The sequence below is a fragment of the Rhipicephalus microplus genome, chromosome 6 (genome assembly GCF_043290135.1).
Source record: "Rhipicephalus microplus isolate Deutch F79 chromosome 6, USDA_Rmic, whole genome shotgun sequence".
Classification (NCBI taxonomy): Eukaryota; Metazoa; Arthropoda; class Arachnida; order Ixodida; family Ixodidae; genus Rhipicephalus; species Rhipicephalus microplus.
Genome location: NC_134705.1, coordinates 108255020 through 108399198, shown reverse-complemented (window position 1 = coordinate 108399198; position 144179 = coordinate 108255020). Strand labels below are relative to the sequence as shown.

Below are 144179 nucleotides of genomic sequence, written 5' to 3'. Positions count from 1 at the left end.
TACAATGTGCCTGGCTTTCTCTCATTTGAATTTCAGTTTTGCGACCACAGTTTAAGCCCCATACGAAAGTTCTCATTGATGACGCTAACTTCTGCCTTCGTTCCCCTCCGGACCCCGTAAAAAATGTTTGTCATAATTTCAATACGTTTCACTTATTAAAAAATAACAACTCAGTTACCTTCTCTCCGCATGCTTTGCATAACGTCGATAGACAAGCCACCTGGGGTCTGCGGAATTTTTTCGTTGAAGACTCATGATTTGCCCCAGCTATAAGCCTTCAAGTGATTCCCCAGTATACTACCATCAGCTACTGGTAATGATGGATGCAAAGCTAACATGTCTGCTCTACCCAGTGACCGAAGTTTGGATGATAGTAATACCAACTGTTGAGGCAACAAGGCACGCTGCCAAATTGCTATAACCAGGAGTATGTTAACCATAACCAGTACAATACTGCTCAGGAGGACTGAGTAGCTTTTTAGATGATGAAAAGAACCTAAGAATTTGACACGAAAAATTGCTAGGGCAGGCGGCACCAGAGGGCAACAAGGGATCAGATTACGACGACGCAGCACAGAAAGTTAGCGGCGAGAAACGCACAAAAGTGGGCAAAACGTTCGTTCGCAAAGATGCAGTGAAGCGCTAAAAAAGCTCAGATGAGTAGTTCATTGAGGATAAAGATAAGAAGAGCTCACTAGTTAAAGATGGTTCTCAAAACTTGTAAAGAGCAGCCGAACACTTGTGTCTAGGAGGGCACCAAACAAATCGAGTATTAGGAGGAGAGTGCAGGAAAGCCCCACTATAGCCAGTGTGATGAAGAGATGAAATGCATAGACCCCATTGATTCAAATCTTATGGCGTGTGGGAGGAAACCTTAGGTAGACGTCTGGACAGTGAGGAGGGCAGCTTATTACTGAAGTGGGAGGAGATTTATCTGGAATATGTAGTGATGAGCGAATCGGTATCGATTCGCCGTAGCTCTGAGCGTGATTTACTTGGTTGAAGGAGAGCAGGGTGTACACGTCACAGTGCTGACTTTTGTGTTCTGTTTCATTAAAGTAAACGAGAATATAAAAAAACATAATGAATACAGAGACTTGGGGACGCACATCACAACACTTTGCCGTATGTCCCGTTCAATTCTTCGTCTGCGTTTTTGAAGTTTTTATTCACGCCGCATCGAAAACCGGGCTTGTTTGGCCAGCTTGGAGTATTCGCACTACGCCATTTCCGCTTTGCGCCAAACTGTAACTCGAGCACAGGTAGTACGAAGAGTGCAGGTGCAACCGACACTACAGGGCCTGCTATGTTGCAGCAGTGAAGGGTGCGGTCTGATAATGAGTCTTTGAACCGAAGATTTGCTCTCATAATGAAGACGACCACGATTACAGTATGAATTGGTCATGACAGAATCCTTTTGGGGTTTTTCGCTAACAGCTCGCCGGGGCTGTAGGAGTATTAGAGTCTACCACCAGTCTCAGAGGGCCAGTGATAACACTGATGCCATCGTAATAATGCAGAATATTGCGACAGATCTGCATTCTTTTTTGTTATCATTTGTGTCGACGACGTGCACTGGAGGCCAAGGCAAGAATATTGTTCCGTGATCAGAGGCAAGTGAGCTAGCTAAAGATCTTTCATGGAAGTTGCTTCGTCAGCGAGAATGTGAGGCCCATCAACGAAGTACAGGGCCAAGAACATCGTCTAAAAGCTGTGATCTGGTGCAACTCAATCAACTCCAAGTCGAGAAAACGAATTTTTTACGTTTAGCGACAGACGTAAGGCCATCATGAATCTTTTCGCAGCAAGATGGTTTTATTCAATCCCTTTTATCACCAACTTGCAATACGTATAATAGCAAAAATGTATTAAGTCAAGCCATACGTCAGCCGAACGTACTATGTGTAACGTCTGTACGAGTGAGTCCGATTGCTCACCTTGCAAAGTGGGTAGCATACAAGAATGTAGGCCTCGCACAAATTGAATATTAGGCCACTAACTTTCTCTCTCTTTCGCTATAGCTCAGGCGCCGGGATGAGCCTTGCAACGAGAAGACAATCTGTGAAGAAGGTACATGCTGCCTGTATGTTATTGGCAAATATAGATTGTGCAAACCAACAGCCAAGCGTGGTGATCGTTGTTCACAAAGGTCTCTAAATAATGTGTTTCGGTAACATTGCTTCTGTGGTTATAATCAAGGTGAGAAAAAATTTGAATTATCGTTTATATCAACAACATGCTTCTTTCTTTCATGTGCTTCATTTTTATATTAACAAGCATTAACATCATCATTATCAGACGACTACGCCCACTGCAGAACAAACACTTCTCCAATAATCCACCCATCGACTCAGTCTTGTGCTTCCTGTTGCCACGTTATACCTGCAAACTTTTCTAATCCTGTTAGTCCACCTAAACTTTTGTCACCCCTACTGCCTTTGCGATCTCTGGGATCCCAGCCGGCTCGAAATAATGACCAGCAGATATTGTGTAATATTTATTATTCCAAAGTGACAGTTGCATGACCAAAAGTTACAACAGACCTTTGACCTAATCTAATTTTACCACCTAAAACATTTTTTATGAAGGAACTCAACTCCACCGTCTACCACCACCGTGAGCAACTTCCTTCCCGATCCTCGATCACTGTGAGGTGTCATCTAGAACCTGTCTGGGAAATAAAAAGGGAAGGCCCCAAAGACGAGCCTGGCAGTGGCTTCACTACAGCTCTGCTCGTCCGCTACTTTAAATGGTCATAGGCCAAGGGCGCTGCAACACAAAAAACTGCAGCAGTTGAGCTGATCAGTTAGAGTGTTACCTGCCCAAAGCATAGAGTGCACCGTGGTGCCATGTTGTTCTTGCGACCGTTCAAGAGCGAGAAAATATTTTCGGCATGCCGTGTATTTGGTGGACTTCAGAAACTCAAAAGCCTATAAACCCAATTCTTATAATGATGTAAATGATATTTTGTTGACTTTTTCCACATCAACGCTGAAAACAACTTTTTTGTTAAATGGAAGGTTTACAAAAGTACGTATTACGCCATTCAAGAACTCTGGCTCGGATTATCTTGTGGAAGATTCTCCGTGTTTTTTTTTTCAGGTATAACGACTTTAAAAACTATACTTCAGAGTTCTGGCTGAACAATTGCAGTGATTTCTTTTTTTTTTCTAGGAAGAAACATAGAGTTTAATAAAAAAATTGATAGAGGCTTCTACGGCTTGTTCTTTTTTGTAATACACCATTGAAAGTGAAATTAACTTCAGTGTTATTTCGTGCACCATCAATCTTAGGTTTTGCATCTGGACTGTCTCACTGATGAAAACTTGCTTTGATGGTCGCTGCTACAAGGTTCACAAAACTTTTCTGTCATTGTTTACCACTCACAGATGTTGAGTACTCTTCAATGGTTTATTCAGTAATTCGCCTACGAAAATATCTGGGAAAATGGGAGTACTTTTAAATATTCTATATTCGTGAAGTACCTATTCACGAAACAACTCTCAGCACGTCCGACAGGAAGTGAGTCAAACACATCTCACTCTGGAAAGACTGTATTCTCTTTCACAAATATTTTCTAGTTTCTTGTAAACGAAATGACACAAGATTTTCTGACCGCGTATGTTTTTTTCACACATGAATTTGTTGCTGTATCATTCGTTACGCCACCCTTCCGTCGACACCGTAATAATTTGCGGTATGTCACTATTTTATCAGTGGCCTGTATATCATAGGGCAGTTCATCATAAGAACAGCACACAGTTTTTGTAATTACAAAGCTATTCGAACGCACTTTACTGAATAGTGTATCATGCCTATACCAATGTTTTTTTTTACTTTGAACAGTTTCATGTGACGTAATATTCCCTCAACCACACACTAGTACCCATACACTCACTTATTGTGGCATGAATATATTGTAGCCTTATGGAAACAACGCATTCCACTATTGTTCGTCGAGAGAGGGGAAAAAACTTTTGCTTTTTCTAAATAAATTGATTGTGCTCAACGATTGCCGCGTGCAGTAAATAGATATTTTCAAAGATAATCAACTGGCACGTGCTTGTCATCATACAAGCATTGCACAAAGGTGGCTTTGATGAGAACCTGACACTTGCCTATGGGCCTTTCTTGACTTTCTTTTGTGGCGGCTGTGTTTTCTTTTTCTTCGGACATCAATACTAGTCAGCTCTAGGTTCTTTTGAACTGCTGTTGTGGGCTAATTTGGTCATTGTATTTATTAGTTAGTAGAAATATTCTACAAGGCCAGCCGGTTCAGAATACTAAGGCACAACCTCAACCACAGCGACAACACCCATGTGTTATCTTTGTTAAGCCGAAAATAAAAGGAAGTCAAGTCGGGTAACAGTTGTGTGCATCTAAAGAAGAGCTCGTGAATGTTCTTCTCTAAAAAACTTTTTTCTATTCAAAAGCCCGTTTACTTATTTGCTTTAAAGTGACGGTGCTATTTTACCTTGCCTAAAGTAAATTATTTTGAACATTTTCAGGCACGTGCGAGTATGGTATTTGCATATTTATTTATTTATTTATTTATTTACTCTCAGGGCCCAAGGGCATTACAGAGAGAAGTGGGGGGTAAACACTCTACAGGTATACAATGCAGCAGGAGTGTGGTTACACATATGAAACATATTTTAAATATCCGCATAAACTGGAAAAATAAACAAACAATAACAGAAAGGAAAAATCAAAAGGGGCAAAAAACATTTTCCTTACACGGGAACAACCGAGCAGGATTTACACAAAACCGCGAAATCCGCGAAAAAAAAGATTTCAGGTTATATGGCCACTAATAGCCACCTTGAAATTGGCTGGATTAACTATTGAAGCAATGCAGGTGGGGAGGTGGTTCCAGTCCGAGCTGGTTTTAGGAATAAATGAGTTGAAGTAATAGTTTGTCCGGCTGCTGGGTACGCCAACCTTGAACTGATGGTCGTTTCTTGCCGAATGATAAGTGGGAGGAAAAAGCATCGAATCTTTGAGTGTTGAATTGGCGTGATAAATTTTATGAAAAAGACAAAGTCTTGATATTTTCCTGCGAACAAACAGATCAAGTAGGTTAAGGGAAGATTTCAAGGACGAGACGCTAGCCGTACGAAAATAGTTTGATAATATGAAGCGTGCGGAACGATTCTGGATAGCTTCGATATCATGAAGTAACGAGTTGATATGCGGGTCCCAGATCGACGACGCATACTCCAGCTTTGGCCAAAGTAAAGTTTTGTAAAAAACGAGTTTTATATCTGCTGAAGCAAGAGCAAAATTTTGTCGTAAAAAACCGAGCATGTGGTTAGCGTCGCTTGTGATATGATCGATGTGTGTTTGCCAAGAAAGGTTATTCGAGATGTACACGCCAAGATAATTGTTACATGACACTTTGGTTAGGGGGTCGTGGTTGAGTATGTAAGTGCACGCTGTATTGTTTTGTTTTTGACGGGTTACTCGCATTACTTTGCACCTATTTGTGTTCAGTTTCATTAACCATTTATCGCACCAGGTAGAAATCTTATTAAGGTCAGATTGTAGCGCACTTTGGTCGGCGGAATCCAAAATTTCTCTGTAAATTACGCAGTCGTCCGCGAAGAGTTTAATAGTTGATGATAGTGTATTCGGCAAGTCATCAAAATAAATTAGGAATAATAAGGGTCCTAAGACAGAACCTTGCGGCACACCAGACGTAACAGAGCAGTGCGTGGAAATAAAGCCATTAGCAACTACGTATTGTGTGCGGTTACTTAAAAAACACTCCAACCATTCGAGAATATTTACATCTAAATTGATTGAGTTTAATTTAGAAAGCAGTAGTTTATGACAAACGGTATCGAATGCCTTCGCGAAGTCGATAAATACGCAGTCAATAACTGAAGAACGGTCAGCGGCGCAAAATAGGTCGCTGGTGAGGCTAAGTAACTGACTTTCACAGGAGTAATTTTTTCTGAAACCATGTTGGAATTCGCTAAAAAAAGAATTGTTTTCGAGAAAGCGGACTAAATGGCTGTAGATAATGTGCTCAACAATTTTACATGGTGCACTTATGAGCGATATGGGTCTGTAATTGATGGGATTGTGAGAGTTACCTGTTTTGGGCAAAGAAACCACCTTCCCAACCTTCCAATCCTGCGGTATTGCAGAAGTTTCCAGAGACTGTGAAAAAATCTTAGATAGAATTGTAGCGGATAATAATATTTCAGTATTTTTTAAAGAATTTGGGGTTAATACCATCATCTCCGGGGGAGGAAGGTTTCAGATTACTTATCAATTTGGCAACACCCACCCAGTCTATGATTAATGGATCCATGGGTAAATAATTGCAGGCAGGGAAAGGGGACGAACAGTATGGCGTACAGGTTACAAATACCGACGAAAATACCGTATTTAAGACTTCGCAGCACATTTCACTTGGGATCATACAGTCGTCTTCAGACATCAGTTCAATTTTCTTTTCACTTTTTCCGTTGATGGTTAGCCAAAATCTACGGGGATTAGTTCTAAGCATAGAGGGGAGAGTAACTTCAAAGAAGCTACGCTTAGCCACGGCAAGCGCATGCGCATATTCGTCGGCTGATTCATTGTACGCAGCCCATCGGTCAGTTGACCTCGAGCATTTGGCTTTCCGAAAAAGGCGCTGCTTTTTATTGCGTAGTCGCTTTAGGGTCAGTGTGAACCACGGGGATTGAACAGTATTCGTTATTCTACGCAGTGGTACATAGCGGTCTATTAACTCAGACACCTTGGATTTGAATCGATGCCAGTTTTCGTCTACAGAACGCTGATCAAAATTTTGAAACAGTTTTTCGGTGAATATTTCAAGCTCCCTATTTATTGCAACATAGTCTGCACGTTTGTAGTCTCTGAATGTTTTGTAGGTTTTCTGTCGTCTGGGATTCCTGTTGGGAATAGTAAAGTGGATTGCTGAATGGTCACTGAGACCAGGTATCACAGAAAGGGATGTAACAAGATCTGGGTGAGTTGTGAGGACTAAGTCTAGAATAGTTGAGCTGGTAGTAGTAACACGGGTCGGGTATTTGACAAGTTGTATTAGATTGAAATCTGAGCACACACTGACAAAAGATGCGCTTTCAGACGAGCTGGAGCTAGCACTTGGTTGGGGTAAACACCAAGAAATATCGGGCAGATTGAAGTCTCCCAGAACAAAGAACACTGCGACAGGAAATCTAATATGTATCTCATTTAAAACATCATGAAATATCTCTGAAAAGCCCGAAGAAGAATTTGGAGGCCGATAGCAGGCACAAAGAATGTAGTCTTTGTGGTGCAGGCGAATGCACACGCAAACTAATTCTAGTTCAGAAGCGACATTACCTTTGAAAGACACAAATTCATTTGATACCGCAATTAAGAAACCTCCGCCAGAACGGCTACCCCGGTCGTACCGATAAAGAGCGTAGTTTTTTGCATCATGCAAAACTTCCCTGCTATCAATTTTCGCTGACAACCAAGGGGAGTTCATATAGGGGGAGTTCATAAGGAATGATGCTTCACGTTTCGTCATGGGACGAAAATAAACATGCTTGTACTGCCAGCGCAGTTTGGAAGACTTGGAGCTTCTTCTTTCATAGACTGCTTAAAACGCTCATGATAAAGTGATCGGGTTGTTTGACCACTCACATAAAAGAGGGCTGTTTCCAACCTTCCTTCCCGCACCAACTCCCCCATTACACATGACGAAAGCGCATCCCTCTCCCACGCTTCTCCTTTCCCTCCCGAGTCAGTGGCAAAGGCAACGAGGTCCTTCTTCAAAACACGCGATCAGCGTGAACTTGTTTTCAGCGCAACACCATACACACACACACAAGGAACGATGGCTGTGGTGTACCATTAGAAGCCTTTTTTGAGCTTTATTTTTACCTGGAAATCACTTTAATTTCATGGCGAGTTTACCTTTGATATTTATGTCTAAAGATCAGGGGTATTCATAAGGTCGTGTGTTGCTCATATTATCAGTGACATTGTTTTATGTCATTATAGACAGGCAATTAGTAGGTCATCTTGATAATCGGTGTAGTGGCGTTTTCCGCTAATTTGATGAATTTGCTGTAATTTTCAGTTGTGGCTGTCACAGCGAAGGCAGTGATGAAATTTTCACGTTATTCAGACAGCATGGTTTGGCCCGCGGGTTTACGTATGAAGTTTCTAAAACTAATGAACTACAGATTCTAGACCCCTGAACTACTGTTTCTAGACCTCAGACTAAAATTTGGGAAAACATTTTGTGCTGTAAATATGACCCCAGGTCTGTTAAACCCATACTTAATTTCAAATTCGGTCATTGTAGGGTCGTTAATAGAGCCGTTGCGAAGGCCACCTTAAACTCCTCTTTGCAGAAGTCGTGCGTTCACATGGCTGAATCCGCTTTTCATGATCAGGTAAAACGTCTAATGAACGCGGGTCACCCTGATGCTGTAGTTTCATCTGTATGGGATCGTAACATTTATAATGTCAAACATATAAAAAAAGTAAAAGTGATAATACCAACTCGGATGAAAAAAGAAAAAAAAAATTGATCGCGTATCTGCGTGTTTTACTGCAAATCTCGTCGAAAGACGATAGTCTTGCGTCTGGAAAGAGTGAACAAAGCGTTTGATGTTCTGCACGACAAAATTAGTGAATTGTATTCTGGAGGCGCTGCGTAAGGGAGCCTCAATCCGTGTACTGAAGGCGAACGAGCGCACGGATCGCTATCTGGCAGCTATCTTCCAAAACGAAGGAAGGCATGGGTGCCTGTCTCGGAACGATAAGGTGTAAAACACAAAGTGACGAGCAGGTGCCACCACCATGTCGATTTAAGAAAGCGTTGTGAACACTTGCCTTTTTGACAATCGCTTCGCATTGTCAGCGTAGCGTGATAAACGCATTGGTCCTTACAATTATTTATGTATGCCTTCTTACTCTACAGATCTACATACCAACTATTGACGTGCTGTCATGGTGCCTGATATATTCACAATTACTGCTTTTTAATTGACAGTCGCACAAGTATAAACGCTGAAACGTGTGAAATATTTGTGGGCGCTGCGAATATGGTTGGCCGTTTGGGATAGTGTATTGGTTTTTTTTTAAGTATCGTTACGGCAGACAAACAGACATATGTACACACAGATAGAAAGACAGACAGAGAGACAGACTAAAATTTTTGCGTCGAAGGTCCCCCTGAAAGTAAAGTGCAGTGTTTTTTAACGTACGCAGACTAGCGCATGGGCTTAAGAACGTAGGTTGTACAGCGCCCACGTTTTTTTTCCTCTCTGAAACGGAAGACAGGTCGCATGTGCCCGATGAATCACAAAGGCCTGAAGGAAAAGCAGGGTAAAGGAAAGTGTACCATTAATCAAAGTAACATGTAGATCGCGTGTGTTAAGGGAGCAGCGTATGCCACTCCATTATAATTTTGTGGGGAGGGCGTTGGGTAAACTAAGCAATTTGTCAATGTTCGGCTGAGCGAGCATGAGTGATCCCTTCAAGGAGTTGCGCTACTTCATTTGCCGGGTAGCTGAAAGTCATGTGAGTGTCACCCTATCTTCTATAAAACCACCGTCATTTTTAAACACGTCAATAAAGTGACAAGGGAAAAGTCTGAGGCTTATAATCGATTAGGCGTAAGAGCTGTATCAGTGAAACATCCATTTTTATGCAAGAGAAGGCATTTGATAACTTGTGCGGATCATGATTATACATATATATGACGACGCTGCTGGAATATTTCCTTTGTCCTGAGCATGTCACTTGCTATATTCATGTGTCACAAGTCACTTTTGGATGAAAATTCGTTGAGAGTCACCGCCGTCTTTTCTTTCTCTTTTGCTCCTTTCCAGCGTCTGTGTTTTTGCTATTGCGCTGTAAACAAGTTCATGATAAATCACAATCAACTCGTACAACTTACCGTGTTAATGTAAAACACAAGCAGTTCGTAGCCGTTTGTCGTTGGTGTTGCGGCAATCCACTTTTCCGTGAGACATAGCACATCTGCATTGGTGCGCATGAGAGCACGTTTGATGTTTCTGGAATGTGCGTTGAGGAACCAGCTGTTTAAGAGTACTGTAGTCATGAACACCAGGGTTGTTGGCAACGGTCACCAGCATCAAGCGAGGGTCACCAGTACCTTTAGTCGGATAGAGATTGTGAATGTTGGTCAACCTGCCTATGGCGACGTAGAGGCGCTTCTCTAGATATCGTTCACCACCTCCCCACTGCTTCGAATCCGCACAAGTTCCCTACAGCAGTGATATGACGCATTGTTTTTTGTTCTTTCAAGATTTGTGGACTTATAAACAACATATACCACATCACTCATTACAATAGCACCTTTCGGTGGCATATAATACTCTAGTATTCCATGATACGCAAACGACTAAAGGTTTATGATTGACTGGTATTTTATTTATTATTTAATTGTTCAATACTGCAGACTCGTGGTCCAAGCTGGGTGGTAATACACCTACAAAGTAAATGAAATAATTGCGAAATGAAACAATAATGGGCGAAGGAGGTTGTTTGGAAGGTTAATTCATTCATCACATGTATTAGTAAGACAGTTCCATTTACATAAGGTTTTGCGAAGTACGAATACTTCAGTAGGTCTGTGCGAGCAAAATATGGGATCAAGGCCTTAGGATGGTGGTGACGGGTGGGCCGGCTACTAAGGGGTGTCAAATACGGGGATGGGTCTAGAGCTATTTTTTTGTTCTAAACTTGATCAAGGAATTCTAATCTAGCTTTTTGTGTTCGCATCTGCAGTAAGGGAATGTTTTTGGCTAACATTAAATCTGAGGGTGAGTCTAACTTGGAGTACTTGTTGAATATAAATCTAGCAGCTTTTCTTTGAATACGCTCAAGAGTGTATATATTACGTTTCGTATAAGGGTCCCGCTTTCGCTCGCTGGACTCCGTGCCGACCGGTTGTGCCCTTACTATCTCCGACGTCAGCGTAGCTGTGGCCGACTGGGCTCGCCCTACGTCATCTCCTGACGCCGACCTCCGACGACAGCGTATCTATGACCGACGGGACTTGCTCTACGCCACCTCCTGACGCCGACAAGAGCTCTCGCAAGTGGTGCCCTGTCTTCGGATTACTGTGACCGTGTTTCCTATCTCTCCTATCCCCTCGATATGCCGTTGCTCTCTGGCTTACCACCTCATGCCTCTTTCTCTCTCTCTACCCCTTTATTTCTATTCTGTTAATCCCTCCTCCTCCCCATCACATGTGAGCTACTGTTTAGGTGTCGCTCGCAAAAGCAGACAGTTATGGGCCCACGTTTCTCTTCCTTTCTCTCTTAGAACCACTTTGTATAAGGGTCCCATACTATGCTCATGTACTCTAGTTCTGGTCGCACAAGGAATGTGTAACAAAGAAGTTTAATATTCGTGGGAGCACTTTGAAGTTTATGCTTAAGAGGACACAGTTTGCGAAAGGCAGATGAACAAATGTTATCTATATGGAGATTCCAAGATAAGTTAGAATTGAGTGTCACACCAAGCTATTTGTAGGGGTTTACTTGTTGCAGTGGTGTTGATCCTAACAAGGGTGTATATGATTGTGAATTCTTTTGGCGAGTCACTGGAAGGCACATACATTTGTTCGCGTTGAGACACATTACCAATGTGTTGCACCATTTATATATATTGCAAAGACTAGTGGTCGGATCGTTGAAATTGTTAATGGAACGTATTTCTTTGAACAAAACACAATCATCCGGAAACAATCATATTTCCACACTAGGATGAGTAAGATCAAAAATATCATTGATATACTAAAGAAATGTCATTAAGGAAGTACCAGCTGGGCCAACAATCAGTACAGTAAAGATTTTCCAAGAAGAAGGCTAGGCTTACCATTCTCCCAAGAATAATTGTGATATACAACGTCCTTTCCTCGGTTGGATGGAGTACACTGAGACACAAAGCAGTACTTCACAGTTGTGCAGCACTCGCTGCGGAGAAAAAAATATATTACTTTGTAACACAGTATGCTCACATAAACTAACCTGTTACGAACACGATCACTACGGAGACTTTCAGTGGTGGTTTTGCAAGTCCACTTACGTGCCGGATCAGAGCTTGACGTTGATGTGATCTTCGCTGACGGCCTCAACCACGTAATAATGATATGGCCTGCGTTGATCATACACCACTTTACCCTCGATAAGACACCACGTATGTGTAGATGCTGGCAAAAGGCACGGTTAGGAATATATAAAAAAAGTGAAAAACTAATTAGTACGACCATGAGCGTCCGCAGGCATTTTTTCTTGGGGCACGAAAATCGTTGTATTATGCTCTGGCAGCTTGGTTAGTGGTGCACTCAGAATTGTTTCTTCCGACTCCTATAATGGGAAAGACAGAAGCTGCTGTGAAAGTACTACAAATATTTAGGTATATTAATGTACGTGCCCGCTTGGTAGTGCCGGCGAGCCTTCGGTGAGCAATTCTGTGGGCTATCGACGATGACCCTACGTCCTTATATGTAAGTTCTGCGTGGATGAACTACCGTTCAAAGGAACGCTTTTTTTGGCCAGGATTGTGATAATTTGTTGAAATGTACGCGTCCCGGAATTCGTCCAGCGAGTATCGTCTGCGATGATATAATTACTGTACGTATCCACGAGGAAACGAGGACCAGTAAACGTGCTGGCTGTCCCCAGCCGCAGCTAGGCTGACAATGACGACTCTGTGAGAATCAACCTGTTGGCCACTGCTGCATTCACCTTCGAGATCTAATAAACGGCCTCTTCAGTTGCACGCGTCTTCGCTTTCTCTGCGCGCGCCGACGTGTATGATGAAGCAGGCAGGCTCGCTCAATGATGAATTAGAGCTATTTACCTCGTAGACAAATTCTTGCTCTCGTGGCTTGAATTGCGTACAGGAGTCTTGAAATACGGTACCAGCTAATTCAATTGGCGTGTTTTTGTACCACAAATACACTGTGCTACCGCAGCGAAAGCCAAAAAAATCACTTTTACATTAGCATAAGTAGTCATGTGCAACCTTTCAAATGACAGTGTAGAAGTACTTAAAAATTTCAAATCGGTATTATCATTATAGTAGAAACTTCTCTTAACTTCCAAACCACGGACTGTAGTATGTTTTGCACGGGCGCAGACAGGAGGTGGCACGTCGAACCCATGCCCCCCACCAAGGAATTTTTTTTCACCATGGCCGATAGAGCAAAAAATTGACCAATTCAAGGGGCGCCCCCGACGCCTGGAATGTGACGGTAAATTACATACCACTGAAGCTTTGTGACTTGAATGACTAAGCACTTCAAGAATTCAATTACAATAGCAGAAATGAGCTTTCAAAGTAACCAACGCAATGCTTCTTTACGAGAAACACTTAAGGCGGACGACTGCCTTGAACGAAACGTATGCATTATTGCAAATGTTTACTTCCTGCAAAAAACTCCCTTTTCGACACAGCGGGTGATCTTATCTGCCAATATCCATAAAATTTATTGTTAAAAAGTACACGGAACGTATGAGAAAAGGAGACGCCGTATGTTTGGGCTTATGTTAGTACACTGACTTCTGCAGCCGGTGATTGACTGGCCATTTCCTGCCGCTCATAAAGTGTTTGTTTCTTTCTTGTTTCATATGCGGCAATACATTATTTTATAATGCATGTTTACTGCACATGTTCTGCGCTAAAAGGACACAGTTGGCCGCTGTTGTGGCTGTTATTAAGTGCATGTGTGCGTGTTTCTTTAGCGGCAAAGCATGCACGTTCCTGGCATTTTTCAAACTAAACTTCGCGAAAGAAACCACTTATTATGGTTTTCTTAACAAGCATACGAGCCGCGGAGTGGGCTCATTTCTCTCCTCAGGTCCTGCCAAGCAGGTAATGTTTTCTGAAAGCCTTGCTTAGTTTGTATGACAGATGAAAAAATGTCCGCGAGCCAACGGAAGCACGAAAGTTGCGAAGTTACTCTTAAAATTACTGCGCGCTCGGAAGTTTTGCATTAAAGAAAATCGCCCTTGAAGAGTTGATGCAGTGAAGTATTGCTGACAGAATATAAAACGATTTCTTAGTTTATCACGTTTTTTGTGAATTTATTGCAACCTATATGCACCAACCCGTGCTGCTTGCGGGCACGAAACTTCTCCTGCTGACTACCAGACGGGACTCGCGGCGTAGAGCGTGGACGCTATTATTTAGCGCACCTGTTATTTTCAATTATACACTTCTTTCATTGATTGTTGTTCTGTGGCAGTAAGGCCTTAGTTATTTAGTGTGTGTCCTTTCCTTGGCAACGACGAAGAGTGTGTTTTCTAAACCTCAGTAAAATATCTTGTTTTATTTCTAACTCTGTTCTCTGTGTATTTCCCAAGGGCTGCATATTATGCTGCTAACGCCAGTGCGTGTTCATAGCTTAATTTCAGAAGAAATAATCAAAATATTTGAAGATTTCGCATATATTATGCGCTTTGAGGAGCAGTACTGTCCTGGCTGATGGTTGTGCCAAGCAATCTGTGCGCACGATATATTTCTGTCGATAACAATAATATTAAAAAACGCGTGCGTTTTCTTTTTCAGATTCAATAATAATTAAAGAGCCGGCCTTGTCACTGCACTGCCCGAACGTCCCTTATTACCCACAGCTTCTTTTTTGCTAGAAAGGAAGATATATCGATAGCTTCGAAAAAGAAACTTGGAATATCAATTTCTAGAATCGTGCAAACTCACATGTTTATGGAGCAACATTTAGTTCGGATGTCTACTTGGAGTCTTGGCTGGGAGATATTCAAGACTCTGCTTTATTTAGACGTTTCGTCAAAGCGAACCGTGTCCATGGTCACCAGTTTTTGCGCTAGCGCGGCACACAAACTAAACCCATTATTTTAACTAAGAGGGACGTATTATTGCACAGCAGAGTTGTACTCACTTTGAAGAACTTTGTGTCCCTAACTCTTCAAACGCGGTTGATGGAAACTCAGACGCTACTGCAGTTCAGCCACACGTTAACAAGGACTACCAGGTCTCGTTGTTTATCGTCATGAAAGGTTGCAGATCGTTCATATTGCCCTTACAACAACTAAAATGATGTTTTTGCACAAAAGCCAAAGCGAAAACACACGGAAGTGCATTGGAAGATTCATTTGTAGTTTTTGTGGTATGTAACAGGATAGCAATTCGCAGTCACAATAGGAGTAATATTCACTGGACCAATTTAGAAGGCAAACTATCATACATCTAGAAACAGAAGACCTTGCTTCGGTAAACCCCAGGCCACCGCCTTTTTATGTTGTCACTGGCACAATTGTTTTTGTTATCTGTTGATAATCTGTCCTGTGCCCCTATATTTCAATCATTTGTTTTGATTTCAGTTATTTTGCCTTCTTCTTTTTGGAGCTGTAAACTCGATCGCTCATTTAACTGATTCAAAAGTGGAGACACTTCATAGACTAACGTTATCCCTAACACGAATTCTTTTCTTCAGACGCAAAATTGTTATGGAAACTGGCCGCATATGTTTGGTCAGAAATATTGTAGAATAATAAGTCAAAGATGAGAAGGTCATTCTCGCGGATGCTGTTTCGTGGGTATGTCTGCATGAAGCCATTGTTTATACAACCTGTACCGACACTGAACGCACCCTATTCAGTGAGAGGTTTTACACAATAAACCTGTGTTGTAGCTGGACCCACGTATAAAAGCATTGCGTACATTGTTAGCATACAGAAAAAACACAGTCTGTGCAGTTGAGTGGTCCACAATTCCTGCATTCAATACTCCAACATGCTATGGAATAATAGCCGTTAGCACGAAAAGCAGTTTGTTTACAATTTGTGTCTGCGAAGATCTGCAAGGAAAGTAGCTATATGCGAAATCGAGCTAAATAAGTAATGGCAAGAACGTTTTTGCGAATTTATACAACTATAATAGGCAATGTGATTCATTCTTTCTAGGAGCTAATAAAACCTCTAAAGAGACAAGAATTGAAGGAGTATGCCCAATATACCTGACATTTAAGACTAAGCCTGCTATTTGTGGCCATTTATTTGATGAAAGAGGAAGAGCAATGAAAGAATGACCCAAAAGACATCTGTCATCTATAGTCACCGAATTACTCACTGTAGAAACTCTTGCAACAGCGCATATGCGTAAATGAAATTCCATGGTAGCGCTTACCTACTATATAATGCAAGTTGCATAATGACTCATCCTATACGATCTCTTTATCAGCAAACTTTGGCGCAGACATAGGTGCTAAATTTAGAAGGATTCGAACTTGCATCAGTATATTAGCGGTCGCTATCGTAATTCCAACATCAATGTGCCTAATGGAAGAAGTATGTAAACATCGTGTATTATTTAGGACTATTTCAAGAGTAATATTGCAATAGTTAAAAAATAATTGAATAATATTTGACTATAAACTGGTTTCGAGGTTCAATAAATATATCTATTTCTCCCGAGAGTGATTTAGCTACAGAGTAACCCAGTCATCGTTTAGCAAATTTTCATTAAGACGCCGGAATATATTCAAAAGGGAGAACGATATAATGAATTTTTAGTTTACAGAGTCGAGTTACCAGTGTAATGAGAGTACAAAACGATGCTTTATTTCAGGCCAATATCAAGATTTTGGCTAGAACGTTGAACAGCGTGAAGCATGTTTCTAAACAAATTCGTTCTGTTCACTAACAGGAAATCACAAGACCGTTCTTCCATTTCTCTGAAAGTATTATCCACATTGTAGCGTCGTTGTCGCAAAGCCGCCACAGTTTTCTAGACACCACGACACTGAGAACATGCCGCGCTGCTCCGTTGTTAGGAGTGGAGAACAAAACAGTTGAAGATTTAACTAATATACAGGTATTTTTTGATCTACTTTTACTCAGAATAAAACACTAAAACAATATGAAACATTCACAATAAATTAGAGCGGTCAAGAAAATCATCAGTCATCGATGGTGAATCACTTCAGCATTTGCATGCATTGCTCCAGGCTCGCCAGGTTCAATAGTTTGCCACAATGTCGCTATTTTGAAGACCAGTGGTGGCGAAAAAATCCATGGAGACTACTTGGTTAGTTTTCGGCTACTTTTATGTTACGTCCACCGAAATAAATAATCTAATTCTTGTAACGTTGCAGAAACTTAGTTTGGGACCATGGTGTCAATATATGGTGGCCAAGCTGTTGTTCCAGCCACCAATATTGAATTTCACATGAAGGAAACGACCAATTATTGACTGTTACTGCAGAAAGTAATATTTCTTGGCGTTTCATATTGAAGAGCAGACTATCGTTGAATATGGTTTTACACTGATGGGAAAGTAGAGCGTCCTCCAGAAGTGGCGTTAACTTATTATTATGTTTGCGCACGCGAGAGCGCGCATTGAATTGACTGACTAGTCAGACCCACATTATTATTCGAGAAACAAGCGCGCAATTGACTTTTCTACTCTCGGCTTGAATCGATTGAAAAAGTGCCTGCCTGCTACAATAATTTGGCCTTACTGTTGCAATAAATCGTCGCTACGCATACAGCATCCGCCATTCGAACAGCCCCCACTGTGAACACTGCAAAGAGTTTCAAAGAGCGCATACGTGTTGTGATCACCCGCGATATGCATCGCAACGAGAAACGCCGTCTTCGACGCTGGCACGTGCTCATGGGGCAATGCGAAGTGAATGTAGCATTTATGCAGCAATGTGTGATCACATCAAATTAACAATTGCTGTCTACGCTCTTTGAGGTTTTGTTAAGAGGAGAAGACGTGACGGTAGACTATAGCGAAATCATAAAGTTGCGCAGTTATTGCATGTATGCATAACCTGTTCCTCTTTCCTCCATCAGTATTTGCCACTCATTTTACTTGCGAAGCATTTCTTAGTAAACTCCGGCAATTTGGACCGTATCATTCAATCAATGAATCAATCAATCAATCAATCTATCTGTCTATCTATCTATCTGTCTGTCTATCTTTCTCTCTATCTCTTTATCTATCTATCTAGCCGCCTATGACATTTAGCTCTCCTAGACGTCTCAATACCAAAACTGGTATGACATAAAATGACTGTATGACAAATACAAGTGACTAGTTATAGCATGAAAATCAATACATGTATGCCATGAATGTGTTGATTTACATTTCATAGTCTTGCTGCTCTGGCTGTGGTTTCGAACAAGTGACATACTGCAAAACATGTATGTTATGACATGATTGTATGTCGAGCATAAAAGATAGACACTAACGTGAAAATCATTAAAGCATGTCATGTGAATCATGACTACATGCTATATCATGGTGCGCTCGTGGGCGTTTCATTGACTTCACATATACTTAATTTGGTATTAGAGATCGTGAATAGATGAAAAAAGTATATGACGAAGATTCACTGGTGCAAAAATAATGTTTAAGAGATGCGCGTCATGTAAAAAATGACCACATTAGACGCTGATGATGCGCTCGCACCAATTTAGCTAGCTTCACATACACAAAATTTCATATCACGGGATATAAGTAGACGACGAAAGAAAATAACACCTCCAAAAATGATTATCCTGATATGCGTATCGTGTAAAAGACAACCGCAAGTTATGCTCATAGCACTCTCACGGCCGTTTCGCTAGCTTCACTTATACTAAGGTTGCTGTTACGCGACGTGAATAGAGACGAACACAAAAGCCAAGCGCAAACGTGATAATCACGACATGGGAGTCATGTACAGCATAATTTATGCCCAATTCGTAACATCTTGCCTATCTAAAGTTGACATACCACCCTTCCTCATTCGGGTTCCACATATAATCGATCTCCACTGTACGTGAGATCTGCCAATTTTTCACGTTCTGTTCTTCATGTGCGCAGCAGCACGCTTGAAAGCACTAGCTGTGGCCCACCACTCTGCCTTCAAATAAATCATCTGTCTATCATCATGAATTGCTGCTGCAAGCGAAGAGAAGATTCGGAAGTGCTCAGCGTCTAGAACGCACTGAACTCATAGTATTAGAACTCAGAGTCTGGAGAAAATACACTTTACTTATTTTACAGATTTCTACAGGCACCGGCCGGTGATTACCTTTGTCTGCACACCAGTATGGTGCGTACTCAATCTGTAGAGCTCGCAAAGGCTTCTTCGTGCAATTATCTTGATAATATTTGAAATAGTGCTTATTGATTCAAGAAACTGATCAATAATAAGTGAATTAAAATTAGCCACAGAAATCACGACATCATTGCTCAAGCAAACGAGACAACTGCATTAACCAGACCAGACTTGTTTAAAAACTAGTATGACAAGATTTGCATTTTATTTGCTGCTTCAGGTTTACATTCGCAAAAATGGAGAATAAATGTGTACATGCCTAGATACTTCAATCAAAATACTTCATTAAAAATTGGAGGCATTATTGTGGCAATTTCAGAGAAGCCAGCTTTTGAAATTGGGCACAACTGCTTAAGTTACGTTTACCCTATCTAGTGAAACATTAAGAAGTTGTTTGTCTGAGTAATTATTGTCCACGACATCGTAAAAAATGTTTAATGGTTTCCATTCTGCGGAGGATTGCCTTAATGCACATCACAGACTAGCCCTTTGTAAACATGACTTCAATGGGGCTCACTGCTCGGTTTTTGTAATCATACGAGAAGCGATTGGGAAGTGACTAAAACATATGCACTATTATAGGCCCTGTAATTATGCGCACACCGAAGCAAAACTGCTATATAATTTCGCATCAAGGCTCGTAGTACTAGTTCTTTCCAGAAAAGGTATGCAAAACGTTTGAGGGAGCTTGATACGTGCACCAACACATGAAAATTAGTCATCCTGAACTAAACGTTTTCTCAAGCCCAAAAGTTATGCTCTTGATATTTGTACTTAGGGTTTTTAACTGTTCGCAGTATTTTGTCAAATTTTAAAATTGTTGCTACAGCTTTTGTTCATCTGAATGGCACCGTTCAAGCTGAGCTTCTGCGCCTGTGACTTTTTTGCCTACTTTTAATGGGCATAGCTTAAGTTGCTTAGTTTGTAGCTAGTCATTCTACTCTCTTCACTACTCATTGATCATTTTCATAATTGCTGACCTGCATTTTACATTGAACAGCTTTGTGTTATCGGCACCGAGTAAGAACAAACTGAATTCTCTGTAAGAGTCTTCGTCCCAAAAAGTAAACACGTGTTCATTGCGATGTGTGGCTACGCGATCAGACATATTTCTTGATGGCACAGTGAAGTGATATTTTTACGGCATCGAAAAATCTTGAAAGTTTTCATATCCCTAGGAAATGGCTATCAGTGACGTCATGTGTCGGCGTCGTCTGAGGGAATAGTGGCACTGTCCTAAGTGACGTTGATTTCTTCATCCCAGTAGTCTAGCATGACACGAAAGTCTTCACAGAATCATATGTTTCTTTATAGTTCATTCGTGTTAGAGCATTTCCACATTATATATTCTTTTGTGGAACCTACAGAACCACTTTTTGTAGATGCATCCTCATCAACACCTGGTAGGATGTTCCATCCTAATGACCAACGTCCATCAATCACATGACTGAACCTTATGACAACCGTAGTAATCATCTTGCACCTGTATACATCTAGCACTGAATTCCAGGCCAAGATGGCGTCAGCATCAGTGTAAGGACTTGTTGCAAAGGAAAGTATCTGAGTAAAGAGGCATCAAGGTATACGCTTCTCAGTAGTAAGAAAACTCACACCTGTGGTAGGAGATACTCCTCCACTGAGCTTTCAATAACGTGAGATGGAGATATCGTAGTTTGCGTGGTGTACGTGTCAAGTGATTCAGCTTTCTATTGAGGTGTATGTCGCAGCACTAAATAAATCGCTCTCCCACGTCCACCTAAGTCCACCGACATCTTAGCCATACTCCTGACCTTTTTGCAACTGCCTAATTAGTCGGTCATACTGAATTGAAGCTGTAGGCGTATATGAGCGCCGTTTGTTCACCGAAAGTTTCTTCGCGTTGGGAAACAGGTGTCACTACCTGACACGAAAGGCAAAACCGGCAATTTTACTCTGACCCACTGTGCACGCCGCATATTGCAGTGAAGCACTTTCATTACTTTTTTTTGCATACCACAACAGAGTATTATCTGTTTTCGTGAAACGTAACATGTCGCCATTTGACAGGAAGGATCGCATCGCCGCGCATGTCGCTGTTTCGGGGGGAATATCTCGAATGATCGCCCCTGTCTTGCGATTCAGCTAGTATTATTCTCCTCGACGACCATCAAGCATATCTTCGCCGCCATCTAAGGTGAGGTGCGCAGTTTTTAGTTGCGCAAGTTCGCCTGATAAGCGGGTTCTTGTTCATTCTCACGGGCCTCGCAGTCTCCTGTCCTTCGGCTGTCAAAACTCCTACGTGATATTTGTTGGAGCTGCTGGGTAGGTTTTGAGGTGCGGTCACGGCTCCGTCGGGTACTGTGATTGCAAGAGGGCCTTGCCATTCTCATTTCAAATAGAAAGCGGGTGTCATCGCAATGGCGTTGCGTCATAGTCCCCGTACTAGAGACAATGTCTTCATCGACGTTGGTGATGCATCTTTGTCTTTTCGTCCTGAAGAAACTGCCGTTCTAAAGGCTGTTGGTTTTATTTTTTTCCGTGCAGCTTGGTGGCCTTCATCAGAATGGTGCCGCATCGATGAGGCTCGTCGACTTGGACCACATAGGAGACGAGGAACGGCTTCGCATGTGCTCAGGGTGCATGCAGTAAGCTGTCTTAAACTGGCGAAGGTGACTTCGCAGGCCATGACCACGATGCTCCTGAGGAAAAGCAATGCAGTCGCATCCACCTGTACTGGCAGTCTCGAAGATTGTAGCTCGCCTAAAATGTAAGCAGAATTAGCGGTCCTCAGGAGTTCTCTAAGTGTCGCATTTTTTGACTTTTTCATTTTCATATTTGAAGAAATTCCTGAAGTGAGAAACTTCCTCGCTTCTCGGACCCGACAGCAGTGCCCACAAATCTTTATAATTCGGAGTCGACATTCGACGTCAATTCCCTCATGACCCAGCACAGGCAGCAGCTGCTTCAGAACTATCTTTGAAGTTCCGGCAGCTACTTTGTGGCTATAATAAAGCTTCAAACAACGTTAGTTGCCCTTCATTGAACTTTGAAAAGCAGATTACCGCCCCATCCACCAAAGCCTTTATTGTGCGTGAACGCGTGCACGCCTATCCCTGCGAAATGAAATCGATGTAATCTTGCAAGAAGATGCGATTCAACTGTTGAGATCCCTTAGGAAGCGCCGGTCATCCTTGTGAGAAAAAAAGGACGAAAGCCTTCGGTTTTACATTGATATTTGCAAGTTAAATATTGTGGCCAAGAAGGATGTCTACCCCTTACCCCATATCTATGGTACATTCAATTACCTCAGCAATGCAATGTACTTCTTCTCAATAGATGTTAAGACTTCGTCGGCCAGGCGGAATTGGGGAAGTGCCGCCTTTATCACACCGGATGCGTCGTACGAGTTCAAGGTGATGCCAATCGGACTTCGTTCTGCCCTAGCAACTTTCCGCGTGTAATGAAGACAGTACTGCCCGGTGTAAAAGTAATGTTTCTTGTGTACTTGCATGTCAATGTCGTGTTCTAAGCCAAATTCAGTGACCACCTCAAAAAATTTTAAACAGTACTGAGCACAATGAAATCATTAGGATCAAGTCGGACGTCAGGAAAGCTCCACATTGCCTACGAAGAGCTGCGGATTTTTCATCTTATATAGGCAAAAAAATGCACCCAGATTCACAGACCACAGATGCAAGCATACATTTTTTTCAGCAAGCAGATTTGAAAACCGTGCTCAGCTTTTAATGGATATGCAAGTATATATTACCAACGATGGCTCAGGTGAAACGTTTTGAACATTTGCCTTTTAATTTAGCTGGCCAAGTCAGATGTATCCTTCAAAAAGAAGAGCTCAACATGGCTCAATAAATAAACCTAAACAGCATCTACAATCACCGGAAACCCTTGAACAACTTGATGAAAACACCAAAACAGATTCGTACAGACGGGAATGACATCGGCGTAAGCGCAGTTCTCATCAAGAAGAAAAAAGGCTACGAGATTGTCATAGTATATCTCAGTCATTCTTTGTCTTCGTCGGAGGCTAACTTACGACAAAAAAGGAGTACCTTGTTATACTCTGGGCGACGTCAAAATTTCCAATGTTCTTTTACGACAGGCCTTTGAAGGTAGTGACTCACCAAAACGAGTTGTGCTGGCAGGCCAATCTGAAATACTTTTCCAGCCGCCTAGCTTCATGAAGGCAACAATTTCTGGAGTCCGACGTAAAGGTGGTCGATACGTGTGGCCGTAAGCATTCCGACGCGCGCTGCAGCCTCTTACGAGCTCCCGTCGGCGGCTATGCAAAGCCTGGCTAAGCTTGTTGGGCTTTATCAGCACCACCCCATTCACGCAACAGGAGTGCTCGTTCCCCAATCTCCGACAGCTCGTGAAGTATGTGGTCTGCAAGTTAACCATTGCTCCTGCAGCACAAAGGCTTGACTTATCTTTCTTCAGTGCTCTAAACAAAGTGGCCATGAAGAAGATACTTGCAGCCAACTAGACCCTTACCTTTTAGTCGTCACAGGTGACCTCCGGAAGTAAAGTCTACAACCCATGAACGATCACCCCATTGCCAGCCATCTCGGATTGGTTCTCATCTTCTGGGGGTACTGCTGGCACCGTGTCTGTAGCAACATTGCGTATTGCCTTGAAGTCAACACCTGAAAACACAGCTAACAAGACCAACTAGATTCTTACAGCCAATTAGACCCCCGCAGACCCAATTTGGTATAATTGGTATGAACCTGGAGCCCTTGGCCCTCTTTCCAATTCAAAATAGGTAACAAGTGGGTCAAAATGGTGACAGATTATCTCACACGATACGCAGGAGGTACACTTTTACCGAACGGTATAGTGGTAGACGCCGCCAAATATTCCGTCAAATTCATTCTTACGTGACACAGCGTCCCTGTAGTTTTCAATACAGCCAGATGAACAGCTTTTATAGCGGACCTGTCTCACATTATTTTACAATACAGCCATAAAATTACCAGTCAACGGCTGCGTATCATTTCCAGGCAAAAGGTCTCACGGCACTTCTCGACTAGACCTTTGTATAGATACTCATCGTCTGCGTGGGCCGACAGCACAAGACCTGGTATGCTTGATTCTTCCATAGGTGTTCTTCACCTATAACACAGCAGTGCAGGAGACCACCGAAATGACGCGCTTCAAACTTGTCCTCTGGAAGGTCTGCACCACCACTCTTGACGGCATGCACTGTAATGACGCCGACGAGAGCAACCTAGACGTCGCCGCCTACATCCAGTGCACAGAAGAAGCCCGTTCACCGAAATACCCTATAATGCTCACCAAACGACGTTTTTATATGCATTTAGAGTCACTTTAGTACACATGTGCGATTGCGGCTAGTTTTTGTGTTTATATCTGTGCATGCAGTCTATTTACCATACTGGTGATGTTTCTTTAGGTGTTTGGTGATGCCACGATGCACTTTTATGTGTTTCTTCACGTCATGCCAGCCCACAGCATTATCTGAGTTTTTGATGCAGAACTTGTCTCAATTTGTCTGGCATGATCGCAACCGCACGTATGCGTCAATTTCAGGGAGCGTATCTTGAGTTGCAGACGCTGTTTTGCAATCAAATCTAGCGGACATTTTGTTTCATGGCAGCCGACGAGCACATGTTCGGCGCCACCGAAGCCGAGTCACACAGTTTTCCTTAGTAGGGCAGGAGGAGAAACAAACTTTATTGTAAGAGACCTGAAGGTTTAGGTGGCAGGGCCTAGCCTTCCCATGAGGGGACGTCAAGGGCTTGCCTCGACTACGCCTCACGGGTGTAGTAGCGCAAGTTCAAGTAATAAACGTCTTCTACTTTATTCTTACGAGCGTCCCAGTCTTCAAGTTGCCGTTACTCGTACGTCATACTGATCCTGGTGTTTTATACGATATTCCAGCGAAAGCCTTGGTTGTGGTCAGACTAATTTAGCCTCCCGGTGGCCGCTTGCTAGTCACGTGGTGAAATATTTTACTTTAGCGCTTTTAGTCGATGATATTACCCTGCCAACCTAGAGTGCTGTTGAAATAAAAGCGTGCTTCTGAAGCCTCCTGCATTCGTGACGGCAGCGCAGTGGGCGAAGTGCTCCTGAGCTGTGTGGCGGTGAACAGATTTGCTGTGGATTCGGCTTCATCAACGCTACTTCTTCTAGTTCATTCATATCATCCAATGGGGTGAACCTTACTGATATATCTTCATCAAGGAAACACGCCAGTGAAGTCTCCTAGTGCCCCTACATACACCCCCTTTTAATAAGTGTGGAGACGACTTGTGAGGACGCCTCAATTTTTTCAACGCGCTAGCGTTAAAGAGCTCGTATCGCAGAGGTGCCGGCGTCAGCCGTCGTTGGTTTTGGGCGAAATATCATCCTCTTGTCCGATGCCAAAATTAAAAAAAGATAAATATAACTTAAAAATTTAAATGCTCTGCCCAAGTGAGTCTGTATCAGTGGTAAGCTTCGAAGCAGATACCTGGACGCTGACCTAGGTGGTTACACTTGAATTGATGAAGACAAACTGAGAAAAAGGATAAAACCAGAAGTACAACCTTAGGTGTGTATTGGAGAGATGTTTATCAGGGATCAAAAGGGTGTAGAAAGCACTTTATTTAAAATCAAGAAGAAACTGACATGACCAGGCGCCGAGCGTAAGATCCGGTACTCACTGAGGGTAATTTGCTGGCTTTCAAGACAAGGCAAACGCACGCAACAGAAAGTGGGATTGGCAGATAAGGTTAGGAATTTTTCTGATATAACGTGACCTGAATGATTGGCGGAGCATGGGTATTGTCTGTGGCATAAAAAGGGCGCCGTCAGATTGAGGAACGTTATTACTATGCAATTCTACTTATACACCTCAGGAAGCGATCACACAAACTTCAGTGTCAGGTAGTTTAACAATTTGAAGTGCACTCGCAAAGGATTAGGCATCACAGTGTTGACTGTGTAAGCATAGCCTAAATTTCTATAACTGCCGGATGACTGCCAGGCCCTTTAGCTCGGAAAGGCGATTGCGACTTCCCACACCCGAGTGTTGATATTCAACACACAACCATACACGCAGCTCTCCTGCAGCTGCAGGTTTCAATATTCTAGCGCCAAGGCTGCGTTGGCTTTGAGGTCTCATCCAAATTAGCGAGTGATTGTTGCTGTACAACAGTATTCTTAAACAAGTGGTAACACAATTAGCCTGTTACATCATACAGATGGGAACATATAGGTAGGATGTCAAGACAAGCAACTTATCAACTCATATAAACTAAAGAGCATCTTACGTGTTTTTGAAAATTCGTGAGTGTTGAATCAAAAATTAAACCATAAAGCAATGAGGTTGTCGCGCGGGTACACTTTGTAAATAATGCCTGTCACGAATTTCAGTCATCTTACCAGTGAGTTGCATTGAATAGACAACGCTAATATTGACATACAATGGTGCAAACGAGACTCGCGAGGGGCAAATATAACATTGCAGTGACTTCAGCGCTTGCTCTTTCTGTGTAAGTCACCGGCAGTGAGATGTTTCTCGAGTGAGTTTAGTGTCATTTTTTCATTGTGAAGAACAGTCATGTGAGTGACAGAAGAAAATATTTCGGCTACAGAATGTTAGTTCCACCTTCGATGTGGATAAATCTGGAAGTTGTCGAATCACCGCGATGAACAAATACCAACTCTGAATAACTACCGAAAGGGCAAAACCGAAAGAAAGTAGTAGGCATTCATTGATAACTAAATGGGAAGCAAGATTAAAAAAAGGTCTGTTCGCCTTAGTGCGCATAGTCATAAAGTTGGATTCCGTAAAGAAGAAGAACCATCCATATGCTGTGAAAGCCATGGAGCTTGTTCTCTTTGAATATGGAGATACCCACCCAAGAGTACGCTTGCGCACAAGCCTATAGAAAGCTTGGGCTCTAGGGACAGAAATGAAAAGCTGGACGTAACCATGATATAATTAAGGGTGAGAGGATTAGAGTATTGGTGGCATATAAGTAGGAAGGCTTAACAAAAAGAATCACGGTTAAATACCAATATACCTGCCAGAAGGACCATACAAATAGAATGTGAATTTCAGTTTTACGTTTCTTTGGTAAGATATATGAACAGAACAGACTAGGTACTCGCTTAAGTGCAAAAACAACAAAAAAACATTTTTGATGAGCCTGTGGAGCGCGTCAACATCCGTTATTTACGGGGACGCTTTTAGCGTTTTTTGACCCATGCTACCGTGGCTCTTGCAACCAGGTATCTGCAAATGTGAGGAAGTGTGCACGCTGTACTGCAAATAATGTGTAGTGTCGACGTGATATGGAAGGAAAGAAAGACACGAGAAGAGAAATAAAGGCTCCTGTTTGTTGTTATGTTGTTTGTCACTTCTCACTGTTCAACTATGCCATCTGCGAAATCGCTCACCCGGAATGGCTCTTGGATGTTTGATAGAAGAGGTAGGTGAAGGTGAAGTTTCCACATGACGTGTAAGATGTATGATTGCCACAATCAGACAGCACACTCTTAAAAAATTTACACATAAAAGGTGTAAAACGGGTGTAACCATTAAAAGCACCCACATAAACACTCTTTTACGCTCTATTTTTAAATTGGAGGTGATCGTGAATGAAACCCCTTAAAACACCCCATTTACACACTTATATTTGGGGTGTTATGAACAAGGTTACAATTGATTGATTGCTATGTGGGGTTTAACGTCCTTAAATCACCATATGATTATGAGAGACGCTGTAGTGGAGAGCTCCAGAAATTTCGACCACCTGGGGGTCATTAACGTGCCCACAAGCTTACAAATGCACGACATTTTTGGACAGTTTTCTTTATACTGTTGGTATACATTAACCATCTTGATACCAGCAGGGGTACTACTACTAGCTGCTTGCGGATCTAGCAATGAATCGAATCAAGAAGTAATGTTACGGAAACGCAGTTTTCGTCGTTAAAGCACGCAAACTACTATAAGACGGAAGATACAATAGGAGCGCCGCTTGTTCAATTGAGTAAGGGCCAATTCTCCTCTATCTGTTTCTTTCATCTGTGTCATTTGCGTGATTAGTCAACACTCACAAAGTGCACTGATTTGCCTGAACAAGGTAATGTTGCCCACATTAGTGTAGCCATGCATAGAACACTCCACCTCCCCCCGTCCCCATAAGATCGAAGCTTTTAAAGCTGGAGATAAAACATACGTCACCTGCAAAAAATAACAGCACAGTTGTTTAGCCATAACCTCCACGTCAGCAGGCCATCAGGTCCCTTAAAAACGAACATTGGCGTCATGTGTTTTAGCAGGAACGTTTTATTTAATTACTGTAGCGAATGTTCCTCTTCAGGTGTCCTTAAGTGCGACATGGAATTTAGGAAGAGGACACCGACCATAAAGAAAAATGCAGATTAAGGACATTTCGGTTACCTTGACGCAGCCTACGTCACAATGACGGGAGCCTTTTTGACTAAATTGCGAACAAAGCTCTCTTCAGGGGAGCCGAAACGCATTCTCTAGTTTTCTTTCTCTCTCTCTCTCTCTCTGCATTTTTTGTGGATCCACTTCTTTGGGTTTATGTAACTTCCCCAGCAGACGTGCTTCGGTCAAAGCCTTGACTTTGTAGGCAGTGAGAAAACAACATTGCTGAAATATTTTCAGCCGTGGTCTTGTTCTAAGGACTGCAGGCTAAGTACAAATGTAATGTCGTAACGAGAAGACAGAAGTAGCAGTTAACAGGTTCAGAAAGTAGCTGCAGGTACGTATTTTTATTTAGTGCGCGCCAAACTTTTCGTCTTCTTTCTTGTTATTGCTTGCTGCATAAAAGCGTGCAGATGCGCGTATGTGCTGTCGTCTTCGTGTACCTAGCAGTTCCCACGTGGAAATATGTTCTCATCGAATAGCGTGACGGCCGATGCATGCAATGTTGCAATGTCTTTACCGAAATCAAAGTGCTGATAAAATATCGCGTGCGTGACCCTGAATGTGGAGTCCCTAAAGACCCATAGAGCTAAGCAAAAAGCATCAGCTTAGCTTTTTTACCAGTACTCACTACATTAGGTCGGTGACGGTGCGCTAAATATTGCTCCTGAATATTACAAATGCGCGTTCTGACTAGTAGCTCGTGCTGGCCGCACTGCACCGTCACAATGTTTACTGCGAGCCTGATGCACTGTTAAAGAACAAGTATAACACAGCAGATCACTGCCGCAAAAAAAAAAAGCAGCACCCGCGCTATCAGTAGAGAGCCGGAGCTACCGTTAAACCGCATCTAGCCGGTCTGAGAGCGAGCCGACGCCATAAAGTCTCTTTGCTTAGACAAGCCTTGCTGCCCGGTATTGCTGCACGCCCGGCGCAGAGCGCGGGAAAGGGAGCGGCATCGTCTTACATGTCACTGCGTGCGCTGGCGAAAAACCCTCCCGTATGTGTGCGTGTGTTGCGTGTGGCTTCTCGATCGGTAGAGTTGATTAGTCGGTGTTTAGTTTTGAATGTGCCAGCGCTCTGTGCTCGACCTGTGTGTTCTGTCAGTGCTGATTATTGCGAAGGTGCACCATCCTGAAGACTGGAACTGTGGATTCTTATTGTGGAGCACTCGAAGTGAAATAGTGAGTACCGCTCTCACGTTGTTCCGTTATTCGCTTCTTAACTGCGTGAGCACGAGAATAACGCCTTCAAACAATTGTGTTTTCAACTAGTTGATGACAAATCAGCATTTCTTTACTTAGCGAGAATATTTGTCCGAACTGTTTTACGGAGTTGATGGCGAAGTGTGATTGTGGGCAAGTTTTTTTGTTTGTTTGTTTAAATTGTTTGGAGTACAAAGTAGAATGAGCGTGCGCCGCTGAGGTTCAGCAAACAAATTGAACAGATTTTTGCGGCGCCCTTTGTTGGCAGCCGTTCTTAACGGGGTCCGCTCGTGATGCAGATCAATTTTTGTTTACTAATTAATACATGTGTGGTGACGGCACCTGTTAGCTCTAAGCATCAAGCGTATCTAAGACGCATATGCTTGGTCCTGTTGGTAGTTCACTTAATCTGCTTTTTTTTCTTAGTGCACAAAAAGACCGAGTACGGAATACAAGGGCGTGGTTTCCAGGTCGTTCTTTCCTGTTCTTTTTTGTTTGGTGCGGTAACACTACCGTGATAACTAGGGTTGATGCATCGGGTGACAACACAGCATATTGCTTCGCGTTAGGTGCGCCTTGCGAAGTTTGCCTACTTGCTAATACATTCAATTTCGTTAAAGTGGTCTTCACCGGTATTTTCGTTCACTCGCAACGTAGCATGACACTGCCGACAACCGTGCCTGTGTAGCGGATCAAGCACTGAAGCTGGACTTTGTTTGAACAGAACTTTCGTCTGTGTGTGTGGCCAAATTGCCTACTTGAACAGTGCGAACGCTTGTTTAAACATAACTGCTAACGTGCGAGCACATTTTATTCAGATTGTTTCCATCATGTGTAACTTTTAAAATAGTCTTGTTATTCACAGTTTAATTGCCATCGCGTCGCTTTGATGTTTAACGTCGCTAAGCCTTTCAGATGTAAAGGTATTTTCGCTATGTGAAGCGTATTATTAGTTTTTTTTTGTTGCACAAAAACACTTTAGTATTATACATACTGCACGGTATCTAAGAATCTGTTGCAGCTAAATTGTAAGACTGGGCAGCACATACTTATCTGGCAACAAAACAAGCACAGCCACTGAACAGCCTACAATGCATCGGGAAGGAGTTATGTTTTCTCAGTCTGCCAGCATGATTGAAACAAATAGCCCTAATTTAGCAGAATGCAATGGTCATTGATTGAAAGTAACAGGGTCACTTTATTCCAAATTTCCCAGCCAATTTTGCGGCTATGGCAAATGTGTTTGATAAAAAAGATCGTGCTGATTTAATGCACTGAAAACAGTGAACTTCTTGAATACTTCGGAGAGAAAAAAGTTTTTGGTCGCGTGGTTGCCTTTTAAAGTTTCCAGAATATTGTTTGAGTGTTGTTTGTGAAAAAAAAAAATTTACAAACTGCTCCTTTTCTTATACCAAGTTTGGCACATGTCAAGTAAAGGGGCTCATGTAAGTTGCTTGAAACTCAGTAATATTGATACAAATTTTTGGCCACATACGTCTGCAAGGATTTAGCCAAAATGTGTTATGTTTGCATTTTCTCATTGCGATACTGCACTTTGTATGAATATCTGAGCTGTGACTACTTACTTCACAGAAAAGATATTTCGATAAAAAATTATTTTTAGAAATATTAAGCTGTTAAACTTTACGAGAAAAGATCACTCATTTCACAGACTTGTCATTTTTGTTTCCCTGACGGAAAACTAACCAGAGAAATTGGTTTCCCTGACGGAAAACTAACCAGAGAAATTGTCGAAGCCTTTCACATTAAAAAAAGAAAAGAAGGATGCATTAGTCAGTCATCGGTTTCGTTAAGTAACCGAGAAGCCGGCTACCTCGAAGGACTTAATTGAGATCAGTGTTTGCATGTGTCATACCCTCCTTTTTGTCGTTTCAAAATTTTGTTTCAAACACGTGTGAATTCCCGCAAAATTTTTTGTTTTTTTTTATTTGATGTTACCTAGGGCTGTTTTAGTTATGTCATCTTAAAGTGTCTAAGCGTAACTGCCGTGTACTATCGCTTGAGTCTGCGCAAAAGCTTCTGTTGGCAATGATTCAGTGTTCGTAGTTCTTTTCTGTGTCGCTATGGTTATGGGTTATATATTAAGTGCTGCTTCTGAAATAAAAAATTAGTTGCGAGTGTAGCGAGTGTCGTGTTTTCTTGTCATCTTCGTCCCCGTGAATTTGCGCTACTACACCATATGGTTAAATGAAATAGTGGGTAACGCTTTTTTACACCCTACGGTTTCAGGGCGTTTCTAAACACCTTATTGTTTAGAGTGTTCCTAGACACAATAAAAGGGTGTTTCCCATGGCACAAAACAAATACACCCTTATGGGTGTAAAAATGTTTAGAGTGCAGTTGCCATAAGATGTACTTCGTATAAGGATTGAGATACAGATCGACGCCGACGCGATTACGTACGCGCACTGTGCCAAGTAGAGATTGCAGCTTGGCTGCTGAATGAAACAGATCCTATTGGTGTCCCACTGTGTGCATAGAGACGTGTGAATCATGCATCCCGCGCAACAAACAAGGAAGTAGTAGGTGTGTTAAGTTTTGAGTGTACCTGTAAGTGCGCTCTTAGCATCACCGTGAAACTCTGCACAGAGATCTGAGCAGATATGCTCTGGGTGGGGAGTGAGGGCACAATAATGTATTCACGACTGTCTTAAAAGTAGTTAAGGTGCTATTAGCCTTGTGTAAGACCAACGGTGGCACTGCGAACCAGACGTGTATGGCGTCATAGCGGACATTCGCGTGCTTTATTCTCGCTCACTTCCCTGGCACCATTTGTAAATCACCGTCATGGTAAAGTATTGCAAACAAGCAGTTGACTGGCTTACTCGTCTATAGTGGCTGCCGGCGCTGTTTGAAGAACAGCGGGTCTCTGTTTTTGACATTTTTTTCAGAAGCAGAGCGACTTTTTTGTTCGAGCTGCAGCCGCTCGTCTTCGTGGCGGGTTCTGCGCAACGGTGTAGTACTGCTCTCTGTCTCAGTTTACTTCCCGCCAGTGAACAAGGGTATTCGCTTTCACAATTGTCCTAAGGCTCCGAAGCAGAACAAGAAGTGAATAGTCATGCTTAGAATGAGAAAGCGTCTCACTCTTTCATCGACCGCGTGCAGCAAGCACGTCACTGACACTAATTTCTGGTATATTCATTGTGTGCGCCACTCCAGTAACCATGTAACTATGTTTGAGCGCCTCGTCAGTGCTTCATCTATTTATTGCACGCAGGCTGTAAACATAAGAGGCTTAAACAGGTGCGGTGCCGTCGCAAACCTGCCGCGAAGGCCCATAGACAAGGAGCGACCACGCGGCCTGCGAATCGCTTCCCTTGTAAGGGCGCCTCGTGCGCGGAGCTGGGCAGCGCTGAATAGGCGAGACTGCAGCTCTGTTTTGTTGGTGTACGTAGACATGGTTTACTCATGAAGCCAAGCGGACCTTGTCGACTGCTTATCATAAATGTAAGATTGAAACCCGCTGCCACTGTGTAGTTCATAGTCATTGAAGGCGTCCTGCTTTCAGCTGAGACAGCGCAGAAACTCTTTAAAACGCGGAAAAGTTTCAACTTTTTAGGTCACGTGCGTGAACAAAAACTCAACCCAGCTGACTTTGCCAAGTTAGTTTGTGTGGACAAGTGTGTGGTATATATAATCAGCAATAACTATTTGCTATTTTGTCATAACGAAGCGACGGGCCTGTGCGGTAATAATACGAACTAATTCCCCATATTGTTGGCACTGAACCAACATTACTGGGACCTACTGGAGTCAGTGGCACTGTCCAGGGCGTGCAACAACGTGGCACAGGCTCTCTCTCCTGGCCACACGAGATCTTTCCCTCAAGCCCGTGCTTACTGTGATACAACACGGGCTTGAGCTCACAGTTAGGGCAAAACCCCACCAACACCCACGTAAACAATCCCAGCCCAAATATCTCAATTTTAGATATTTCTAGTGAGTGTTCTGAATGATAGGCTCACTGTTGAAGCAATAATTTAAACAATTACTCTGCAGTAATATTCTCACTTGTTTCTTGCGAATACAAGAGGGGCGGAATTATTCTGAGATCACCACACATTCCATGATGTTCACTCTCATTTGTGATGCACTGTGTAGTAAAGATATTCTTTGGCCACGAGTAACACAAACACAAGGTAAAGGAGTACAGAACAGCACAAGCGGCCAAAGCATGTCATTAAGCAAGTACCAACAAAGTTAACACTCAGTACAGTGAAGATGATATATGAGGAAGGCCAGGCGTGCCATTCTCCTAAGGATAGTTGTGAAATGAAGCGTTCTTTCCTCGGGCGGATGAAGTACACTAAGACTCAAAGCAGTCCTTTACAATTTTGCAGCACTCGCTGCGGAGAAAGATTATATAGCTTTGTAACACACTATGCTCACATAAACTAAACTATTACGAACTTGATCGCCATGGAGACGTTAGGTGGTGGTTTTGCAAGTCCAGCTATTTGCCGGATTGGAGCCTGACGGTGATGCGATCTTCGTTGACGGCCTCAAACGTGTAAAAATATATGGCCTGAGTCGATCGTGCACCACTTCAGCCTCGATAAGACACCCCGTGTGTGTAGGTGCTGGCAGAAGGCACGATTACTGATATATCAAGAACTGAGAATATAATTAGTACGGCCATGAGCATCGGCAGGCATTTTTTCTTGGGGCGTGCAAGCCGGTGTAATATTCTCTGGCAGCTTGGTCAGTGCTGCTCTTAGAATTGTTACTTGCGACTCCTTTAATGGGAAAGACGGAAGATGCAGTATAAGTACTATAAATATATATATAATGAATTTAAATCTTTCGGTACAATAAAGCACGTTTCCCCTTGGTAGTGCCGAAGAGCCTTCAGCTACCAATTCTGTGTGCTACCGTACTAAGGAACGTTTTTATTTGCCAAGAATTGGATAGCTTGTTGAAGCGTATGCGTCCCTGAATTCGTATAGCGGGCTTCGTCGGCAGCCCCGCCACGGTAGTCTAGTGGCTAAGGTAGTCGGATGCTGAGCCGCAGCTCGCAGGATCCAATCCCGGCTGCGGCGGCTGCATTTACGGTGGAGGCGAAAATGTTGTAAGCCAGTGTGCCCATGTTGGGGCGCACGGTAAAGAACCCCAGGTAGTCGAAATTTCCAGAACCCTCCACTATGGCGTCTCTAATAATCTTATGGTGGTTCAGGGACAATAAATCCCACATATCAAGTATTCAATCTAGCTTCGTCTGCGATGAGAGAAATGCTGCACGTATCCGCGAGGAAAATGAAGACCAGTAAACGTGCTGGCTTTCCTCAGCCAAAGCTCGGCTGACGATGACGACGCTGTTAAATGCAACCTGCTGGCCACTCCTGCACTCACATTTGTGACCTAATAAATGGCTCCTTCAGCCATACGCATCTTGGACTCCTCTGCGCGTGACGACGTGTATTTTGAAGCTGGCAGGCTCGTTGAGAGCTATCTACATCTTAAACGAATGATCTCTCTCGTGGTTTGAATAGCGTGCAGAAGTCTTGAATTACGGTGCCACCTAACTCAATTGGTGTATCTTTGGACGACATTTATACTGTGGTATTACCGCGAAAGCCACAAAAGCATCTTTAGATCAGCATAGGTGGTCATGTACAACCTTTCGAATGATAGTGTAAAAGTACTTTTAAGGTTTCAAATTGGTAATATTGTCACAAAGGCACAGGGACGCAGGTACAAAGACAGGACGTTTACTTTCTTAAGCAAAGGCCAAAAGCAGGAACACCAGAGCACACACCCACAGAACTACTTTGTTATCCTCCTCCGAGGCGGACCACTATAGTTGTCAGCCTACCTTGCGTCAAATCCCCCCTTTCAAGAGCCACCATCCTGGTCGGTTGACTAAGATGATAGAGATGGCCATGAAAAAAGATGGTCACGTCAGCGAAAACGAAAGCATTACCCCGCGCTATTGTGGATAATAAGAAAAAGTTCGAAGTGTTCATAACTTGCGGGCGTAGTACGGTTTCATCCATAGTACATGGACTACTTCTGGATGTAGACGTTTTCGGTTTAAACTGGTATCGGAACTTCGGGGAACTACCTCGTAATTCACGTCACTGAGGGAGCGCACAACACTGTAAGAGCCGAAGTAGCGTCGAATCAGCTTCTCCGAAAACCCACGATGTCGAACTGGTGTCCACAATCATACATAGTCACCTGGTTGATAGTGGACGTTCCTTCGGCCTTGGTTTTAACGGTGAGCGTCGTTATCTTGCTGCGTGCGAATGCGGTTCCGCGCAAGCTGGCAGGCTTCCTCGGCTTTCTCAACGAAGTCGTCAACGCTGTCTTTTCCACTGTTGTCCTAGTCTGCGGGGAGCACAGCGCCTAATGGTGTTGTGACGCGACGGCCATAAACAAGCTCAAAGGGTGTTGGGTCTGTGGTCTCTTGCACAGCAACCAAACGGGACGTACGACAAAAGTTCATCCCACGTTTTGTGCTCTACATCAACATACATAAATAGCATGTCGATCAGTGTTTTGTTTAACCGCTCCGTCAAGCCGTTCGTTCGGGGATGATAAGCTGTTGTTTCCCGGTGGTTGGTGCGCGTCAGCTTGGCGACTTGTTGCAATAATTCTGCCGTAAATGCTGCTCCGCGATCGGTTATGAGAACGGCAGGTACACCATGACGCAAAACAATGTCGTGCACGACGACTCTGGCGACTTCAAGTGCAGTGCCACTAGGCACCGCTCTGGTTTCTGCATAGCAAGCCAGATAGTCCATTGCGACGATTATCCTCTTATTTTGGGAAGATGACGTAGAGAATGAGGCAAGAAGATCCATTCCCTCTTGCTGAAACAGTGCTCGAGGTAGATCTAAAAGTTGGAGGAAGCCGGCGGGCTTTGCGGGTGCAGCTTTACGCTTCTGATAGTCATGGAAAGTGCGGACATAGAGCTGAACGGACGAATACAACTGCGGCCAGTAATATTTTCGTCAGATGCGCACTAATGTCCTAGCAAAGCCTAAGCGACCGACAGAAGGATCGTCGTGGCACGCTTGCAAAACTTCCTCACGCAGTGCCAATGGAACGAAGAGGAGAAAAGTTTCCTGGCTGCTCTCAAGATTTCTCTTGTAGAGAACAATCTTGCGCAGGCAATAAGGTGGTAATCCACATGAGAGCCAGCGTGGTACGATAACGTCTTCTCCTTGAAGGTACTGAATGACAGATAGTAGCTCCGTGTCCTCACGTTGAAGTTCAGCCATTCGGACCACATCAACGATGCCAAAAAACGGTTAGTCTCTTTCAGTGTCGGATGACGTTCCAAAAATAGGAGCACGATACAGGCAGTGAGAAACTGTACGCTTATGTCCTGAACGGTAGACCACCCTTATGTCGTACTTTTGAAGGTGGAGGCTCTAGCGGGCGAGGCGGCCTGATGGATCCCGCAGATTGGCAAGCCAGCAGAGCGAATGGTGGTGACTAATCGCTCGAACTGGTCGGCCGTTAAGGTAAGGTCGAAACTTGCTAATGGCCAAAACAACTGCTAGGCACACTTTTTCGGTGGTAGAGTAGTTAGCCTGACTGTGCTTTTGTGAGACTGTGGCTCGCGAAAGCGATCACATGCTCTGCCATTCTGCCATTGAAATAGAATGGCTCCGTTTCCTGTGTTGTTGGCGTCCATGTGAATCTCAGTGTCAGCAGTATCGTCAAAATGTGCCAGCACTGGAGCTGTCTGCAGTCGATTGCGTAGCTTTACGAAGGCTTCTTGTTGTTCTTCCGTCGGTACGAAAGGCATATCTGGCCGTGTCAGTCTTGTAAGAGGTTCCGCAATTTTCGAAAATCTTTCGACAAAACGGTAGTAGTAGGCGCTGAGTCCGAGGAATCACTGAAGAGCCTTCTTGTCTCCAGGACGAGGGAAATCAGCAGCGGCAGCCAACTTCTCCGGATCTGGTTGAACACCCCCCGGGCTCACCACGTGGCCGAGAAACTCGAGTTCCTGATAGCTAAACTAGCACTTTTCAGGCTTGATTGCAAGGTTTGTTCTCTTTATTGCAGGGAGGACAGTTTTTAGCCTTGAAAGATGTTCGTCAAACGTGCTTGAAAACACAGCGACATCAACCAAGTATACAAGACACGTTTGCCAACTTAGTCCAGCAAGTACAGAGTTTATAATGCGTTGAAATGTGGTGGGAGAGGAACGGAGACCGAAAGGCAGCACTTTGAATTAGTAGCACCAGTATGGAGTCACGAACGCGTTTTTTCACGGTCGCCCTTGTCAACTTCAATTTGCCAGTAACCTCACCAGAGATCTAATGATGTGAAGAACTGGGCATGGCGTAGACAGTTTAAGGCGTTATCGATTCGTGGCAGGGGGTAAGCGTCGCCTTTTGTGACTTTGTTAAGCCACCAGTAGTCGACGCGAAAGCATAGTATGTTGTCTTTTTTTTTACAAAGACAACAGGTGACGCCCACGGACTGGTCGCGGATTGAATGATGTCATCCTTCAGCGTTTCTTGTATTTGACGCCTAATCATCTCTCTTTCTTTCGGGGACACACGGTATGAATGTTGGCGAAGAGGCAGCGAGGCAGCGTCGACTGCTCGATAACAATGTGGTGTTTTGTAACGGTAGTACATTGAGATTTACATGGTGTGGAGAAGTTCGAGAGTTCCGTCACAAGGTTCAGTAGCCGCTCTTTTTGTCAATCTGGCAAGTCTGGATTAACTTGAATGCGGCTGCCCAGGTCAGCACAAGTTTTTGCATTCGGTGAAGTAATATTCAATGCGCCGACATCGAGAAAGTCGGCGCATTCACTCAAGGTAGGCTGGCAAAACTTTCTTCTTTTACACCACACAATAAGTGGCAAACTTTCTTGGTTTCGATAATAGAAAGCTCCGCACGCCTGAAAAAATGATTCATGTAATTTATGACGCTTAATCCCTTCTTTTTCCTTCGGGGACACATCATATGAATGTTGGTGAAGAGGCGGCGTCGACTCCTCGGTAACAATGCGGTGTTTTGTAACGGTAGTACGTCGAGATTTAGATGCTGTGGAGAAGCAGCCCGAGAATTCCGTCACAGGGCTCAGGAGCCGCTCTTTTTGTGAATCTGGCAAGTATGGATTAGCGTGAATGCGGCTTCCCAGGTCAGCACAAGCTTTTGCATGCAATGAAGTCATATTCAATGCACCGACATCGGAAAAAGAGCGCATTAACGCAAGGTAGGCTGGCAAAAATCTCTTGTTTAACACCACGCATTTAGTGTCGAACTTTCTTGTATTCGGTCACAGAGGGCTCCGCACGCCTGAAAATTCGATCCATGTCTTCTATGTAAGTCGTCACCCTTTTGTTAGGGCCTTGAACCCTTGTCTCTATAGCACGCTCCGCTGTCCCTTTGTTGTCCTCTCGAACAATTGATTTGAAGAATTGCCGGTGAAACTCATCCCATGACGTAAACGTTGCTTCATGGTTCAGAAACCAGGTTTTCGCGGAGTCCTCCAGAAAGCAGTACACATAGCGTAGCTTACGCTCTGGGGTCCAATCCTTGATGACGGCGACCTGGTCGCAATGCTCAAATCAGTCGTCGGCATCTTCAAAAGCCGCTCCGTTAATGTCTTCGGCGTCTTGGGCTGGTTGACAACCAGATTTTATGGTGCTGGCACGGTGACGTTAGGCGGTGTTTGATTCATAGTCCTCTGATGTTCCGGCAGCAAACCGTGCTGTGGATCGAGTCCCTGGATACGACGGCTGGAACGTACGTGCACAGGGGTAAGCTCGGTTGAGCTACTTGATGGGATTGCGCCAGGGGTGCTCTCTGGGGGCCGTATCACCTACCGTACCCAGCAACTCCACCAGAAATTTTCACAAATGCACAGAAACATAGGTACAAAAACAGGGCGTTTACTTCCGTAATTAAAGACCAAAAGCACAAACACAAGAGCACGCGCCCACAGACCTACTTCGTTATCCTCATCAGAGGCTGGCCACTGTATTTTTCAGCCTACCTTGCGTTCATAATATTATATTCGAAGCTTCTCTTACCTTCCATATTACGGACTGTAGTATGGTTTGCAAACGCGCAGACAGAAGGTGGGACACCGAACCGATGCCCCCCCCCCCCCCCCGAATTGTTTTCGCAATCGTCGATAGAGCGAAAAATTGACCAGTTCAAGGGGGTGCCCCTACCCCTAGAATGTGACGTAAATTACATGGCAGTGACGTTTTATGATGTGAATGGCACGGCACTTCAAGAACTTTATTCGAATAAAAGAATGAGCTTTCAAAGTAGCCAACGCAATGCTTCTTGAAGAGGAAAACATAAGGCGGACGACTGGCTTGAGCAAAACGTACGCATTATTCTAAATGTTTACTTCGTGCTAGAAACTTCTTTTTCGGCAAGATGGGCGGTTTGGTTACCAATATTCATAACATTTATTGGTACAAAATACACTGAACGTATCAGAAAAGGTGACGCTGTATTTTTGGGCTAATGTTAGTACATTGACTTCTCCAGCCGGTGATGGACTGGCCATGATTTCCTGCCGCTCATAAAGTGTTCTTTCTTGTTTCATATACGGCAATACATTATTTCATACTGCATGTTTACTGGATATGTTCTGCGCTAAATAAACACAGTTGCCCACTGTTGTGGCTGTTATTAAGTGCATGTGTGCGTGTTTCTTTAGCGGCAAATCGTGCACGTTCCTGGCATTTTTCAAACTAAACTTCACGAAATAAACCGCTTTTTATGGCCACTCTAAATCGCATACAAGCCGCAAAGTGGGCTCATGTTTCTTCTCAGGCCCTGTCAAACAGGTAATGGTTTATGAAAGTTGTGCTTAGTTTGAATGGCAAATGAAAATTAAGTCTGGGTGCCGACGGAAGCATGAAAATTGCAAAGTTTCTCTTAAAATGACGGCGCACTCGGAAGTTTTGCCTTGAAAAAAATCGCCCTTCAGGAGTTGATGCAGTGAAATGTTGCTGACAGAATATAAGGCGATTTATTATTTTATGACGTTTATTGTAGATTTTATTGCAACCTCTATGACCCAACCCAAGCTGCTTGCGGGCACAAAACTTCCCCTGCTGATTACCAGACGGGACTCGCCGCGTAGAGCGCGGTTAGCGTACGTGTTAGTTTCAATATTATATTTGTTTCATTGATTGTTGTTCTGTGGTAGTAAGGCCTTCAATATGCAGTGTGTGCTCGCCTTGGCGACGATGAAAACTGTGTTTTCTAAACCCCGGGGAAATGTCCTGTGTTATTTTGAGTTCTGTTTCGTGTGCATTTCCCAATGGCTGCATAGCGTGCTGCCAACGCCCCTGCGTGTTCATAGCTTAAATTCAGAACAAATAATAAAAATGTTTGAATATTTTGCGTATATTATGCTCTTTGATTAGCAATATCGTATTCGCTGATGGTTGTGCCAAGCAGAAATATGCGTGCACGACATATTTCTGTCTATCAGAATAATATTTAAAATACGCGTGCGTTTCTTTTTTCAGAATCAATATTAATCAGAGAGCCGGCCATGTCACTGCACTGTCATGAACGTCCCTTAATACCCACTGTTTCTTATTGGCTAGAAAGAAAGATAAGTGGATGGCTTCGGGGAACAAACTTGAAAATCTCTCTTCCGAGAATTCCGAAAACTTACATGTTTATGAAGCAACACTTAGGTCGGATGTCTACTTAGAGTCCTGGCTGGCAGAGTTTGAGGACTCTGCTTTATTTAGTCGTTTATTCAAAGTAAAACATGTCCGTGGTCACCAGTTCTTGCGCTAGCACAGTACACAAACTAAACCCTATATTTTGAATAAGAGTGTTGTAATATTGCACAGCAGAGTTGTACTTACTTGGAAGAACTTTGTGTCCTCAACTCTTCAAACACCGGTAATGTAAATAGAGACGCCACTGCAGTTCAGCCACTTCTTAACAAAAGCTATTCGGTCTCGTTGTTCATCGTCATGAAAGGCTGAACATCGTTCATATTGCCCTTACAACAACTCCAACTATGTTTTTGCACAAAAACCAAAGCATAAGCAGACGGAAGAGCATAAGAAGATTTGTTTGTTGTTGCCGTGGTATGTAACAGAATAGCATTTAGCAGTCACCATCTGAGTAACATTCATTGGGCCATTATAGGAGACAAACTTTCACACATCTAAAAACAGAAGACCCCGTTTCGGTAAACCCCTAGCCACCGCCTTTCTGCGTTGTCACTGGCTCATTTTTTCCGTTTTCTGTTCTTTATAATCTGTTAATTGCCCCTATATCTCAATCTTTTGTTTTGATTTCGGTCAGTTAGCCATCTTATTATGAAGGTGTCAACTCCAGTGCTCAACTAGTTGTTTCAAAAGCTGACACACTTCATTGGCTAACGTTATTCCTAACACGACTTCCTTTTTTCAGACGCCAAACTGACATGGAAATTGGCCGCAAATGTTTGGTCGCCAATATTATAGTATAATGGGTCAATGAGGAGAAGGTCTGTTTCGCGAAGGCTGTTTCGTTCACATGTCTGCGTGAAGCCCTTGTACATACAACCTGTACTGACACTGAAGGCACCTTATTGAGTAAGAGCTTTTACACTATAGACCTGCGTTGTAGCTCCGCCCACTTCTAGAAGCAATGTTTACATTCTTAGCCCACAGAAAAAAAAACAGTCTGCGCATTGTAATGGTCTAATTTCCTGCGTTTTATTATTCCAACAGGCTATTGAATAATAGCCGTGAGTACAAAAGGAGTTTGTGCTCATCTTGTTTCTGTGAAGATTCATAGAGAAAGCAGCTATATGCGAAATGGCGTTAATTAGTATTAGCAAGAACCTTTAGGGCATATTATGAAGCTCTAAAACGCAATCTTATCCATTCATTCTAAGAGCTACTAAAACCTCTGAAGGGACAAAAGTTGAAGAACTATGCCCAATATATCTGACATTTAAGACTAAGCGTGCTATTTGTGGCCATTGATTTGATAAAAGAGGAAGAGCAATGAAAGAATGAACCAAAAGACATCTGTCATCTATAGTCACTAAATGACTCACTCTAGAGACTCTCGAAACAGCGCATATGCGTAAAAGAAATTTCATGGTAGTACTTACCAACTATATAAAGCAAGTTGCATAACGACTCATTTTATACAATATCTTTATCAGCAAACTTTGGCGCAGACATGGGTGCTCAATTTAGGAGTATTCGAACTTGCATCATTTTGTTGGCGTTCGCTATGGTGATGCCAACATCAAAGTGCTTAATGGAAGGAGTAAGTAAATATCGTCTCTTATTTAAACTATTCCAACAGTGAAAATGCAAAGGTTAAAAATACTTGAACAATATTAAGCTATAAACTGTTCCTAAAGTTCAATAATTGTATCTATTTCTTCAGACAGTGCTTTCCTTACAGAGTAACAAAGTTATCGTTTAGCAAATAATTAATTAATCGCTGGACAAGGATCAAAAGGGAGAACCAAATATTGAATGTTTAGATTACAGAGTCGAAATCCTAGTGTATTGAGAGTACAAAAACGATGCTTTATATGCGGTCGATATTGAGATTTTGGCTAGAATGTATGACATTGTAAAGTATGTCTTAAAACAAATTCGTTCGGTTCACTAACAAGAAATCACAAGATCATTCTTGCATTTCTCTGAAAGTAATATGCCATACTGTAGCACCGTTGTCGTGAAGCTGCCACAGTTTTCTATGCACAACGACACTGAGAACACGCCGCTGTGCTCCATTTTTAGAGGTAGAGAACAAAACGGGTAAACAATTACCTAATACAGAGTTATTTTTTTGATGTACTTTTGCTCAGAAAAAGACTACTACAACAAGATGAAGCATTCCCAATAAATGATAGCGGCCAGCGAAATCATCAGTCGTCAATGACGAACCACTTCAGCGTTTCCATGCATTCCTCGCGGCTAGCCAAGTTCAATAGTTCGCCTCAATATCACTATTTTTCAGGCCAGTGGTGACAAATAAATCCATAAAGGCTACTTGGTTAGTTTTTGGCTACTTTTATTTTACGTCCACTCAAAATATTCCTTTCTTCTAACGTTGCAGAAGCTTAGCTAGGGACCACGGTTTCAAAATATGGTCGCCAAGCTTTTGTTCTGGCCACCAATAATGAATTTCAGATGAAAGAAACGACCAATATTGTACTGTTATTGCGGAAAAAATTATTTCATGGTGCTTCATATTAAAGAGCAGGCTTTCGCTTGATAGGAGTTTTACATTGATTGGAAAATAGCGTCCTCTAGAAGTGGTGTTAACTAATTATTACATTTTGACACGCGGAAGCACTCCAAGACTGACTACTCAGAGCCATATTATTCTTCAAGAAACAAACGCAGACTAGACTTTTCAACGCTAAGCTAGAAGAATTCAAAGAAATTCCTGCCTGCTACACTGGTTTCGCCTGATTGTTGCAATTGCTCGTCGCAACGCACACAGCATCCGGTATTCGGACAGCCCATACTGTGAACACAACAAAGAGTTTCAAGGAGCGAATACGTGTTCTGTTCACCCACGGTACGCTTGGCAGCGAGATATGCTATTTTTGACGCTGGCAGGTGCTGATGTGGCAACGCGAAGTGAAAGTAGCTTCTAATCAGCAATGTGTGATCGCATCAACAATTGCTGTCAACGCTGTTTGAGGGTTTCTTATAAGAACAATACGTGACACCACACTATAGCGAAATCATATAGTTGCGTAGTTATTGCATATACGCATAACTTGTTCCTCTCCCAAACATCAGTCTTCATCACTCCTTTTACATGCGAAGCACTTCTTAGTAAACTTCGGCAACTTGGACCGCATCTATCTATCTATCTATCTATCTATCTATCTATCTATCTATCTATCTATCTATCTATCTATCTATCTATCTATCTATCTATCTATCTATCTATCTATCTATCTATCTATCTATCTATCTATCTATCTATCTATCTATCTATCTATCTATCTATCTATCTATCTATCTATCTATCTATCTATCTATCTATCTATCTATCTATCTATCTATCTATCTATCTATCTATCTATCTATCTATCTATCTATCTATCTATCTATCTATCTATCTATCTATCTATCTATCTATCTATCTATCTATCTATCTATCTATCTATCTATCTATCTATCTAATCTATCTCTTTATCTATCTATCTAATCTATCTCTTTATCTATCTATCTATCTCTTTATCTATCTATCTATCTCTTTATCTATCTATCTATCTCTTTATCTATCTATCTATCTCTTTATCTATCTATATATCTCTTTATCTATCTATATATCTATCTATCTATCTATCTATCTAGCCGCCTACGACGTCTAGCTCTGCTAGCCATCTCGATAATGGTATCAATACCAAATTAGCATGGCGTAACATGACTGTATGGCGAACACAAGTGACTATTCATACCATAAAATAATTGCATATATGTGATGAATGTCATCATTTACATTTAATGGTCTTGCTGCTCTGACTGTGATTTCGATCACGTAGCATACTGGAAAACTTGTATGGTATCACATAACTCAAGTCGAGCATAAAAGATAGACGCTAACGTGGAAATCATTAAACGCATGTCACGTAAACACGACTACATGCCATACTCATGGTGTGCTCGTGGGCGTTTCACTTACTTCACATATACAAAATTTGATATTTCAGTTCATGAATGAATGACGAAGGTATATGAAGAAGGATGACTGGTGAAAAAAAGATTATTCCCGAGATACGCGTTATGTAAGGACATGACCACATTCCATGCTCATGATGCGCTCGTGGCCGTTTTCCTAGCTTCATATACATAAATTTTGATGTCCCATAACATTAGTAGACGACGAAGATGAATGACACGTCTGAAAATGATAATCCTGACATGCGTGCCATGTAAAAGACGACTAAATTCCGTGCTCATAGCACTCACTTTCAAGACCGTTTCGCTAACTTCACATATACGAAGGGTGGTGTTACGCGAGTGAATAAAGACGAACACAAAGGCCCAGCGCAAACATAATAATCATGACATGAAAGTCATATACGGCATAGTTTATGGCTACTTTGTAACGTCGTTCTGAAATTAAAGTGACATATCAACCTTCCCCATTCGCGCTTCACATATAATTCACATATATTCATTCCCACTGTACGTGAGAACTGCAAATTTTTTGGCGTTATTTATTTTCTGTGCGCAGCAGCACGCTTGAACTCACTAGCTGTAGCCAACCACTCTGCCTTCAAATAAGTCATCTGTCTATCATCTTGAAGTGCAGCTTGAAGTGAACAGAAGAATTAGAAGCACTCAGCGTTCAGAACAAATTGCGCCTGAGGTATTAGAATTCGGAGTCTGGGAAAAATGCATTTTAATTTTTTTACAGTTTTCTACTGGCACCAGCCGGTGAATTCGATTGTTTGCATACCAGTATAGCGCCTATTCAATCTATGGAACTCGCCAAGGCTTCTTCGTTTAATTATCTTTATATAATTTGGATAGTGCATACTGAACCAAGAAACTGATAGCTAGTGAAGGTAATTAAAAATATCAACAAAAATTAGTGTAACATTGCTCAAGCAAACCGGACAGCTGCATTACCGGAGCAGACTAATGTGACAAACTAGTATCTCAAGATTTGCATTTTATTTGCTGATCAGGTTTACATTCGCAAAATAGAGCTTAAATTTGTACATGCTTAGATACTTCATTTGAAATACGCATTCTATAGGAGGCATTAATGGGGAAATTTCCGAGAAGTAACCTATCAAAATTTGGCACGACTGGTCAAGTTAAGTTTACCCTATCTAGCAAATTAGGCAGAAGTTGTTTCTGTGAGAAATTATCCATGGCATCGTGAAAAATTTTTTATTGGGTTTTATTCCATGGAGGATTGCCTTAAGGTTACCCCGACAGGACCAGCCCTTTGCAAATATGACTTTAATGGTGCTAACTGCTCGCTTTTCGTCATCATATGACAAGTGATTGAGAAGTGACTGAAACCTATGCATTATTATAACAGCTGTAAAAATGCACACACCAAAGCAGTACTGCTATATATTTTCGCTTGAAGGCTTGTAGTACTAGCTCTTTCAAGTAAAGGTTTGCAAAACGTATAAAGGGAATTTCATTTCTGCACCAGCACAGGAAAATTTGTTATCCTTAACGAAACGTTTTCTGAAGCCAAAATTTCTGCTCTTGATAACTTAAATTGCAATTTAGCGGTTCACAGTAAATTTTGTCCAATTTCAAAATGAATGCTACAGCTTTTAGCCATCTGCTTGGCACTGTTTCAGCTGAAATCCTGCGCGCATGACTGTTTTTGCCAGTTTTACCATGCATGGCTTCAATCGCATACTTTGCGGCTAGATGCTCTACTTTCTTGACTAGTCATTAGGCATTAAGAATTTTCATAGTTGCCAACCTGTATTTACATTGAACAGTGATGCGTTATTGGCACCGGGAAGGAAGAAACCAAATTCTCTGTGGGAAACTGGGCCCCAGAAAGTTAGCAAGTGCTCATTGTGACGTGGGGCCAACGCGATCAGAGATATCACTTGATGGCTCAATGAAGTAACGTTTTAACTGCGTAGAAAATTTACGAATCTTTTAATATCCCTAGGAAATTTCTTACAGTGACGTCATGTGTCAGCGTCATCTGAAGGAATTTTTACACCATCTAACGCGATGCTTATCTCTTAATCATAGTAGTCAGCATAACACGAAGGACTCCACAGAATTAGGTATGTGTTAATAGTTCACTCGTAGTAGAGCATTTCCGCAAGATATATTCTTATGTGGCAGCTACAGAACCGCTTTATGTAAAAGCATTCTTATCGAAACCTGGTAGAATGTGACACCCCAATGAACAATTTTTATAACATGACTGAACCTTAATGACAACCGTAGTAAACATAGTACCCCTGTACACATCAAGCAGTAAATTCCACACCAAGATGGCGCCAGCATCAGTAATAATACTTGTTGCAAAGGATAGTATCTGAGGAGAAAGATGGCAGGGTGTATGCTTCTCAGAAGTAAGGAAATCCCCACCTGTTGTAGGGCATACACAAACACAGAGCATTTCAATACCGTGAGATTGAGATATTGTACCTTGCGTAGTGTACGAGTCAAGACATTCCGCTTTCCATTGACGTGAATGTCAATATGCTAAATCACTCACTCTCAGACAATGACCGATGTCTACCGAGATCGTAGAGACTCTATGGCACTTTTTAGAGTGGTTTCAGTAGTCCTTGGCACTAGATCGAAGCTGTGGGCAGTTGTGAACGCCGTTGGTTCACTGAAAGGTGCCTCGTGTTGGGGAAGAGGTGTCACAAGCTGACGTGAAAGGCAAAACTTGAAATCGTACTGTGAATCACTGCGCACGCAGCATATTGCCGTGAAGCACTTTCATGTCTTTTTTTTTTGCATGCCGCACCACGTTCCTGTTTTTTTTTTGTAAAACGTAACATGTCTCGATTCGACTGTCAGGATCGCAGCCCCGCGGGGGGCTTATCTCGAATAATCACTTCTGTCTTGCGATTTAGCGAGTATTCTACTCCCGGACGATCACTGAGCGTATGTTCGCCGCCACCGAAGGCGAGCTGCACAGTTTTTAGTTGCGAAATTTAGCCTAATGAGCGGGCGCTTCATTCCTACGGGCCTCGCAGTTTCCTGTTTTCTGGCTGCGGACACACCTACGTGATATTTGGCGGAGCTGCTGGGTAGGTTTTGTGGAGGGGTCGTGGCTTCATTGCTTACTGTGACTGCAGCATGGCCTTGCTATTGTAATTTCAAATAGAGAGCAGGTGTGATCGCAATAGTGTTGCGTCATAGTTCGCATACTGGAAACACCGTCTTCGTCGATGACGTTGGTGGGTTCTTGCCTTTTCGTTCTCAAACAACCTCCCTTCAAAAGGCTGTTGATTTTAGTTTTCATTATGAAGCTTAGGGGTCTTCGTCAATATGGTGCCACATTTCTGAAGCTCGGCGATGTGTACCACATGGATGATGAGGAACGGCTTCGAATGTGCTCGGCGTGCAGTAAGCTGTCTTAAAGTGTCAAACGTCACTGCCTAAGCCATGGCCGCGATGCTTCAGAGGAAAAACAAGGCCGTCGTTTCCACCGGTAGAGGCAGTCTCGAAGAATGTGGCTGGCCTCACCACAACGCCAACACAGTGTGCGGTCTTCGGGAGTTCTCGACGTGTCGCATTTTTGGCTCTTTTATTGCCCTTATCAGAGAAATCGCAGCAGGGAGCGACTTTCTCGCCTTCTTGGACCCGACAGCAGTGCCCACAAAGCTCCATAACTAGGAGCCGACGTTCGATGTCAACGCCATCGTAACCCAGCAGAGGCAACAGCTGCTTCAGAACCATCTTCTAAGTTTCGCAGATACTTGGCGGCTATATAAAAGCTTCGAAGAACGTTGGTTCCAAAACATCGAATTATATTAAGAAGATACCTACCCCCTCTTCCAAAGTCCTTATTGTGCGTCAGCGCGTTCTGGCCTATTCTTACAAAAGAAAATCGATGAAATCTTGCAAGACTCTGCGATTCAACCACCCAAGAGCCCTTAGGCAGTGCCAGTCATCCTTGCCAAAAAAAAAAAGAACGGAAGCCTTCGATTTTGCATTGATATTTGCCAGTCAAATAACATGGTCAAGAAGGACGTCTATTTCTTACCTCAGATCGATGATACATTGAACGACCTCAGCAACGAAATTTACTTTTTCTCAATGACTATTAGGACTACGTCGTACAATCGGATTTGGGGAAAGTATCGCCTTTATCACGTCAGATGCACCATACGAGTTCAAGGTGATGCAATTTGTACTTCGTTCTGCCTTAGCAACTTTCCAGCGTGTAATGAACACACTATTCTCCGGTGTCGAATGAATCTGTCACGTGTACCTTGATGGCATTGTCATGTTCTAATCCAAATTCAGTGACCACCTCAAAAAGTTTCAAACAGTTTTGAACAAAATGAAATTATGAGGACCAAGTATGTAGCCAGAAAAACTTCACTTCGCCTACGAAGACCTGCAGCTTTTTGGTCATCTTATATAGGCAAAGGAAGGATACGCCCAGATTCACAGACAACTGATGCAGGCATGCAGTTTTTTTCAGCAAGCAGACCTGATAACCAAGCGCACGTTTTTAGGGCTATGCGCGTAAGGATTACCGACGAACGTTCAACAGGAACTCTCTGCACATATGCCTTTGACTCAGCTTGCCAAGTCCCATGTATTCTTAGAATAGCAAGATCAGAACATGGCTCATTCGATAAACGTAAACAGCATATACAATTACCAGACGTTCTTGAACACTTTGATGCAAACGCCAAAACAGATTCGTACAGACGGGAGGGGCATCGACGTGAGCGCAGTTCTTTTCAAGAAGAAAAAAGGCTACGAGAATGTCATAGCATATCCTAGCCATCCTTTGTCCTCATTGGATGCTAACTATTCTACGACAAAAAAGAACATCTTGGGATATTGTGGGCCACGTCAAAATTTTGATGGTTCATTTATGGGAGGCTCTTCAAGGCTGTGACTGACCATAACGAGTTGTGCTGTCTGGCCAATCTGAAAGACTCATCCGGCTGCCTAGCTTCATGGAGCCAACGGCTTCAGGAGTCCCACGTCATGGTAGTCTATACGTGTGGCCGTAAGGATTCCGACGTAGGCTACCTCTCACGAGCTCCCATTGGCGAACATGCAAAGCCCGACGATGCCTTTTTTGGGCCTATTAGCACCACCCCTTTCACAGCATAGGAGTGCTCGTTCCCAAACCTTCGACAACTCGTGAAGTACGTGGGCTACAATTTTACCACTCCTCCTGCAGCATGCAGACCTGGCTTCTTTTTCTTGGGTGCGCTAAACGAAGTGGTCATTAGAAAGATACTTGCACTCAATTAGACCCTTACCTTTTGGTCGTTACAAGTGGCTTCCGATAGTAAATTCTACAGCCCGTGCACGATGACCCTGTCGCCAGCCATCTCGTATTGGTTCGTACTCTCTGCAGGTACTACTGGCCCCGTCTCACCAGCAACGTTGCGCACTCCGTAAATTATTGCCGTGAAGTCAGCACCGGAAAACATTACCAACAAGACCAACTGGATTCCATAGCCAATTCAACCCCCGCAGAGCCCCTTTCATATAATGGGTATAAGCGTGCAGCTCTTGGCCCTCTTTCCGAATCAAAATAGGTAGAAAGAGGTCATAGTGGTGACAGCTTACCTCACACGATACCGAGGAGGTACGCCCTTACCGAAACGTACGTTCGTGCACGTCACCAAATATTTCGTCAAATACATTCTTCTGTGGCGTGGCACCCCTGCAGTACTCATTGCAGTGCAACATATTTCAGAGCACAGCTGTCTTAAGCTATTCTACATCAAAGCAGTACAAATGACTAGAGAACGGCTTCGTATCATCCGCAGACAAATGGTCTCACGGAACGTTTCAACAAGACCATTGTATATATACTCATCATATACGTGGCCCGATAGCACGAAACCTAGTATACTTGATTCTTCCTTATTTGTCTTTCGCCTACAACACAGCAGTGCAGGATACCTTGGAAATGACGTGCTTCAAACTTGTCCACTGGAAGGACTGCGCCACCACTCCTGATGGCATGCGCTTTAATGTCGCTGACGAGAGCAACCTAGCCGTCGCTGCCTACCTCCAGTGCACAGAAAAAGCCCGTTCGCCGAAATGCGATATATTGCACACCAACCGACGTCTTTAATTTCATTCATAGTCACTTCTTAACGCGTGTGCAATTGGGGCTGATTTTAGTGTTTATATCTGTGCACGCAGTTTATTTACCGTACGAGTGATGCTTCTTAAGGGGTGTGGGTAATGCCACAATAGACTTAAATGTGTTTCTTTACGTCATGATGCGAGTCCACAGCACTATCTGTGTTTGTGATGCGGCACGTGTCTCAATTCATCTGGCGGGATTGCAACCCTACGCATGCATCTAGTTCAAAGGGCTTATCTTGAATGGTAGACGCCGTTTTGCAATCCAATCCAGCAGACACTTTGTTCCCCAGCGGCCGTCGAGCACATGTTCGTCGCCACCGAAGCCGAGGCGTATATTTTTTCTTAGTAGTGCAGGAGGAGAACAAACTTTATTGTAAGAAACCAGCAGGTTTAGGTGGCTAGGCCTAGGCCTCCCATTAACGGACGTCAAGGGTTTGCCTTGACTACACCTCACGGGCGTAGTAGCACAAGTTCACCTAATAAACGTGTTCTAGTTTATTCTTTCGAGCGTCTCAGTCTTCAAGTTGCCGTTGCTCCTACGTGATACTGGTCCTGGATTTTTATACGATATCCCAGCGAAAGCCTCTGTTGTGCTCAGACTAACAAAGCCTCCCGGTGGCCGCTCGTTAGTTGCATGATGAATTATTTGACTTTGCGCTTTTAGTCGAGGATAATAACCTGCTAACCTAGAGTGCTGTTGAATAGGTAGCGCAGTGGGTGGAGTGCTCCTAAGCTATGGCAGTGAACAGAGTTGTGGATTCGGCTTCATCATTGGTACTTCTTCTAGTTTATTCATACCATCTGATGGGGTGCACCTTCTAATGATATATCATCTCGGAAATACGCCAGTGAATTATTCTAGTACACCGACATACAATTCCCTTATTTGTTATTTTCCAAACCCGGTTATAGTGTAATACTATAAGTTAGGTGCAGGAGGCTTACGATTACTGCTCACTTGAAGAAAGGGCAAAATCACGTTACTTGCGGCGAATTTTAGGGACGGTAAACAGCTGGCATGATTTCTTCGAGCGACACAAAAGACGGTTCTTGCAGTTAACCACAAGTTTGCGAACACTGCCAGTGTGACTACAACGCAAGGACCTCTAAATCTTGCATTAGCATCAATTTGCTTGTTTCTTAATTTTATGTCCCGCCGCCGAGGTCTAGTGGCCTATGTACTCGACTGCTACCCAGCAGGTCGCGGTATTGAATTATGACTGTGGTGGCTGCAATCTCGATTGACGTGAAAATGGTGCATGCCCGAGTGTGCTCAGATTTCGCTGCAACAACCACAGATAGTCAAAGCTTTCAGGGCTCTTCAATTCAGCGTTTCTCATAATCATATGGCGATTTTGAGACGTTAAACCTAAAATATCAGTAAATCAATCATATTTGGTTATCGTAGCAAAACTAATTTTGCTCAAGGCGATATCTGTTTATCTAAGATATTTCTGCTTATTTTTTCTTAGTCCGATTACACCTCTAGTTTAGTTACTGTCGTTCCTGATGAAATTGTGCTAAGTGATTTAATGTTTGAACATATCTCCAAATGATATTCGTGAGCAAAAGATGCTAAATACCTGCCGTTAAAACGCTTGTTTGTATTTCTTTCTCGCCGTCGTGCTACCTTTTTACAGTCTCGAACAACTTAAAGTCCCGTGACTGCCATTTCTGATTCGATTGCGGCAAGTCTTGGTACTTTGATGAACTTCCGCAAATCATCTTATAAATTTTTCTTATAAAAGAATCACAGCATGTGGGGCGAATCACCATTGGTGGGGCGAATATTTTGCCAGTCCGTCCGTGCTTTCGTCTACTCATTCGTTCTTGCTTCCGTTGGTCTATGCGTCCATCCGTGCGTCCATTCATGTGTCTGTCTATCCGCGTGACCGTCGGTGCATCCAACTTTCCGTGCGTTTTTCCATGCGTCCATCCGTACGTCCGCTCTTCCGGCTGCCCATCCATCCGTTCGTGCGTGCGTCTGTTCGTGCGGCCGTCCCTCTGTCTATTTGTTCATCCGTCCGTCCGTCCGTGCGTCCGCTCCTCTGTCTGTCAGTGTGTCTGTCAGTCCAACCATCTATCTGTATGTTCATTCGTTCGAACGTCTATCTAGCGAACACTGCAAAGACAGCTATCTCACATCTTTTTATGATGTATTCATCATATGCAAGTACCGCCACCAACCGGACATTGTAAAGGCTGCTCTTGTGCCACCGGTAGCTACAAACACCATCGAAAGATGGTCAGACCACACCCTAAGGAGCTTCGCCCCTAAAAAGTTCCGTTCAATTCTAGTGTTCGTTTTCAGTCATTGTTGGTTACCTTGTCATCTTTTTGAAACCCTAGTCAATTTCAGACACAGTAACTTTTTAGCGAGTCAAATTTTTTTTAGCGAGTCAAAATTACGTAATCTGTTTCTGAAAGGTACATGCTTTTATTCGTTATATACTTTCCAGCAAATATCTGGCAGCCTGAATCAACTTTAATTTATGAACTGTAGTTCTAGAATCTATTAAGGTTAATTTTTTCATTCGTTGTAGTCACCTTCATCCATCAAAACTGTCATTCTTGGTGGATTAGAGGCAAGTATTTTGTATTGTGCGTAAAAGAAGCGATATTTGTAGATCAATTTGTCCACTTAGGAATTTCGTTTACTTTTCTTCTGCAAAATTGGGCAATCCACTTCAAAATCTGCGTAAACTGACAGTCCTGTAGTTATCAGTTTTTATCCCATTCGTGCAAACTTTTGTTGTTGCCTTGGGGTAACTATGGAGGCTCTGATAATCAGTAAAGGTTCTAAACAGATCCAATTGTGGGTTTCCTTGTACGAATTCTTGATTTTCATGCTCTTCCTTTTTTTCCAGCCTGAACCAAACACCACTGATGCAACTGTTCTTCCTGTTCCAACTCCGGTAGGTGTTTGATCTCTTCTGCAAGCTAAGTCACCCGAAAACATATAAAAACAAATAGGTAACAGCTGAAAACAATTGGCAGGTTTCATAAAAGTAATTATCAAGGCACATCATTATGTTTTCTATGATAGATATTTGAAGTGAATCAATCATATAAAGCAATAACAGGTTATACGACCTCTTGGATTATCTGTATCTTATCATGGTGAAGCTGCTTCTTTACCTTTGCTTACGAATAAAAACTTCATACATAGAAAAAATAACGGCAGGGCAAATGTGTTCTATAGTAAAAATATATAACACTATGTTCGATTTCTTCCAGCCAAAAAGTGTTTCTATAAGGACATCAGATCAAGACGTCGCGGTAGCCTTGTGGTTAAGGCGCTCAGCTGCTGACCCACACGTCGCAGGGTGGTATTTCTGCCATGGCGGCTGCATTTTTGATGGAGACGGAAATGCTAGAGGCTTGTGCGCTTAGTTCTTGCGCATAGAATAAAGAATCGCAGCTGGTAAAAATTTCCAGAGCCTTTCACTATGGCGTCTCTCATAATGTCGCAGTGCAACGCGAACAAAAGATGACAGCAGCTTACGGCAGCGAAAAAGAGCGTATTCAGGATCAGCTGTACAGCAAGATGCCTGCTTCGTTGTCGTCCCGAAAAACCACCGGACCCACTAGCGGGAATCTACAAAACATTCCTATCACCGTTATTTTTCATATAAACACGTGTCACTTGCCCCTCCTTATAAGAGCATCGCCCCGATGCTGATTCAGACGCACAGTATTTTTTAACGTGCAGTCAGTCACTCATATACGGCTTCATACGCACTACATGAACAAGTTCAGGCTGGTGCTGGCGACGCCTCGGACATTGGGGACTGTCGGAGACAACCTCGTAGGTGACGTCACTTAGCTGGCGCGATACTCGGTATGGCCCGAAATATCGCCTTAGCAGCTAGCTTCTCGGACAGTCCACGTTTTCGTACGGGTGTCCAAACCCACACTCTGTCACCGATTTTGTACGTTACAGTTCTATGGCGAGCGTTGTAGCGGCCTGCGTCGTAGTCTTGTCGCTGGTGGATCTGTAAGCGGGCGAGCTGTCTAGCTTCTTCCGCGCGTTCAGTGAACACGTCAGCGCCTGTGACGGTAGCGTCCCATTCATGTGGCAACATCGCATCCAGCATAGTCCGTACCTCCCGTCCATGAACCAAGCTGAATGGAGTCATGCGAGTCGTCTCTTGTTTAGCCGTATTGTATGCGAACGTGATAAAGGGTAAAATCTCGTCCAAATTCTTATGTTGGACATCCACGTACATCGACAGCATGTCTTCAATCGTCTTGTTGAGGCGCTCCGTTAGTCCGTTTGTTTGCGGGTGGTACGCAGTGGTCTTACGGTGAGTCGTTCCACTAAGCATCAGGACGTGGTCTAAAATGGCTGCCGTAAATGCTGTTCCGCGGTCTGTGATCACGATAGTCGGAGCACCGTCGCGTAGCACAATATTTTCTATGAAAAATCTCGCCACTTCCACGGCGGTGCTTTTTTGGATAGTTTTTGTTTCGGCATACCTGGTTAGGTAGTCTGTTGCGACTATAACCCAGCGATTCCCTGCAGTAGAAGTAGGAAGGGGTCCTAAAATATTCATTCCTACCTGTTCAAACGGTGTACGTGGAACCTGAACTGGTTGCAGCTGACCGGCGGGTCTCTTTGGAGGTGACTTGCGTCGCTGGCAATCGATGCAAGTGTGAACGTGGTGCTTGACGGCTGTTGTGAGTCGTGGCCAGTAGTATCCCTGCTGTACTCTTGCCAATGTGCGAGTGTAGCCTAAATGGCCAGACGTCGGCTCATTGTGACATGCTTGGAGCACTTCATTTCGAAGGGGTGCAGGAATAACGAGCAAATAGGGAGCTCCGATGGACGAAAAGTTTCTCTTGTAGAGGACGCCATTGCGTAAGCAAAACGACGATAATGTCCTTGCAAACACTCTAGGTGCCCTCGAAGAACGTCCGTCCACGTAATTAATCAAATCAAGCAATTCAGCGTCACTTCGTTGTTGTTGAGCAATCGTGAACGCGTCGAGAACACCAAGGAAGGCCATATCGTCGTCGTCAGAAAGAGAAGCTGACTGTACTGGTGATCGAGACAGGCAGTCGGCGTCCGTATGGCGCTTCCCAGACTTGTGCATGACCGTCATATCAAACTCTTGTAACTTCAGACTCCACCGTGCTAATCGGCCGGTTGGATCTCTTAAATTAGTCAACCAACAGAGGGAATGATGGTCACTTATAACTTTGAAAGGGCGGCCATACAAGTACGGGCAAAATTTCATAACTGCCCAGACCACGGCGAGGCATTCTTTCTCAGTTGTTGAATAATTGGCCTCAGCGCGTGTTAGCGTCCTGCTTGCGTAGACGATCACTCGTTCCATGTCTTCTTGCCACTGCACAAGCACAGCTCCGAGGCCTACATTGCTTGCGTCAGTGTGAAGCATTGTTGGCGCTTGTTCGTCGAAGTGAGCAAGCACTGGAGGGGTTTGAAGACGTTGGCGGAGGTCATTAAACGCTGCTTGCTGTTCGTGATTCCACTCAAAGGTGGCGTCGTCTCTAGTGAGGTGAGTTAACGGCGACGCAATCCGTGCGAAGTCGGCGATGAACAGGCGATAGTAGGCGCATAGGCCCAGAAAGCGCCTGACAGCTTTCTTATTGGACGGTACTGGGAACTGTGCCACGGCTGCAAGTTTTTCGGGATCAGGCCGAACGCCGGTACAGCTGACGACATGACCGAGAAACAGCAGTTCTTCAAAAAAAAAGTGGCATTTCTCTGGTTTCAATGTGAGGCCTGCGGATCGTATGGCTCGTAAAACAACTTCTAGCCTCTTGAGATGCTCGTGAAATGTTGGGGAAAACACTATGACATCGTCTAGATAAACTAAACAGGTCTTCCATTTTAACCCTGAAAGTACAGTGTCCATGAACCTTTGAAAAGTAGCGGGCGCTGAGCACAGACCGAACGGTAGAACTTTAAATTCATATAAACCATCCGGCGTCACAAAAGCGGTTTTTTCCCGATCTCTTGGGTCTACCTCGATCTGCCAATATCCACTTCTGAGGTCCATTGAAGAAAAGTAGCGAGCGTTTCGTAGCCTATCGAGGGAGTCATCAATACGTGGAAGTGGATACACATCTTTCTTAGTCACTTGATTCAACTTCCTGTAATCCACGCAAAAACGCAGGGTACCGTCCTTTTTCTTAACTAATACTACAGGCGATGCCCACGGGCTCTGTGATGGCTGAATCACATCATCTTCAAGCATTTTAGCGACTTGTTGCTGTATCACTTCCCGTTCTTTTGGAGCCACACGACAAGGATTCTGGTGTATAGGCCTTGCTGCGTCGTGGGTAATTATTCGATGCTTTGTTAGCGGCGTTCGACCGACCCGTGATGTCGATGAAAAGCAGTCCTTGAATTCGGCTAGCAGCTCAAGAAGTCTCGTTCGTTCGTCCCTTGACAACGTAGTACCAACGTCAAGATTAGGTCGTGATTCTTCTTGAGGTGCTTCGTCTAGGGCCGATAAACTGCCTTGGATTTCCGCAGTAGTGTCAAAGTAAGCGACGGCTGTACCCTTCGGGAGATGTCGGCGCTCAGTGCTGAAGTTAGTGAGCAGCACGTTTGTGCGTCCAGCAGTGACAGTGACGAGACCTCGAGCAACTGAAATACCCTGGCTAAATATCAGTGAGCTTATTTGGTCAGCAATGCCGTCGCCGTCAAACGGCTCATCCCCTGCCACCGAAACAAGCGTACACGATCGTGGCGGGACGACCACATCGTCATCCGTCGGACGCAAAGGCCCTGAACAAGACGTATGTCTCGGCTCTGAACAATCGACTAAAGTAGGGCTGTTGTTGTGAAATGTAATGACACTGTCAGGGATGTTGATCACGGCGCCATGTTCTCTCAAGAAATCTATTCCGATAATCATGTCTTTACAGCATGAAGCGAGAACGACGAACGTCGCCACGAAAGTAGAGCCACCGATGTCGAGCCTTGCTGTGCACATTCCGACAGGCATCAGTAATTGGCCGCCTGCCGTCCTTAAGTGAGGTCCCGTCCACGCTGTCTTTACTTTCTTGAGGCGTACGGCAAGGTCATCACTGATAATAGAGAAGTCAGCCCCGGTGTCGACTAAAGCTTTGACTTGCTGTCCATCCACAAGAACGGTAAGGCCTGGGGTCACAGTTTCGTCGGTATTACGTCTTGTCGGCTTTACAGCGTCCTGAGGTGGGAGTAATGGGGGCTTTTTTTCTTCGTCTTGACAGCCTGCAACCTTACCCCCTGAGGTCGCCGCCTTCAGTTTCCCCGGTGTGGGCTGGGTGACCTCGCTCCTCTGGTGTCGGCAAAAGTGCGGCGCTGCAACGAAGGTGACTGGGCAGGAGAAGGAGAGCGTGGTCGATGTCGGGGGACCGGCTCGTAATCAGTTATAGCCTCGTCATCATTGTTACGGCGGCCGTCGAATGGGTGTCGGAGTACCGGAGGTCCTTGAGAACCGACATCTCCACGGCGGGATACGTACTGGTTGGCATGTCGAATGTCAAACCGTGGCCTGAAAGGGCGAGACGGATCGGCGCGGTGCCAGCAATAGCGGGCTATGTGGCCTACACCTCCGCAGTTGAAACAAAGTGGACGCCTGTCGGCAGTACGCCAGGTGTCTGTTCGGCGAAGCTGTGGTTGCCGTGATGACTCCTCACGCGACGAAGGCCATGGCAAGCCAGAAGACGACTGGTCGTATGGGGGCTGTATGGATTGGCGCCATGGTGTCTCCCCTTGTGGTGGTGACCAAGGAACAGTTGCAGGTGGGGGGTAGTATGAAGGCGGAGCGGGTGGGGAGCTTCGAAGGGCGGCGGCGTACGTCATGGGACGTTGTTCGGGGGCAGGATCAGCTGTCGAGAATGCTTGGCGGATTTCGTCACGGACGACTTGAGCGACAGATGCCATGGGTGTGTCCACTACCGGAGTCCGCAGCCTTTGCAATTCTTCACGAACAATCTCTCTAATCATGTCACGTAAGGAGCTATGGCTGTCAAACGTCACAGCGGCGGCCTGAGTTTGGGGGCTGCTGCAGAAGCGGTCATATTGTCGGCAGCGTTGGTGAAGGGCCCGCTCGATAGCCGACGCTTCTTTGATGAAGTTCTCTACAGTGCTTGGTGGGTTGCGCAGAAGTCCTGCGAACAGCTGCTCTTTCACGCCACGCATGAGGTAGCGCAACTTCCTATCTTCAGTCATCTGCGGGTCAGCCCTCCGAAATAAACGTGTCATGTCTTCGGCGAACATGGCGACCGTTTCATTGGGTTTTTGGACCCTTAGCTCTAGTAGTTGGTGGGCGCGGTCACGTCTGTCGACATTGGCAAAAGTTTCAACCATCTTCTGGTGAAAGTCGGTCCATGTGGACAGGTTGCCTTCTCTGTTCTCGTACCAAGTACGAGCGCTGTCATCGAGATAGAAGTAGGCCCGGCCGAGCTTTTCCTGAGCAGACCAGTGATTGATCTTCGCAACACGGTCATAGTGGTCTAACCAGTCTTCTACATCTTCGTGTGCGCCACCACCAAAGCGTTTAGGCTCCAGTGATTGAAAAAACGTTACCTGGGATGGATCGGGAGGACTGGTGCCGAGAAGTACAGGCTGGGGGCTGGTGTTAGCCATTTCTAGATGTCCGGTAGAGGTTTTCTGCGAGGGGTTGTAGACTGGAGGAATACCTCGTAGCCGACGACTGAATCAATGGACAGGGGTTGCAGTAGGCACGTCCGGGCTGGATGAACGGCTCCCACTAGGAGTGTGAAGCATCGGGTAGTGTCACGGCCCAGCTCCTCCACCAGTGTCGCAGTGCAACGCGAACAAAAAATTACAGCAGCTTACGGCAGCGAAAAAGAGCGTATTCAGGATCAGCTGTACAGCAAGATGCCTGCTTCGTTGTCGTCCCGAAAAACCACCGGACCCACTAGCAGGAATCTACAAAACTTTCCTATCACCGTTCTTTTTCATATAAAAACGCGTCAATATTCACGGGGGTTTCGGGACGTTAATCTCCAAAAATTATTAGGGACATCAAAAGAGGGTTTGTATTCAATGACTGCATTTGAGAGCTACATATACCAAGCGCAAAGAAGTCAGTCCTAGTAGTGTTCATCTGCTTTATTTTCTCCTCAATCTCACTTCGCCTTTCTACCTTGTTGCTGTAATACAAGAACAAGGAAGTCAGCCAACTAACAATCTTACCTTAATCATCTCCGACAGGGTCTTGTCAGAGTCTTGACACAGTGTCGTGAATGACTAAAGTAAATTAAGGAAAGTGATGAAACAGTCAGAAAACTAGAAGCTGCTCCGCCAGGAACTTACACGCCCGAGCACACAGAAACAAACATTTTCAGAGCAGACCTATCAGCATAAAATTCATGCATCTTCATGAGACTCAGAGAGCCAAAAAATGCGAGAGAAATAGATTACAAAAAGTAGCGCAGCTTGGAGTGATTTTCGCAAGGTTGTGCCACAACAAAGAGCTGGGTGCCTAGATGGTCCTCACTTTATCATGCATTTACCTTCTCACGGCTCATTCCGACACCATCCTACACTTCATACCGTACAAGGTTATCCTTGCTGTCTCCTGTTGCAAATCTGTTACGTATAAATTAGGCAAGATTTATTATTCAGTATGCTGGCCCACGAAAAATTAAGGAGAAACACGGGTGGCTAACAATTAGTAGGGACCATGCGTTTGAACTTCCCTTGTTAACCGTCTGTAGTGACTGCTTGGTAGGGCCTCAGTGCATACCGGTCAAAGATAATGATAACGTGTTTATTAACTAAATATCACATGCCTGAATCTTACCAGCCATCCTATGAAATGTACTTCAAAATGAGTCACTTATCGAATCACATATATCACTCCCACCTCTGGCATATCATGTTGTTAACGATCATAACTTCATTCAACATCTTACACCTCCCCCCTAAATTACTTGTTTCCTAATGCATGTGCCAACGTAAGCAAACCAAAATTACAATGGAAGACAGTGCAAAAAGTGTAGGTAAACAAAAGAAGCCATAAAACCGTTATTTCACTGAGAGAGGTTTTCAAAAGTTATAAAAATTTGAATGGCAAGTCAGGAATAAAACTAAAGGGTGATTAATCAAAAATCATCCAAGAACTTGCACTCTGCCGCTAGTTTTAACTTACACATCGGATATCACTTTCGCGCAGTAATCAGTGCATGCTAGTGTCCTCAAAAATAATTTTCTTAGGCATTTATGTGAAACAAACTTTCCTGATTGTGAAGGTGTGCTCGTTTCAGCTTCCAATCCACCCCACTCTGGAACACTTAAGTCCTCGTCCTGGTGAGGTAAGTCATGTAGACCATGATATAGGCCTGACTATGAAAATCGACGAAAGGACATTATCACGTCAGTGTGAACGGGGAATAGAACACGATATGGTGCAAAAGCTTGCCTTCTCTTCCCTCATGATTTAATACACATAGTGTATTGTAGATAGAAGCAATCATGCAGTAGGAACACACAATGTAAAAAAACATCGGCATATATATTGTAGAAAAAACCATAATTTAATTCCTGGAACATAGAAAGCTTCAGTGTTATTGTGTAGAAAAATATTGATAGCAAATGCAACAGCCTTTTTTCTTCATTCAGACTAAACTATTTCGTTCGATCAGTGATCTGCGTTTTTAAGTTGCCACTGTCTCTCTGTAGAAAGCATTGTTAAGTAAACAGAGCACGAGACTTGCGGCTACGGGAGTAGCGATGGATAGAATAATACTCTTCTGCAAGGAAGTGTTTGAACTGTTAATGATTAGCCTTTTTCTGCACCTTTGAGACTGTCAACTTCTTTGGCGCCTTTCTGGGTGACCACCACTCTGTACGAGAGAGCTTGTTTCGGCAGACAGTAGTCCTTGCATCTTTTCGCACATAGCCATGAAATCGACAACTTTACAAAGTGGTTGAAATTGATATGCTTCGAAAAATATTCAGTCCCCATTCCACGCACCAAGGCCTTGCATCATGAACCTTGTCGTGTACCTTGACTAAAGACACCACCGACCAAACGTTTCCACGTGAACCAACCAGATATCCGGGTTTCCCTTGTGTCCACGATCCGTCTTTCTTCACTGCCATGCAAGGTATCGAGGAAGAGCACTTGCTCGCACTTTACGAGCAATAAACTTGTTGAAGCAGGAAAGCCGAGAAACCAAGTATTATATCTCATGAATGTTGCGAACCGGTATTGCAGCTACCACGCATTACATTTTGCGACATGATTTGGCTCAGATGTTAAATTTGACCAGTTCGGCCGCCTTGCCGCGGTTAAGCTGCAAACAGAACACTGTTTACATGAACACCTTAAACCGAAGAACGTGATTTGATGAAGCCAGTGTTTCATTTCGGGACTTTGTACACAATGGGCTCCAGTGAGCGTAGGTATTTGCGGCAAGGCTTTATCACCGGGAGAATCCTTAGCTGTCTGATCCAGTCCCAACCACGAATTCCGAAGATTGACTAAGATTAGAAATATTGACATGTTTGGAACGACACGTTGAGCTTACCAATAGCGTATTATAATACGAGCTGATATCCCTAACGCATTTTGCTTGACACACACTTTGTTTGTGCAATAGAAAACTCTCTATCTTGATTAAGCACCATCATGCGTAGTATGTCCTGTCATTATAATTTCTAAAAAAATAAAGAACTTTCGTTTGTACCGCGTTTTTACACAAAGTATAGATAGCAAACCTCGGCCTACCATTGTCTCACAGCACTACACCACACACGAAAGTGCCATCAGCTGCAACAAGAAACAACGTAACTTACAATTCTGCTCTCTGACTTAGTAGGAACATGCGTAACAAACTAATTGTGACAGTTTATGTAATATTTTACACTGTTTAGTACATTGCGAATAAATTTCCTTTGGGTAACTTTCGTTATTTTTCGTTGTTTCAGCGTTAGGGACCTGTATGTGTTCACGTAACTTGTATGTACGTGTGCTTTTTACATTGCGAGCTTTAACTGCAGAATATCATCTATGCACAGTGTAAATTAATTTTTGGAAAAAAATTTCTTGCACATTTATGATACGTGATCTTTAAAAGACTTAGTTGTGAAAATGTTTTTGATCAGTATATATTGTTCACGTTCTATATTATACTTGCATATTATGTACCTGTAATCATTTCCCCCCCCCTCCACTACTGTCACAAGTAGGTATAGGTCAGCAGGCCTTATTCAAGCCGTTCACATGGGTTTTAGTTTTGACAACCTTCCAGTTTTTTTCTGCTGAATAGAAAATTTGAATTTGAAAGTTACGTTTGGATTCTGCAAAAACCTAATCAGCAAACCATCTCTTTTTTGCAAAACAGATATATAATTTTTGACAATTACCTGGTGTAAGAATGGATTCGAGTTATTTCCGTTATGCAATTTCTTTCATTGCTCTTTTCGTTCTCAACGCCAATGTCTATTTTTTCTATCGAATGCTTGTTACTCTAGCTGTAACAGTGTATTTTCGATTAAAATTGATTCCCATAAATGCGTCAATATCGGATGGTATGTACATTGTAATCTTCCCGTACTTATGGGTCGTTTCGTTGGTGGTGGGGGTGCTCTGATAAATGAATAAACTGCAATTTTGAATGCCCAGCTAAGTTATATACGACGCAATGCTGCGCCTAAATAACCTCGTGGAGTAAGAGCATTCTTGAAATAGGAAAAAATGTACTCCAATAACTGTTACGCTACATCTGTGCTAGGCATATTATATTTGTGTTTTAGCTTGAGTATCAACGAAAAATCGTGGTAAGTCACAAGTACATATATCGTAGCATCTGTATTTTAGGCTTCCATTTTGTGTATTTGATATCTATATGCCGGAATGCACTTGCGAGTATCTCTGCCCAACCGTTGTGTGCAGAGGTCGTCATCACTAAGGAATCTCGGATTATTCGTTTTTTAATAATTTATAATGTAATGCCGGCATGCAATTTTTTTATTCCTACCCGACGCTGTCATGTAGTGCAAAGGGGACAAAATTGATCTATCATTTTTGTCGGATTTCACACCTGGAGGCAGTGAAATGTGAAACCAACTTCCGCTTTCTAGCAATGTGCTGGTTAACTTGCAAGAAGGTTTTGTGCCCAAAACATTCCTTCTTTCAGAGAATTTCCGCCTGTAATTTCAAGCAAAAAAAGAAGATAATCTCGTTGATTTTGCAGGGACTTTCAGTTATAGTAAATTATTTTATTACGAGACATATTTAGCTGTCACAGTGCGCCTTCAACTGTTTTAATTGGTTTTGGCGCATGCACAATGCAAGCATAGTCCTTGAGATTTCTTTCTAATATTTACTCGGGGCGAATTCTATTTCACTATTGGTGTTAGACTTGAAGCCCACAATGAGTAGTATACTAACAGTATATGACCTAATAAAGTGATGCTTTGGTTGCGCGGCAGTGTAAGGGCTAGTCATGATTTCAAAAGTCGGCAGTACGTCAGACACGTGTACATAAGGTATATGTGTGCGTGGATGGAAATGGGTAATATTACCATTGTGCAGGAAATTGGCGGCAACTTTCGTCAACATTTGCAGGAATAAAATCGCTGAATAAAGAATTTCCGTTACTCTGAATGGAAATTCTCCGGCGCACTACAGAATATCACTGGGGTCAATAGCAATATCAATTAACCTCCAAGCAAGTCAATTTGTATTGGCACAACTGCATTGCTACATATGTATTACACACACTTCATTTGCGTTTTACTTGGGTATGAAAGAAGAGTCCTGGGAACATTATAATGTACTTTGTAATTTAACGCCAGTCTTTCCAACACCACTTTCAGCATTTCTCTTTGCGACCGCACTATCACTGAGCAAAAAAAAAAAGACGTTAGTGGTGCCATTTGCGACGAAGCAAGTCACTCACGGTAGGGTGATATTTCTTTTGCCAACTTACTTATTGGCTTTGTTAGGTTGATGCAAGAAAAATTTTCGGTAAAATCTAAGTTCTAGAAGACAAACAAGTTAGGAATGCATTTTAAAATATGCACTGTCCCAATATTTGTGCTCTCAGAGCAGTTTCCGTGATGGATTTTTTATCCGCTCATGTATTCGGTTCTACAAACGCTATCAACGTTACTACGATTCCGCAATCCCTGCTTATGTGCAAGTTTAAATTACTTTGTTCTTCCTTCAAAGACGTATAAACTTCTCTTAGCCGCGCGTCCGCTGTGAAGCAGCACATCGACAAATATAACCAGCGGCTACTACGCGTACGAGTATATCAATTCAAATTTGTCTTGCTTCTTCCGTGCACTAATTGTAGATGGTGGCGTCAATGTTTCCCTTGTCGTGGACGTTGGCCAACAAATCAACTAAGGTCGTGGTCGGGCTCCTTTCGTAGATCAATTAGTAAGGCGTCACCTGTATTGTTCCTTGCGCGGGACAGCCTGCGACCTTGTTTCCGCGTAGCGCAAAGAGCGTTCGGTCTCTTCACGATCCACTTGTTTTGTTTGCAACATTCAACGTCACCGGCGGCTCCAGTGTCTATATCACTTTGTTCTAACAGTCGGCGTGATAGCTCAATAGAATGCTGAAGTCCCGCTTGACTCATCGACTCCGTATAGCATCAGTGATAGGCCCGGCAATGCTCTGTTGTATTGAACAACATCGGTAGTAAGACGCGGTCAGAAGTACATTTTCTCTATTCTCACAAACATACGGGAAAAACCGAAATGACCAGCCGCTGGGTCATTCTGCGGGGCTTGCATAATTTCTAATTGCAGTACGGACGATACAAAAATAATGCTCCTGGCTTTTTCAAGAAAAAATTGATGCGAACATTTGCCTAAACGCCTTTATAAGACAATCGCCTTGCCCTCAAGGCATTTGACAAGATCTGCCCGCTCCAGTTCACCCGCTACTTTGGTTGGGGTGAACTGGAAGGTTAGGGGGGGGGGGCTTGCAAGCACCGGCACTGCCTACACCATGTACTCGCACCCCCATATAAAAACAAACGCTCCTTCGCTAAAACTTTGCTTGCCACCGCCTTTAACGCAGCACAAACGCTTTCGGAACGTGCTACTTTTGGCGTTCTTAAGTCAGCACAAACGCACAAACACGTATTAAACACGTTGTATTGAAGCCGCTGGCAAGCCATGTTGAAGTCAACGTGCGTATCTGAATATCGGCTCAAGCTCCCTCTTGCTAGACGACTTGAAAGGCCTTGCAAATTAGCTGTGAAGGCTAGGGCGGCTAGTCGCTCCAAACTTTGAAGCACATGACATAAAGTTAGCGGTAGAACTGGGATGTAGCCCACATGACAGCGAGACACTCTTTTTCCGTTGTAGAATGACAGGTTTTTCGCATCGATTGCGGCCGGCTGCCGTAGCTTCTAACCCTTCTTCTGTCCGTCTGTCTACTGGCCAAAGAAAGTGCCAACTCGTTTGCCGCATGTGTCGATTTGAATTTACGTATCAGCGTAGTAGTTCAACTACAAAAGTATTTCAGATGTCTGAAGACCTTTTTTGCTGTTGCTTTTCTGCTTGCATGGCTTCCCACTTAAACTCCACGCCAATCTTCGTGAAGTGAGTTAGGGCTCGGTGATTGTTCTGGATTCTTCGAAGAAGCGTCTGTTATATTTCTACGAACTGAGAAATTTGGTTAGCTGGAAAGCAGTGAAGGCAGCTGTTTTCCTTAAGTAGAGCAAACTCGAGACTCGGTAATAACTCGTACCACGAATAAGGACTCCTCGTACACAAAGCGGCACTTTACTTGCTTTAGTGTGAGTCAGGAATTCTTGATTCATCCCCGCAGGGGTGCCTGCGCAAGTAGGCGTTTGGTGTGTTGCGACACCACGGAACAGAGCTAACGAGGGAGTTCTGGCTTCCTCGCACGCCTAGCCGTGCGTGGCTTTGCCGTGTCCGGGGAAAAGGGGATCCTCGGGGTTGAGTCCACGCTGGGTGATTGGTCCCTCAAGGCCCCCCGGCCAAGGCAACACACCCCTTTGGCCCCATCTTCACGTAGACGGCACCCCTGGGCTGACCGACACCGGGGAAATCGGCAGTCGCCTTTTCCTGTCTTTCTCTCTCTCCTGAACTTCGTCTTTTTCTTCTAATCTATCATGTCAACTCTTCACTTCTGTTTACTTCCATCTTCCAGGCGGCAAGGGTTAATCTTCTGTATGTGCCCTCTCTTGGTCACATATTATTGGGTTATAGTGGCTTTGTACAGCTGGCGCTGGCATGCCCTTTTAATTGTGCCGCCACATTCCCCATGTTGGGCTCGATGGTGGGCGGCTGACATGGCAGCCGATTTATATATACTTTGTGGCCTCTTTTTCATTTTCTAAACTGTATGATCGCCCTGCTCCTAAGAGGGGGTGCACCGAAGGAACACTGAATGTATTTATAAAGCCAAAAGAAATTTTCCCGCACTTTTATGTGATCCACTGTGAAACTCAAGACAAGAACGCAAGAACCATTTCTCGGTTTGTTGTTTCCAAATGCCTCACCAATAGCTTTGGTCAAGGATATCAGGCTACACGTATGGCTAGTGGGGACTTTCTTTCTGAAGTTCAAACCAAGATCCAGTATGAAAACCTGACAAAACTCGCCTCTTTTGGAACAACACCTGTATCTATCACACCACATCGCTCCCTGAACAGTTCCCGAGGCGTAGTGTCTGATCAAGACCTCATTAACCTGACAGAGAGTGAGCTCCTTGAGGGCTGGAACGAACAGCATGTAACGCTTGTACAGATAATTAAGATTAGGCGTGATAACAAAGAAACTCCGACAAAGCACCTCATTCTTACATTTTGCACAAGCACACTTCCAGAATATATAGAAACATGCTACTTGAAGATGAACGTCCAACCTTACATTCCCAACCCCCGACGTTGTTTCAAGTGCCAGCAATTTGGCCAAGCTTCCCAAAGCTGCCGCGGCCGTCAAACCAGTGCAAAGTGTAGTTCGCAGAAACACGCTACAGACAAATGTGAGGAAGCCACTACCTACTGCGCGAACTGCGATGGTGGACACCCCGCTTACTCTCGTAGATACCCTACATGAAAACATGAAAAAGAAGTACTCACCCTTAAAGTAAATGAAAACATCTCCTTTGGGAGGCACGCAAAACGTTACTAATGCAAGGTCCTTTGTTTGCGGAGGTGGCACGAAAGGGGACAGTGCCACCGAAATCCATGGCGCCTGCATGTACCACACAAAGTGGACGAGCGCCAGCACCATTCACCCCCTCAGCGGAAGTAGCACAGGCTCTTCTGCAACCAAAAGGCTTGCAGGCGTCTGGACCTGAAGCACCAGGGCCTTCTGTTTCGACAGACAGCCGTAACACCTCCGTGCCTGCACGCGTGAACCACGAGCGGGCATCCAGCACCTCGTCCGAAGTGATGGGCCCAGCAGCAAATCTAAGGGTGTCCTCGGCGCCGAAAGACCGACGCGGCTCATTGGAGCGCGCCAGAAAAGCAGAAACCATCATTACATGGCCTGGCAAGGCCTCTTAACTTGACACAATACTTCTTTTGTACACACAGCACTCAATTACACTCATAATGGATACACAAATAATACAACGGATCGTCAAAGGACTGCTTAGAAACCTCGATGATATCCATGAACTCTTACACGAACTCTCCCCAAAAGTGCTGTGTGTACAAGAGAAATACTTAGATTCCAGAAACACCAATTTTCTGCGTCGTTATCTATAGTTTAAAAAGGACCGCTATGACGCTGTTGCCTCATCTGGCGGTGTGGCCTTTATAGTTGATGCATGTACACGTCTACCGCTACAAGCATCCCTTGAGGCAGTGTCTGTTCGAACAGCTCTTTTGAACAAACTTTTCACCATCTGCCCTCTTTACATACCTCCACAGTACCGTCTTGAAAAACATAAATTCCAGTCACTGATACATGAACTACCGGAACCTTATGTGGTCCTTGGGGACTTGAATGCATATTATGGTCTATGGGGCGACTCTCGCTGCGATGCACGAGGTCACCTAATTGAACAGTTTTTCTTTTCTTCGGGTGCGTGTCTGTTGAATAGGAAAGAGCCAACATACTTTAACCTCGCCAACAAAACCTACTCATGCATAGATCTGAGCATTGTGTCCGCATCGCTTGTACGTCTACTTCAACGGAAAATGATGAACAATCCTTTCGGAAGTGATCACTTTCCGATTATTCTAAGTGCACCACTAGAAAAGGGTCCTCCACATTACAAGATGGCAGACAAAGTGGACTGGGAACAGTTTCACAACACTACTCGTTTAAGTTGGACTGACATATGTAGGTTAAACATAGATGAAGCTGTGCAGTACTTCACAGCTTTTTTTACTGATGCTGCAGCCAAGTGCATACCGCAAACATCAGGTATGCCGGACAAGCGACGGGTTCCATTGTAGAACACTGAGTATCGGAATGCCCGAAAGGAGCTGAACAGGGCCAGGAGGTTGCTTCGGAATTCACTGACGGCTGAAAATCTTGACAGCTTTGAGAAAATAAAGTTTCAAGGCAGGAGAACGTTTCGGCAGGCAAGAAGAGAAAGCTGGCAGAAGTTTCTATCTAGGATAAATTCCTGTACACAAGAAGCTAAAGTCGGGAACATGGTTGGTAGGGTAGCAGGAAGGCAAATACACACACTCCCACTCGTAAACACACAGGGTGGCAGCCTGGAAGATCAGGCGAACTTCCTCGGTGCACACTACGAGCAGGTGTCTAGCTCATTACGCTATACTGAAGCTTTCCAAAGATACAAAGTGAGGATAGAAACGCAGAAACTAGAATACAAGTGCACAAACTACGAGGCATATAACCAACCTTTCACCTTAGCTGAGCTAAAAACACCAATAAACTCCTGCAGTATTTTCGCCCCAGGCTACGACCATGTCATGTATGAAATGTTGAGAAATCTGCCGCTCAAAACGCAAAAAACTTTACTCTCCCTATACAATGCTATCTTGCTTTCTGGCACTATCCCTGCTTGTTGGAGAGAGGCTATTGTTATCACTATCTTGAAACAGGGCAAGGACCCTTCTTCACTTTCTAGTTATAGGCCCATTGCACTTTCAAGCTGCCTTCGTAAACTATTTAAAAGGTGATAAACCGCCAACTTTTACGTTTCTATGAAACATAATCTGCTCGACCGATTCCAGTGCGGGTTTCGAGAAGGTAGATCTACGACTGACCTTCTGGTGCGCTTTGAGGCAGAGATCCGAGACGCTTTCGTCCACAAACAATACTTCCTCTCTGTGTTTCTCGATATCGAGAAGGCATACGACAAAACATGGCGTTTTGGCATATTAAGGGACTTGTTTCACCTGGGTGTGCGCGGTAGAATGCTTTCCATAATCGAGAGTTACTTGTCCAATCGGACATTCCGTGTCTGTGTGGGCAGTATTCTCTCCCAAATATTTGTCCAAGAAACGGAAGTACCGCAAGGAGGTGTACTTAGCTGTAGACTTTTTATTATCAAAATAAATTTCTTGCACCTATTCATCCCCCGCAACACGTTCTTTGTACATATGTCGATGACGTCCAGCTTGTCATTAAGTCATGCAACCTTGCAATGTGTGAGTGGCAGGTTCAGTTAGGTTTAAACAAGGTCTCCAAATGGGCAGCGGAAAACGGATTCCAACTGAACCCACAAAAAAGCACGTGTGTCTTGTTCTCCCGAAAGAGAGGCATAAACTCAGAACCCGACAACGAACTGAACGGTCAACGTCTCTCTGTTAATACCGAATGTAAATTCTTAGGCTTAATCTTCGACAACAAGTTGACCTTCGTACCGCACTTCAAGTATTTAAAAACAAAATGTTTAAAAGCCATGAATGTTTTAAAAGTGGTGTCATGTACTACGTGGGGTAGTGACAGGCATTGTCTCATGAATCTCTATAGAAGCCTCATTTGAACCCGCTTAGATAATGCGGCCATTGTTTATCAGTCTTCTACACCAAGTGCTTTGAAGATGCTGAACCCCGTGCACCATTCGGGGATCCGCCTTTCTACGGGTGCTTTTCGCACCAGCCCAGTAGAAAGCCCTTACGTTGAGTCAAATGAGTGGTCGCTTCATCTGCAGAGAACCTACATATCCTTTGTGTATTTCTTTGAGGTCAAAGAAGACAAGAAACACCCCTAATACTCCACTATTAATGATTTGTTGAGCTCCACTCTGTTTCAAAACAGGCCTTCGATGAGGCAGCCCTTCTCAGTTCACCTGAAGGGTCTGGCTGAGGAAACTCAGTTGAACACAGTTTAATGGCTCCTGTAGTATACCTGCCACCATGGCAGTGGCAGACTACAGACTGCGATGTGTCTTTCCCTAGAAGTTACAAAACATGCGCCTATTGCCCATATTCGAACATACTTCCTGGAACTTCAACACAAATACAGCCGTCCTGAGTTCTTTACAGATACCTCTAAGTCTAACTTCTCTGTGTCCTACGCTGCTGTCGGCCCATCCATTTCTGATGCTGGCCCTCTGCATCCAGGCACAAGTATCTTCACAGCGGAAATTTACGCGATACTTGTGGCGGCTAAACACATCAACCAACTACAAATAAAACAAGCAGTAATTTATACGGGCTCCCTCAGTGTGGTAACGGCTCTGCACAATCTTAAAAAACAAAAAACCCTGTCCTCGTCTCATTTTACTCCACTTAATGCACACTCCACACACTCAAAGAACATGTTGTAGCGTGCTGGCAGCCAGGGCACTGTGATATCTAAGGTAACGTGATGGTGGATCAGCTCTGCATCCGTTCACGAAAGCACTGCCACTACGCCCATATCAAGACCGGCCCTTGGTCTTAAGCCGTATCTCAAATGAAAGCTCAGGGACTATTGGCAGAGCAAGTGGGATATACACACACAAAAGAAACTGCACATTATTAAGCCACACCTTGGCCATTGGCCGCCAGTATCAAAATCACGTCACACAGAAGTAACACTAACGAGGTTGAGGATAGGGCACACATACACGACACACTCATATCTTTTGTATGGTAGCGACCCACCATTGTGTGATAGATGTGGTGAACCACTTAGAGTTCTTAACATTTTGATGCAGTGCAAACAACTAGACACTCTAAGAAAACAACACTTTCCATTACCCTACCGACGACATATATCTTTACACCCTGCAATGTTCGTCGCTAGAGAACCACTGTTCACTCATAAATCGGTGCTAGCTTTTTAAAGAGATGTGCGCTTTTACCAAGTCAAAAACCCAGGCACTGCGTAGCGCAACCTCTCAAGAGAGGTTGCTGCTGCAGTGGCTACATTGAAAAGCACTTGCCTCGTGGCCCTTGAACACAAGGGTGCTGATGAGGCACTTGTGCTAGTGTCAAATATTTTTACACATGTTTTTATTAACAAAACTTTTTGTCACCAATTTTTGATATAAATGTCACGCCACTGTCTTGACTTTAATACTTATGTTTTTACCCGCATTATCGCGAGCAACTTTAAGGCCCTCTATACAGCCACGACACATATCACATTCCACAGCTCTAGTCGTTGAAATTGCGCTCTTTCGCCATCAATAGGCCATAAATCATCATCATCATCATCATCATCATCACCATCATAATTCTTGATTCACTGATGTGCAGCTAGAGCACTGGAGAGGGTCATAAAAATGTGACGTGACAACAACGACATGCTCCAAGCACAGGCTTTCCTGCAAATTATATTCAGCAAAAACTGTGTGCGTGAGCATGTCGCTGCTGACTATTCACGCATGACTATTCTCGCATGAGCGTAACAATTCTCGTACACCCCCGCAGCGGCGTCTGAGTAAGCAGACATTTGTTGATTATCGACACTATCAATCCAAGCTTACGGGAGATCTCAACTTTCTCTCACGCCTAGCCGCGCGTGGTGTAGTCATGTCCGGAAAAAAGTTGACCCTGGGTGTTGAGTCAATGCACCCTTAAGGATATTGGGCCCTTAAAGCCTCCCGGTGGAGACACCACACCCACTTGGCCCTAGTTTCGGTCCTCGCTTTTTCTTTTTCTCTCTACCTTTGCACAACGACATTCTGTCTTGTTGTGACTCTTTCTGGTCCTCTCATCTGTCCAATTTACTTCTGTGTTTCCTGGCTGCAAGGGTTAATTGTGTGTAGTTACCCAATTTCAGCTATTTCAGTTTTAGCGGCAATATATGGCTGGCGTCTTCAAGTGTTCTACCTTGCAGCAAGTTTATGTTGAGCTCGGTGGTGGGTGGTCACTATCAACGCTGAACTTGCTAACTCTTTTTGGCAAACTTCTTTCCCACGCTATCTGATCACCGCCCAAAAAATGTGGCGTACTGACGCATTGTCCCCTTCTGTTCAACGCAACGAATCCTTCTCCGAGTACCACATCCTTTACAGCCGACATAAAACAAAAACTGCGCGTAGAATTTCACTATTTTTGTACATCAGTCTCTAACACAAGCTGGTGGCCCAAGTTATAAAGTAACAAAGATGGGAAGCGATGATCTTCTGCTTGAAGTTTGTGACGAGACCCAGTATGAGAAGCTCTCAAAAATCGAAGGTTTGGCAATATCGCAGTGTCAGTGGGCCAACATAGGTCGATGAACGCAGTGCACGGGGTCATGCCTGATGATGACCTTGTCGAACTATCAGAAAGTGAACTGCTGGAAGCCTGGCAAGATCTGAATATAGTAAAGGTTTCAAGAATAATGATATGGCAAAACGAGAAACGGATCCCAACAAAACCCCTCATTAAAACTTTCAGGAGCAGCAACCTACCTGAATCTATTGCAAACAGCACCCCTACACGAAGGCCTAGTGCCTGACCTACTCAGCTGCTGACCCGCAGGCCGCGAGATCAAGTGCCAGGTGGAGCAGCTGCATTTCCGATGGAGGTGGAAATGTTGTAGACCCTTGTGCTTAGATTTGGGTTCACGTTAAGGAACCCCAGGTGCCTAAAATTTGCGGAGACCTCCACTACGAAATCTCCCTTAATCATATGGTAGTTTTGAGAAGTTAAATCCCACATATCTATTGCAAACGGCTATTGTAGTGTTCGTATCCAACCGTATATTCTCACATCCCGTCGTTGTTTCAAGTGTAAGCTTTTTGGACGTGGGTCGTAAAACTTTTGAGGGCACACTAATAGTATGAAATGTGCACCCAAACAACACTTATCTGACTGCTGCACCTCTGCAGCCCGTTGAGCAAATTTTAAATGGGACCATATTACCTAGTAACGATCATGCTTCTCGTGAAAAAAAGTGAGCAGAATGATACAACTGAAAATCAAACTTCGCCTTTTTATATTAAGCAGAGAAACTTTCTGCTTAATTGATTAATTTGTACGGTTTACGTCCCAAAACCACTATTTGATTATGAGAGACGCCGTAGTGAAGGGCTCCGGAAATTTTGACCACCTGGGGTTCTTTAACGTGCACCCAAATCTGAGTACACGGGCCTACAACATTTCTGCCTCCATCGGAAATTCAGCCGCCACAACCGGGATTTGATCCCGCGACCTGCGGGTCAGCAGCCGAGCACCTTAGCCACTAGACCACCGTGGCGGGGCCTTTCTGCACAGCACAATCAAATTTATCTCGTTTTTGCCGATGTGACACGCCGGGGTGCCAAGCCAGACGTTCCTGCAGTCGCGAGTGTCGCACAGAGTGCGATGCGCTCGTGTCACCAGCGCGCCCGGCTAGAGCACTCTGTACTCCGCCACCTGACAAAGAGGACGGGCCGACTTTCATGTCTGCTGGACCCCGAGTCACTGCAAGCGCCATTGGGTTTGATACTTCTGTGAACATGCCTGCCAAGCAGGCATATTCCGCCTTCTACAAGTGGTGATAAATACAAGTCCCACTCTTCCGGCTCCTCAGACGCTGAAGAATAGGCGCAAGTGGGGGATGACGATGACAAAGTGATAGAAGGACGTTTTTTGCTTTTTGTGCTTCTGCAAATTAGATTTTTCCAGCCTTGCAAAGCTTTTTACGGTGTTGAGGACAACATCAGCTGTGACTTCTGATATCAGGAAGTTGTGTGTCGGTACGGGGCGCCGCAGTTTCACCGTCACCGTGGCGGACGGAAGCAGCCAGGGTGTGCAAGCGTGACAAGGGCCACCTTTACCACAGCGTGGCTTCAGAACCGACGAGCATGTGAGTCAACCTGAATTTACCAGGGTTTCTTACGTCAGGCCACCAACACTCATTTTTGAGGCGATGAGAAAAGCTGAGGACAAGTCGAATAAAGTAAGCTTTGCGGAAAAGGTGAGAGTTGCAAACCAGGTGGACAACATGCAGGAAGAGTCATCGGCCTACTCTTTTATCAATGAAGATATTTATTCTGATGATGAAGCAGGTTTTTTTACTCAAGTAATATATTAAAAGAGAAACTTTGAAGGGATTCCTATCGTATTCTGACAAATAGAGGAAACGACAGCCTTCTAGAAAGAAAACTCGAACGTTTTAGCCTCAGAAATTGTTGCACTAACTAAAGAAAAATTGCCTTCGTTCCGAGTGAACAAAGACGGACGTTTCTCAGCCAACGTGAGCTCTGTTGCTTTAGCCAAGAGCTTGTTATCGTGTGCGCAGGTGGCTGGCTTGCTCGTGAAGGCATGCATTCCGGAGTCTTACATGTGAAATGTAGGCATGTGCCTCCAGAGTACACAAAAGAACAACTTCGAGAATATTTTGGAGTAGCAGGAGTGACATCAGTTAGAGGCCAGACTCGTTACATACGACAAGAAGGTGGCATTGTAGCTTCGCACCCACTGAGAAGTATGATTTTACAACTCAGATATGACAGATTTTCTTCCACAGAAAGTATTTCTTGGATTTACAGGCCATCTAGTTGAGAAACATCTGGGTCTAGCAAGACGCTGCTACCATTGTCAGAGGTTCGGACATTTGGCGAAAAACTACCGAGGAAAAACGCACTGCGAAATATGCGCCGAAGAGCATCATCACAAGGACTGCAAATTGATAACACAACAATATGCCAATTGCAAGGGGCCCCATGATGCTTCGTTCTCTGGGTGCTCGCAGAACAAGGCGTATTCTCTTCAAAATCAACATGATATCTTCTATGGTCGCACACAACAACATGACGCGCCTGAGCAAAACATGAAAACCATGAACCCTGCACGGCCTCTTCGACTGCAAGCACCTAAACACCAGAACCCTGTAATGACGTACGCGCAAGCTGCAAGGGACAACGAAAGCAAGATAAAAGTGTGGGAACATCAACAAGCCAGCAGCAAGCTCGACAAAAGTGTCAGGAAGAACCCTAAGAGAAAAGTAACCACGTGCTTAACATCCAAGAAAGCACGAGCACATCGCGTCCAGGAAGTGTAACACAACCAGAAAACTTGTGTATGTCGACAGCTCATTTTATCATACCAATGTTATTCTCGGTTTTAAAAGCTATACTAGCGGCGATCCCACAGGTAAACAGCCTTTCTGAGGCCAAAGCCATTTTGTCAATGTAACAGGTAGTGTTACAATTAGCCACAACAGTCACTGCGCAGGCAAGAGATGAATATTTGTTATCAAAATGTCACGATCTTCCAGTGGAATGCGAATAGTATTCGCCCTAAGTGTGCAGACGTCAGAAAATTTCTGGCTCAGAGCTCCTTTCCAGTGTTATGTACTACAGAGGCCGGGGTAGCCACTACTTTTCGGTTAGCGAACTACGCTGTGTACATGTCCCCTAGATCTAGAGGACCGAGCAGAGCAATGATACGTTTGAAAAAAGATCTGCCATCAGAACAGTTGAATGCTGCATAATCGGTTTACCCAGAATGTGAGATCATACTTGGTCGCGTAAATATAACAATAGTCAGGGTTAATCCTCAGCCTTCCAAAAACATCTCGCTTTCTTCCTTAACGAAAGAGGGAGTGTCGAAAGGCACGCAAAAAAAAAGCATGGAGATTGCTTCCATGCTCGTCAGTAGTTGAGAACCTTGATAGTTTCAAGAACATCAAGTTACCAGGCAGAAGAGGGCGTGGACAAGCTGGTAGGGAGAGCTGGCACAATTTTTTAACGAGCATTGTTTCATATAAGTTTGAGACGAGATACTGGAACATGGCTAGGACAGGTCTCAGGACGAGAAACACACTACCTTCCTCTAGTGAATACACAAGGCGTCAACATGGGCGACCACGCGAACACTCTAGGGGGCAGACTTCGAACAGCTCTCTACCTCGTCAAAATACGCCGAAGCGTTCCAACAATTTCAAACCAGAATAGAAAACAGCAAGAGAGTGCAAAGTCCTGCCACATGAGGCATACATTGAACCTTTCTCTTAGCTGAACTACAGGTCTGTCTTATCTGCTGCAATATATTTCTACCAGGCTACGACTTTGTGGCGTGTGAAATGCTAAAACACCAGCCCATTGAAGCTCAAAATGCCCTCGTCATTCTGCATAACGCAATATGGTTTTCCGGTGAGCTCTCCTCAGCCTTGAAGCAAGCCATCGCTTTCCCCATTTTCAATAAGGAAAAGACTCGTCCTCAGTTTTAAGCTACAGGCCCATAGCGTTGACTAGTTGGCTTTGCAAGGTCTGATGCACATCATTGATAATAATGGCCTACTTAACCCAATCCAGTCTGGGTATCGAGAGGCTGTGTGCACCACTAACCACCTTATCTATACTAAGGCACAAATACGTGATGGTTTTTTACGTAAGCAGTGTTTTTTTCTTTCTGCGTTCTTTGATATGGAAAGGCACATGACGCTACTTGGCGCTTCGCTATGTTACGAGACCTTTCACAATAAGGTGTGCGGGGTGGAATGCTAGAAATCATTGAAAACTACCTGTGCAACCACATGCTCCCAGTACGCGTTGGCACAATTTTTTTCGCAAATTTGTCCGATAAACAGGAGTGCTGCGAGCAGGCGTATTGAGTTGTACATTTTTTGTAGTCAAAATGCACTCCTTGCGCCTCGCCATCGCACGCAATACGTTTTACTGCGCTTATGTTGACGATGTAAAGGTCAGTTTTATATCGTGCAACCACGAATTGTGTGAACACTAGGTCCAATTAGGTTTAAACGAGATTTGATAATAGGCACAGGAAAATTGGTCTCTGCAATGCGCCAGCCACATTTGAAAGAATGATGGACGCAATGCTCCAAGGAATAAAATGGTGCACTTGCTTGCGTTACCTTGACCGAGGTATTGTCTTTTTGCCCACATTCAACTCACATTTCGACTGTTTACCAGCTATTATAGACGTTTTTCATGAAGCCCGACTCCAGCTTAACGCCTCCAAGTGCCACTTCACTCGTCGCCAAATTTCCGTGGGCGATCACTTTGTCGATGCCAAAGGCGTGCGTTCAGACCCAGAGAAAATTCGCGCATCATTACATGTATACTCAGCTGTGCAAGGTCATTTGGGCATTCATTGCAGAGATTGTTTGTTGCAGACTGGATTTAGAAAAGTGGACTAATATAGCCAAACACCATCACCAGCTAACACGAGAAATTATGGAGGCCAATGAAATCCAAATACTGGGTGATCGATGTATCAGCATGCCTTTGCTTGCTCTGACTTAAAAGGAAATCGAGTTTCTGGGTTCGACACAATAGATCGTGAATTTCTGCTGAGCTGTGGCGTCGTAACCATATAATGAGATGATAATTGTCTTGCTGTGATGCAACAGGTTGCGCAATTGCACGGTTATGCTCTGTCACGAGTATATATTTCCAGCGTTTTCTCTAACAAAATTTCAGTTGAAGACAGTGCTCTTTATATCCTTGTCTCTTCTTCTGTAGTTACGTCGTAACTAGTCGTAGTCATGCTGTGTGCGAATATGTTGATCCGTGATAGCGTCAGTATTGGTTGCTTTGTCCACAGGATAGCGGGATAAAAAATTCGCATCCTGATGCAATCGCCTGTTTTATGCATTACAAAGAACGTGTATTCTTGAAAGCGTAGGACGCAACGAGCGAGACGTCCTGAGGGTCCTTCAGGGAGACTAGCCAGCAGAGTGCGTAATGATCCGTTACAACACGGAATGAGTGCTCACACAGGTATGCATGAAACGTGGCAACTGCCAATACAAGGGCGAGGCATTCGCCCTCCGTGATGAAATGTTTGCGCTCGGCTGGAGATAGTAGTCGGCTTGTGTAGGCTATAACACGGTCGTGTGCCTGTTGGATCTGCAATAGCGCCGCTCCTATGCCGTGTTCACTGGCGTCTGTGTGAACCTTGGTTGGGGCTGATGGATCAAATTGAGCCAAGATTGGTGGCGTTGTAAACAGGGTCGTAAGTTGGAAAAACGATGACGCTTGGTCATGACCCCAGGTAAGCCTCTAAAACAGTTCCGGGCTCCTCTCCTCGACATCTCCTCGAGGCTGGCTCCGGTAAACTTAGCAGAACTCCTCCTATCTCAACGTAAGCTAGCTTTCCCAGTCAAAAACGTCTGCTAAATATCGGCATTTACGCATGTGTTTTGTATTTATTTCATACAATACAGCCACGTACCGCGACCTTGTTTATATAACGAATACGATCAAAAGGTAAATATTGCATGAGCGGCCATGATGAATATTTGGCGTGTTTCGATTAATGCCCCGGGAGTAGTGAAATGAGGTCTGCTTAGCGTTGGCCACTGGTTGACGGAATCGCCGTCAGAGGGCGCCACTAGCACCGCTGTATCAGCGTATTGCCGGGAATGCCGGTCTCGTAACGGACAAGTGTTCGCCGCTAACTGCCAATTGACGGCTGATGTAGCAGTCGCAAAGCCACTGCGCCTCGTCTTTCGCCCTTGTTCAGCTAGTATCCAGTGCATTTTAACCGAGCAGTGTTCGTTTTGATTTATCTTTTGCAGCCAGGTCCGAAAAGTTGGGGCTCCCTACGTCAAAAATGCCGCAGGGGCGTCTGCGTAAGCTGGCCTTTGGTGTGTAGGGACACCGCGGACCCGAGCTAACGGGGGAGGGGTTTATCACCGGAGAAGGATTGGCCACCCTGGTGCAGTATCTGGCCACTACCTCCCACATGCAAACGTGAATTAACCCACGACCCTGTGTCCCCAGTAGCTGCGAAGCAGCTGAACACGGTGGCGGTGAGATCTGCAACGCAACAGAGGGTGCTAAGAATCTACGGAACCGGACAGGCTGCCATCGAAACCTGAACTTGGCAACGCTTAACGCTAGCACCTTATCTAGTGAGGCAAGTCGAGCTGTACTATTCGAGGAGCTAAAGGGTGTTAAATTGGATATAATACAGCTCAGTGATGTTAGGAGGACAGATGAGGCATATCGGGTGCTACAGAATGGGCACGTCCTTTGCTATTCGAGTTTGGCTTACAGAAGAGAACTGGGTGTGGGGTTTTTGATTCGCAGAAACATGGCTTGCAATACAGAGGAATACTATAGCAATAATGAAATGGTGGTAGGTATCGTTATTAAACTAATTAAGAAATACAAGACGAAGATGATACAGGCTTACGCGCCTACATCCAGCCATGATGGATGTAGGCGCCTACATCCAGCCATGCACCTACATCCAGCCTGATCCAGCCATGAGTTCGACAAGACACTGGCAAGCTTTCCCAGGAAACAAAGAATCTCATTAGAAAGCGTCAAAGCATGAAATTCTCAAGTACCGCAGACAAAATAGAACTGTCAGCGCTTTCGAAGTTGATTAATAAGCGCAAGGTATCCGATGTAAGAAGGTGTAACATGAAGATAATCAAACACGCTCTGAAAGACGGAGTAAGCGTCAAAGCAGTGAAGAGGAAACTTGGGATAGGAAAAAATCGAATGTATGCACTAAGGAATAAAGAAGGCAAAATAACTACCATTAGGTATAGGATAGGTAAAATAGCGGAGGAGCTTCACAGAGATCTGTGCAGTAGCCGGGACAACCACGACCTTAGTACTGTAAGAACTAGCAAGAACCCAGATGACACCGCACAAGTAATGATAGAAGTCAGAAATGCCTTAGAGACCATGCAAAGAGACAAAGCTGCTAGTGAGGATCAGGTAACATCAGATCTGCTGAAAGATGGAGGACAGATTGTGTTAGAAAAGCTAGCCACTCTGCTTACGAGGTGTCTCCTTACGGGAAGAGTACCAGATTCTTTGAAGAATGCTAACACCATCTTAATACATAAGAAAGGAGATGACAAGGACTTCAACAATTATAGGCCAGTCAGATTGCTCTCCGCAGTATAGAAGCTTTTGGCAAAAGTAATTTCAACACAGTAAAGGAAACATTATATTCAATCAAACAAATTATCTAGCAGGATCTTGAACAGGCTACTTATCGATCGATCACATTCATACTATCAATCAGGTAATCGAGAAATGCTCAAAATATAACCAACCACTATACATAACTATCATAGATTACGAGAAGGCGTTTGATTCAGTAGAAATATCAGAAGTCACGGAGACATTGCTGAATCAAGGCGTCGTTGAAGCATATACAAACATCTTAGAAGAAATCTACAGGGGATCAACTGCTACCATAATGCTTCATAAAGAAGCGTAGAATACCAATCAAGAAGGGTGTAAGGCATGGGGATACAATCTGCCTAATGGTATTCACCGCGTGCTTACAGGACGTTTTTAGAGGCCTAGATAGGGAACAGTTAGGGATAAGAGTTATTGGAGAGTACCTTAATAATCTGCGCTTCGCCGATGACATTACATTGCTGAGTAGGTCAGGAAACGAATTGCAACGCATGATTACGGAGTTAGACAAGGAGAGCAGAAAGGTGAGTGGTAAAACTAATCTGCCGAAAACGAAAGTAATGTACAACAACCTCGGAAGAAAGCAGCGCTTTGAGATAGGTAATAGTCTACTTGAAGTTGTAAAAGACTATGTCTACTAAGAGAAGGTTATAACTGTGGAGCCGAACCACGAGATTGAAGTAACTAGAAGAATACGATTGGGGTGAAGCACATTTACCAAGCACTCTGAAATTATGAGAAGTACAGTGCCACTATCTCTCAAAAGGAAGGTACACATCAGCTGTATCCTGCCGGTACTTAGCTATGGAGCAGAAATGTTGAGACTTACAAAGAGGGTTCAGCTTAAATTGAGGACGATGCAGCAAGCAATGGAAAGAATAATGGTAGGTGTATCCTTAAGACACACAAAGAGAGCGGAGTGAATTATGAAACAAAAGGGGGTTAAGGATATAGTATTTGAAATCAAGAAGAGGAAATGGACATTGGCCGAGCATATATCGTGTTGACAGGACAATCCCTGGTGATTAAGGGTAACTAACTGGATTCCGAAAGAAGGCAAGAGGGTCAGTGGGAGACAGAAGGTTAGCTGGGCAGATGAGATTAGGAAGTTTGCTGGTACAAATTGGAAGCAGCAAGCACAGGACCGAGTTAACTGGCGGAACATGGGAGAGGCCTTTGTCCTGCAGTGAACGTAGTCAGGGTAATGATGGTGATGATGATGATGATGATGATAATGATGATGAAATGCGGCTGCATAAAAGAGAAGGACGAAGTGAGTTTTTGATTGATGCTGGACTCTGGCCATCTTGCTTGTTGAGGTCAGTGCGCTGTATATATATTATAAAAGAAACTACTCGTAACAATATCACTTCAATGAAGGATCAATGTTTTTTGTTTATCAATGTTCACGGCGCTCTTTCGCCAAGCATTCCTCTTGTGCCATACAAACCCACATATCAACATCATAATCTCGTCTTGTGCATAATGCTAACAGAGTGATGTTGATGGACCACCGATTTCCTCAGTGAATAGCGGTTCGCACCGAGCATTGCAGCGTTTTTGTGGCTGGAACGTTAAAGCTAACTCATAAAGTAGCGTGGCACTGGCGTTCATGGTAGAAAAGTAAAATAATACACATCTGTCACACATTGTGAATTGAATAACTAGTGGCTTCTTCAATGCTTCAACATCAATAGAAATACGATATCATAATTATTTACTGTAAGGAGCTCCAGCGTGCATGAACATAGGGACATATAACAACTTAAAGGTGTGTCGTAGGTCGCGTAGTTCTTTAAGAATGACAAATAACTCGTATTCAGTGCTTACCTACATAAAAAGATTTATGCTGATTTAAAATGTACTCGATTGATTGATTGTTTGATATATGAGGTTTAACGTCTCCAAACCACGATATGAACATGAGAGACGTCGTAGTGGAGGGCTCCATAAATTTCAACTTTCTGGGGTTCTTTAGCGTGCACCTAAACCTGAGCACATGATCCTACAACATTTCTGCCTCCGTCGGAGATGCAGCCGCCACAGCCGGGATTCAGTCCTGTGACCTGCGGGTCAGCAGCCGAGCACCTTAGCCACTAGAGCACCGCGGCGGGGCATATAACGTACTCGGTACCTTGCAAGTTCTTTTTTATTAGTTGCAAGGATATACATAAGAGACGCATGATCAGTTTTCTCAGACTCTCTATAGAGGTCTCCCTCTTTCATTTATTATATGTAATATACCAAGGTAGGACAGCAAACTAACGACAGCACGTCATGCGACGCAACATACGTAACAAGTTAGTCATTTTGTTTTGTCAATGAGAATATATTGTCATGGTGAAGTGCTTACTAAATATGAATTCAAAGCAGCTAATAAAGTGCTTACCGGTTCAACTGGTGATAAATATAGCTATAATGTTTAAAATGTGATACACACTAATAAACTTTTATCAGCTATGTATACAAGAAAACTTGCATTGGGATAAATAATAAGTAAAAAGCAGCAGCAAAGGCAAGAGGGTAGCTTGCAAGAAAAAAAAATTAACATGGGGCGCGTGCTCCAACTTTAACACACCGCAAGTTTACGAGTTTTTGATTACAAGATACATAGTTGCTACACTTATATAAAGCTAAGCTTTCGTGTAAGTACTCGTTGACGCTCACGTATTATTTGGAGTGGACATTTCTGTATTTCTGCATGAGCTATTGAGCGCAATGCTCGCATCATATGATGCAATAAACAATGAATAACATACGTTACTGTCACAAGTGTTCGCTCGTTCGCATAAGGTAAACGCTTAAGTGATATGAAGCACAAGTAAGTGTGGTCGCTAAATTAAGCCTCTCACGCGTCACATCTCCAAACGATTTTAAATAAAGAAGAATATATTCACTAGCACAAGCAGTGCCAACCCCATAATTTTGAAAATAAAACAATTCATTGGGAGAAGAGCTCCTAATAGCTAAGGACAATGCTCCAGACACATCTCTACCTTCAATAAGGAAGGTGAGCAAGCATGAATTAGGCTTGAAGGGTGTCGTTATTGTGGTATTTCAATATTAAAGGACTCGCATTCTAGCGGCATGCAGTCAGACTTGAGGTGCGCATCGAATTTATCTTTAGTGCATTATTACCAAACATGCAATACCTACTTGCTTTATGTTCACATTGCTAAAGGAGATCATTTAGTTGTAGTCGTTTTTGCGCAAGTTGCCTGCTATTCCTCTTTCAGCCTGGGTCACCTGAGAATCCCGGAACTATCATACCTGGTCCATCTCAGGCAAGTGTTTTGTCCTGATCAAAGCTATTTATTCTTCTTTATTGAATGAGTGTAGTTTGTCGTGTATTGCTAGTATACAAATGCATCAGGACGTAGAACGAAAAGATGAGATAAAAGGTGGCAATAAGCAATATTCTATTTATATTTTGCGTAGCCCATAACATATGCCTACTACCTTAACTAAGTAGCAGAGTGGCGTAACCTTACCACCACAGGTGACACACAGCCAGCACCGCTTGGCGGGCACTGATGAGACGCTGAAGCTGGGAGTGTCCAGTGGGGTAACTGAAGTGAAATGAAGTGTCAATTACGTGGCATGAAGAGGGAATGAAGTAGAGAAAGTGTCGGGAGCAGTGGTGTGTGTAATGATGAGTTGTGGTTGTAGTGAGTAGTTGGAGCAGTGGGAAGTGTGGCACACACTCCTAGTGAGATTTATCTTTCTTGAGATAAATAACAAAACAATATACAATTCTCTCCAGATGTGAAAACTTTACCAAGAACAGCTTCTCTATTAAAATTAAGGAGGAAGGGCAGTTTACGGCTACCTAGGGTTTGTTCAGAACCCATAGTGAGCGACTTGCTAGACCATTAGACTGAGCCTAGGTCTAACACTTATCAATTTGGATGATGAATTGGACTGTCCTCTTGATCTAAATGATTGTCAAACAAATCATATTGGTGGTATTCTGACATGTTTTCCTAATAAACACAAATAACGTCAAACTGAACAAAAAATAGACATAATGGCAAAAGCTTTCACTGGTTGACAAATCATAAACTCACAAATATAGCGTAGGTCAGAAAATATTATTTTCTTAGCTATTTCAATAGCAAAGCCATTACGAAATCAGATTGAAAGCGTTTATAGAAATACACAAACAATAAACTGACGGATACACTTCCAATAAACTTCTACCTAAACAGAACCCAGGGGCTAAAAACAGCACGTTTCCGCACGTGCAGTATATGGTACCCTGAGGCGGCATATCTCGCAGGGACGAATTATGTCAAAAATGATATGATAGCACCTAGTATGCAAAAGTGAATAAGCAAACGTTTTCTACGTGATGTTAGGAAGGATAGAGAAGGCTTGATTTTGTGGATACTCTGCTTGTTGTGCGAGTGCAGTGAAAAATAAATTGTGTGAAAAATAAATTGTGAAAAATAATTGTGAAAAAATAAGCTTATATGCGCAGAGTCAGCTTTCCGTTCTAGTCAGGGCATGAAAAGTATCAACTTAAAAGGGGAACCAGCTGGCATGCAAAGTATACAAATAAATGATTTAGTAACGTTTTCAGTCTCTACTGCTCAGGTTGGCTTGCATATTCTGTGACTGCCTAAATATTTCCAAGCAGTTACTAATTCTGGACAATACCGTTTCTGAGATGAATGGAAACTCTGCGATTGTTTCAGATAAAGCGCATACTATTGTGTTTTTTACATTCTCTTCTATCTGTCATGTTGTGCACCAGCTGTAAACATCTCTAAAGCATTACGTACTATAGGTTGAGTGCTCATGCAAATGTGTATGGAACAGACGCAGTTATTGTCCGAATAGGTTTTTTTCAAACATCGAAGTCAGGGTCACCAGTATTATATACTCTGAAGCTGTGTTACCTCAAAGGCTTGGAACTAAGTTTCCTGGTTTAATAACCAGGAACACAAGTCTACAGTGTATGTAAAGGAAATATGTAATGTATGTAATATTTATAGTATTCACTGTTTTTCAACTTGTATTGTATTTCAAAATATGTTATGGTGTTTTGTACTGTCCTGCTCTACCTGCCCGAGGTGCCTCACGAAGAGGGGCCAAGTCAGGAGACACACTCTCCTTTTGCCCCCTTCGTGGGCATTTCTGCGAAAATGTCCGAATAAAAATAAAATGAAATGAAATGAAATGAAAGCAGTGCCTCTTACTTGTGTAGTGGTTCTTTCTTTTCATTGTAAAGGTCGAAAAAGACATCGCACTGTGATAACAACTTTAGAAAGTTACGTCCACATAAATGTAAAAAACACGGATTACACACTGGCCACGTGTCTTTCATCACTCCTGAAACTTCGTCAAGCTGTCTTTGCGGGCACACTGCACGTTCATTCCGGTTCAGTGAAGTGAATTAGCCATCTGGAAGAATACCGTGCGTTAGCTGGCAGAATACAATAAACTTGCAAACAACAAGCAGCCCCCTGGAAAGCTTCTATTTTTCTGTATATAACAAAGGTGGCTAATGAGTGCACAAAATGAGGTTTACAAGTATACATAAACTAACTTGAAGTCATTGGAGTAGCAAAATAGCCACTCTTGCTGAAAGAAGCCACCCACAGCCACACTCGTTTTGCTGTACAGGCTGTGACTAGGAAACGAGTGGCGTACTGTTAGTATAATGCACCAGCTCGCGCTAGGCACGACCACATCGCTTTGCCTCTTCTTGGTATTCTGGAACATATCAAGTACACGTACGTTGCTCTGAAGGACTCTATCAGTTAATACACATCGCAATCCGCTTTCTGAGCTGCACTAATCCCTTCAAACGATTGATCTATTTTTTAAGTTGGTAGAATTTTGCAATACTCAACATGTGTGATGTTTCTATTCTTTTCTCCTAAGTTCAAATCAGCACTTCTAAAACGTTATTAGTGTTCTTCGAAACTTACACATTTCAGATCATGCCTTAAATTATTTAAAATTCAGCTCACGTCACTCAAACTTGCAGTTTTAGTCAGTCAGTCCGTCATTCAGTCAGCCTATAAATTCATTAAATGGTGCTGAAAATTTTAGCCACCAGGATGTTCGCAAAAGACATTTTAGCAGCCTCTACTCAAGGTGACGCCCGAGTAGTGGCGGGAACGTGGTGGCGTTCCGCCAGTTCTTGGGCACTCTGGACTGCCTTCTGTTGGTTTCCAAGACTGGGGCTCCTGAGTACCTCCTCTCATTCGGACTCACTTGTGAGAAGTGCTCGAGGTAACACAGGACATTACCAGAGCATGAGTTCGAGTGCACAATACACATCTGAGCAGTCTGGATATTGCGAATCTTTGTCTGAGTTGTAACGCCTGAGTCGGCCCCGTGATGGGTACGATCTCATTTGTAGCATGCGAAAAGCTACCTCCTGCGTGCGTTCGAGCTTTGCATATGGTGAAGGGTATTGGCTTTTGTAGTTTCGGTATTTTCTGTAGTTTCGTGAAGGGTGAGTAAAGGATCATTAAACTGTACGTCGGGGCCCAGCTCTGCGGTGGCTGATTGATAATGGCGGCGGGTCAGTTCTCGCGCTAGATTATGAGCCATTTAGTTGAGATTGGGTTGATGTGGGTGGACCTTTTAGCCCATGTGGCTAGTAAAGTAAAAAGGGTAGTGAAAGCCAATGCATTTGCGTGTTTGTAGAATTTGAGCTGCTTGTCGAGCGATGTTGCCGGTTTCGGAAGTCCGAATGACGGCGCGAGAGTCTGTGAAGACATGGGTGTGTGGGCGATCAGCCTCCTCAGTTAGGCTAGCAAAGCGGCATAGGCGAGCAGGTTGCTATCACTAAAGCGATAGCAACCTGCTCGGCTATGCCGCTTTGCTAGCCTAACTGAGGAGGCTGATCGTAGGGCTCCGTCGCCATCTACTACCGTTAGTGTGAAGGTGAAGGAGTTATTGTATTGCGCCACATCGATGAACACAGTAGAGTTGCGATTCACAGCGGTACGGTGGAGGATCGCACAACCACGGGCTAGGCGTCTGCCTTTGTTGTGTTGTGGGCAAACATATCGCCGAAATAGGTTTACCATGTAGGTAGCGCAGACAGCTCAAGGGAGGGTTGCTGCACGTTCAAGGTAGGGATGTGGGGACATGCCAGCCTCGCTTAGTAGTCGGCGGCCTGCATTGGAGGGAGAGGAGCGGATCACTTGAGCCATGGTCTGGACCTTCGTCACTTCATCGATGTTGTTGTGCATGCTTAGTTGGTCTACACGGGAAGCACTCGTGTTTTGAGGTAAACCAAAGACTTGTTTAATGCTCTTGTGCATGAGCGTGTTTATTTTTATCTTTTCCACCATTGTCCAGTTGTGGCCAGCGGTGGCGTAATTGATGTGGCTTATCAGGAACGCGTGGTATATGCGCAAAAGGTTGCCCTCTCCAAGCTCTCGTCTGTGACCAAAGAATCGCTGAATCAGTTGCAGCATGTTTTCCATTTTTGCTATGATGTGTGTTATTCTTCGTGCATGGCAGCCAGAGGCCTTGATTCGGAGGCCGAGATTGCGTATGGAGTCCACACGGGGTATTTGTTGCCCATCTTTCGCGTGTTGTGCTATAGGTAGATGATATAAGGGCGTTCAATTACGAACGCCTTGGCGAGTTGACCGGCATAGTCGCAACTCTGATTTTGTGGGCGACAGTCGCAGTCCACTGTATTTGAGGTTTCGAGAGTGGTTTTTGGCATCGAGAGTGGTTTGAAATACTGGCTCTGACTCCGCCAAGGAGCCTCCCGGGCACCAGATGATGATGTCATCTGCGTATGAAGCACGGTTTATGTTGTGATGTCGCGGAGTTTGTCAGACAGTCCCTTCATAACTATGTTAAAAACGAGTGGAGAAATGACTGCTCCTTGTGGTGTCCCGTTGAAACCTATTGCACGGGTGTCGGATGTAAGTTGCGATATTTGAACCTCGGCCTTATCGGTCTTGTAGGAAAAAACGAATGTATGCCTGTAATATTTTACCGAGACCGAGGCTGGCAATGTATTCCAATATAAAGCAGTGGGAGACACTGTTGAATGCTTTAGTGAGGTCTAGAGTGACGATGCCACGGACATCTCTCTGTTTTTGCGTCGAAGATTTATTTGTTTAGTAATAGCGTGGTGTCTTGTGTTGATAAGTGCGGACGGAACCCGACCATTTTGAATGGAAAGAGTTCGCTATCTTCTCTGTAACGCGATACACAATTTAAGATGGCATGTTCATCTGCTTTTTTTAAACATAAGGTTAGGGAGATAGGGCATAGATTGCCGATGTTTCGTGGCTTACTGGGCTTTCAGAGGAGAATCACCATGGCCGTGCGCCATTGTTCAGGTACCTGGCCGGTTTCCCGCATGTGATTAATGTCTTTTGTGAGTAGTGTGATGGCTTGGTCGTCTGAATTCCGCAATAGGTATTTGGTTACCTTGTAAGGACCGGGGGCCGATCATATGTTCAGGTTGTGTAATGCTTCTCTAACTTCAGACTCCGTGCAGGGTTCGTCGAGTTCGGGTATTGTTTGGCATGCTTTTTGTCGGTAGTCAGTGGGTTGTGCAGTTTTTATGGGGACGTGTTGTTTGGCGATTTCTTCAATAAAGGATGAGTCTGCTCCTCCCGCCCTTTTGTGCGAAGGTAGGAGATGATTCATGGCATGACTCTGGTTGTCTTTTGTTTGGCGCTTGTCAAGCTTGTACTTTAAGAGGTTTCATTTACCCCAACTTTTCATGCGGCTGTCGACCACTTAGCAGGATTCATGCAGTTTTAGTGGAAATATTTTATTGTGGGCTACGATTATCTTCGTGCTAGCGGCGTGAAGCTTCTTATTTTCACGTTATTGCAAAATAGGCTTGACCAAAGTGTGTCAAGTCTTACCGCACGACCCAGAAAACAAGCGAAATGCGAACAGATGAAAAAGCACAATCCATTGGAGTGTTAAGTTTACCGCGAATGTTTTATGCGCTCAACAACTTCGACAAACATCTGTCTCAAGCCTTGTCGGCAAAAGTATTTCGGGTGCTTCTCTTGAATGATGAGGCGCTGTGCAAATATCACCTAGGTGTAACCCTTGCATGTAGTATGACTGTAGGACAACATTGGTAAATACACAATTAAAACAACTTGTTTATAAACATTTCTGATATGGTATTTTCAACTTTTGAGAGCGTGTGCTTGTGTGCATCTCTAAATCATCATTGTCAAAATATTCCATTTCAGGCTTGGTTTGCCTCTGTATATTACCGAGGCTTAATTCCTGCAGAACGGGTAAGTTCTTTAACCTACCAAAAAGGGCAATACCATTAAATTTGAAATATTGGACCTATTTATTGATTTTTCATGAAACGCGAATGAGACTCACAGACGCTGCTGGTAGATCTAGTGCAGTTAACAATGTTTTGAGTTGTTAGATGTGGCTAATTGCGCATACGTACTCTAAAAAGCACAAAAATAAACACGAACAAAAACAGCTACATATGACATAACAGAGACAGCATCATCTAGCGTGAGAAATACATAAGCTTTATTTCTTCAAACCAGCACAAGCAAAGGAGTGATCCATAGAGTGGTTATTTTCCTGTACGCAGCCCCAATATTCTGGCTTGCGTGACACTAGTTTTCACACAGCTATTCAACAGCGTTGATTTACTCGAAATATTCTTATGAAAACGCAACTGGTAGTCCACGTCAACGGAACGAGTTGTTGACTGGTGAGCTTTATAAAAACGTTTATGTAAGTTATGATGAAGGGACAAACTTACTGCACTGCCTTAGTAGAAGAGCACGATAGGCTGTGCATGAAGCGCGCAAAATAATTTTGGCACTTGCCCTTCCTTATACCAGTAATTTTGGTAACCATATTGTCACACGAAGAAAGTAGAGAGGCGAGCTCAGAGCTCGTGTATTAAAAGCAAATATAGCTGCTGCACAAGCGGCGACAAGAAACGTCGTTTGCTTCTAGTCCGAGTGAGCTTTCTCGTGATCTTTGCCGCAACAGTGCACCCTCCCAGCGGGTTCAGCTCCGTCTTGGTGCAAATCATAGAGCATCAGTTTTTGTGAATATCATATAGGACTTGATTCTGGCTACGTGAAAAACGTATCTGCTGACGCGAGGCAACAAAGACACGTCAGCTAGTATAATGTCCTACATCACGTCAGAGAACTGGCGCAAGATCTTGTACGGCCCAGAGTAAGGAGAAAATAGTTTCTCCGCCAAGCCGACGTGACGTGATGGTGTCCAAAGCAGGACAAGCGAACTAGTACAAGGAAGCAGGAGACGCTTGGGATACTGCCAAAAGACGACGAGCGACCATTCTGGCTCGGGCACCCAAGGTGATTGCACTGCGGGCGTAATGAATCATTGTACTGTATGCCAGAGCGTAGTAACGTATCAAAGGGAAAAAGAGGGTCACGGCCATACAAAACCTACCTAAGATGGCGAAAACTTGGTGGCGTCATAACGAGACAAATTGTGAGCAAATATATTGGTCGCTAAAGTAGCGTTCCATTCACCATGACAGTCATAAGCGCACATGGCAAGCAAGTCAGAAGGAGTGCGGTTCGGACGCTCGGTGAACCCGTTCATTTGAGGGTGGTACGCGGCAGCGATTTTGTGTTTCGTAGAGTAGGAGTGGAGCAGGTCATCGACATTTTTTGACAAAAAGTAATGGGCACAATCCGTTAGCCGCTGTCGAGGGGCGCTATGGTGCAGGTTGACATCTTGCAGTAGGAAGTCGCCGACATCTGTGGCGCCACTGGACGGTATCACCCGCGCAATGGCATATCTCGTTATATAATATGTTGCGACGGTGATCCACTTTTCCCCTCTGGTAGAAATAGAATGGGCTAAGTAGGTCACGGCCCACGTGAAAGAATGACCCTGTAGGAACTTCCATTGGCTGAAGCAAACCAGCAGTAGGTAAGGCAGGCATCTTAATTTGCTGACACATTCCACAAGAAGTGACATAGTGACGCACAGATTGATAGAGACCGGTCGAAAAGAAGTGGCGCCGTACGCGTTGGCAAGTTCGAGTGATGCCCATATGGCCAGCAGTGTGAGCCTCGTGAATTTTCTGCAGCACGGCCAGTCGCTGTTGCTTGGAAACAACTACTAACAGCTGAGGAATATAAGAGTGAATGTTGCGGCGGCATAAATTGCCATCATGCATCGGGAAAATTGAAAGTGAAGGATCACTTGGCGCGTAGCTTAGGTGGTCTATAACGTTTCGAAGAGCAGGGTCTTCTCGTCGCTGGTCGTTATGTCTATAAAGCCCGAAAAGGACAAAGCACAGATTGCCATGTCAACATTTGTGTCGGCCAGTTGATCCACAGGATTGTGTAGTGCTTGGCGGACACGTTTGAGACACCGAAAATGGTGGCGTGCAGTGGCGTTTCTTAAGTGGGGTGAAGTGGCAAATTCGTCGCGTGAACTAGGTAACTGAGTTGGAGATAATGGCGGGAGCATTAGTGCGTGTAGTATTGAGTTGTGATAGTAGGCAGTAGGGGGAGCAGTGGGAAGAGTAGCACACACAAGTAGTGAGAGTTAGCCTTTTTTTGGTAGCAAACTAAATTTCGAGCACGGCCGTCGGCATCGCTGTGCATGCGTCCAGATTTATGTACTATCGAGAAGTGATAGTCTTGTAGACGCAGTACCCAACACACAAGGGGTCCAGTTGGGTCATTCAAAAAGGATAGCCGACAGAGTGCGCGGTGGTCAGCTAGGAAACGTAAAGAACGCCCAAACAAGTACGGTCAAAATTTAGGAACAGTGCAAACGAGGGCAAGGCATTTTTGCTCAGTTATCGAGTAATCGTGTTCGGACATGCAGAGAAGGCGGCTCACGTAAGCGATGACACGGTCGTGGCACTGCGGATCCTGAGCGAGAACAGCACCGATGCTAGACCACTCACGTCAGGGCGTGCTTCAATGGGCACAGAACAGTCAATGTACGAGAGAATAGGTGAACTTGTAAGCTGCAGAATAAAGGTAGAAAAGGCATGCTCTTGTTGCGGTGCCTAAAAAAAGAGGTAATTTTTTCAGAAGGTCATCAGAGAACGAGCGATGCCGGCAAATGTTTTACAAAGCCACGAAAACAGGAGCATAAGCACATATTTCGTAGACGTAGGTGTAGCAAGTCCCACCGCGATGGTCTAGTGGCTAAGGTACTCGGCTTAGTACTAAAATACTCGGCTAAGGTACTCGGCTAAGGTACTCGGCTAAGGTACTCGGCTTAGCCGCCATAGCTGGGACTCGACCCCGCGACCCGCAGGTCGTGGGATTGAGTCCCAGCTATGGCGGCTGCATTTCCGATGGAAGCGGACATGTTGTATGCCCGTGTGTTCAGATTTGGGTGTGCGTTGAAGAGCCCAAGCTGGTCGAAATTTTCTGAGCTTTCCACTACGGCGTCTCTCGTAATTAGTTGTTGGTTCTGCGGCGTTATATTTCATATATCTACGTATAGAAAAATCTCGTACAGCCCGAGTTTTATCATGTTGGATGCTTGCAGCGTTTATGAGATGTCCAAGCACGGTGATTTCGAGGTGACCGAAGTGGCGATTAGATTATTTCAGCAGAAGGGCAGCCGAGCGAAACACAGAGAGGACAGTTTCTAGGCGTTCCAAGTGGCCTTGAAATGTCGGCAAAAACACAATTACATCATCGAGGTAGCAGAGGCACGTTCACCAAGCCACACAGAAAGACGTCCAACGAATGCCAACATTAATTGCCAGGATCCCAGCCAGCATCGATCCTAAGCATTCTGCATGGCAATAAAGCGTTTTAACCGCAGAGCTACACCAGGTGTCGCAATGTAGATAACGCATTGCGCAATCCGAACGGCATGACTTGGAACTGGTACGAACCATCTGGTGTGACGAAATCAGTTTTCGAACGGTCCATATCATCGACGCTAATCTGCTCATAGCCTCAACTGAGATCAAATGAAGATAAATACTCAGATTCATGAAGTCATTCAAGAGTGTCATCTTTGTGGGGAAGTCGATATAAAATTTTAGATGTCACAATTTCTTAGTGAATTATCCCGGCTGTGGCGGCTGAATTTCTAATGGAGGCGGGAATGTTATAGGCTGGTGTGCTCAGATTTGGATGCACGTTAAAGAACCCCAGGTGGTCAGAATTTGCTGAGCCCTCCACTACGGCGTCTCTCATAATCATGTGGTGGTTTTGGGGCGTGAAACCCCACATATCAATCAATTTCCTATTGAACTTTGGCGACTTTGAGTCTATCTATCTATCTATCTATCTATCTATCTATCTATCTATCTATCTATCTATCTATCTATCTATCTATCCATCTGTCTATCTATTTGTCTATATATATATATATCTAATTATCTATGTATCTACCTATCTCTTTATCTAGCCGCTTACGTATGGGTGCTCTCCTGGTCTCCCTCTTAACATGGTGTGAACCAAAATTAGTTTGGCAGGGTAAGATGGTTTGAGAAATATAACACGCTGGTCAAGTAATGAATACTTGCAGAATTCCGCCTCGTGCGTCGTCAAACACTTCTCGCCAGACAGTGGCACGCACACACGCACCTACACATGTGCCGCTAGTACGAGGGTATGTGGCGCAGGTGATGGACACTTCGTATCTACCGAATAAACGACGAGAACACACATGGGAAATCTTAACGCATGATCGTTTGGAAATACCCGCCATCGGTAGCGTCGACCCAACGAATGCAAACAATAATTGTCAGGGTCCCAGCTGGCATCGCCCCAAGCATTGTGCATGGGAATACAGCATTTTAATCACAGAGCTGCACCAGGTTTTGCAACTATTTTTCACATACACGCCAATCTTTGTGAAATGTTGATGTTAGTTGCAGCACTGCCTACCGAAGAATATAAACCTTGCATATGTACTTATTTGATACAGTCGTCACGTCGGGTTAAGGTCACTTGTGGTTAGTTGCCATGCGCTGAAGATAAGTTATGTAGCAGTGTCCAGGGCCAGCCTCTTTGTGAGCATCAGCGCTTCATATCAGCTTCTGGTGCTGCTAATACGCATGTTCAAGTTGGCATCTTTGCGCAAGTGCAAACAGCTTGTTATATAAACATCTCATTTATTTATATGTAGGGTTTAAAGTCCCGAAACCTCCCTATTATTATGAAAGATGCCGTAAAGATGGTCTCAGAAATTAAGACCACCTGAGGTTCTTTACCGTGCACCCAAATCTAAGCGCACAAACCTACAACATTTCGGCCTCCATCGGAAATGCAGCCGCCGCTGCTGGGATTTGACCCCGCGCCCCACAGGTCAGCAGCCTAGTACCTTAGCCACTAGACCACCACGGTGGGACATTATATAAACATCTGCAACTCATCAACATACGTCTATGCGTGCAATGTTTGTACATATGGTTAGCGTCCTTTTTATTTTAATGACGTGCCACTCATTAAAAAATGCAACACAGCCACCTTCCCTCCACCGGCTTTGTTTAACGTCGATACCCAGGAACGTAGGATCTGCCGATTTTTTTTTGTATTCCAGTTGAAGTGATGGTAGTCAACAAAGAAATGCCACTAGTTGTCTTTCAACTTTACTGAAACTACCGAGAATGCCCACGGACAACTAGATCGCTCATTGACATGATTGTCCATCATCTTGCATACCTCTTTTTGAATGACCGTCCTTTCCGCGGAGACGCAATATGGTCTCCTACAAATTTGGCTGGCGTCACTGTTGTTGATGCGATGACTGACAGCAGATGTAAGTCCAAGACGTCGGTCAGTCAGGTAAAACATATCCCAATAAGATGAGAGCAGATGACGAAGAGCTTTTGCATGATCTGCAGGAATATCAGGGACAATCATCGTACTAATGCTCTCTGCAGTTGGCTAGAAGAAGTAATAGGCTTAAATGTGTACTGGTACCACTGAAAGATTCAGGGACCACAGAACAAATTTTATATTCGTTAATAGGAGCGAGATGCACCATGGCGATGCCATCGAGAAGCACGTACGAGGAAATCCCAAAATCACGACTGGTAGGCGTGACTGATTTCCTCCTATGAGAACTACGGCGCTTTTAAGGGCAATGTTGTGCGTTAGAACAACGTTAGTGAGTGCCGAAAAAAAAATAGTCGCCATCTGGTATCGGGGAATAACGTGTGAGGAGAACAGCTGTAGCAACTTGTGGAGACATGTGAGCGAACTCAGCAGAATATAAATGAGGTGATACACAAGTTACGGCATCGGCAGGGAAGGGTATATCTACGTGTACAACACCTTCAGAGCAGTCGATTTGGATTGCCTGCTTTGAAAAAAAGTCTTCGCCGAGGATGAGGTTGTGTGGGCACTGGTCGAGTAAAATAAATACATCAAGGGTTTAGTGGCCACCGGCGGCAACATCAGCTGTACAAATTCCGACAACAGGTGCAGTGCCACCATCGGCAACTCGTACTGTGCTCGTCGCAGCGGGTATGAAAACCTTTCTGAGCCTTCGGGGGCAGCAGCGCAAAGGTGAACCCTCTTGTCAGCAAGAGATGTCACATGAACACCGTCAATTTCCACGTCCAGTAAGTTTCTGCTTGTAGGCGGGGTTGGTAGAGGTTGTGAAGGCTGGGTCATAGTAGCAGCGTCACCTCCGGGGCGGCGCCTATTAGTTTTCTGAAGTGAGACGGCCGCTTGAGTATGGAGACGAGGAGTGGTGCCTGAGCAGTGAGCGTGTCCGACGGCCTCGTGGAGACAGGAGCGGCTACACCTTCGCACCAAACTGTCGTCATGAATGATTTGAGTCGGCATATAAGCCGAGAAAGTATGACTGTTCGGCATGTGGTGCTGGTGAGGTGACCAATGAGAAGGTGGCAAAATGCGGCTTTGGCAGTGACGGAAGGTGTCCAATACCGAAACAATTGAAGCAGATGGGTCTATCATCCGTGGGGCCCCACTCGGCTTGGTTGTGGTGGGGCGACAAAAATTGCGGCTTCTCGGTGAGTGGCCGGCAGAAACTGGTTCACATCCTAATTAATCTGGTTCACGTGCCACACAGTGCAGAATTATTCCAAGCCAAAGCTTGTGATTTCTTCCCGAACGACTTCTTGAATAAGGGGAATGGAGGGCATGTTGTCTCAGAAGTAAGAACGAACAGGTGCAACTGGAGACATGGCCTCGAGCTTACAGCGAATCAGTCGCGTGATATCTTCAGGTGCTGCTGGCTATATACGAGCCGTGGTGGGCCTTCGTATGACGATGTCGGGGTGGTATTCAGCCATCTGTCGTACGCTTGGGCAACGCGATGGTCCTTAGCATGCCCGAGGTGCCAGCACTCCTTGATTTTATACACCATTGCACAGTCTCTGCAAATATATCTATTACAGGCATTGTCAGCAGTACTTTCTAAGATGTGGCCGATCTTGTCTGCCTCGGTCACGATGTCATTAGCTTCATGGCAGAGAGATAGCACGTCTTGCATATAGACGACATAGGACTCTGTCGAAGTCTGAGTACAGCCCGCATTCTTTCTCTTTGCTGTCAGCTGACGATCGACCAGTCTGCCAAACAAATTTCGCATTTTGTGTTTACACACACTCCAACTTGTGAGGTCAGCTTTATGCGTCCCATACGTAGTACCTTAGAGATAAAAGAGCAGGTTTGCTATCGTGAAGGTCGGGTCTCATCTGTAGCTGTCACTCACCACCCTGTATAGCTCAAGCCGCTTCTTGACATCCGTTTTGTTCGTGCCACAAAATGGCTCAGGGTCTCGCGGATGGGTGAGAAATACCGCTGGCATGGCCGTTGACGCTTGGTTTGCCATCGTCGCTGCCCGGACGTCGATGTTCAATACGCCACCTAAGCAGCAGGCAGGTGACGTCGGTTGCGAAGTTCCGAACTAATAACCCGCACTTCCCCCAAACGTAACACGAAGGCACTAGACACATGAGCTCAGAGCGGGTGTAATACAGCCAGTGTATTTGATGTCTAAGCGCTAACAAGACACGTCGCCTAGTTCTCGTTCGAGGGAGTTATTTCCTCCTCTTTGCCGCAACAATAATTTGAAACTGGTCTTATGGGTTCTTGTTGCGGGCGCGGAATGCTTCATAGTGGCTTTGCAAATTAAGTGAATAGTAATTGTATTTTTCGTTAGCGAAGATAGTGGAGAAACATTTCATTACAAATATACCGGAGCGCTGAACGCATTTGCTTCCTTTTCACCTGTGTTAGGGGATTTATTATCAAATGATTCATGTATCAGAAATGCCAGTCTTGCGTAAGCGCAGATTCTTCGACGTTGGCTTTGTCGCCTTCAATTTTCTAACGCTTATATTCGTGAAAATGCAGGCCGATAACACCGCTGCAGCCAAAGCACTTTTGGTGAAGATTTGTAGTGAATTTATAGGTCCGCAAATAAAGTAAGTCCACGCAGACTCACTCGTTAAATATGTTTTATTTTTTAAGGACACTCTAGGACACAGAAAAATTAAAATTTCGAGGAAGCGAACGCAATAGAACTCGGGTGCACAAAAATGTTTGCCAACCAAACTTGTTTAAACTCACATTTATCAAAATTTTGCGCAAGTGGGCTCACTCGAACTGAGGCTGCCAATAATACAACTCAGCAGGACTGAGTTCGACTCACACTCACTGAAGTATTACTCAGGCGCACTCACTCAGACTCACGCCGCAATCTGAGTCTGAGTAAGTCCAAGAGAGTCCACGAGAGCCACTCATCAGTGAGTTCGTCGACCTTTGAGTGATCTACTTTGGGATGCAGTTATTCCAAGCCGCCAATATATACTAGATGTCACTAGGTTCCGTAAGCTATGAAACAAGCTTTTTTGGCATATTTTGCACGCACGTAGTTTCGAGGAGTTTGATAAATGTGTTTATTTGGACTTGTTTGAACAAACCAAATAAGTTTATTAAATTATTACTGGCGTTCTTAGTTAAAGTAGGTTAGCGAACTGTAAACGTTCAATCTATGTTTTCTAAAGCATTGTACAACTCCAGAACGTTTATTTATTGCTCAGCCTGGCTGCTTTTGAAGTCTTTTTGCTGAAGTTCACGATGGAGCTGCAATAACGAGCTGTTTTGAAATTTTGCTGACTATAGCCAGTAACATTATTCGGCCGCGTCGTTATCAAGTGCATCGGTATCCTTCATAAAATCCGACTGAACATAGCTGGACACCATGTATAATGGTGTGCAATATGACGAAGCGTAGTGTTTCGCAACTTCCTTCCTGAACTTATGCAAAATACGATAAACAATGTTCAGTTCCTAGTCAATTGCTGAATGCGTTATCATCATGCAACTGCTCTTATGTGGAGCATAACCAAGATATCCTGATAGAGCAAGATGCATTCTTTATTGAGGTTAAAACAGATGGAAGATTGTCTTCATATGTATTTGTTATCTTGATATAGTACACAAGTCATCCAACTATTGTTCATTTTCATGCTGAAAATACCAATTTTTATAGTCATTAAAACTTCAAAAATGCAAAATGTGTGTGTATTATTCACGCTTCTTCAGCTTCTTGTACGTATTTTTTGGCTACATTAGACGGTTGCAGTCTTCGCTTTCTTTAAACTATTACCTTGCGCAATGCTAGACGTATTATTGTCTTTCTATCTTTCTTCTGCTGTAGGATTCAGCCCTTTGTCCTAACGATGAGCCTGTCACTTTCATGTTTTGTTTTTCGTTCTCGTTCTGCAATGCCTGCTCAGGTAGACCAATTTTTATTTTGTAGTGTTGGTGGTGTGAACTGCAGACAATCGCGTGGTTCGAGGTGCCCGAGCCAGCTACAGATGTTATGCTGCACCCATTCGTCAGTTATGGTGTGAGAAATAAGTTACGCCCAACATGAACCCAACGATTTTCGAACAATCTCTGCGCTACCAAAGCACTGCCTCACAGCGAAGCTACTATATGACAGCACACGTATTGTCAAAGGATGACGTTACGGACTCATTTCAACAAGGTGGTTTTAGGTGAATTCGAAACAGCACCGTCAAAGGTGAAAATATATTTAAAAAGAAGTTTAGGCTCCCACATGAAATGGATGGATGAAAGAACGCTATTTGCAGTCCTGAGAGACGCGACTAGCGCGCAATGGACTTGTCCCACGTTAGAATGGGCAGGCTAAGCCTGACCGCGCATCGTGGTTTCTCTGACGGCCAGAAGCTGATACCCCTTTTTGGGGAGTCTGATAGTAGAGCCCCACAAGACCTCGTAGGCTTTATCGCTCCCTAGTGACGAGGCGCATAACCAGAGTATACATTCTTAAGTTATCGAGTATTTCAGGAGTGTTTCTGCTGTACAACAATTGTCATCTTCTACTCCGAGTACTTTCTTCGTGTTGTTACCACGGTTCTGGTAGTTCGTGGTTGTGAACGGCGCGCGCGTTGTCGGTGTGACATAACATTTCCGACAAGAAAGTCACCAGCGCGGGGTTTTCAAGAAGGTAAATGCGAGCAAATCAGACAATGGTTATTGTTGTGTAGCAGAACTACTCCCCGAATACTCTTTTTTTAGACTGTGTGCTCCGAGTTAGCACGAGGTCGTAGTGTAATTATCAGAGTAAAGCTTATTGAAGAAGGTCAGATTTGGGTATTCATTCATTTGTAAAAGTTTCGTCGTTATTGCCTGTGCTTTGTGTAGTTTTCTGGGAAGAGGAGGTAGACCCTCATGCTTAGGTATGCGCTGCTGACAGACGACGCAGGGAGAAGTTTGACAATTGTTCGCGTTTGCCTTCTGTATACCTGTGTGCTCGTTTTGTGCGCCTTTCTTTCTCTTTGAACAGTGCGCTTTAAGCGTTGAGCTGTCACAAATGTTATTCAGAACTCATCCTGTCTGTGGTAATTTCGTGCGTGCTTTCTGATTGTTGTGCGCAAGGCATGTTTTGAGTGCTTGCCATTCTTAACTGAATTATGTAGTTTGTTGCTGTTGCTGAAAGTATGCACATTAAAGGCCTAACTAACTCTGTAAAAACACGTTTCACTTTGGTGTTATGGCAGTTCCTATATAGGGGAATCAGCCACGTTTTTTAAAATGTATTTCGCCTTGGTCGGCGCTGTGTTAATTTTCATGTCCTCCACTGGCGCGGCGGGTGCTTGACAACTGTTTTACTACGAAGACGGTTTTATTGACTTAGTTTTATTTAAGTGCAGTCTAACTACTTCAAAAGCCCCAAAAGTACTGAATCACGGACCAGTGCTTTTTTCAGGCACATATTTATTGCGCCTCTGTGAATGAGTCTCATAAGTGAATTTGTCAAGAAGGAATACCATACTTCTATTGTTCTTGTGTCGTTCTACACTACAGCTTTCTTTTTTTACCACCGCAACTGTAGCTCCGACGCCGGAACCAGCTGTGCAACAGGAAAACAATCTGCGAAGAAGGTACATGCTGCCAGCAAACTTCTCGCTCCCGTAGACGGTGTAAACCACTTGGCAAGCTTGGTGATCCTTGTTCACCAAGGTCTCTAAGTAATGTGTACTTCGGCATGTGTCCCTGTGGTGTAAACCAAGGTAAGATACTTTTTGTATTAGCTTTCAAGTCACCAACCATTCATAGCTTGTTTCTATATTTTTATCGAATGATTTGCATTAAAATTATATTAGTGCATTTCTTTAGTAATATTAACACCCCAACTTACAAGTACTTACAACTATATTTGTTACACAAGAACACCCGTTTGAAGAAAGTACAGGGTTACGTTATGAAAGTTTCACCAAAGTGCCGTGTAATTCAAGATTGTCTGTGGCTTAGGAAAAAAGAGTTACGTATCTCTATTTGAAACTTTCTCATAATAAGATCGGTACTCTAATTGTGAATATAGTGAATTGTTAGCTGAACAATAATCAGTAAGGTAGTGACTTTGCATCTACTTTATTGTTTCTTTATTGTGAATGCTGCAGTTAACTCACTGTCAACAGTGAGCTACTGATCTAGAGAGCTCAATTGGTGCACCAAATGGTAATTCATTTCACAATAACCATAATGTAGAGTCCTAAAATATGAAACAAAATTCATTTTCAATGTCGTTATTTGAATTACAAAGGCAGTATACCTAATGGTACAACAGTTTGGTTCACGTTTGGACGCTCACAAAAAATCTTCCCTTTTCGCTTTTTCAGGAACATGTGAAGATGGCTATTGCACATAATCGGTGTTCAGGAAGAGTCATTACTGCGTAGTCTTGTGAAAATAAATTGGTTTTGATTTCTAGTCCATTATATCTGAGACTTCGAGCTCCCTCTTGCCTTCCCTGTCATATTAACCAAGCTCAAATTGTTCCGAAGCGAATATCTTGTAGACAATAAGAGTTTCCTATTTATTTAAACTTACATATGCATTCTGTTATTGAAGTCACTTCTTTTAAATACTTGTGTCTAATACTAACAAATGATTTGCATAAACTGCTCTTCAAAAGTTTTATCTTCATAATTCTTGAAACTGTGCATACTTTCCGGGTACGAACTAAACTCTAAATCTTTTCGGATATTAAATGTTTCTTGAAGGAGTACAGATCTACCTCTTAGCGCGAGTTCATAAAGAGGACAGTTACCAACAAAAGGACTCAAACAAAATTGTTAGGTTCATTTGCTGCACATACAAGTGATTAGGCTGAAGCACATAGCAATAATGGAAAACACATCTTCCTTTTCAAGTGTGCAGAAAAATACATTTTGTTTCATTTCAACAAAATATTCGGATCTCTCACAAGTTGTACAGGTACCATGGAGATCGACACGGACAAAAAAGTAATTTGCTCACACCAGATGCTGCAAGACGTCTAAACTTGTAAAAATTTAATTGACTAGTACTGTCTAGGAATGACAACAGAAAAAAACTAATAGAAAAACTAACGCGCTTCTACCGTAAAAGATTGCAAGAATTGCAAGGGTCGTTTTAATTTATTGGACAAAACATTCATTCGAACTAACAAACAAAAAGCGAAGCATATCATGGGTCTTTATTAGTAGCAGTTACGATGCAAGCGGGATATATAGCTTGTAGAGGGCTGGGCAAGATCTTTCAATCATCGAATGACATTCCCGATACCTTCATGGGTATCGTTGTCTGTTAGCTTTAAACATCCTAATAAATGGAACGTCATTTGGTTTTCAAATTCGTTTTTATTCTTACTAAAACGTCACGTAAGTTCTAAGAGTATCACTGTTGCTTGAACGAACTATACACTACGCTGCTAAGTGATAGGGTCCAAAAGCTCGAGCACCCAAGAAATAGGCTTTTGATCCCACTGACTCAACCACCGTGTTGTTTTTAAAATACGTGGACATGCGCTACGACAAACAATATCTGACTTCGTTTTATATATTAGGCTTAACGCGTGTTTCTAGGATAACCATCACGCCTCGCGTTATCAGAGGTGGTGACCACGTAAATTACTTCGGCCATATAGGGCGCGAACCTGGACAGAGGGTGTTACTATCTTGCTTCTCAAAGAGAGGAGATTCACTTTGAAGCAACCTAATTCAGAGACACGCATCGCATCATTTCACAAGGTCGGATACATATGCAGGTTACTGTTTTGCTTTTAAATGTTGCGGTTGGAAAAAATTGTGTCCTCTCGATCTTCGGTTTCTCTTTTTTTACGTAACCTAGCTCACTAAGGCATTCACATGGGAGCATTCTCGCTAGCTCAAGTGCTGTGACTGACACACTTGACTTTGCCCAGCAATATGCCTGCATAGCATTCTTCAAGGCAGTTGCAAGACTTCTAGCCGTTTTATATGCGAAGCAACTCTTTAACTAGCCTGTGTGATGCTGTGCCTCCCTCCGCACCACGCTCTTCTGCCAGCAGGTGTTGGGATGGTGCCAAGCATGTCAAGCCTTACCTCGCAGTTAGCGCGCGTTGACTTCACTCTCTCCCTAGCCTGTCACCGCTTGTTATGTGTCATCTCGCTCGCTTCACCGTCTCACCCGCTCGCAAAGTGTGAGCACACATCGAGTGAAAACACTGTTTCGGCTCGTGAATCTGTCATGAAACTAACACGAAACTCAACTCGCATGTTCAGACTTTGCATTTTAAAGGAACGCGCATTCGAGCAAAGGATACATTGAGTTTCGCTTTAAGCCGTTCTTCTATTACCCGCATTGACGTCTGTTTCAGCTGGGTCAACTTTATGCACACCACGGCCGCTTCAAATTTCGTTATTATGGTTCTTTTTAGGAAGAGGGTTCATACATTTTTCTCAAGTACCTGACTGCCATGCAAAATGCTTGGTTAATAAATATTGTTCCCTCGGCTATCCGAATAAGAAGCAATCGGTATAATGTAGTACAAAACACGGCATGAAAGAGTGCGTTGTTCATCAAGACCTGGGGCCGAATTCACAAGCGGAAAGTCTCCGCAAAATAGGGTCAGATGCTCGGAGAGCATAAAAAAGTGGAGTATGCGTTATATGAGAGTGACAGCCACTCAGAAAGCGAGATGAAGTGTGACTGTCCTTAGGTGTGAGTATCAATGCTAATTAAGAGAGTTGAGTTAATGAGCCAAAACTTTCCTAAATAACGATAATGAAAGCAAACTGAGCATTCATCTAGTGAAAGTGACACTAGTGACAGTGAACTCATAATAGTTGATTAGCGTTGTCACAGGCCGATATATATTTTCATTTTCTTATCTATATTTGGAAAACTATGAGAAGGTAGCGTACGTTAGAGCCGGCTATCCTCATGACAGTAAACGTCATGACAGTAATGTACAAGAATAAATAGCGCACGGTTATACAATCACACGTGGCGGTTTCTATCTTCTAGTAACCTTGGGAAAACGCATTCTAACTATTTTTTCTATTTTTGACAAAGTTTCACGGGACGTTTTTGCATTTGGCTTCATTCGAAGGAATGACGATATATCAGCAATAAGGCGAACACAAGCACTGCTGCAGTGGACGAGCGGTTCCAGCGCTCAACTACAATCTACGAAGTACTTGGTTCGATTCGCAAAATCACTGAGCACTTTTTTTTTCAAGAGGTTGCCCGGCCTGAAATTATGCGTGGTGGCGGGTACTAAGCTTTTGAGAAGTAGGCTTTCGCACTTGCTTCTTTCACTCCCCTTTTGACCTAAAAGCGCTGTACTGTGCTCCTTCAAAAATTAAACAAATCAGGGTTCATAATTTTCTCCTCCATCCTCTCTTATCGCAAAAGTGTCCAGTGCTGAAATACCAATATCATACCTGGTATATTACTTTTCATGTGTTTGGATATTCGACCAGAAATCAGTCTTCACGGTGTTTTGAAGAAAATCTACACATAAAGTGAGCTAACTGCTTGCAGCCAAGTTGACTGCCTTTGTAGGGACACGCTTTCGTGCTAATTTGGTGCGCATCATCACATGCAGCAAGACCAAAGAGCACGGACAGTTAGAGCTGATGCAAACAGAGTTATTAGTTTGTGTCTTCTCTCCCGCTATTTGTCATGCTGCACGCTTCAGTGTAATGTCGCTGTCAATGGTTAAAATGAACTATAGCAGTTAATCGAGTTCTGCTGAGAGGGTCCCGTATTGTCCAGAATGGAACAGAACAATGACAATTTGATTTGTGTCATAAAGAGATACCCTGCTTTTGGCTACTAGAATAAATTTCTAAACTGAAGTTTATTTTTTATTAACAACAGTTCCTGTGCAGATGAAAGGTGCATGGACAAAAATCGTGTATTCAGCTTGACTAGGTTTGTGACCTTAATTGTAATTGCGAACCGGTATCACAGTATGCATAAATATCACACACATATACAACCACGGGTGATAGCTTGCTTATTCTGATTAAAATTGAAATGTTGAAATGGACATATTCAACCAACGCAATGTGTACGAGATATGCCATGTAGAGTAGCTATGCTCGAAACTAATCTTCGCAGGTTCGTTCTCTGCTGCTGAAATAGGCTAGCCACAGACAGAGAAATGAGAAGCCATGGCTTTGAAACACACTGAACGTCACCTTTAGAGATCAACAATGCATACTTAGGTCAGGTACAATTTGTAGAAAAATATATATCACTATGCAATCGTGGTGAACATGTTCGGCTGAAACATAAGCAACAGCACTGAGAGAGAAAAAGCTACATTAGGTAAAAGATGCAGTTACTGGCCCTATGTCATCTGAAGTTTCTTCAATAGGTCTTTCTCCTTACAAGTTGTGAACAGCCAGGCAATTTTCACCCACTTGCTATTTCCTTCCAGAGCACTTGATCCACAGAGGGAGTCACAAGCTGGAGAGCTCAATAAGGAATCAAAGTATTTGTGCTCGTTTCAAGGCACAAGCTTTTGAGCCTCAAATTATTGGAGTTTCATTCATAAGCTACAGGCTTTCAGCCTTCAACATTCTCAATTATCTTGCAATTTAGTTCAATAAATGTTGAATAAGAATCATGTGTAAGAATATTACAGGTATCCACTGAAAGCAACCATGCTTGGGTTTTCAATTTGTGCACAGTAAGTGGTGTTCACGTAATCGTATGTATTAAAGAAAAACTAACCTTGCAGCCAGCCGTTAGGCAGTTTTGTGCGCTCGAAGCTCCCAAGCAGATCGCAGTCCTTCCAGATGAGGCTGCCATGCATGCTTCCACGCCCCATCCGCTGAATGATAACAGTCCCAGCAGTGACATAGGCTTGCATAGTTAGGGAGAACGCGTCCTTCCTATTTTTGTACTGGTGCTCCAAGTAATGATGAGGATTGATGTGCCAGAATGTGCAACCGATGCATCACAGGACCTTAACAAACCAATCTCTGCGATCTGTGAAGAGCCAAAAACGAGATATTTAAAAACAATCATTAAAGCACTCACTTCTAATACTTATTTGAGGAAGCTATCACTTCGTTATTGTGACCAAAAGCTGCTATAATCACTTTGAAATAAACTGAAGCCTCATGTAAAATTTACGTACCGCAATATATATGTTCTACTGAAGTATAGTACTAGCACAGTGGTAATCGTCTATAGAACTAATTTTCCAAAATAACATAAATTTTTAAGTGCAACCTGGCATCTGAAAAATAAATTCTCATTAACTTTCCAACTATCAAACGTGGTCAATCGACAGGCACAACCTCATAATCAAACAAGAGCTCACTTGTATCAAATCACAAAAAACTTTTTATGTATTTGCTCCATAATATATGTATGTATATAACAGTAGCAGTATATTTTTCATGCTTCAACTTACCATAGAGAAACATTACATCTGATGGGCTTAAAAACTTGCACACGTTATAGAACTGCGTGAAATATAGTACTGTGGAAATTTAGTTCTGCAAGGTGAACTCACCGATGGCAGCACTTAGTAGCCGTCGGTGTCATGAGGAACCAAGTACGGCCAACAGACAAAGGGCATCTGCAGACTGGAAGCTGCCAATGACAGCAATGAAGGGCTGGCCAGGCGTGCACGTCCATTGATAAAGTGTAAGAACTGGCCATGACCGGCTGTTGTCAAGGCTCTAGTGCCGTGAAAAACGATGACCAGACGAACTCGGAAACCTGTAGTTAGGCGATATTGGCCTACAACTTCATCCAAAACAAGGCACCGGTGAAATCTTTGCTTTTTCTGGGGGCCGAAGGGAAGCTTGACGTTCACGGGCTCTCGCTGCCACATAGAACTCTCAAGTTGTTACCGAAGAACAGTCTAGGCGCGCTTCCAAAGTAACACGATCCACAACATAATGTAGCATCTCGCAGTTTTGGTTGATCACATCACAGCGCTAGGACTATGGTTATCACAAAAAGGAGAAGTGACGACTTAATAAACAAAAGCGCCAAGCTGCCCCACCACAACTTCGCCGGGCAAAACAGTTATCAACGCTGTCATTCAATTTTCGGTCACATGAGCACAGCTTGTTCACAAGTCTTGGAACATCAACACAGCACCACTGTTCACAACGAACATCGTTGCACTCCCGAACAGTACATTGCTCTCAAGTAAATAGAAGCGTACGGGCTAACTAGTGGCGAAGCAAGAACCGAGCGCGTAGTTCATATGTTTTCGTACGTACTTGGGGTCACTCAAGTAACGTGTCAAAACGCTGTCAATCCGAAATGTCGCACAGCACCCAACTGAGAGACTGGAAAGTCAAGCGAACGAACTGTTACCGGCACACAAACACACATTGCAGGCTTCTCGAGTGCTAGTTGCCGTCGATACATCGACACCGATCCCCGCTTGATAACCACACCGACGCACAGGCTTCGCTGCGCTTCACCGTACACCATTGCACTGCCACAGCTTTCCGTACTGCTCACACGCACTGAAAGAGCTGCTGTAATCACAACACATCCGGCCAAACGCTGAAGTAACTTGTGCGAGAAGCATTTGCTGAAAGTCGCATCGACCGATATGCTGTTTACGACGCCATGTTGTTTTCGACAACTGCACCGCACGTAAGAGAGCTCTTAGAAAGTACTTGCACTATTTTCACGGCGTGAAAAAAATTTCTCTTATGTGCGAGGGGGGTGATATGACGAACAGGACAGGCGTGCCAGATGAAAGAAGTGTTTTGGCAACGTCACGAAGTGAGCTAATGTAGAGGGTATTGCTTCACAACCAATCACAAGCTGTGCCTGTCGGCCAAGCCGTCGTCTGCTCGCGTTTGTCATCTGCTTCGATCAGAGCATGCGACAGGGGATTCGCCTTCGCAACGCTATTATTCTCAGGTCAAGTTGCCGCTGCGTCGCACAAAATACATGTCAGTGGCTCGCTCTACCTTTGAATGATGTTCGTGCGCCAATTTAAATGGCTGGTAATTGACGCAGGGATGAATTCAGCCAAGGTTTGCTCCAGAATTTAGAGGGTTTGAATATTTTCGGTGTCATACAAAGTTACTAGGGTCATTTTATTCCGATTGCTTGCCATATTATCATGGTCCATATCGGTGTCTGAACAGTGAGGGTGAAGATGCATGATTTGTTTGTAGTTCCATGCGTAATCACGCGCACCCCTAATAGGCTTTGGTTTACAAAGTACGCTTTGTTCCAGATCGTCCCAAACTGTATCGACAGCTGTGTTTCAGAGATCGCAACCATTGGACAGTTAGAGCCAATGAAAGTACACTAGAGCACAAACTTTATGAACCACTCACTGAAAACTTCCTCTCATTTTTATTTCCAATAGCGTGCAAAGAATGTGCTCCCATTAACCTCTTTGGTGGTAATTTCCACCAATGAGGCAAGGATCTCGAGTAGCACTTTTAATTGGATGAGATGGGGCGCAACACAACAACATAACAAATAAGGTTGATCCTAAGTCATGTCGCGTTCGAATGCACCGACCATTCACGTATCACATTGGTTTTCATCCAACCACAAATCTTTACATGCGTAGTATTATGCCATTGACGCCCAATAGAATTCTTCAATTACTGCGACTTTGAACTTATTGGACGGTGGTGGTTGTCAACACCATCCACTGCGTACAAGGGAAACAACACGCGAAGCTCAAAGCGCCGAAAGAAATAAAAACGCACCAGCAGTCATCAGGCAGCCCTTAATGGGCGTGAATTAACTCAAAACCAGCCAGGGCACCAAAGTATACCGCTGCGGCAGCAGGTTCTAAGTAGCCACATTGTTCCTAAGAGTGTCCGGACCACTCTTGGGATTTTCTCTCAGCCATGCTGTTTTTACGCACAATTTCGCTTCGTGAATCCACTTACGAGCACTTTTCAGTGACGTAAGCAAATATAGCAACTGCATCACCATCGCTGACATGTTCTCGGGCAGTCACAGCGCGCTTTATTTGCAGTGGCCGATGTGACAACTATGGCCTCTTACGACGTTTTTTCGTTTCGTGAATCGACTTACGCAACAAAATTTCTCTTGCGCAAAAATGTTTTCGTAAGAGAGTTTTGTGAATCCGGGCCCTGGTTTTAGGCTCAAGGTATATAGTATAGATTTGAGTAGCTTGCTTAGTTTCATGTCCTTTTATTCCTATTTGTACAGTTGCAGTTTATTAAGCATTTATAACTTCAAAAACAACGTTCTAGGTATATATGCCGGCAAAATGTAAACAGTAGAATGCCGAAAAGGCCGCCACGTATATTTTCACAAAACTTCCTGCCTTTTTACCTCAGATTTTTTTTTCTCTCTGCCTCCTTCTGCGTTAGGTGAGGCATTGAACGTGTCATACTGACAGCAAGCGTCATTTTTAAGCTTAAATACTTAGTACGTGACAATTAACAGGCGTCCGCAATGAAGGAGTGCTTAAAAACTAACAAGTAATTGAAAATAAGGCCATGTCTGATTTGTAAAGACCAGATTATTATGACGTATATATTTAAACTTATCATGAGCGCTATATGCTCCCAATAAAGTTGTGTTTAACAAAATAACCATATACAAGAAAGAGCAATTTGTTTGAACCGACTGGTCAACAAGCAGTTGGTAAAATCAGTGATGGAAATGTTTGTCTAAGAACGAAAATTTTCGTCCAGAAATCGCTGGGTGCCTAGAAAGCCATCATCAGCCGCACTTTAAATCGATCTAAGCGAAGAGTGCTGTAAAAAGTATACTGAAAAGCTTCTATCTTTTGTAACGTTTGCTGTCTCTGCATGCTGCCTAATAAAAGAATGGATGTACAAGCTAAACTAACAACGCCACGCTAAATATTTTCACAGCTTATGCAAGCTTATTTCTCGCCATCGCCCGCATACATATCACTGTGAGCACGCAACTATAAGTGGTTTAATATATATAAATTTGTGCAATTAAAGTGGATGTGGTGTCATCGGTTTGACAACGTCAAAGAAAATTGGAGATTACGGCTGCTCCGGCATTGTGTGCAATCTAGCAATCTCAGTGATGTGGGAAGGACGTAGAGATACTGTATTAGTAGATCATGAAGGCAAGCAAATGAATGACAACACAAGTAGAAAGACCATTGCTATTTGTATAACATGCATGATTGTCATGCAGAATACAAGGATTCAATTTCTGCTTGAATCCTGCCACTTATTCTTTGCATTTGTCGAGTCAACGTTGCCAATATCATCTTTTTCTTAACTATCATGTGGTAAAATAACAAGTGTTCGTTTTCGCATGTCTGCCTGGTTATAAAGTGTCAAAAACCTGTGGAGCATACCCGCATAGCTTTAGCACATACACTGCCATTGTATCGCGGTATGTGTCGAACGTGTGGGGAGGAAAGGCTTCCACGATGCCCGTGACAGAATTTACGCGATAGTTGTGTCATTACTAGCGAATCATATTTGTCAAAACATCTTACCTTGAATTGTGTACAGCACTCAGAAAAGTTAACATAATAAAAATAGCAAGATGTCCATGGTCTTGCTTGACACTTGTAGTGTACCAACACACGCTGGTAGAAATGAGTGAGTGAAACAACCTCATTAATTCCAGTGTAGACGTTCCAGAGTAGCGTCATCTGGCTTGTTCCTTCGCTCTTATAGGAAATATGGACCAGCCAAGGGACAGCCCCACAGGGCATGCTCGGAATCCGCATAACCGCCACACAAGGGGCAATCCGGGCTTAAGTACCATTCGTGATCCATTGTATGCAACGCAGCAGGGCTCGGGTAGGTTCGTGTTTGGAGATATATGACAGTAACAGCTGGGGCCCTGTACATTGAGTAGTGTGGTAGACGCCGCTGTCTTCTTGAGAGACGATGGTGTTTGCATATCTCGCTGTACGTGCGGATAGCCTAGAATTGCCAAGGAAATGACGCGTTAAACGGCGCACGGACCGTCAAATCTCGTGCAGCCGAGTGCGCCTACTCGTTCAGATGTACCAAAGCGCTTTCAGTAGTTCAAAGCTGAGCCAGAAGTCGGACCAATGAGTGATTGGTGAGGTCTCGGACTTTTTAAGGATCTGTAGGACCCGGGGAGCCACCGTACTCATTCTACACGGCTTGATAGCCTTGGAGAATAAAAAAAAATTGTCATGCACACCGTCCGTCAATGCAAGAGCAATGACAACCTGCTCTCCGACGCTGGAGCTAGAAGTACAGGTGTTAACGCACCTGGTTCCTTGAAATCACATTCAATGAACATTGATGAAAACGCTTTTTTAGCATACGAAGTGGCACCTATGAAGCAGGCTCGTTCCTTGACCAAGCGGGTACTGGTGAGCAGACCTTTGCCCCTTGCTCATCTTAGTGCTGCTTTGTAGGATAGGTGCATATAGCGTGGCATTCGCTGTATAAAAATCCTAGACCTTACCTCGTTGGGAAGCTTCACAGCATCGGGAACGACGGCCACGGGTCGTTTCCCAGCACGCCGAGCATGAACCTGCTCACCGGGGTGCTGGGCAGTCTGACAAACTGTGAAAACCCTTGGGCTTCGGCGATTTCTTCGAAAATGTTGTGCATTCCCAGCTTTCGTGTGCATTCGGACAGGACTGCCAAGGGCTAGCTTGAAAACACTTTTGAATAGGGCATTGATCATGTTGTGTTCCGGCACGAATCAGTTGTGCATAGCTGCCGTATAAGCAAGGTAACATAGCAGAAATGTGTGCATAATTCGGATAAAATAGTCCTCCCTGATTCCCCGGTTCCTGTTAGTGATTTTTCTCATGAGCCCGAGGGCACTCTCGGCTTTGGAACGAATGTACTTGATGATTGGCTCCATTGGTCTCAGATAGTGTCCGCGCGCGAAACTGGGGAGTCATTGCCGGTGAATAACTTGATGTGGCTCTTTGTGTGTGGCTTACAGGGCGAGTGAAAACCGCCTCTCAGCCTTTTCTTTAGGGTAAGAGCACAAACTTAGTGGGCGAGCATTGTAGGCCGGTAGAGATCAGATTGTGCTCAGCCACATCGTTGGCCTCTTGCAAAGCGCCCTCAATCTGGCCCTCCCATCCACTGTAGCAATAGTGATGTCGTCAACATTGTGTGCGTGCCTAATGTTCGGTATCTTGTTCAAAGCGCGCGAACAGTTGATAATGCAAATATTGAAGAGCATCGGGAAGATCAGTGCCCCCTGAGGTGTCCCCTTTGTCTCAAGGGTAATTTAGCGTGTAAAAAACCTGTCAGTCATGGGTCTTGCGGACCTCGTGGAAAGAAAAGAGTGAACAAAATTGTACGACCCTTTTCTGACGACAAACTCAGCCAAGATTTTCTAAATCAAGGAAAGAGATACGTTGTTTAAAGTTTTTGCCATGTCCAAACTGGGAATCACATAAGTGTTTGTAGAAGTGAGACTGTTTTCAAGCCCAGCCGCAAGGTATTAGGTATTCTAGGTATGAACAAATGCTGTATACAACCCAAATATGTTAATTACCTAATAACCAAAACTATCGCATACACTGCTACCAGTTCTTTTCAGATCGTGTTCATATGGTAGGGTTGTTGGCAGGACAGCACTAGCTGTAAATCACCGCATTGCGCCCATATTTACTTCGCTTCAGTTAAAGCCTACACCGCTTCACACCTCAGCTTCTAAGCTTCATGCTTTCCTATACAGTAAACGAGACGTATTCATGCGTATTGACACAGTCTTGTCAGTTACGCGTTATCTTATGACAGTAAAATGTCCAGCTTTTTTTAAATAACGAATTAACTTTGTACACAGTGACAGTCTAAATTTAATCGGGCACGCAAGTTTTTGCTTGTAGGAAAGCTGTCCGCAAAATATTGCTCGCCAAAATCTCGTATGTTCTTTTGAGTTTAGAAGTATGGCACTCAGTGGGCTTCGTTCTATGTAGTAGACAGGTACTTCATTATATTTCGCAGGAAAATGCGTTTTCAGAATTAAAAATGACCCATTGTGTGTGCGAAAGAAACCAACAATTCCGGGACACAGCTGTACAGCAGCGAAGTCTATTCACTTGCCTTCTGTACAGGTCATATTACGAAGACAGTCCCCAGCTTTCGTGGGGAAAAGTGTTTCTGCAGATGCTTTGTTCGTCCAGAAGCAATGAGGCCTGAAAGCGAGAGATGCTGGCACGATGCCATTCGGAACATTTTTAGAGGTCGGAATGAAGCAATGGTGTATTTTATTTACCGTATTTTGTGGTGTATTGGTGTTCGCAACTATTTCATGTCAACCTTCAAGTCGTAAGCCCCATAAAAAGGCAAGTTTTATCACTTGTATGAAAACTATGTAGCTTGTCTCAAGACTCTACAGCCTAAGAATAGAAATTCAAAGCGCAAAAAAAGCGTTTAAGGATCTCAGCCGGTTTGATGTTTCAGTTGAGTTTGAATTTTAAACACTTATAATTGCTGAGTTTGGGGGGGGGGGGGTTAGTCAGTTTGAGATTGATTCATAACTGTTGGAGTTTGCTCTTCAAAAAGTAGAAGCCCACCAATTATTTCACATAAAAAGGGGATCTATTATGATCTCAAAATAACCAAATAATAGCGAAATTTTAAGAAGCCATCTCTTCTAAAAAGCCATCTCTTCAGACTCCCAACACGAGTGTTCATGTTTCGCAGTACATACTTTGTAGCATTCAATGCATTCTCCATGCAAGGTTTTATAAAGTTAGGGCGCGGCATCTGACGTGTGCTCTAAACTATCAATCTCTGCTGTCGAGCGCTTTCGCTAGCTTCTTTGGCTTGGCTGACTTTACAGCGATTAATATTACAAAGTCTCAATGGTCTATTTGGTACCATAGTTGCCCGAGGTCACCACAGCAGGTGTGCATAACCACTGTACCTTGAAATAAAGAGAACAAGAAATCAAATAAAGTTAAAAAACCCTAGGTGGTCGAAATTTCCGGAGCCCTCCACTACAGCGTCTCTCATAATCATATAGTGGTTTTGGGACGTTAAACCCCACAAATCAATCAATCAATCAATTAAATAAACACTATTCAGCGAGCACTGTTATTTTGATCTGTCGCCTTTGCGTGTAGGCAGAGTATTCAGTAACAAATCCGTGCTGGAACTTGGCCGATTTTAGCACAAATATTATACGCATAGAGGCTTTGTGTTGGCCGAAGATGCCCGTTAGCATGCGTAACATAGCGTAGTAGAAGACAGAAATCACAACCAGGTGCCACACACTGCGAATCGCGTGACAAGTGTACCGTCGAATATCTCCCACTCATTACAAAATGCTTAGCGATAATTCCTTAATGTCATCAGCCACAGACCAAAGGCACTTACATTGTTTTGCACTGGCTCCGTAATCAGACCACCTTTCATAAAGTTATGCCTAAAGAAAGTACTGATCACCAACATAACAGTGGCATGATGTGTCATAATGATGCCTCAAGGTTTGTCCATGTGTGACGCCACGATGATGTCATACGGTGCATATCGTGTTGATCTTGTTTAGCATGACATATATTAGACGCCGCGTGAACCCGACGATCGAATTTCGCAGCAGGCAGGTGTCAAAAATCAATTAGGATTTTTTTACAGCTGTAACATAAACTGAAAAAAAAAATGGAGACCTTTAACGGTCACCTTCAGGAGTTGAACTAAATTACGTTATTTTGACCCTAGTGGTTACATCAACATCTTAGTGCGTACTTTTTAGCGGCGCAGCTCCTTATGGTCGAAACTTTTTATTGGCATTTGACGATGAATATGGTCTGGATAACAATGAAAATTACGCGCGTGCCAAACCACACATTCTTTTTCTGCCATAACGGCCAAGCATATACAAGGTATCCCCTATGTGTCATGACGATGACACTGAAGACGATGAAGAACAAGCGCGTTCCAGGCCATGCACCTCGCTGCAGCCGTCATGGCACAGCACGTGCAATGTACCCACATACGACATGAGGGAGACGATGAGGCTGATCAGATAATGATGATGATATTTACAAAAAACGACTAGTTTGGGCAGTAGATGACGTCTGGATGCAATTAGTATGACGGGAAGCAACAAACAACCACCTGGGTAACGCGCCCAGGCCTCGTCTTTACAAAGTTTAGTTTAAACGCAATAACACAAAACAATAGTAACAAAGATAAAATGAAATTGGCAACACAACATAACACACCACATATGACCTATAAATATTGTGTATAACTGTACATCTCTTGCCACTGATTCACATGCGTGAGGGGTCATTATCATCGGTGATCTACGGTAACACCAAATGAACCCACTGTTTTGCCCATTGCTTATCATATACTTCATAAATATGCTATGTTTTTTTATTTTAAATTTTACTCGAGAAGTTGACATTATGGATACCTACAGTGTAATCAATAAAGTTGAAAGGGGTTTGTGTCAGAAAAATTTAGCATATGGCTGCATTCTGTGTAATTGGTAGAATACTTTAGACCAGGAGAAACTGTGTGCGTGCAATCTTTGCGAATTCGCTATGTCTTAACCAAGTGGTTCTAAGTGAGTACGCACAGTAACGTGTGGTAGATTCCACAAAAGATCGAAGAATGGGTTATTCTTGATGTCTCCGATTTTCCTGGTAATTTTGTTATTATGCACGTATAGCCCCATAGCGTGAAACCACGTTTTGTTTTCAAATAAAACACTTTTTGAACCAAGGAAAAATTGAGAAGCGTAGGCCGTTGACGACGGTCATTTTACAAAGATTGCTATTTTATAAATTCCCGATCTTGCTTACGCCTACGCCAGCTATATATAAAAAATATATTTCTGCGTAGCACAAATGGTAAAATAGAAAAATTGCTTAGTTTTTTTTCGAATTTTTCGGAACCTAAGCATTTTTTAAAAACTCCCGAAACACATCGTGTTTTTGAAACGTGCTTGTTTTGGGGGCAATTTTTGTTTCTGTGAATGCTACAGGTTGTTCATATTCACAGCGCTTATAGTTTTTAAAATGCGTAATAATCCCTTGCATTGCATTTGTCTAGTAATTTAACAAACGAGAAATTTTACTGCTCAAAACATTAAAGAACGATCAATTTATACATTTCAAATCTGAAGATCCAGCACTCAAGTTTTCAAAATATTTAGATGGTTGTCAGAAGACCGCGCTAATATATCCAGGTGATGCGTCGATTTCATCATAAGAAACTTTTCAATTTTGAAACAAGGTGTTTTTGAGCGTGTTGGTTGCCGCGTAAATGAGATCTAGGCTTTGTGGCAACAAAATAGAATAACTTGCCTAATTTTAAGAATTTTTCGATTTTATAGTAATAAGATATTTTTTCACGAAAAAATTGGCCCCATATCTACGTGCTACAATGCAAATGTCTGTTTATGTTCTACGCAAAAAAAAAATGAGGAATGGTATTCTGGAGGCACTGCGTCAGAGTAACTCGAGCGTGCAGCGGAGGCAAACGGGCACATCGAGTCACGTGATGCGTGAGACATGAGCGCTATCTTGCAGTTATCTCAAAACAGGATGCGAGTGGCGTGCGCGCCCGTTTCGGAGGCGATAAGATGTAGAACGCGAGGCGACGGGTAGGTGCCACCACCGTGTCGTCTGAAGAGAGTGCTGGAAATACTTCTCTTTTCGTGCAAGCATTGCATTATCAGCGCAGCGTGACAAACACTACGGTCCTTGGAATTACTTATGCATGTCTGTTATAGTTTAAATGAACACATACAACATATTGGCGTGTTGCTGTGGTGCCTCACGTATGCGCAATAACTTTTTACTTTACAATCACACACGTAAGAACACTAAAACTTGAGCAATATTGGCGGGCGCTGCAGATGGGGTCCGCCGTATGGAGTATTGTTGCGTGTCGTTTGGGGTGCCATTTGAGGCACACAAACAGACAAATGTAGAGAGATATACAGACAGACAGAGAGGGCATACCGTTGACCCCAAAGGTGTCCACAATATACTATCAACTTTAAAACACTCCCTAAATAAATGCATTTTAGTAGTTCGCGTCTTCGCTTGTGTACGATATCATTCAGTCTAAAAGCAGCCTTTGCCGTTGTGATCTTCTTTCCGTTCACTTGCTTGGCTAGAATGTAATGTACATCTTGGTTGCTAATCCATCCGCTTTAATAACGTATCTTCATTATACGTTGTGCTGTGCAAAAAAGCTTCAAAGAGGTTGGTATAATACGCAAGTTCCTTTCACGATAGGAAACTAGCTTCTACAAAGTGATTTTCAAGAAATTAAGTTTGACTGGCACAAAATTGTACAATTTCAAACCATAGTTGCCCTTAGCTGTGCCCAAAACGTGTCCTATACGTAAATCTCCATGACAGTAACTCATGGCAACGGATGAAGCATGCTTTCTGTGAGCTTCGCTAGTGCTTCTATGGCAAACATACCGTGACACGATGCCTTTCACGGTGTTAAATCGTTTCCACACCTTCCGACCCCAACGTGGGCACTGTCCGCAACTACTACTTTGTAGTTCCTTAGGACCATATAAAGTTTGTGGACGGACTGACTGGCTCAATCTCGCTTCTAGGTGCACCGACTACGCCAAATATATTCAGTTTTTTTTTTGTGATTGCGCAATCACTTCAATTGCTAATTGTAATAAACTGCCGTGAGTTGCGCGCTTTCATACAAATCACGCTACTTAACATAGACGCGGGGCGCGGGCACTTGATCTGCTACAGGATTTGTATATTACATATGGTGCGCACCCGCAAAATTTGTCGGGCTGCACTGCGCAAAGAAGGATGTATTTTGTAGGCTACGCACCAACCATTCTGGGCTGCAGAGCGACAGAGCGGTAAAGAAGGGCGAAGCACACCTTGCGGTGGTCTTAAATTTGCACTTTGGTGCACGCCGTCTAAACTTTCACTGTTTGTGGACTCTTACTTTATACCAGTGTGAGAAGCTAACCGTCATCTACACATTTTTTGTGACGCTCCTCACGATTACTGAAGCAAACGGCTAATACAAGAGCACAGAACATAAAAATGATGGTACTTACAAATGCACATCACTCAACACAATCTCGTGTTACTTAACGACTTCTACACCCTCATATACGTAGGTAATGCAGTGTCATGTGAATCATTCCCTGACCTGACCCTAGTACACAATATATTGAATCCCGCGTGGTTAACCTGCAAGCTAACCTGGGTAGCGATCATTTTATCTGCAGTACTACATCAAATACATGCAGCCCCGCGCCCAGACACTTTGTAATTCTGAGACTTATTTAGACAAATACGCAAAAACAGGCTCGAACGAATACTTTTCCCTCAATAAACTCTTCACGAGACCACAACGAGACCTCAAAGAAACAACCAAAAATATCTCGACAACACGCAAAATTGACCACATGAACAGCTACCTCGCACATATTCTGGAAGCTCACAAGACTCCTTAGGACAGATGGCGAGCGCAAAAGCCTAATAGTAGGCTACGAAAACGTGTTGTATTGTTCAACCGATAAATAGAAGAGTACAGTAAGATATTGGTGCGCTAATAGTGGAATGAAATGTGTAATTTACTCGATGGATGCATGAGAAAAAGTCTCAAATGGGACCTTCTCAGGCACCTAACTCGGCGACAAGCTCACCAAGTCATAGTGACGACTAACCCTCGATAGACTTTAACACAAAGCGCGAAGGCGGCAACTTACAAAAGCACATTATTTAGATGCAACAGCAGACTGGTACGTATGAAGAGAAGCTAGTTCGCATAATGACTACCAACCTTAAGCGGGTGCGACACACAGCCCATTTGCCGAGGCTATAACCAACGCTCAAATACGTGCGGTAATTGTAGAGTTCAACACTAAACAGCCCCGGGCCCTGACGCCGTCAACAAGTTGCTCCGCAACCTGGCTGACAATGACATTGAGTCACTTGCCACCCACATGAGTGAGGTTTGGGAAAAAGGGAGCGTCCCACCAGAGTGTAAGGCGGTGGCCGTCATTCTCAATCCCTGACCAACCAAATCAGGGGAGCTCGACTCTACGACCCATATCCCTCTTGTCCTGTCGGGGTATACGGCGAAAAGAGCACGTCATTCTCCACTGAGTCACAAGTCATGCAGAATAAATGCACCTCTTGCCATTCAATCATGTAGGGTTCAGGCCGCCTAAGGCCACGCAGAGCGTACTCCTCATGCTACAGGAGACGTTTCTTAGAGTAAATAGCAAAGACCCTAAAGCGATTCTAACTCTCAATTTAGCGAAAGCTTTCGATACCGATAACCACGCTCATTTACTTCGCAAGATTCAAGAGGCAGCATGCGCGGCCCATGTCTATTTTCTCTTCTTGGTTTCAATTAAGATAACCTTAACCCCGGTTTGTTCCCTAATCCACTCTGCTCTCGTCTTTTCTCTTAAGGTTACACTTACCATTTTCCTTTCCATTGCTTGGCGCGTCGTGCTCACTTTAGGCTGAACTTTCTTTGTAAGTCTACAGGTTTCTGCTCTGTAGCTAAGCACCAGTAAGATGCAGCTGTTTTATACCTTCCTCTTTAGGGTTAGTGGCAATCTACCATCATGATTTGAAAGTGCTTACCAAATGTGCTCCAACCCATTCTTATTCTTCTATTTATTTCAGTCATGTGGTTCGACTCCGCAGTTATTACGTGTCCTAAATAGACATGGTCTTTTAACTCTTCAAGTCCACTATTACCTAACTCGAAGCGCTGTTCTCTTCAGAGGTTGTACATTACTTCGTTTTCTCCAGATTAATTTTAAGACCTACTTTTTCGTTCTTCTTGTCTAGCGCCGCAATAATGAGTTGCATTTCATCCCCTGATATACTCAGCAGTGCAGTTTCATCAGCGAAGTGCAGGCTCCTAAGGCATTCTTCATTAACTTTTATGCCTAGCTGTTCCCAACCTCGGCCTCTGAAAACCTCCTGTAAGGAAGCGGTAAATAGCATTGGGGAGATTGTATCCCCTTACTTTACGTCCTTTTTGATGGGTATTCTGTTGCTTTCTTAATGAAGCGCTATGGTAGCAGTAGATCTCCTGTATATTTCTTCCATGATGTTTCTACATTCTTCGTCGACGCCCTGATACCACAGTGTCTGCATGACTGCTGATATTTTCAGTGAATCAAGCGCCTTCTCGTAATCTATGAAGGCTCTGTATAGTGGTTGGTTATATTGTGAGCATTTCTCTAATACCTGATTGATAGTGTGAATGTTTTCGATTGTTAAGTAGCCTGTTCGTAATCCATCCTGCTTCTTGCTTTGGTTCATTGAACTGTAATTTTGTCTTAATTCTGTTGGCAATTACCTTTGTAAATAGCTTTTATACTATGGAGAGAAAGCTACCGGCCTGTGATTCTTCAAGTCCTTGCCATATTCTTGCTTATGTATCAGGATGATATTAGCATTCTTCCAAGATTGTGGTACTCTCCCCGTCGGGAGACATCTCGTAAACAGGGTCGCTGGTTTTTTAAAAAAACATTTGTGCTCCACATTTCACCAGATCTGATGTTAACTGATGCTAACCGGCAGTTTTGCCTCTTTGCGTGCTCTCCAGGGATTTTCCAACTTCCTCTGTTATTACTGGTTGGATGTCATATGGGTTACTGCTAGTTTTTATGTTAAGGTCATGGTTGTGCTGCCTACTGTACAAATGTCTGTAAACTTCCCCACTAATTTTACTATGCTCTTTATAATTGTAGTTACTTCGTCTTCTTTGTCCCTTATTGCATACCTCTGGTTTTTGCCCATCCCGAGTTTTCTCTTCACTGCTTTGACGCTTCTTTCATTCTTCAGAGTGTGTTCAATTCTCTTCATGTTATACCTTCTTGCACTGGATACCTTACGCCTATGAATCAACTTCAAAAGCTCTAGCAACTCTATTTTGTCTGTTGTACCTGAGGCTTTCATGCTTTGACGCTTCTTAATCATAATCTTTGTTTCGTGTGACAGCTTGCCAGTGTTCTGTATAACTACAGTACCTCCAACTTCCACTGTACGCTCCGTAATTATACTTGTCCGATTATCATTCACTGCGTCAACGCTAAAGCTGTTTTTTCTTGATAAGAGTCCAATAACTGTTATGAGGCGAGACTCTGAATTCATGTAATTTCCCTCTCAGTGCTAGCTTATTGATTGGCTTGTTGCGTATCAGTTTCTGTCATTGCTTCGTCAAGTCTAAGCGAATTCGAGGCTGTACCATTTTATGGTCACTGCATCGCACCTTGCCAAGCACTTTGACATCCTGCACGCGGCCTGGTTATGCACTCAGTATAAAGTCTATTCCGTTCTTACTTTCGTCATCAAGGCTCTTCCCTCTCCACTTACGGTTTCCTCGCTTTCGGTAGAAGGTATTCAAATCCGTAAATTAATGCTTTCTACGAATTCTACTAGTAGCTCCTCTCTGGCATTGTTAGTACCAATGCCACAGCCTCCTACCGCCTGGTCTCCAGCCAGTTTCTTTCCTACTTTTGCATTGAAGTCTTCCATCAGTTCAGTATACTGTGTTTTCATCTTACTCATTGGCGATTCTACGTCTTCATAGAAGCTTTCAACTGACGCATCATCATGGCTGGACGTAAGCGCACAAGCCTGTACCACCTTCATCTTGTACCTCTTATTGAGTTTATTTACGATAATTACGATAAGAAGAAGTGATCGCAGAGAACAGCTCCAGCATTCAGCTCTTGAAGTCTTCTCGATTTTCTCTTCGACTTCTGCAATCTGAGACAAGAACACTGGGGGACGTGGTCCCACAAAATGGGGGATCAAAACCCCGCCTAGCTTCCGGGCCCTGGACCACCTCATCAGGGTGCGTCCGATGTGAGTGACCGCTTCGGTCCCAACGTGGGGCACAGTTACGCTTCTGATGGCTCTTCCACCGAAGACATGGCCTCGGACAGTGATTTCACCCCTGTCCCAAGCCGACGTCCGAAGAGAAAGATAAGAAGGACGTCGCCGACCAGTCAAAAGGCACCGAAAAAGGAGAGTAGCATGCGGTCCTTCATGATCTCGTACATGCCGACAACGACGACAGACGTCCTGAACACTCTTAATAGGCAAAGCTTGTCGGAGTTTTTTGATCGTATCGCACCTGGCTAGGTTGAGGAAATACGTATAAATACCCGCAAGAACGTCCTGTCGGTGCAGGTTACTTCAAAGACTATACTGGACACGCTCAAAGCCATCGTCCAGTTGGGAAACATTCCAGTGCGCGCGTTTTCCGCATATGACAAAGCAACTACGATAGGCCTCATTTATGAAGTGGACGAAGATAATACAGACTCAAGCCTCGAGAAATCGCTTTCTTCAACGGCTCCTGTAATTGGTTTTCACCGCTTTGGAAGGTCGCGTTGTGTGAAAGTAGTGTTCGAGTCTGAGTCGTTGCCTTCTCACGGCAAGGTTGGATATGTGCGTCATCCGGTACGCCCTTTATGTACCCAGGCCTCTACAGTGCCATAAATATTTGAAATTTTGGCACGTCAGTGCAGTTGGTAAAGGTGTGGTAACTTGCAAACGATTTGGTGGACCTCATGACGATGTCAACTGCATTGCTGCCACAAATTGTCCTTACTGCACGGGCGCCCACGACGCAACCTCAAAGGACTGTCCTGAAATGAGGAACCAAATAACTATCATGAAAAAGATGGTTAGGGACCACTCCACGCACGGAGAAGCTGCAAGGGCTGTCCAGCGCAATACACGTCGTTCACGACACCGACGCAAACGAGGGAGCAGTGCTAATCGTGTTGAAGAACTGACATCAAATGACCAGGCTTCACCTTCTCGTCGCTCACTTTTACCGGCCAGAAATGAAGATGTCTGTGCTTCCGTACATTTACAGCCAACGAATGAACGAGCCAACCAGCCACCGGCCCGTAATACTTCGGGGTGGCCTTCTTTGCCATAAAGACCCAAGTGTACGCATTTCACGCATAATGCTGCTGAACGCAGCGAGCAGGACGACAACATGGATAATAATGACGTCAAAAGTATGCTTAAAAAATTTATGGGTTTAACGCGCAAGATCCTTAGTGGTCTAAATATTCCGGCCGCTAAAGCTGCTGTTCAGTTACTTGAGGTGCTGGAGCCACTTCTTGTTGTTCTTCAGTAAGCGAACATGGCCTCGATGTTCGAAGATCGCATGCGGCAGACGCTTGTTAGGCAGTGGAATGCTCGTGGTTTACGTGGCCGTCTCTCTGATTTCAGACAGCGGGTATTGAAATACCAGTTCCCAGTTAATATCATATGCGAACCGAACATGGATTCTACATTCCGTTTATCTGGGTACGTCCAGCTTTGGTCTCGCAGTGATCACCGTGCAAGCAAGGTGCTAGTTTGTGTACGCCGCAATATGACGTACATACGACATGACATTCTGTCGCATACAACGAATGATTACGTTTGCTTGAATACAAAATATAAGAGGCGCACATTGTAAGTTATCGGAGGATACATCCATCCAAGTGCGAAGATGAACTGCTCTCACCTTAGGTCTGCGCTTCAGGCTGCTCAGAGCCCCTACATTGCCATTGGCGATTTCAACGGTCATCATACTTTCTCGGGTAGCACTGTAATGAACGGCCGGGGCAGAGATTTGTGCGACTTCGTGTGTAATTTTGCACTAAGGGTGCTGAACGACGAATCGCCCACTTTCATTCGGGGTACTTCTTACAGTAGCTGCCTCTACATAGCATTTGTATCCAGGAGTCTCCTGTCTTCTGCAGCTTGGTCCACGGATATAGAGACTCACGGTAGTGATCACTTGCCAACATATGTTCAGTTTAGGTTGCACCGCCGTTCAGCCACACGCTGCGTTCATCAGACAGACTGGCATTTCTTCAAGTCATCTGTGAAAACTAGCTGTCAGCGCACTACTACACCATCCGAAGTAGAAGACATCATTTCTTCGTCCCTGCGTGACACAACAAGACAACTTACCATTCCGCTGCAACTATCAGCTATCGACTTACAATACCAGGCCCTTCGTGCTATTCGTCGCCGCGCAGGACGGCGATACAGAAGAACAAGATCACCGTCGGGCCTCTCAGCCTGTCGTCAAGCTCAACGACACGTTCTTCGGCATCTCTACAAGCTGGACAGGCAATGATGGAGGTCGTTTTGCGGTTCTTTGGACCCAAGACAGCCTCTCTCTAAAATCTGGCGGATAGTACGAAGTCTACAATCTTCTCCACAACAGATTTGGCCATTCTGTGCCATGGCTCTGCATTAGGGTTGGAGTGAATTAGAGGTAGCCAAGGACTACTGTAGCCTAGTCGCTTCTACCGCTCACACTGTCACCCAAACTCTTACCGCCACTGTACCCCCGTGCTTCGACGAACGACTTAAAGTGCCCTCTACAATGCAGGAACTGGACGCTGCAATTTCACTTTCCCGGCGCTCATCGGCACCCGGGCCAGACGGAATTACATACGCTGTGCTTCGCCATCTAGATACAGAGGCATGACAGATCCTGTTATCTTACTACAACTCCTCCTGGGAGTCAGAAAATGTTCCAAATCAGTGGAAGTGCAGCCACATAATCGCCCTGCCTAAACCGGGGAAGTGCCCTAATGAGCTTTTATCTTACCGGCCGATCGCCTTAAGCAGCTGAGTTGGCAAAGTCATGGAAAGAATGATATATTCGAGATTAGAGTGGCTCTTAGAGAGCAATAATCGCTTTCCTGCGTTCATGAATGCCTTTAGAAGAGGCCGATTAGCCATTTACGGGGTCATCAACTTGGTCTCTGATGTTTACCAGGAAAGATGTCGAGGCACAGTAGTGGCTGCTGTTTTTCTTGACAATAAAGGCGCCTACGACAATGTCTTACATTATTCCATCCTAGATGCGCTTGAAGATCGGTGGACGACTCGGATCGGTGGACGAAATCGGTGGACGACTGTATGCATGGATCGTGAGCTACCTTAGCGACCGTATCGTGTATATGTCAACAAGCGATTGAGATACAGACTATTATAACATTCACCGTGGTGTTCCCCAAGGAAGTGTTCTGAGTCCGAGAATTTGAACATCACCTTGATTGGACTTGCTACTGGACTTCCTGACACGGTGAAGGTGAGCACATATGGGACGACATCTGCATCTGGGCTTCTGGAGCTACGCGCCCTAAACTGTGTGCTCGACTGCAACGTGCAGGAACCATCACAGCAAGGTATCTACGTCGCCAGGGTCTCACACTGTCAACTGAAAAATGCACAGTATTTGCATTTGCACAAAAACAAATGAAAAGATACCCACTAACTGTGAATGGAACAGAAATTCGTGCTGTTGTGCAACACAAAGTCCTGGGTGTTATCCTCGACCGGAATCTTTTGGGGTCGAAACACGTCACAGCCTTGAAGTCAAAGCTCAACAGTTTTGTCCACGTTCTTCGGGTCATGACCGGAACAAGATGAGGCTCTTCGGAGGCATCTTTCCTGCCACTGTTTCAACCTTTATTCGTAGGGTACTTACGTACAGGATGCCCGTGCTTTCAAGCAAAAAGCCCAGTTGTGCGAGCACGCTAGAAAGCATCCAAGCTGAAGGGTTGCGCACATATTTGGGCTTACCCCAATGCACATAAACCAAGGGAACTCTCGTCGAAGCTCGGGCTTGTCCAATGAAAGTAAATGTGCTCTGTGAGCCTTTTCGAGTCCACCTTCGCCTGTTGACTCGACACAGGCAACATCCCCTATCAGCGCTCCGTGCCAGCCACCGAGACTGCAGTTATTCAAGAGCTATATCGCGGCTCGAGAACATCATACCGCCAAGATTCTCTCCCCCACGTGTTCCTGAGACACCTCCGTGGCTCCTTCCTAGACCACTTGTCATACTTCCAATTCCTGGGGTTATGAAGAAGTTCCTTGTATCATCGATTGGCCTAAAGCAACTCACACTGCTGCACATTTATACTAAGTACGACGGTGTGGCGCACGTATATACTAATGGATCTACCACGTTGCGTACCTCTGCCGCGGCCTTTGTCATCCCCCAGATGAAGATAGCTCGACGTTTCAAGATAGATCACAAGACCACATCAACAGCCGCGGAACTTGTTGCTATTCGGGAGGCGATACGTTTCATGTCGACAGAACCCGCTCGAAAATGAACGATACTCTGTGATGCCAAAGCTGCTCTTCAAACCATCGATGGCTTCTTGAGACAAGGTTAATATCATACTTTATCTACTTTATCTACTTTATCTACAACACTACTTACTACACTACACTACACTTACTACTACACTACACTTACTACAGCGCTTTTTGAGAATTTTGAAATATAACTAAGGGGCTCGGATTAGAACATATCAAGTGAACTACTTCCCCATTACTTATATTTGAGCTGTGCAGAAATGTATTTGTGGTGTTTGCCTTTTTTTGCTGTTAGCCAGAACGTAAAATTGCGAAAATACACTCTTCGTAAAGTGACTGTTGTCACCTGCACGTGGTGCTTCTCCATTTTTTTTCTTCAATAATGTTTTTACTGGAAAACAAATTGTGTGTTAGCACTATTCGGTTATACGGGCATAATATACTTAATTTCGCCGAAAATTGGAGACATAGAGAATGCCACGTTTTTTTATCGTTCGTGGAATCAGCCGTATGTGTCTTTTGTAATGGGTTGCTGGCTTTCAACCACTAGGTTCTTCTCACAGTCACTTGTTCTTACGCTCGATGGAAATGCACGGTCGTACCGCGCAACATTACTCTGATGGCACAAGTTTTATTGCGAAGCCTGTACACAGGATTCGTCTGTTTGTAGAGCATCAACGTTATTTTCCCTATACGTTCCGAAGCAGAAGGAGATATCTTAAGTGTATTTCCAAGCATACGTGTGGCTGTGTGGTTGAACAACTACTAGACACGCAAAGGGCTTGGGTTGTATCCTTACTAGGACCCAGATAGCTTAACACTACAGTGTTAAAGAGCTAGCTTTGCGGAAATTCGGGTAGCGGCATAGGTGGCGGCATTGGATTAAATAATAAAAACTGAACCAGGGTCATTAAGGTTTGAGTGCTGATCACACCTTGGTAGCTTGTGTGGCAAGCGCATATTCCACCACACGACTTCGCGTATGCTTGCGAATACATTGAAAAAAAACTTTCTATTCTTGGCAATGCAGTGAAAGTAGCTTTCATGCTATCACGTCACACATGCGTCCTGTATGCATGCTTCTCAATGCCGCGTAAAAAAATTGCATTATTGCATATTACAAGCGCTGATTTCCAGTGGGCATCAGAACATGTGATTAACAAAACGGCTTCGTGGTTTAAAGCCAGTCAGCCGCTACAAAAGACACTCGCGCTTTAGTGCATCTGATATCTTAAGCCCATGCACTAAGTATTTGAAGTACACACTGTAAGAATGAAATAACACACTTGCGTTCAACTCTTAAAGGCGAAGTTTCAGAGACCCCTAACTTTAATATTTGTTCTATTTTTAACTTCTTCGATTTTTCGGTCGTGCAAAAGATGATAGTTTATGTAGACAGCAGCCACCACAATGACAGCGACGCCGGAATTTCTACGAAACAAGAACTTCAGTGCTTTCGCAGTAAAGAAGAGTCGATAAACCTTATGAATAATTTTATTGAAAAACACCATGGTCGACATTTGTAGCTTCCTTGACGCATCTGTACGATAGCGAAGTGTGCACTGAAAGAATACTAGAGAAGGTGAGGGTCACGGGTGCTACGATAAAGCCCCTAGACAATGGAAGCCCAAGGTGTCGACGATGAGCCCGTAAATCTATGAGAGTTGCTACAAATCGGCATCAACATGTTTTTTTTTTGTTTCTTACGTTAGCGTATACGTGTCTTGTGCGTGACCATGGCGGTGACTGACAGTGTGACTGTGTGTGTGGTTTAACTCGAACGTCTGTAGTACTAAGAAACAACATGAAATCAACCTAGCATCACATCGTTAAAGCCTCCCAAGAACCTGCTAGCAACCAGATTGAACTTCAGAATTCTCCATCTTCGCTTTAACAAGTCTAGCGCGACTTTGTGCAAGCCCTGTCATTTCTAACAGCGAAGCCATTCCTCGACTTTTCGCTGTCTATCGGTGCCGCGTGGTCATATCATGCATGATAGCAGCACTCGCAACGCTACTTGCAAACCAGCAAGGCCGTCAGTTTGCACATTATGGCCTGACAGCTCAACATAAATTGTCAAATAATGAACAATGATACATAACAGAAATATGCACAAAAGTCTCGAAAAACACCGAAGTACTTAGACTTGCCATAGAAGACAGTCAAGGCCTTCAAAAGCAAGGCATCAACTTCTGTAGGAGTGGGTCTTTCTATTTTCTGACGACAAGTGACGTTTATAGTGTCTTAAAAAATGAGCTCCGCGATATTTTCTGAATATATTACTTTGCTTGCCACTCACCTTTTTAGCAGTCACTTCAAACATCACTTTTTTGTAATATTTGCAGGTTGTGCTCTATAAAAGCAGCTGCAGTCAGCATCTTCCATGTAAATGGGGAGAATGCTGCCGAAAAAAGCACAACAAAACAAGATGTCAGCGTAGACCACGATATGGTGGGCGCTGTACAAACAAATCAGTCCATGGAATCTACAAAATCTATTGCGATTGCTTTATTAATGAAGGTAAGACCTGATTGGTGTTTTTAATTGTAAAATAAAAACGTGCAGCTTTTTTCTGGACAAACCGCTTCTTTGGCCATTCAAATCCATTATGTACCACAAAAAAGCAAAACATGTCCGATCCCTCTCTCATAGGAACGTAACGTACTTTCACAAAGACGGTTCGTAATTTCTTGCGCACTGTTTGGCAAATCATTCAAAAGAAAATGTGCTACAGGAACAAACTCTGAAGTCACACAAAGATAGACGAGCTGCTGGAGACTCAGTGCACGTTCTTCAAGCTGAAAGGGTGCTCGAATACAACGCACAAAAGGTTAGTGCGAACTAAAAGTCGTCTCAGTTCAATACTTCAAGCGCTCTGCTCGAACGAAAAAGAAACGTACGCACGGAACGAACGGAGAAGTATACAAAGCAGGAGCGTTATTTAACAACTGGTCAGTTGCTTTTTCGGTGAGTAGCATGCTCTTTTTGAAAACGTGGTGACCTTCGTTCTCTCTGTAACTACGATGCTGACTTTCGGGGAGCGCCCAAGACGCGGAAACCGCCCAATCACGAGATGAGCGTGTGTGCGAGCGACCGTGTGCGGCTGAGGCACGCGAACGGCAATGCCCGAGGCGACGACTTTTCTTGCGTGCTCTCGACACACTACAATTGATCTCAACAGGGATAACAAACACGTGCTCTTGCCATTTATTGCACAAATTCTGAATGCCCATTGAAGCAACTATTCTTTATTTGGGCATTGAATAACTTTGGCCCCCAAAGCAACCAAAGTCTTACAACTCTGGTCGTCGTCACTGAGTAGGTATGTCAATGCGCGTCAAGGTTAAGGTATGCCGTTGACATGCTCTCATTCTTGCTTCACAGGGTGCATAAACTGTGTTTGTCAGCTTCTATTTTTATAGAGCACGAAATATTTGTATAAGAATAGTCTGGCGTTTTTTTTTTGAACACGAACTTTAAAAGATATTCGCAAAATGAATATTTTTTTCTGTTTCTCTTCAGCGTATAGTACAAATTTTATTACCAAAAACATTATTTGTATATTACTTTTCTTTTAATTTACAGGTACTTGTGTCAATAATAGATGCATATAATCTGTATCTCACTGTTATTCCCCTTCTTCAGACAGGGAAAAGCCAGACTTGATTTGAGCCAATAAATCAAATGTAACAAAGAATATCGTTCTATGAGCTTTTCTGCAGAACCAAACAAGAGTCATATGAATATGCGCTAAAATAATGGAAAGCGATTATAAAGTATACTTTTTGATTTTCTTTCATCAGACGTGCTTAAGTTTCATTGCAGCGAAGTGATCTTTGCCCTGCCTTCAGCAGTCACAGGAGACACTAAACAAAACTGCAGTGTTGCAACTCATCATTTCAAGCATCCAGTAATTTCACCGAGACTATTTACTAATGAATGGAGCTACGGCTGCGATTAGAAGGGGTTGCAGCTAGGGCATGGGACACTGACTCACCAGAAAACTACAGGAACAGTACCAACTCCGCACCGTGTACACAGCTGTCAAAATACGTCAGGTGGTCAGTAAATGAAAACCACGAGGTGCTTTATTTTCACAATAAGTAAAATAGATTCTCTATGCCATCGCACGTGTTTGGGGCGGTAGCAAGTTCAATTAGATATGATGTTCAAGGCGCAGAACGTCTGAAACGGTTTTCTGACTAACAGGCTTTTTTTCTATGTTTGCGTCTGTCGCAAGTGTTCGTTTTTTATTAAATTTGGTTTGACTAAAAATTTGTAATATTTGAGAGCATACCAACCTATGAGGTTAATAACTATAATACAACAGTAATAGCGGCGTGGTGATGTTGCAAAAGGCGTTGCAAGGGCCATGCGTTCTTCGGTAGTCTTATCCTGTATTACTGTTTTGAGCGATTACTACAGAGTGTGCGGATATTAAAACCTTATTTCAAATCGAATTCCAATCGAATAGCACTGAATATTAAAAAAACATTGAATATTAGTTGATATCGAATGCAAAATATTTTATTGAAAATTGAAAGAGTGAAGAAAGAAATGAATGCTGATATGGATTCGCGCTCATAACACGGGAAGTTATTGCTACCGAAAGACCAGAAGTGGCCACGCAGAGGTACTAGCTGTTCCGAGCGACCTGGCTTCAGGCTCTCTCACTGTGATGTTAACATGTTCCGGCTCATCTGAAGTCTGTAACGTTAAGCTTCATTGTCTTGACTAAGTCCGTTCAGGGCCTAAGCAGTTTTGGGTAACCGTTCACAGCAGTGTTATCTTTATTTGCCGAAACTATGGGAGTCTCTCGAAGAGTGGGTGCTGTAGCCAAGGCGACTATAGTCTATGGCAAAAGGGTGGTAAAAGGGTGTGGTTTGTCCTTTGGGGGACTATTGGGACTGCAAAACTCATTATTTCTTTTAAGAAATAATGGCACCGGGTCTAACAGTTAGTCCCCACAGAGAGCTCAAGAGACTAACAATTAGTCCTCACATTTACACCTGAGTAAGTAACCGTTATTTTCACAAATTACATCAAAGAACTAACATTTAGTCCTCACATCTGCACCTTATAAAGCAACTGTTAATTCCCACATTTACACCTTACCTGGCAAACGTTAGTCCTAGCAGTCGCACAATGCCTGACGAATGGTTGATCCGCTCAAATACGCCAATCTGATGAACGTCTTGTCCCCAGTTCAAACATTGTTTTTTTGTTTATTATCCGCGAGGCCTAATACATTTTCGGCTGTTTTTCTGCGCAGTGAGCAACATAGTGCGCAGAAAAGAACACGCGAAAAAGTACTTAGCCGCCTATGTGTAACTGCTTTTGCAGTCACGGCAAAAATGAAAGACAAAAGTGAGACATCGAAATCTTTTATTTTGCTACATGCACATGAAGTTTCTCCATTCTTTTAAGTGAATTCTTGGTGAAGTGTACAAGTCCAGTCTCATTGTAGAATCTTGTTCACTCCTTGGGGGGCTTCTCTGACGGAAGCGATAGATCAAAAGCATTGCAGACGCGAGCGCACGCAGCCTCTGCCTGTTGTGTTCCCACAGCTGCACGTACAATAATATAGTAAAAATAGTTATATACACATGACAGAAGATGAAGATGCATGCATATGTCAAGTACGTGCACGTTAACATAAAAACAAGCGTTAAAATATGACACACAAGTAACTTTACCTTCACAACTCGCACAGTCCTTCTGAAGCTGCTCTGACGAAAGAGATGGATGATGGGCATCACAGACGCCAGCGCACACAGTCTTCAGCATGGTGTGTGCCCACCGCTGCATAATAAGTATGTAGAATAGTGAGTCACACGTGACACGGAATGAATACAAATACATATGATAAATACTTGCAAGGTGAAATGAAAACTTACGTGAGATATGACAAGCTAATAAAATCACCATGATGTCACACATCGTCAAAGACTCATTTCGATACCCGTAGCGCAACAGCTTAGGAGTGGTGGCCGCAGCCACAACTCCACGAACCACCATGCCTCTAAAAAGTCGGCAAGTCCTAAGCGAGCGACGTCATTCAGGTCGAGCAAGCGAACGCGAGACCAAACATGGCACTACACGCGTAGTATCCGCCGCCAGCGAACTATGAACAGGAGAGCGAACATACGCTTGGCCACCACCACGAACAACGCCGAGCTTTTTTGAAGCTAGCTACCCAAAAATTGATGGTGATGCGGCCCTTTTCCGCAAACCCGAGCGAGTGCAGCGCGCAAACATGACTCCGCCCCCGCAGCCAATGAACGGCGCCGAGCTGCTTGCCACCGATTGACGGGAAAGCCAAGTGCAATGGCGACCAATTTTCAGTGAGTTCCGGCGCTAGCTAAAGCCCTGCCAGCCTGCGCTGGTGCACTTACAGCGCGCGACATACTACAACCAAGCTCTTTACGATAACCCGCAACGTGTTTTCGACAACTCCCAAGGAAGCGAGGAGGTCTCATCCCAATATTGTCAGCCCGGAGCTCATCGCGACGGCGAAGACAGGCGAGCACTCGATGAGCGAGCGTACGGAAGGCCGATGGCAATGGGGGTCAATTTCCAGGTGGTCGCAAAGCACAGGCGAACTGCAGACGCCGAAACTGACTTTCATGATGCAATTCGTGCGTGCGATATACAACACGACCGAGACCGTTGCCGGCAAGCGCGATTCGTATCGCAAACGCGACAAGTAAAGTAGATTAAAGAATGATAACGTAGTTGCGTTAAAATCCAGTGCTGTTTTCTGCCCTAAGTCGGACTGAGGTATATAGCCCATAGGCCTGTTGTCTTCTTGTGTGCCATATTGGCCTTCCCAATTGTTGCTGTCGTGTGTTGGTCGCGACTATCTTGAAGCCAGAGATATACAGCGCGGCGTGGTGACGTGTCGAGACTCTTGCTCCAGACTTCATGGGTGCAGCGAAACGCAGAAGCAGCAGCCCACACTCATCCAAGCGTACACACAAGCACCACGTCGTAATTCTTAGATCGTCGAATCCAAGCGGCCGTGGTCGAGCACTCCGAACGCAACGCAACGTGAACCGTCACCAGCAAAATACGGGAAAAGGCTGAGCCCGCAGAAAAGGAAAAGGAGAATGAGGGCTGGTCACCTTGGCAACGCTTTTCGCGCTGCCTGCAATCTCTGCGTGGTTCATCTCTTTGGAGCGTGTTTGGAGACTAAGTGGGTTTGCGCTGCACGCGTACCTCTGTGGTTGCTCCTCAACGGTCTACCCGTTCATGGCGCGTGCCTATTGGGCCCCGTTACTCTTTTTTCGGGTAATTTTTTCTTAGAGTGTACAGGCCGTGGGCAAGTTTTCACAACTGAGGCTTGAACTAGAGGTATCAGGAATACATTTCAGTGCAAAAAAAGGCGAAATAAAAAAATAAAGTACAACACAAGCGCTCGTGCAGCTGTCTTCTTTTCTTCTGTTTCTTCAATTTTTGCACTGAAATCTAAACGAGAAGGAACCAGCGCGTCCTGGAAAGCATTTCAATAACCCAAGGCAGCGCAGGCTAAATTCGGAAAGTCTCAAAGGGCTTGCGCGGTATGTGATAGAACTATGCCAGAAGCCCTCAGTTTAGTTTCGGAAACGAAGTTGTGTAGAGCTTGACGGTTTGGTCATATGTGTTCGTATTAGAGTGGAAATAACACAGCGATAATTAAAATACACACGCCCTTGCTTTTGAACAAGGATAACGTTACATGTTTAACGAAATCTCTAAAGTAGCACTGTAGACCCGAACGAAACAGTCAACTTTGGGCCACACTAAAGAAGGAAACATACAGACAAGACAGCGGCAGTGAGTTCTACCAGGGCTACAGACAGATCTGCCTATATTTTTTTACGGGATAGCTCTCGTTCGCAAACTGGCATTGGCGTTGAACCCATCATTTGCTCTGGACAGTATTTAGAAAACTGTGTGCGTCATGTGCAGTTATGGTTAATGTTGCGGCTCAGACCGGCAAACCACTCGGGACTGCATTAGGAAAGCCCACATTAAGTGGATACAATGTTAGATTATGCAAACAACGGAACTTGGTTCTCAGTAGACCTCATAGCGAGTTAAGTGCAGCAAGATGTGTTTACTGTGCTTGCATCTTGTAGGGTAAAGGTACTGCTTCTTGGTCGCTGCTCTGGCAATTTTAAAAGTGCCAGCCACATAAAAAATTGACCCCGTATCTGCATGTTTATCTGCAAATGCCGTCGAAAGACGATAGTCTTGCGTCTTGAAAGATTTAACAAAACGTTCATTTGATGTTATGCGCAAGAAAAGCGGTAAATGGCATTCTGGAGGCGCGTCGTTAGAGTGCCCCAAACCTGCAGCGAAGGCGAACGAGCGCACAAAGTCACGTCACACGTGAGACATGAGCGCTATCTGGAAGTTATCTGGCAAAACAAAACGCGCGGCTCTGAGACGGGCGTGCATGCCCGTCTCAGAGATGATAAGGTGTAGAACGTAAGGCGGCAGTTAAGTGCCACCACCGTGTCGTCTTAGCAAAGCGTTGGAAACACTTCCCTTTCCATGCAAGCGTTACATGATCAGCGCTGCGTGATAAACGCTATGGTTCTTAGAACAACTTTTGTATGCCTTTCTAGTAAAAGACGCACATACAGAATATAGACGTGTTCTTATGGTGCCTCAGATATGCGCTATAATTGGTTTTCAATATAAAATCACACTAGTACGAACACTGAATCTTGAGCAACATTGGTAAACGCTAAGGATGGGGTCAACCGTTTGGGATATCCGCTGGTGCCGGTTATGGTGTCTGGTACCGTTAAGGCTGGACAGACAGACTGACAGACAAATAGACAGTGTTAGGAAGGCCAGTTGTCAACACGATCCCGAAGGCACCACTGATTGAACTCCACCGCCAAGGTCACCAGCCGTTTGGTAGCGTGTGTTACTGAGCTCGCGACTGCTTTTGCGCAGAGCTGATAGGCGAGCGGACGAGAACACGATGAGCTAAGGCAAGGTTTATGTAGCACATAGAAATAGATGCGTTAAATATTCGGCACTGGGGCCGACAGCTTAGGGACTCGGAGAGCCTAGATGTCTTCTCTCGCACGCATACGCGTCGGCTTCTCTCTGACGCATAGGTCCACTGCTGGCGATGCACCGCTTAGCTTTTTTATAGGCACCAGGTGGATCTTTTGCATCACCAACGTCCAACCAGAAGCGCCACTGGCCGTGATGTCAGAATCCTCCAATGGAGACCCGCCGCTGGGCTGCGTCATGATCATCAAATCCGAAGCCACTGCGCGTAGTTTCACGAAAAGTCGAATGATGCTGCCATGCATTACGTAAGACTCACCAGACTGAAACGCGCCGATCGGTTCATCGGGCTCGTAGGCTGAGGGAGCTCCCTGTGCGTTGCGTAAGACACACCAGCGCCGACGCGTCATGACGTCGTTGAGTTGATCGCGTCAGGCGGGCTCGATCGCTAGCCTTGACATAGACTTCCTTTGCAGAGGCATTGACGTTCGGTGTGGACTCCCAGGCGTAACAACAGGCCGACAAAAATTTCTGCGTCGAACGTCCCCAAAAAAGACCATTGTCTTTAAAAAACCTACGCACATGAACGGTGGAATCATTTCCAATATGGTTGCAACGCTATCAAGGCAACTAGTGAAAGAAGTGGAGGTTCGATGTTTAATGAATTGCGATTAAGTAACTGATTATATTGAAGGCAGCTCTGTGTGGAATGTAAGTAACTGCATTTCCTTACTTAGTTTTTTTCTCATTTGTTTTTTTTTGCAAAGATTTATTCAGGTTTACTCTTATGTTATTTAGTATGTTGTGAACACTGAAACAACCCAACTACTCTACTTATGGTAAGCATCTGATGTATAGCATCATGTCCTTAATATTGTCATTTTAAGAGTCAGAATAGGATAGGAAACACTCAAAGGTAGTTCGTGAGCACTGCAGCCAGCTAACTATAATTTTTCATTGTCCATAGATCCGCTAAGCAAAACTGTGATGCGGCGTAGTTGAAGCGTATTCATCTTGAAATATCGCACTGCATTTCGAAGAGTGCGCGTGCACACCGTGTTTTATTAACTTCATAGTAAACTATAAGAATCGCTTCCAAACCTCAAGGCAGACAATGGAAGCGTAATTGATTACCAAGCTGAAGAAAAGTGAGGAAGTCATTCATTGGTTGCCTTTCTTGAAAAAGAAATTTCACTGCTGTCTTAAGTCCGTTAAGCATGTGACATAAGTTGTGTCATGAGCGATGTTCATTAGTTTCTTTTACCACATTGCACAGTTCTGAGGCCTTCCAAGTGAACTTTACCAAAAAATAAAGATGATGGAAAATTGTGGTTGTTTGTGTTTCTCATCTTTGCCCACGTGTGTTAGCGCAAAAACTTCAAGACGACGATTGACAAAAGCATGCAAGCCTATAAAATTGAGTACCAAATGCAGTGGGATACTGGATCATCACCTGCCGTGCTTAATCGGGGGTAACGAATGATGACAAAGAAGCTACTTCGTGAGTTCCTTCAGCGTCGTTTCATGTGACCCGCAGTACTGAAGTCACATGGCCTTAACAGTAATACTCATTGTATTGTAGTGCTACATCAAGCACTGCATGCAAGTTTTGTAAGCATGTATGTAGCTGCATACAATCTGCATAGGCAAGACTAAATTTACATACTTGGCCCTATTCTTTTTTTTTTTGGAAACACATGAGTTGCGGCCCCATATATCTCTTCCTCTAGTACTTATCGTCTAGTTTCCCATATTTGAACTAGTGCACCACCACACATTTCTGAGATATTGGGCGTTTGCTTAGTGATGGACTGTGCTACAGCCCTAAGAAGACCGGTTGTTAGCACGCTACTACCCATTCTGCTACCACTGTGGGGAAGCCAGCCAAACCCTCTACTGCTGCAATACCAAGAAATTGAACCGCGTAGCTTTGCCACAAGTGCACCAAGTGCAGAGTGTGATGAAATGCTACGGCACATCACCGGCTATCTCAGCGCGTCTTAGTGGAGACCTCGAAGTAAGTCGTAGGTACCCTGTAGAGGATGCCGCATTTCACGGCACCACCTGCAGTACATTGCCCTTACTCGCTATAATCCAAAGCCCATATCTAGAAACCTAAAGGCAGTGAGGTGGCTGGACGTGTGGCTGGGGTGGTTGTATGACAAAATACCGAATATGCTGTTACAAATAAAGCAAAAAGAAGGGGCGGCGGGCACGAGTAAGCGCAGCGGGCGCAGACTCACTCAGTTGTTTTGTTGACTTCGGATGTAGCTATGCGTTCAGGTCAGCGTCTCCTTCTTCTTTTCAAACAGATCCCTCGTCATTGTCGACGTCACCGTGATTAAATCTTAAAAACAGACAGGAAGACAAAGGGGGTCCTGTAATCGAAGCTTTGTGGCTGGTAGAAGATCTGACGACCCCACAGGGAAGCTTACAAACAACCCAGCAAAGCCGCAATGCGACGCTGCGACCAAACTATAATGCAATGTGATCAACTACCGACTTTACCAAGCTTATGGATGGTCACTTGGTAAGTCCGAACCGGAGCGGACTACTCTGATATCACTGAGCCATCTGAGAACGCGGCTTCATCTTTCTCACAACTAAGCTCGCTTTAGTCTAACCTTGTTACCCGTCACGCGTAACCGAGAAGAAACGAGAAAGCAAAGAAGGCAGTATCTCCCGAACTATATAATAGACGGCGCTGTGTTATCGTAGTACGTACAAACTGCAGTTGAGGGACAACTAATGCGTGGGCCTCCCCTGGGTACGTGGAGAATGAGTGCATCTCTCAGTTCCCTGGTTAGTACGGGGCGAATTGTTGGTGGGGCTTGGACGTAGCAAAGTGGTGGGTGCTTGCCCTCGACCTCTTGGCTCGCGTCTCGTCGGTATTACCCGCACGCCGTCTGCATTATCAAACGCGATCGGACACATGAACGCATGCACTGCAGGGCACAGGGACGGATAGACGGATGGACGCTTCACCCCACTCATCATCATTCACTCTGTGCATATCCTGTGATTTGTCTCTAAAGGTAGTCGTTAATGATTGCTGCAACACTATCCGCCCAACACTATCCGCAAGGTTATGCTGCACTTTTTAGAAGTCTCGAATCAGCATTCCTCAAAAAAACAAGATCATTCAAAGTTTCAAAGTTTCAAAGTTTCAAAGTTTATTTGCAGGAAAATACAAAAACTTCCCTGCGGGAGGCAAAGACTAAAGGCTAAATAGCCTGACGAGGTCTTGACCTCCTGATACAGTCTGCATCAGTGCCATATTACACATATTCACACATCAGTAACATACATATACAAATAAGTGACATTATACATATCTTATTTAGTTACATAGCTTATTTCTACATGATATACATTCAGAATATGTTTTACATAAACAGGAAACAATTTTGGTATCAAACGATTCTGTTTAAGTATCATTGTTCACAGTAAGAAAAAAAATCAACTCAGTATACAAGTATTCCTAAATATAAAAGCCTATGGATCTACTATGTCTTTAGTCAAAAGTAGAAAGGATTTATGATGACATTTAAATTGTTTAGTTTTCAGAGTAAAGTCTATATTCGATTCGTGAAGGTTTAGCAATTGTATGATCTTATAATCAATAGCCTGCTTGCCATAGTTCGTGCGTGTTTTCTTAGTTTTGCGGGTAGAATTTCTGAAGCCATATGTTGTTGATACAGTGCGTGGAAAGGAATCCTGTAGTTTATGTTTGTGGATGTGTTGCATCAGTTTAAGATTATATACTTTCCTAGCAGATAGAATTCCATGTTTAAGAAAAAGCGGCTGAGTGTCTAAGTCCTTGGGGTGACCTTTATATTTTTCTATTACACGGAGCGCGCGCTTTTGCAAGATTAATATTCGATCGTAATTGGTCTTAGTTGTTGTTCCCCATACAAGCATTCCGTATAGAAGCTTGGAGTAAAACATGCTATAATATAATGATTTACATAACCATGAAGGGAGGAGGAAAGCAATTTTACTCAAGCACCCTACAGAACGAGCTAGATCTACCAAGAGACTATTTACGTGCGGTGTCCATGTTAAGTGCTTATGAAACCAGACTCCAAGGAATTTTTGTGTGCTGACTTGTTCGAGTCGCTGATTGTCAAACAAGATTACTATATTATCACTGATGTGCTTGTTAATGGGCCTGAACATAATAAATTTTGTTTTTTGTGTGTTTAATTTTAGTTTGTTTTTTGTTAGCCAGCCTGAAAGTTTCGAGAGATATACATTTGTCGAAGTATGTAATATCCCGAATCATCATTCCAAGACTCATTTTCTTAGTTTCGCTGTTTTTATGTACCTCCAGAATACCATGTTACGTAAAATGTCGGAAAGAATTGTGAATTAATGGGCTCGTAGCTTTCGTAGAAACAATATAATTCGAACTAAGAGGCGATGATGCCATTAAGAGTATAATTGATTTTCTCACACATAAATGTATTGTAAAAATGAAAAAAGTAAGGTGAACGAAAAGTTGCGTGAAAAAGAAATGTATCTCTGTGTTTTATAGTTTCGGCTTTCAAAACATTTATTTTGCAACAAAATACGTGTTTCCAGATACTCTTCTGAATACCTCTGCCCAGACTGAGTACAAGAGAACAGTAGAATCTTCAAAATTACTTATGAATACAGAAATTATTTCCTCTGGCATGCGCAGCAGTGTTCTTCAAAACATGCCAGAAAAAACAGCTGCATTGAAACCTGGCGCTAGCTTTGTTCTCTGACGCTAGAGAAAGAACAATTAGATAAAGATAGCACAATCTATGACGTGTGCTTTTTTATACACTTATATGCGCAAATATGCAAGACCTTGGTTTTACTAATAGTCTTCGCGCAGGGAATCAATGCGGTTTTAGAAGTCTAGAATAGTCTCAAGGATTTATTTCCAAGAGTATATAATGTAGAAATGACACATAAGTACTGCTACTTCAGCGTCATTTGCATCAGACCGATTTTAACAAGGTGCTTCATCCATGCTGTATTCCAAAATCAGCATCAACTGGCATGTGATGACTTCAGCTATTTCTTTTTTATAGAGGGGTTCATCCTTAGTCGTGAAGGCTTATGCCTAGTTGTTTTCCTTTGCTGGAAGTGAATAAACGTATATGCATTAAGTACAGCACTCTGGATATTTCCAGCTTGTTTCATTTGACAAATGACTTGTACGAAAGCAGCGTCAATAAGATGAAGCTGAGCATTAAAGTGAAGAAGAGAAGAAGGGCTAGATCAGGTGTGCAATTTATAATGTTGTTTTTCTTCCAAATTATTGCGTGCACTCCTATCCTTTCTGCTATCTAGAATCGTCATCGGCACAAACCCAGACAGCATTAGTGCAGTTGCTAACGTGTCCATATAATTGTACGTACCTGTCATACAATCTTCGAAAATATTGACCCTGTACTTAGAAATAGTCATTGGTAGAGCGTCTTTTGTGGATGTGTGATTGCCCTGGTATATTCTCTTTTGTTGGTGGCCACTCTTCCCACAAATCAGTACAGAGGAAAACGAAAACAATAAGCTAGCAATGTTTAGTGTTGTTTTCACGAATAGCGATGCAGAGCCCAAACGAAAAAAAAAGGAATGGTGTGACTCAATAAAAGGGCTGTCGCCACTCTACAATAAATGAGGAAAGAGAGTACTGTTGCTTCCCGAAGATTCCATTCTTCGAATAGTATTGTGTGCGAATACTTCGCCCGATCTCTATTTGATCGCAGCACATTCAACGCGCCATGACTAATCGTAGTAGCTAAAGCGTGTTAAACGCCTACCGCAAGAGGATCATGACTCTCTTCCTAAATAAAAGCGCCTTTAGTTCTGCATTAGGTAAATAATTCGGCTATCGACAAGTACCACCTTTAACCAGGTAAAATTAGGTCATCGAGAAGCAGCAACCTTCAAATACCCTCTGTGGTTGTCTGATTTTAATAACTATACAGTATAATTGTTTGGTCAAGCGGACGCTCAGACAAGATTATTCTCACAAGGAGCACGCGTTTGTCATCAATATGTTATCAGTGACATGTAAATTCTCCTGTTTTTTAATATCCTGTCGTGGCGAATTGCCTACGTGTTCTTAATAACTGCGAGGCAATTCTTTGCATAGTACAGGCACAATGAACGCATATCTACGCATCTTTCTCTCTAGCCGCTAACGTCGGTGTGCTCTCGCGACCACCCATTTAAATTGGGGTAAACCAAAACTAGTACGTTAGGGTAAGACGGATGACGATTATGACTCACTGGTCATGACATAAATATTGTCAAATGCCAGTCGTGTATTTGGTCAAACCCTTTCCTTCACTAAAGCTGTAGCTCAAAGCTTCGGGTGGGTAAATATATATATATATATATATATATATATATTTATATATATATATATATATATATATATATATATATATATATATATATATATATATATATATATATATATATATATATATATATATATATTGAAACGAAGATGCGCAAGCCTACGGGGCGCAGAAGCAGAAGAGTAGTGGAGCGGCACCTGGACTGTGTGGTTGGGTGGAAGCGTTCTAGGCCTGTCTCAAAAGTACACTGCTATTTCACAAGGCCATTTCACCTCATCTGTAAATAAACACAGTCACTCGTAGCAGTTTGGTGGAGGTGCTGGGTACATCGATCTGGACGACCCAGCTCTACCGATTTTGCGTTGGAGCAGACGCTTAGCAGGCTTGCCACCGCAGCTACCAGACATAGAGGACGCGGGAGTAAGCCATAACAACCTCGTTGCTGATGAGCAACACGCTAAACCGCCAAGACAAGACCGCTGCGGCACGCCGGAACGTCAGCCGAGGACCTTTTCGGGAGAGCCGGATGACGATGTTGACGACTGGCTCAAGCACTACCAAATAGTGAGTCGCAGCAACCGCTGGAGCACTGCTAAGCAGCTCGAGAATGTGTTTTTTTTCGTCGGGACCGCGTCTCTTTGGTTCGACAACCATGACAGTGCATTGACCACATGGGAAATTTTCGTGGATGAGCTGAAGAGGTGTTTTGGTGACTCAACAGCTAAGGTCAAGCAGGCGGAGCAAACGCTTTCACGCCGAGCTCAGTTACCTGGCGAAACATGCACCACCTACATCGAGGCCGTCTTGAAGCTTTGCGGAATCATGAGTGTGACCATGTGTGACGAAGATAAAGTAGGTCATCTGCTCAAGGGAATCGCGGAAGACGTGTACAATTTCCTTATCAATAAGGAAGACTTACACACACCTTCCGACCTAAGGAGACACTGCCGAGCGTTTGAAGTGCTGAAGAGGAGGAGAGTCCTACCAAAATTTGGACGTCTTGAGAATGTGCCCATGATTGCAAGTGTCAACCTTCCATCGCAGGACGACATCTCTTCTCTTAAAAGACGAGTGGTTAAGGAAGAACTTGCTCAACTGCGAGCTGTGGACACCGCTGGTGTCTGCCATCAGTGTGCATTTGATCAATGGCCCCGTGAACCACTGGTACCTCGGATGCGACAGAGCTGCCTTGAGCCTCGCCCGATTTACAGCAATCGGTTCGAACGAAGGAGTGAACGACCACTCGAAAACCAGGAACGCAGGCAAGCTGCGTCACAGTGATTTACTCATCGACCACCATCGCCCGGCTTTTATCAACCGACAAGGTTTACTTCGCCGGGGACGACCAGACGCGACACCCGTACTTGCTACAACTGCGGGCTACCTGAACACATCGCTAGGTACTGCCACTGTCGCC

General features: G+C 43.8%; 1 protein-coding gene and 1 long non-coding RNA gene across 3 annotated transcripts; both read left to right on the top strand.

The window, feature by feature from the left end:
• Positions 1–29455: 29455 nt before the first annotated feature.
• On the top strand, positions 29456–106985 carry LOC119168044 (uncharacterized). Of its 2 annotated transcripts, none has more exons than XM_075866407.1 (7): positions 29456–29677; positions 54327–54374; positions 61714–61761; positions 84866–84913; positions 90836–90883; positions 101937–102114; positions 102724–102822. In XM_075866407.1, exons 1-7 carry the CDS (start codon positions 29561–29563, stop codon positions 102750–102752), a joined length of 516 nt encoding a protein of 171 aa, XP_075722522.1. In that variant the 5' UTR covers positions 29456–29560; the 3' UTR covers positions 102753–102822. The 2 variants fall into 2 exon arrangements, with proteins under 2 accessions (XP_075722522.1, XP_075722521.1); XM_075866406.1 differs by lacking the exons at positions 29456–29677; positions 102724–102822 and adding exons at positions 42812–42943; positions 106797–106985.
• Positions 106986–114393: 7408 nt separating this feature from the next.
• On the top strand, positions 114394–131098 carry LOC142764858 (uncharacterized). Its single transcript, XR_012883931.1, has 3 exons — positions 114394–114626; positions 129755–129929; positions 130995–131098. It is a non-coding gene; the product is annotated as an uncharacterized LOC142764858 (long non-coding RNA).
• The last annotated feature ends 13081 nt before the right edge of the window (positions 131099–144179 follow it).

What these genes read in the sequence shown, in the direction of transcription:
- LOC119168044 (XM_075866406.1), top strand. Translation starts at nt 42,854, where the DNA reads ATGGGTGCTCAATTTAGGAGTATTCGAACTTGCATCATTTTGTTGGCG. An exon ending in CAAAGTGCTTAATGGAAGGA is followed by an intron (nt 42,944 to 54,326) that starts GTAAGTAAATAT and finishes CTTTTTTTCCAG; the next exon opens with CCTGAACCAAACACCACTGA. An exon ending in TCCCTGTGGTGTAAACCAAG is followed by an intron (nt 102,115 to 106,796) that starts GTAAGATACTTT and finishes ATTTCCTTCCAG; the next exon opens with AGCACTTGATCCACAGAGGG.